The sequence below is a fragment of the Sturnira hondurensis genome, unplaced genomic scaffold (assembly GCF_014824575.4).
Source record: "Sturnira hondurensis isolate 20B ecotype Veracruz unplaced genomic scaffold, ASM1482457v3 Scaffold0018525, whole genome shotgun sequence".
Classification (NCBI taxonomy): domain Eukaryota; kingdom Metazoa; phylum Chordata; class Mammalia; order Chiroptera; family Phyllostomidae; genus Sturnira; species Sturnira hondurensis.
In genome coordinates, this window is record NW_028091156.1 from 14,176,814 (window position 1) to 14,298,709 (window position 121,896).

General features: G+C 51.5%; 1 protein-coding gene across 2 annotated transcripts; it reads left to right on the forward strand.

The window, feature by feature from the left end:
* The first annotated feature begins 47,647 nt into the window (after positions 1–47,647).
* PGBD5 (piggyBac transposable element derived 5) lies at positions 47,648–121,597 on the forward strand. Of its 2 annotated transcripts, XM_037069477.1 has the most exons (8): positions 47,648–47,984; positions 97,143–97,570; positions 101,995–102,129; positions 109,765–109,945; positions 112,743–112,940; positions 118,036–118,141; positions 119,647–119,861; positions 119,959–121,597. In XM_037069477.1, the coding sequence occupies exons 1-7, from the start codon at positions 47,648–47,650 to the stop codon at positions 119,840–119,842; spliced, it is 1,581 nt and encodes a 526-aa protein (XP_036925372.1). In that variant the 3' UTR covers positions 119,843–119,861; positions 119,959–121,597. The 2 variants fall into 2 exon arrangements, with proteins under 2 accessions (XP_036925372.1, XP_036925371.1); XM_037069476.1 differs by having other exon boundaries at positions 119,647–121,597.
* Positions 121,598–121,896: the final 299 nt, after the last annotated feature.

Sequence of the window (121,896 nt, forward strand, 5' to 3'; positions counted from 1 at the left end):
TATTCCATGTGTTTTTTTTAAATCCTCACCTGAAGAAATGTTTATTGATTTTAGAGAGAGAGAGGAAGGGAGAGCGAAAGAGAGAGAAACATCGATGTGAGAACATTGATTGGTTGCCTCCCCTACACTCCCCGACTGGGGATCGAACCCACAGCCTAGGTGTGTGCCCCAGCTGGGAATCAAACCCGCAAATTTTTGGTGCACGGGATGATCCTCCAACCAACGGAGCCATCTGGCCAGGGCTCCGTGTGTTTTTAACATCTCTCCGCATGCATCCCCAAATGGCTATCACATCCACCTCCTGGATTAACACTGTTCCCAACATAGCGGGCAAGCAGCAAACCCATTTTCAAACACCACCTCCTTCAGGCTTTAAGCCTTCTGGGAAGGAGCCCAGACACAATGAATGATTTGCCCAAAGTCTCCCAAATGTGTCAGAATGCCATGAGTCCAAACACATCAGGCAAGTCCCTCCCTCCCGGGGAGGGAGCACAGCCAGCCTGGAGTTCGGTGGTTGTCCTCCGGGCAGTAGAAAGGGCGTGCAGGGCTTCAGAGAGTGTGAGCGCTACAGCTAGGTGCAGCCCTGGGGCGGGCCATCCATGATCTCTCCCCATCTTCCTACCAATTTACATGTGACCTCAGGCATCACGCACATGTTCTGTAAACCCAAGGGTCCTTGTCACACACGCATGGCATTCCTGTGTTATGTGAGACACTCCAAGGCTGCTGCCTGACTTATGGGAAGCACAAATCGCAGTATCACGGGTAATGAGATTGAGGTGTTGAGGGGCTGAGGGGCTTGCCCAAGGTCACACAGCCCTAGGACCAGAAGCAGGGCTCTCAATTCCTAGCCCGGGCTTTAGTTTTTACTACTGATTGATTGATTGACTGGCCACCTGACCTTGGGACTCTGGCGTCTATAGAATCCAGGGCGGCCATGTGGTCAGATGTTCCCTGTAACAAGGCCCGTCTATTTTATCAGACCGTGTAGCATTCTCTGCCACAGGCGGCATGGCCTTGCTCCAGAATCCCAGAGGTCTGCACTGTGATTCTCCCACGGTGGCCACCACATTCCACAAAGCACTATCGCCACCGGAGATAGCTTTCGTATCTGGGCCTCCCCAATTGCACAGCCCGAGAGGCAGAGCGGCGCACATTGCCACCTGCACCAGCTGCTTTAGGCCCCACCCAAGATCTCGCAGCCTTCCACGCTGCCCAGTAGATGGGTCAGAGTGTGGAATCTTCCCAAGTGTGGGACACGTGGCCTCCAGAACCCCAAGAGGCCTTCCCGGCACCCTACTGAGCCCTCCAATGCTAATATTCGCTCATCCGCTTTAGTTAACGTTATGCCATCGATATGCTCCAGTGGACGAAAGTGATATTCGGTGGAATGTCCACACATCGCATGTCTCTTTGGACTGTATTCTGGCAGAGACTCGCAGGTCAGTTAACGTGACCCTGGGGCCAGACCACACGCGTGGGCCGTTGTCTGTTCCGCGTGGGTGTGAACTGTTTCTGATCCTTCTCCCCAGTAAGGCTGACGAGAGCGCACTCAGCGGGGCCATGCCCACACACCACACGCTGGGGGTCGGTCCAGCAAAGGTGCCACCCTGGACACGGCAGTTGCACTTGGGGCTGCCACTTGGTTAGGTTTGTGGCTCTGCAGTATCACTAGCCACAGCCCACCGATGTCCGCAGAGGCCAGACCGGTGGATCACACTGGGCTGTCACAGGGCCATCACTCCCACATTTATCACGTTTTTGAGGTCAGCACTAATCGCTGGAATTCTCCATGGAAGGTGGCTTTGTTTGTCACTTACCATCTTGGCACGGGGGGCAGGAAGTGGTTCTGAGGTTCTTTACTTTTCCTACATCCATACCTGTTACCCTGCAGGTCAGAGGACCAAGCTGAGAGTCCCCCACCCACCAATTACCCATTTAGGAACCAGGGAAGTGACTGTAGGGACCCCAGTATGGTGAGCTAGGGCGCCAGATATCGATGTGGACCCACACCCTGTGTCCAGTGTCCACAAAAGGGCCGAGGATCCCCTTCCTCCTTAACGCGCAGTTACCTGAGTGAATGGCCACATGTCCCACTGAGGGGAAGGCTGGCGTGGTGGCTAATGTGCCTTTGCCATCTTTTTTTCCCGTCACTTTCTCTAGTGGAAAAGTCGCTTAGGCTCTGTTTCTCACTTTCCTCACCTATAAATGGAAGGAATGGAAGTAATAATAGCTCATAGAGATGCACATTTCTCACCCTTTGATGTCTCTGGAGCTGAGATGTGCCTTACAGTTGGTGACATCTCATAAACAAGGCCAGCTAGTGTGACATAGTGGGCGTGACCTGTGCCTGTGCACATTCGGTCACAGCTGCACATCTTCCTCACTTTAATGGGGCTGTGTACATTGTTGGCACTACCGTTAACTGAATTTCGTGGCCGTTTAAAACATCTTCAGAGAGATTACAATTTCTTTTTGTTTTGCATTGAAACCAGAAGTCATCAGGGATGGAGAAAGACCCAGGAAAGAGCAGCGGAGTGGACATTTGATAGTGTACGCAGCGGTTGGTGGTATCAACTTAAGCTGGAAGCATGTTTCTGACGTTCTCTAACCCTGCGAGGCTTCAGCTTCGAAACACCCCAAGGAGGAGGCGTGTGGGTAAAGGGTGGAGATGAAGCAGCCGCCATCCTGGTCCTGTGGCCCGTCGTGTGGTCAGGTGTGGTGAAAGGCCGATGCAGAGGCCCCGCAGATTCCAGCTCTTTCTTGGTTTTCCCAGCTCTGCTCTCATCTCCTTTCCCTGCTCCTGACCTTGCTGACCAACAGCGGCCGTAGTAGACCTACCCAGAATTTAGCGGCAGCCCTGCGGAAGCAGTCACTGTGCTGTGGGGGTAGTTTTCTGCAGACTTCCGAACCAGCTCCCATCTGTGGCCACCCAAAAGCTGTGACTCGTCCCCCTGCACTAGAGTTTCAAGTGCGCAAGGTGGTGCACCTTGGCTGGTTCCAGCTCTGCCCTCTGGCCTCTTCCTCAGCGTCTCCCAGAACCGTGCAAGGCCGTGTTCACACCATGCGGTGGCTCCGCTTTCCTGAGCAAGCCTGACTGGTTCCAGGCATCACCCCAGCTCCGCAGGAGTGTTCACAGTCCCACGTTTTCTTGCAAAGTAACAACCAAGAGCTTTACAGGTCCTAAAAGTAATGCCTGCAAAGTACACTTCGAGACAAAACAGAAAAAGGGATAAAGACGGTATAAACCACTGATAATCTCACTCCTCAAAATAACTTTTTAAACAGATATATTCAGTCTATCCTTCCAGGATTTTCTAGTTTTTAATAGCCATTATAAGGACAATGGCATTTTTTAACACAAATTTTAAATAAGTTCTAATGTTGCTAAAAAATAATAAATGCATATATGTGTGTATACATGTACACATATACACACATTTATATACATGCACAATATGTACTTATGTATTTTTTTCAAACAAAAACTATTATCATTCTATACATAATATTTTGTGGCTGTGGGACTTGTTCCTTATGCCATAGGCAGGGCCTTCCCTGAAGATGACCAGGGGCCCCCGAGATTCCAAATGGGAGATGCCCCAGCCAGGGGCCTCTGTGTCAGGCCCTGCGTGTGGAGGGCACGGGGTGGAGGGCACGGGACCGAGGCCAAGGAGGAAAGGCCTCGGAGGCACTGAGTGCCCTTCCACCTGGGACCACGTTGACCTCAGAGAGTGAGCTCTCTCAGCCCAGCTACCACCTAAGACGGACCCAGCTGCCCAGGGGCCCAGCTGAGGTGAGGCGCGGGCTCCCCACTGGAGTGGCAGAAGCAGGTCGTGGAAGCTGCTACATCACGAGGTCCCAGCTGAGCGCCTGGCTGGGAGCAGGCGTAACCATACCCCTCATCCAAGGGCGAAGCCTGGGGCTGTGAGAAAAGCAGGAGCTGCTTTGGCTTCCATGGTGGGGACCCAGAGCCCTGCTTTCTGCTGAGGCACCACAGCAAGGGGGTCCCCCCAAACAAGGGCCTCTGCATGCTGGGTAGCCAAAAGGGGGGCAACTCCCTATTTTAGGGGCTCAAACCTCTCTCTCTCTCTCTCTCTCTCTCTCTCTCATATATATATATATATATATATATATATATATGAAGAGACTTGTGGGTAGAAGGTAGACTCTGCGTCACTCTTTGCTTGGATGACTGAGGCAACCTCTGCTCTTGGCTGCTTCCGTTCCTGCCGTCTATTTCCTGGCCTGGCGGAGCCCACGGGTGGGGTCGGCGGCTGCCCGTGTCGCAAGCCCTTCAAGCAGCCAGGAGGACCGAAGATGCAACCTGTCAGCCGTCGGCGAGCCAGTTCCCCTCACAGAAACTCAGAGCAGCAGGCACAGATTCCAGGAGCGTGCCCGCCCAGCCTTGGAGGACACGCTCTGCATGTGGATGGCCGGAGGAGGTCACAGCCTCCTGAGCCGTAAGTTAGCCTCCGTGCAGACTTGGATAACGCGCACCGCCTCCGAAGTAGCTTTCTCCGCTTCCTGGGGGTCGAAGCCCCGGGCCACTGAAGATCTGCCTTAGTGTCTACAGCCCTTTGCAGCCTGCGGACTTCTCCCGTCTCATCTCATCCCAGGGAACAACTGGAAAACAGTTGGGCAGCAACGCAAGGCAATGGTAGATTGATTATTCTACTATAAGAGAGAAGTTTTCCAGATGAGCTGGCAAAAAATGAAGAAGAGACAGTCTTTAAATACTAGTTAATTCATAACATGAAGGTGGTTTTTCTCATGTGCACTCTCTCAAATCAATGACCATGTCCTCAAGTAAAGATAGAAAAATAATAAATAAAAAATAAAATAAAGTGCAAAACTGCTACTTTTTTTTAAAAAGTGTTGAAATGAAAAACCACCTCATTTATGGCTTTGTTACAAAGGTCCACTCCGGCTTCCTTTCTTCACTACCCTGTGACCCTGGCAAATTCTGTCCCCAGGACCGTCGCCTCACCACAGTGGACCACGCACAATGTGGGTGCCGTGTCAGAAGATGGAGAGCAGCCCACGAGGAGCGGTAGGACGAGTGGCGAGCAGAGAACCTGTGCCCCGGGGCCAGGTGGGGACGAGGCTCAGGCAGCTGGGACGCCGTCTACAGTGTCCGCTCATTGAAACACAGAACCTTGGGGAACCGCCCCTGGCAGATACACAAGACGAAGCCCGCTTAGCGACAAAGTTGGGTGAGAAAATAAGCCTAGTCCCACTCCGTGTGGATATTTTTAGAGTATTACCTTGTTACTCTGGTTGAAGCCTGTACACAGAGTGACTCCACCATTTGTTCACTCAGTCCTCTCGCTCGGTGAACACAGCGTCATGCTCAGGGTACACGGCGAGTGCCTCCCCGCCGCCCAAGGTCACAGTGACCCCTGAGAGGGTAGAGCGAGCCTCCTGGGTGCTGAAAGGGTTGGCCCACCAGGACAGAGGCCATGGGGAGGGGTCCGGGCTGCAGCCATTTCCTGGGGACCCATCGCCTTTTCTTCCCAGAACTGCTCCACGTTCAGTTTTGGGAAAGAGTTTGAGTTTTGGCTTCTTTTAGTGGGCAATCCATTACATGTCATGTCCATTCCACAGGAAGGTGGGCATTTATATTTGCTCTGTCCATACCGCGGGGCATGTCTATTTCCTCTGCTCCTGTGGCCACACAGGACCCGGGGTGCAGAGAGGGATTGAGCCCAGGCTGAAGGAGAGGGTAAAAATTCTCATTTCCCCAGGGAGAAGGGGACTTTACGAGGCTGATTTCCTGCACCACGCGCAGCAGCAGGCAGCACTGTGGGGAGGGAGGGAACGCAGCCGGCAGGGCTGGGTGAGTCTGCTCCCCCTCCCGCCTTCCCCACCAGCCAAAGGAGAGCAGCTGAGCCTTGGAAAGTAGCAACGCCCTAAATAGAGATGGAATTTCACACATATGCTCTGCAGACTTTCAAAAGAAGAAACAATAAACTGCTTGTGATAACAAGTAGCCTCCTTCATATTATTTTTCAACGCCTGCTGGATTTAACTCCTGGTGCTTCTGGGCTGCTGAAGCGAAGGCATGAGCAGTCATGGGACGTTAATGCCTTAAGAGGCTATTGACCGCTCTTGGCAGGAAAGCTGGGGACGAGACTCTCTGCTCACGTGGAGGCCTCTAGCAATTCGTGGTCCAAGTTAAATGTAGACCATCATATTGGTGGTACCAGGCCAGGCTGCCACAGCACAGCGCCACGGGCTGGGGCCCTTAAACAAGAGAATTTTATTGTCTCACGATTCTGGAGGCCAGAAGTCCGAGATCAACGGGCTGGTTCCTTCGGAGGCCTTTGTCCTTGTTGTGCCGCTGGCCATTTCTTCCTGTGTCTTTACGTGGCTGTCCCTTTGCGTGTGTCTGTGTCCTGATCTTGTAAAGAGCATGTTGGATTAAAGCCCACCCTAACGACCCCATTTTAACTTAGTCACCTCTTTACACGCCTTATCCCCTGAAACAGTCACATTCTGAAGTACGGGGAGGGGGTGGGGGTTAGGACGTCAACGAATGTATTTTGGGGGGATTCACACAATTTAGGGCATTCCAACCATACACATGCAGGCCTACTCCAGTTCCGCTCATGTTTCCGCAATGCTCTTTGGTATTCTTTTTTCAACGGCAAGAGCTTCCAATTTATCCTTCACAATTTAGCTGCATTTCTTCTAATTTTTAAACATTTGTTTATAGATTTTAGAGAGAGAGAGGAAGGGAGAGAAAAAGAGCCATCAGTGCGAAAGAGAAACGTCAGTTGGTTGCTTCCCACGACCTAGTATGTGCTCTGCTTGGGAGTCGAACCCCCAGCCTTTTGGTGGATGGAACGATGCTCCAAATACTGACCCACACCGGCCAGGGCCAGCTGCATTTTTTAAATCGAAGGTATGTACCATAATGTACTCTTGGGCTTTTGGATTGGTTCCAATTTCTCAAATATAAATACAAAGTTTGTATTTCCTCAAACATAAGTATAAGACTTGTTTTTGTGTCTGACTAGCTGAACTGGAGCAGTGTGATGGGGACCGGCCACTCCCACACCCTCTGGTGGCTGACAATCCTCGGGATGCCACGCACCCAGTGGTCTGCACTGCAGTTCGCCCCCTGACATCTGCTCTCTCTGTCTGATCAGACCTAGACCTCAGGGTCTGCTCCCAGGGGCCTCTCAGAGTCCTGCCTCCGACAGCTGGGACCAGCCACGGAAGCATATGAAGAGCTTTCGTGACAAAGGGGTGCAGAGGGGTACAGAAACGCACTCTCCATCCCCCGGGGCAGGCGAACTGCCCGGGGTCACCGGGACCCTGCCCTGCCCTGACTGTTCATGGGAGGGCTGAGCAGCAGGTGCCATGCCCAGGAGAAGTGTTCGAAACCGCCTGGGAAAATACCTTTTCTTTTATTGTGTAGGTGCCACAAGAAATGCATGTTAACAACGCAGCACATTTTACCACTTAATTTGAACACTATATGTCATCAGTTTGCACCATGCTATCAGGCCCAGGATTCTTAAACGTCATTCTGGCTGACTTTCTCCGAGTCAGGAACCACAGAAAGTTGTCCCGGCATGTCTCCTGCCTGAGGTAGCGCTGCTCGTGAGTGCTTACCGTCCACACCACTGACGTGGCCAGTACAGAGATGGTAAGGGTCCTCGTATATTAGCCAGATCTTCCTATAGCAGCTTTGAGCGGGGGTCAAGCACTCTGACTTGTATGGCTTTTCACTCCCCTCTCTCTCCACAAGTCCAACTACCCTCGCACCCCACTGTTAGCGTCTTCTTTAGAAAGGAGCTAGACTCATGCGTGCAGGGTGATGCTGTGAAGTTCTCCCTCCTCTGGCAGCCGTCCTCCCAACCACTCTACTCCGCCTTTCCTGCCTTGAGGCTTGTGCAGCCCAGCCTCTTCCTGCTCTCCTGGGTGTCCAGATGCAAAGGCTGGCGACCCAGTGCAGGACCTAGGCTCTCCCAGCCATGCTGAAAAGCGGGGAAGCGTTTTTATCCCCGGACTCAGGGCTTCCCTCGCTTCGCCAGCCACTTCTGCTCCCACAGGATGACGCAGTGGAGCATCTTTTTTGGCACAGTCCCAACACAGTCACCGTAATTCCTCCAGCGCCCAGTATGGATCAGCATAGCTTGATTAAACATGTCCATTGAAAGTAAAAGCCTCATTCTTATCCGGGGCCGTAAGCCCATTTCTTATGGTTAACTGCGTGCCTTATTATTTTATTTGATTTATTCCTCTGCCCGGTTCCCATCACAAGATCTCCTTTCCACGTAATTTAGCACCCCAACTAAATGTGCCTGTCTCATCAGAGGTACACAGACTCGAAGAGCGGCAAGTCTGGAGGGTCCCCCAACCATACTCTTTCCTTCCCGGACATTCTGACCCTGGGAAAAGAACACAGAACACAAATGAACACATAAAGCCTTGTTTTCTATGTGGGCCTTGAGAGAAAAATGTCCTAAATGTATCAAACTCAAGTTGAATGTTCAATTCCACTCCAGGCTCAGGCCTCTTCCAGGGACCTTCGAGGACACACTCAAGGCAATGTTGGGACAATCTTCCCCCAGAGTGAGGGTGACAGTGATGGCGAGAGTGGTGTTGAGGGGGACGGTGATGGTGATGACGATCCTTGTATTCTAGTCTGATGCATACTGTTGAAATCATCTCTACAAGGTGACAAATGACATGTGTCCTCTTGGTCGGGGTACAGTGCTCTTTCTACCTTCCCCTGGATGCTGAGTGGTCTTGAACTTCTTTGGGAAACCGCTTTGACCTGGTCACTCTCCTGGGTGACCTTCTCCACCTAATTCCAGATTTCACAGTTTTCCATATAAAAACACAGCTCACGAAAAATGTCACTTCCGTGCTGCTCCCCCGTTAGTCGCTAGAGCAGTGACTCAAAATTACGGGTTGGTGGGCACAGAGTGCTGTCTCCAATTAAACGTGAAGCCCTGACCCCCTCCTTCCTGCTGGAAGGTTCTGATTCTCTTCCTCTGGGTGCATCTCTCTTCCCTCCAATCTAAAAATGATGTCCGTGGGGGCACCGTTGCAGGGATGACCTCCAGGTGTGCTGGCTGCACTTGGGAGGGCTCTGCAGGGGGTGAGGGGGCCTGGTGCACATTTGGGACTGGCCTGTCTTTGCTCTTGCCCCTGCCCTCTCTGAGACACATTGGGGAAAATGTACGGGAAATCAACGTTCACAAAGCTTAGCTCTTCCGATGCAGATGTTGAGATGCGCACCAAAAGCCAACATTCTCCGGGAAGGCGGGGGCACAGCCTGAACCTCTTTCTCCCCACAACTCAGTGCTGCACAGATCTAGGTAAACCGGGTGCCTCTTCTCCATGTCGTTTAGCTGTGGCAAATTGACTTGGTGTGGCCTGGGGACAGAGTAGCAAACTGGGTGACTGGAAAGGAGCTGGGGTAGCAAATGGGTTTCATTAAAAAATGCCCAGCTTATCATTCCGGCAGTAGGACTTGTGAATGTTGCAAAATGAGTTGACTTGGGATCAGTGCAAGACAGATTCATACTCACTGACCTGCATTTAAAATACATCATGAGTGGGAGGGCAGGTTGGAGTGGCAGAGGGCAGCCTGCAGCCCCTGCCCCATGCCGAGGTGACAGTCCCTCCTGGCAGTGGCCAAGGCCCTGCTGATAAATACACACTGTTGGAGACCTTATTTCCTCACACAGTTTTTTTGCTATCCCGCCAACATCGAAGTGCACGCGTTGAGTCCTCTCACAGGTGTGGGTTTCATCCATCACCTGTGATGTGGCAGGAAAAATGGTGAGGCTCGCTGTTCTGGAGAATTTCCGAAGGCTCCCTCTGGCCTGCAGTGGGGGAGGGGCTCGGAGCTGTGTCTCCATAGCTCTTTATAAAGGATTTAGGCGGATGGTCCCTGCTACTAAATGGCGAGGGGCACTGGTGGAGATTCGGGGGGCGCCGGGGCCCCAAAGCTACCCTGGCTGCTCCCCTAACTGAAGGCCTCTAAAGCCAGAGGGCGCTGTGAATTGTCTGCCCTCTGACACAAGGGGACTGTAAGTGTACTCTGCCCAAGAAACCACACTAAGCCGAGGGGGCGCGGGATTTTGCACAAGAGAAACTTGACCCTGATAAAGTGGCACAAATCCTACATTCCCATCCGATTATCCTCTGCCCACAACCTCTCCACCCCATGCCCTGGCACCTCCGGTGGCTACCCGTCTATCCACCTCTTCCAACACCTGCCTGCCGTCCTGAACAGGCCTCCTGGCCTGGCCTCTGTCACATAACCAGCAGGAGACCCCCATTAGTGACCCAGCGTTGGCCAGCGTTGTTGTCGCTATGGTAACAGTCACCCATGAACACATTAAGTGAAAAACAGCCACATCTTAGCAAGGGATTAGCATTTTGAGTAACACCCTTTTTGAGGACAGAACTAGGGATGTTCCTCACATCCTGTCTTGTTCACAGCATTTGTGAATAGTCAGTCCCAGGTTCTAAGAAAACACCAGCTGCAGGAGGCTTGCAAAAAGTTACGTGGCTCTGCACCTTCCACCGGCTTTGATCTGTCATTCAGACCCAGACGTTCCTGCTAATTTCCTGGGCACGGCACAAGGCTAAGGCTGCCGAGCCTTCGTAATTTCTGACAGTGAGGCACGGGGAGAAGAGCCAAGGACGGGGGTGACCCACGCTGCAGAAGTACGGACAGTGGGAAGGGTAAAGGCGGAAGAAAGGTGAGAATGGGGAAAGCACTCTCTCTGGGAACTGGACATGGGACCCGTTCCCACGCCATGTTCTTGGTTTACCGATTTGTAGATCTGGGTTCCAAACATTCGGGTAAAGTGACCGGTGAGTCAGCCTTCATCAAGCCCGGAAAGGCGAACTGTGCCTTACTGGTTCTGGAACCCCACAGTGGCGCCCAGTATAGGGGGGGCGGCTCAGCCAAAGCATCACATTTAGGTTTGCTCTCTGAGGCTCAGCATAGCCCTTAGCCTGACATGCCAGTGCTGGTTTACGAAGTTTTCTAGTTTTCCCTAAGGCTTTTAAAATTAGGAACCCATATGTAGCCGCTAAGAACACAATTTCCCTAGCAACCAGAGAATGGCTATTTCCTCTGGCTGGGGAGGCTAAAAATGGCACTGCATGTGCTACTGTAACCAACTAGAACTTTTCAAAACATTTTTATTTATTTATCTTTAGAAGAGAAGGGAAGGAGAGAAGGAGAGAAATATCAATGTATGGTTGCTTCTGGTGCATCCCCTGCTGGGAACTGGCCTGCAACCCAGGCATGTGCCCTGACGGGGAATCAAACCATGATTCTTTGGTTCGCAGGCCTGTGCTCAATCCACTGAGCTACACCAGCCAGGGCTCCAACTAGAACTTTTAAGTTGTCTTCTGTAATATCTGCCTGGTTATTGCAGACGCCTAACTTCCTAGAGATAACCTTTTTTTAGGATATTTATTTGTTTTTAGAGAAAGGGGAAGGGAGGGAGGAAGAGAGGGAGAGAAACATCAATGTGTGGCTGCCTCCGGCTGCCTCTTGCGTGCCTCTACTGGGGACCTGGTCTGCAACCCAAGCAGGTGCCCCGACTGGGAATCAAACCAGCAACCCTTTGCTTCGTAGGCTGACGCTCAATCCACTGAGCCATACCAGCCAGGGCTAGAGGTAAGTTTTCTAAGGCACAAATGTAATTTGCTTTCATAGAATCACTCAGACCTCCCCTTTGACTACACAGGGAAATTCATAGCCAGCTTGGTCCTTATGAGCCCAGGCAGGATTCCCTTCCTACCCTCTTCCTGCGCAATACCGATGTTCCAGACATAGGCAATTACCCAAGATTCTCTGACCAAACCATGTGCCTGCCTGCCTTTCCCTCTCTCTCCTTCCCTTTCTTCCTTTTCATATAATTAACATACAACATAATAAAAAGATCTTAAGCAATTGGTTTAATTAGTTTTGACAATTGTATATGCAGGGCAAAATACAGAACATTTTCCTCCCTCTAGAAATTTCTCTCATGCACCTTTGCAATCAATCTACCATCCCTCAGCCCATTTCCTGCCCCCTATTGATTACTTTGATCTGTTCTGGAACTTCATAAATGGAATCATCGACCATCTCCATGCATTTCATTGTGTGAATATGTCACAAGTTTTAAATCTATTTTTCTGTTGATAGACATTGGCACTGCTTTCGGTTTGAGTTATCACGAATAAGGTTCTTAAATGTGTCTGTGTGAGTCTTTTTGTGAACAACTGTTTTTTATTCCTCTTGGGCGAATACCTAAGACTAGAAGTGCTTGGTCACGGGGCAGCCGTATGTCTGACTTGACTAGAAACTGTCAGACAGTTTTCCAAACTGGGGCGTAGCTTTTCGACTCGACCGTCATCATGTTTGAGAGCTCCGCATCCTCACGAGCATTTGGTATTGTCAGTGTTTTGTTTCTCTCTTACTTTACTATTCTAGTGGGTGTATAATAGTAGCTCATCATGGTTTTAATTTGCATGTCTCTGACAACTAATAATATGAGCATATTTTCATGTACTTAACGGTCATGGGCATATCATCCTTTATGAAGTGCCTGTCCGTTTGTGCCTATTTAAACATTGGGTTGTTGTCCTGGCCGGTGTGGCTCAGTTGGTTGGAGCATCGTCCTGTAAACTGAAAGGTCATGGATTCGAGTCCCAGTGAGGTTGCAGGTTCGGTCCCAGGTAGGCACATACACAAAAGACAGCCCATCGATTGTTCTCTCTCTCACATGGACGCTTCTCTTCCTCTCTCTCATTGACATTTCTCCTCCCCTCACTGAGCGTGACCTCGAGTGAAGATTAAAATGTGGGGTTATTTATCTTTTTATTAAGTAATTTATTAATAACACATTCTGAATACAACGACTTTATCAGATGCATGTTCTTCAAATAGTTTTTTCCTACCTGTGGTTTGTCTGTTCACTTTCTTCTTTTTAATTGTCATGAAGTCCAATTTATCAGTACTTTTTTCTTTTATGGTTAGTCTTTTTGTGTCTTGTCTTGAAAAATCTATACCTTACTGAGGGTTGAAAAGAATTTCTCTTATATTTTATGCTAGAAGATTTCTGATTCTGTTCTTTTATGTTGACTTTTGATTCATCTCAAATTATTTTTTATGTACAGAGCTGAGGTATTTTCAGCACTATTTGCTAAAAAGATTTTCCTTTCGCCAGCGAGTTATTTTGGGGCCCTTGCCGAAAGCATGCTGGCTGGGGGAGTGTGGGAGTGTGGGTGCACTTCTTCCTCTGTTCCATCGGCCTCCGCGTCTACCCTCACGCAACACGGCCTCACTGTGTTCATTACTGCGCTTTTTCAACGTAGTTTTGGCACTTCGAAGTCCTCTGAATTTCTATACGAACTTTAGATTAGCTTTTCTCTTTCTTTCCAAAAATCCCGCTGGAATTTCGGTTGGCATTTTATTGGAACGAGAGCTTAATTTAGAGCAAATGGACATCTTCACCTATTGAGCCTTCTGATCCATGAATATGGTTTATCTCTCTACTTATTTGTGTCTTCTTTAATTCCTCTCAATAATGCTTATGGTTTTCGGGTAAAAAGCTTGCACACCTTAGCCCTGGCTGGTGTAGCTCAGTGGATTGAGCACGGGCCTGTGAAGCAAAGGGTCGCCGGTTCCATTCCCAGTCAGGGCACATGCCTGGGTTGCAGGCCAGGTCCCCTGTAGGGGACACATGAGAGGCAACCACACATTGATGTTTCTTTCCCACTCTTTCTCCTTCCCTTCCCCCCTCTCTAAAATAAATAAATAAATAAATAAATATTTTTTAAAACCTTGCATGTCTTTAATTAGATTTACTCCTAAATATTTGATTTAAAAATGCTGTTATAAAGAGTACCGTTTTATTTTTTTAGTAGGAGAAAGTTATTTCTTACCTCACCTGTGTACTTTCGCATGTACAGTTCCTGACGCAGGGAATGCCTTTCTCAACCCATTGAGCTACACCAGCCCGGGTCAGGGAATGCCTTTTCCTGGCCTGCCTGCCTGCTGCCTCTCCATCCAAGTACCACCGTCTGCAGGAAACTCCTCTCTGTTTGTCTAGCCCGAGTGAGTTATCTCATCTCCGTATTGCAATGAAGGTGTGCTTGTGTCCGTGTCAATTCAAAGATCCTGCCTGTTGTAGACCACTCTGCCTGGTTTTAGAAATTGTATCTGTACCCCTTGTGGCTAAGGGCGAGGGATGACCTTTGGAATGTGAGCTGCAGGAGACAAAGCTTGTCTCTGGTAGCAAATGCTGCCTCAGTTTCCTCTCTCTGCCCTCAAAGCTTGGTTGGAAGTCAATGATGGGTAAGACCCCTCACAGGGGGGGACAACCTAAGCCAGACTCGATCACTTGGGAGGCCTTCATGGAAGGACTCGGGGGGCTGCAACAAAGAGCAATGGACTCTTGCCCCCGGGCTTTGACAAAGCCCGAGTCCCCAAGTTCTCTGGGAGAAGTGCTTCCTGGCTCTAATCCCCTTAAGCCTGAATACCTGATGGGGAGGGGTGCAGCTCCTTGCCTTGCTAGAGCGTGTCCTGGGGAAAAAATCTGGCCTCACAAAGACTTCCTGATAAACCTGTGAAATCTGCTCTGCTAAGAGTGTTTTCATTCATATGATAAAGGTCCGAGAGGAAATTAATATGTCTCCCAAAGTTTCTGCAACTCTCTTCCTGACAGACACTGACTCAGACTCTGAAGCCCTCAGATATCTTTGAAATGTTATCTACTGTTTGATCCTTGCCACCTGTATTCCTGAGTATTATAACCCAATAAAAGGCCCTAGAAGAGAGGGCTCGAGGCCTTGTTTCTCCTCGGAGAAACTGGCCGCTGCTGGCCTTTGTCTCCCCTGAGAAACTGGCCACAGCCCACTCCTCCTTCTCAAGCAGATCACATCATGTCTCCGCCATATTCACTCTCCGTCTGTGGCACCTCGGGGAATTCATGAGAGAAGTCGCCCCCACACCTGCCATATGTAACTACTTGTTTATTGTCTGTCTCTTAACTAGACCTTGAATTCTTTGAGGGCAGTGTCTATATCTTAAATTTCTGTTCACAATAACTCTTAAATGCAAGGGTCAGTATGTAAATCTACAAGCCAAACAGGGACATCTCGGAGTCATAAGGAATCTCAGACACCACCTCGTCCAATTCTCTGCATGAAACTCCACTGTATGGTTGCATGTCCAGAAGGCTATAGACATGTTTTGTCTATGGCTTGTCTGCTGTTGCTTGTGTCCTTCAGCCCTGAATGGGACGAAGAGGCTTCCCCTGGACTCGAGAAACCTTCTGCCTTCCCTACTCGAGTTGTAAGAACTAGACTCAGATCTACTTGGCTGATATTTCCCTCTTTTGTTCTTCAGTTTTAGGCACATGTCCAACTGGTACCATCTCAGGTTTTAGAATATTTTATCTTTACATGTTCCTAATTCACAGGTAAGATTTACGTGATTTTTCATATTCATACAAGCTCTAGGCAATGTGTCATGCAGCTACAATTTATCAACACATTGATAAATGCGGGTCTGCATTCTGCACACCCTTTCAAACATCCACATAGCCGTGATTCTACAGATAATTACCTAGCGACGATCCCAGTGAGCATTGTGGACAGCCTCTATTTTCACATGGGTTCATTCTTAGGAAACCACGTGATGCAGCTGTCAGTATGCCCGTTGCGTAGATGTGCAAACCGAACCAACAAGAACAATTGAATGATTTGTCCGAGGTGTCACAGCTGGTAAGTGAAACCAAAATGTAAACCACCAGGCCATGGGAGGTCCCAGGGTAAAGTGGTGTCCATCGTGGGCTTCTCAAGATATTTCTAACAGTTGCTGTTTTTTTATTTGTGGCTTTTTTTGGTGGGGCTTTCTTTTTTAGTGAGTTTGCAAGGCTGAGAAATGATCTCGAACGAGTGTGCAATGAAAGATGCAGTCTGTGTGTGGATGTGACTCTCTGGAGGGTGGGATGGGATGCAATCACATCTTTGGTAACTCATTTAAATAGATCATGTGCTTGCCCTGACTGGTGTGGCTCTGTCGGTTGGGTTTTGTCCCACAAAGCAAAGGGTTGTTGGTTCGATTCCTAGTCAGGACACATGACTGGGTTTCAGGGGTTTGGTCTCTGGTTGGGGCACATACAGGAGGCAACCAATTGATGTTTCTCTCTCACATTAATGTTTCTCTCCCTCCTCCCTTTCTCTCTCCTTTCCCCCTCTCAAAACCAGAAATAAATAAAATCTTTAAAATAAATAAAGAAATTGTGTTCTTTGTAAAGCATATGGTTGTTCAACCACTATGCTATACACCTGAAACTAATCCAAAACAATGTTGAATGTCAAGTGAAACGGAAAAGTAAAATCTAATAAATAATAAATAAATAGATCATGTTCCCCTAAAGAGCTGAGGCACAGTCACGAGAGCAGATGCCATTCTCCACACACGGAAGCTAGTTTGGGGCCCCTGGGAATCCCTCAGAACTAGGCACCAGCTTTCTCTGTCTCTTGAATGAGACTCTGTCTACAGGACAGTGAACACCTGTGGTGGTGTTCCGGTCTCCACCTGTGGTCGTGAGAAACTGCAGCCTCCCGGTGTCTGACACAGGCTGTTTATCTAAGGGGAGAAAACACTCCACGTCAGCCAAGTTTGTTCCTGGCACGGTTTCCCCTTTTTTTGTGTGTGTATTAAATACTCTTTGGCCAAAACATTTTATGGCTATCTTAGCCCGGATCTTTCTAATCTCCATCTGATGGCTTGTGCTTCATAGAAAAAAAAAATCACAGGCAATGGTAATGAGAGTGCAGCTTCATCTGCATTGCAGATGAGCCCCATCCATTTGGGTTCTCATACTATTGGGTGATGGATAAATCAGGCTCCCCAAGTTGTGCATGGCTCTGATGCTGAGTCCCGGGAGAGAGGGTGACTATGGGACGCCAGTGCCCTGAGCTATTCTTGGGGGGCTGAGGTGTGGCTTTATGGGCTCATTATACACCTGGCATTGTCCTCTGTGGAAAATTCCCAAATGGTTCCCAAAGGTTCACCGCCAGGCTGAAGGAGCTGCGTCTCACCCCTCACCCAAGAGCAGCCCTCCTTTTCCTTAGGAAAAGCTCTTAGAAAAACATATCCTGCACTTGCGACAGGCAACACACCAAAAACGCCACTGCTTCTAATTTATTACTAATTGGTAATGATTGCTTTGGTTGTCACCTCAAAGACCTGTTGGGGAGGAGAGGTGGGACACGAGCGTTTTCCTCTGAGTCACCGCAGGGTTTCTGTCAAAACCTAAGCCAAACTCCTGCATCTGGCAGGCAGGCAGTGTGGGCGCCCGGCCCAACCCTTCTGAGACACACGTGACTTCATCACTGAATGACTGTTTCCTTTGAAATGCCTTCTTGGATGGCATGGAAGTAAGAACCCCCCAGAGTCACAAAACAAAGCAAAATCTTGGACCTCAGTAGTTAAGCAAGTGCAAAGCTAGCTTTCCTTTTGAGGGTTCCTGCTGAAACTGGAACACTTGGGCTTCTGAGGTGATGAGGACTTAGTTGGGTGTGAGAGGCCGAGTTAAAATCCCAGGGGCCACCGCTAGTTGAGGAATCTGACGCAAACTACCTGCGTGAGACGGGGACTGCAATAGATGTGAGAGTGAACTTGAAATGAACCCTAAACCTGTCTAGGCTTGGTGCTGGGGAAGAGAAACAACATCTCCTTGAGAATGCTTAATGGTGTGGTCACGGGTCGGCAGTAGCTTCGAGGTACTGAGAAAAAAGCACACATAAACCCTCTCCGAATGAACTCAACATTAGCCCAGGACTCAGAGAATTTCTAGACCGAACGGTCCGAGGAAATAAGCTCTTCGTAGCAAAAGTCACGAAACCCACAGGGAAGCAGGTACCATGTGTGAGAACCAGCAGAATCAACAGAAGAAACAAATCCTCAAAAACACCTGAAAAGATGAGCAAAGAGCAATAGATCACATTCAATGACTGTGAAGATATTTTCTAAAGAACAATTAAAATTAAACAGCAATAAATAAAATGAAAACTCAGTGGATGGATGAGCCAGCAGACAAGATATGGCTAAAAATAAATTTAGCACACCTGGAGACAGGTCAGAAATACTTTCCAGAACGCAGCTTGGAGAGACAAAGAAAAACAATGTGAAAGAGGAGAGAGGGAGCAGGCAAGCTCCAATGACAGAGGACCATGTGTCTTCACAAAGTATCACCATGACACACAGAGAAGGAGCCATGTTTTAAAAGAGGATGGATGAAAAATTTTCCACAATTGTGGAAGGACACCAATTTCAGATCCAAGGAACCTGGTGAATTCCACAATGATAGCAGATGGAAGACCTGTTAAAAAAGAAAAAATTAGTAAACAAATGAATGAATACATAGGTAAACCTAACACACATTTGCAAGATTGTACAAATAGTATTTGATTTATAGCTCAAAACAGTGCAATGCTAAAATTCTGGACAATGTAAAGTGTAAATTGGAAGGATATTGGTCAACACTAAAGTTTTTGAAAGTCTTTGTACTGTGCAACAGGTTAAAGACACTGTTTAATTTTAATCTTTATAAGCTTCTTACATGTATTGGAAGACCTAGGACAGCTGTCATAAGACCAGAAACCACTCTAAAAAGCAGGAAGGGTAAATGGCTATTTATTGCAGTACTATGTATAACAGCAAAAGACTAAAAACAACCGTATGCTAATCAGCAAGGGACAGGTTGAATAAGCAATGATACATCTTTGCAGTGAAGTTCTGTAAAAAAGAAAGAAGATATAATTCTGGAAACCAAGTGGCCAGAAAAAAATGAAATGAGGGGGTAGGAAACCATTCATCAGTCCAAACCAGGACAAAAAAAGGAGGAGGAAAGTGTAAGCATACTATAAAATTATAGTGATGAATCCAAATCCATCAGAGCAGTAACTATAATAAATGCGAGTGACAACCCTACAGGTAGGAGGAGAGAGTATGAGACTGAGCTAATAGAATCTGTGTATGTGCTGATTACAAGAGGTACACCTAAAACATGATTCTTAAGTGGCTGAAAATTAATGAATGGAAAATATGTGCCAGGTGAATATCAACCCCCAAAAGTTGATAAATAAGCTCTAAAGAAAATAAATTTTGCTATGGATTTGCTAGAGATAAAGATAATGATTAAAGTCCTTTCTACATTTTTTGGTTTAGATTTTATTTATTTATTTTTAGAGAGGGGGAGGGAGGGAGAAAGAGAGGGAGAGAAACATCAGTGTGTGGTTGCCTCTCAACTGACACCTACTGGCGACCTGGTGCACAGCTCAGGCATGTGGCCTGACAGAGAATCGAACTGTTGACCCTTTGGTTTGCAGGCTGGCACTCAATCCACTGAACCACACCAGCCGGAAAAAATGATAGAAGTCTTAATGGGTAAGAATGAACTTGTAAGAAATTATTGTACCTTTTAACTTCATAGTACCTAAATCAAAAATTGACTTATCTGAAAGAAGAAATACAAACATTCATCTTATGGTGGGAGATTTCAATGCTCTCTTTGTAGGTAACTGCAGTGGACAAAATGGAATTGGCAAATCAAGCAACTCAAATATTCATAAGTACATAGATGATGTCTATAGCATTGCAGATTAAAATGAGAGAGAATGCATCCTTTTTTAGCATGTGATGAAATCTGTCCATCTTCTGGGGCGTAAAAGCCACCTGCGTCCAGCTCGCCCAGTTGCCATTATATTGGAAATGACCACGATGCAGTTATGCTAGAGAACATTCAAAACAGCAACAACAAAAATATGGAGAAAATGACACATTTCAACATTAAAAACAAACTTTGAAACTGCTCATCGGTCCCAGAAGAATTAGAATGAGGATGGGAAAATAGTTAGATTTCAAAGGAATAGCAGTATTGTGTATCAAATGTGAGGCAGCCATAACCACAGTCTACTAGCTTAGGTATTAGCCTTGGAAAAAATGAACGTCTGTGAAAGAAGTAGGTAAGCATCCAATTCAACTTGAAGAACTCAGTGGAATTAATCCAGAGACAGTCGACAGAATGACAGTTGACAGGATGACAAAGCAGGTGGTTGGAGTAAGGTTACTCACTTGCCCGGTGCTCACCGCCTGCTGTTTGGCCCAGTTCCCAACAGGCCCTGGGACCACTACCAGGCTGTGGCCCCAGGGGTTCGGGCCCTTTGTGCTAGAATGAGCAGTAGGTGAGAAAAAGAAAACATATAAATACATGAAAGGAGAAGTAAAACTGTCCTTATTTGCTGATGGCGTGATTGTATAAGCAGAAAATTTCAAAGAAGCCACCGATAAGTTATTTTAATTAGTAGGAGAATTTAACAAGAGTGCTGTACGAAAATCAATACACAAAATTCCTCAGTGGAGAAGGATTTTACAAAACATAACAAAAGCGTGCACTCACCCTTTGATAATGCAATCCTGTTTCTATGGATATACCTCAAAGATAACATCATGAAAAGAAGTATGGGCAAGCGTGTTCACTGAGGCTGTCTTTGTAGTAGCAAAAGGGTGGAAATAGTTCAATCACCCATGAGCAAGAAGCTCGTGGGGGGTTGAATGAATTGGCTGTGTATGATATTGTGCACCCTTGACTATCCTGCAGTTAAAATAAAAATGGGGGTTGCCTCTGTATCCTGCTGTGGAATATGTCTCCATACTCTGCTGAAAGCAAGATGGAGTAAAGTGTGTATATTATGTTAACACTGAGTATATATGAATATGTGGATTCATCAGTTTGTATAAAAAATAGAACAAGAAAGGGTAACTTAAAATAATAAAGTAGAATGGTTATCTCTAAGGGGAAGAAAGGGAAAGGATAAAAAAGGGGAAAGATAAAAACTCAACCTCTCAGCCCTGGCTGGTGTAGCTCAGTGGATTGAGCACGGGCCTGTGAAGCAAAGGGTCGCTGGTTCGATTCCCAGTCAGGGCACATGCCTGGGTTGCAGGCCAGGTCCCCTGTAGGGGACACATGAGAGGCAACTGCACACTGATGTTTCTCTCCCACTCTTTCTCCTTTCCTTCCCCTCTCTCTAAAAATAAATAAATAAATAAATAAATAAAATATTTTAAAAAACCTCAACCTCTTGGAATACAAGGGGATTTGTAGAGTTAAATTGAAAAATATGAAGATGTTTTTACATAGTTATGAAGCAAAATTACATATTAGTCCCTAAACATTGAAAGCAAAATAAGACCAACTGACTGTATATTGAGTTGCTGGCATCACCCCATAGAGAAAATTATTCTCATTAACTTTAAAACATAGTAATTTGATGATGCATTTCTAGGGAAATACATTCTAAGACCTGTAAAATATGCAGTCACGTTGTTAGTAATAATATTTCTACTGGTACCCTGGAACTAATATAGATAGGAGGGGGTGTGGAGAAGAAGTAAATAAGTATGTCATTGTAGTGGAGAACTGAGATGTCAGTGCCAAGTACAAAATCAAAGCAGTTTATACACTCATAATGTACTTACTAGTTCATATTTTTAAAATGCATGTTTCTTAGCTCTGTCTCCTGAAGGGCCTCGAACCAATGACAAAGCCACTAGTACCAGATTAAGGGCCTTCAATGCCATTTCCCACTACCAGGAACCAGGGCTTCTTGGGGAAATGACTGAATCCAGGACGTATACAAGATGCGACCACACCAGACGGCAAGGAAGCCGCCAGACGGCTGGGTTGTGTAAAGTGGACTCAGAAGCCTGTCGATGAGACACCCAGGGGCCAAAGGAGGGGCAGATGGAGCATTACTAAAAATAGTGACCGCTATGGATTTGTATACATCACATATCTGTAAGTCCAGGAGTGACCGATGATAAAAACAAACAAACATTAAAAAAATCTCTTCATTGGTCACTTGTCAGGGAACTAGGAAACTAACCCAATATTTTGAAAAATGACTAAATAAAAAGAATCAAGAGTTTATATTATTTTTTGTATGAACTGTTCCTCAATGCAAACAAATGATGAGAAAAAAATTTCTCTTTATTATTGCTTTAAAATAAAGGTATAATAAAATTAGAATATCACATATTTTGGGCCCCTAGCCATCATCAGTGGTTGCTAACCTCACATAAAGACAGATGACTAGATGTTATGTGTCTCACGACAGAAGTGGTAAACTGCTCCTGTGTCGTTATTCCTCCCTCCCTCTCCAAGAACCAAACTGGAGTCAGAGCAGACCTAAGAGCTCTCAGTTCAGAGCTTACACGGGGAGAGAAGCATACCGATATCACAGATGCAATTAGCAAAATCCAAACTGCGATCAATCACGAAGGGCAAATGACCTAGTTTCTTCAACAGATAAAACTGCAGCAGAAAGAGAGGCGGGGAAAAGAGAGGGTGGGGGAGCAGCAGCTCCATGTCATCGACGTTGTAGATTCCGCCGATCTCTCTAGTCCGTTCTCAGTGTGAGGCTGATGCAGTGATGGACAAACGATGGGGGCTGCGGCTCCAGATTCTGACTGTGTCCACATCCGGGAAGGAAGAGGGGGAAAGAGCCAAAGCCTCAAGAGTGCTTCTTTGATTTAGGAAGGGCAGCCCCTTTAACTGGGCACATTGTTTCCAACAAACGTGGGGTTAGAAGAGGGGCGTGGACATTAAGGGACGGGCAGCCACTGATCTCTGGCACAGACGGATGTCTAATGTCCTAGAGACACCACTCCAGCTGATGGGACAGAGAGGGCTGGGGCCCAGATCACAGCTCCCAGCTTGGAACAGTGGGTTATTTATGACTTGTCAGGAAATCTGTGGCCGTGTTCTCCTTAGTACAGTATCCAGCCAAGGTAGCTAACCAGCTGGTTTACCACGTGACAATGGACGCAGTCACAAACTGGGTTCCTCTTTTTCGTATCCCAACTTCTTTGCCCTAATGCCATTAACCTCAAGGAATTGTCTTAAAAACTCCACAAATTCAGTTTGCTGCTTTCTAGACATTGACATCTATATATAAAGGCCTTTTCATTTTTTACAGATGTCATATAAGAGAAATATGAGATCCCTTTTCTTATGACTTATTTTCTTTCTACTTTAATAGAAGACTTAGAATCTATAGCCATGACTAGTCAAATATCCATGTCGGAAAATTGAACCAAAGTCAAGAAAGTTATTTCTTCATGTTTCTCCTTATCTTCCTTCTATCCATAAAAGGAAAGAGAATTTAAAAAAATGAACACATTTTGGGGAGCATATTATGATTCGAATTGTGTCCCTGAAAAAGACATGTGGACGTCCCTGGTACCTGTGCGACTGTATTTGGATAAGGTGATTCTCTCTGTGGATAATCAAGTTACGAAGAAAGCATTAGGGTGGACGCTAACCCTATATGACTAGCGCTCTCATAAAAAAGGGAAATTTGGACCTAAACCCCAATATGCACAGGAGGAAGATAATGGGAAAATGGTCACATGGTCATGGAGGCAGAGACTGGACCGATACAGCTGTACACCAAGAACACCATGGGCCGCCAGTCACCCTCAGAAACTGAGAAGAAGAAGCAAGGAAGGACTCCAGTAGGAGTCCTCCAGTCTCAGAGGTCCTCCAGTCTCAGAGGCTGGGTGGCCCTGCCGACACCTGCCTTTCAAACTTCTCGCCTTAGGAACCATGAGACAATATAATTTTGTTGTTTTAAGCCACCTCATCTGTGGGACTTGGTGACAAACTAAGCCCTAGAAAATAATACAGAGCAATTTTAGGCTTATAGAAAGATTGACCAGAAAGTAGAGGGTTCCCTTATATTATCTCACATATGGCGCCCCCCAACAATTTCCCATATTATTAACATCTTGCGTTGGTGTGGTATGTTTGTACAACCGATGAGCTAATGTTAACATGTTATTAACTAAAGTCCACGAATTATACATTAGGGTACACTCCTTGTGTAGTGCATGCTATAGTTTTTGTGTGGGCATAAGTTTCCAAATGATTGGGTAAATCCCAAGGAGGCAATTGCTGGATCACATGGTAAGCGTGTGTAGTTGTGTAAGAAACTGCCAAACTGTCTTCCCACCAGCAACGAATGAGAGACTATGATTGGTCCACAGTGTTGACAGCGCTTGGTGATGGAGGCCTGGAGTCTCACTGTTGTTTTGATTTGCATTTTCCTAGTGACATATAACATTGAGCATCATTTCATAAGCTTATTCGCCATCAGTTTATCTTCTTTGATGAAATGTCTGTTCAGATCATTTGCTTATTTTTAGGTTTTGTTGTTTGCTTTCTTATGTCCTAGTTTGTATGTTTTGGATGCCGTTCCTCGTCGGATACATTTTGTACATATTTCTCCCCACTCTGTAGCTTGTCTTCCATTTGCTTAACTGTCTTTCACAGAGCAGGAGGTTTTAATTTTAATAAAGTACAATTTACTAATTGTACTTTACCAATTTACCAAGAAAAAATTCACCAATTTTTTTCTTTCACTGGGCTTTTGATCTAAAACGCTACTGCCAAGCCTGAGGTCCACTAGATTTTACCCTGTTACCTTCTGTGAGTTCTATCATTTTGTGCCTATGCTGAGTTAATTTTGTGAGAGGTGTAAGATCTGTGTCTAAATTCATTCATTTGCACATGCATGTTCAGTGGCACCAGCACTGTTAGTTAAAAAGATTATGCTTTCTCCATGGAATTGTCTATGTTCTCTTGTCAAAGATCAGTTGGCTATCATCGTATAGGTCTATTTCTGTACCCTTTATTCTGTTCCATTGATCTCCTTGTGTATTCTTTTTCCAGTAGCACCCCATCTTGATTAGTGTAGCTAATAGTAAGTCTTGAAGTCAAATAGCATCGGTCTTCCAACGTTGCTCAAATTGTGTTGGCTATTCTAGGTCTCTGCTTTTTTTTTATAAATGTTACACTTTAAAATCAGTTTGTTGATATCCCCAGAATAACTTATTGGAATTTTGATTGAGATTGCATTGAACCTACAGGATTTTTTCAATTTGGAAAAACAAACAAACCTAGACATCTTGACATTTGAGACTTCCTGTCCACATTCATGGACTCTCTCTTCATTTATTTAGTTATTTAATTTCTTTCATCAGAACTCTGTAGTTTTCCTCTTATATATCATGTACACATTTTGTTAGAGTTATGCCTAGGTAGAGTTTTTTTTGGTGCTAAGGAAAGAGGATTTTGTAAAGTATTTTAAGAAATAAAATTAGAAAGCTTGGCAATGACAGAGAAGTAAAAGAGAAATGCTCCAGCTGCAATTCAAGGCACAGATCCAAATGCAAAACACTGAAAGAACAGAACGTACTTCGCTAAGGACATAAAGAAAACCCCAAAGTCTTCCTTAGTGAGTCAAACAGGGGGAAACAAGCTGAGATTCATAAGGAGAGCCCAAAACACAGTTCAAGGTGGAGCTGGCTTCCTGTAAAGCTGAGTGCACCTGGCCAGCAGGCCTTCCTCTTTCCACGCTCCACCCTCGCCCCACCTCACCCCCTGCCCAAGCCAGGCAAGGAGAAGAGGGAGGCAGAGAAAGGAATCAGCAGGGCCCCCCAAACCCCAAATCTCTCTGATTGGAAAAGCCACGTAGAGGACCTGAAACCTCGCCTCTTCCGAGAAAGTGCAGGCTCTCAGACGGACGCTGAGGAAATGTAGAACCCTCCAAAGTCAGACATCTCACCTCACACACGAGGACGACTAGGACAAGACCTATTGTTTGCCAAATGCCCTTTATCAAGTCCTAGTGCTGTGACACCTCCCTGGAGGAGGAAAGAGTCTTTGTGGGTGAGAACTGCTCATAGAGATCAGATCCTGAGATCAAGAGCTTAAAGAAAACAAGAGAGCAAATAAGACAAGCTGCTTGGGGGAGAAATAAACAGGAATCTGGGGGTGAGAAGAATGAATGCTGAGAGCAGGTTGAGGAGGGAGGGAGGGAGGGAGGGTGGGAGGGAGGGAGAGAGAGAGAGAGAAGCCAGAGGATGACCGAGCAGTACGGCGTGGTCAGAAGGACGTTTCTGATGCGGAGTGTCCGATTTCATGGTGTNGCCACGTAGAGGACCTGAAACCTCGCCTCTTCCGAGAAAGTGCAGGCTCTCAGACGGACGCTGAGGAAATGTAGAACCCTCCAAAGTCAGACATCTCACCTCACACACGAGGACGACTAGGACAAGACCTATTGTTTGCCAAATGCCCTTTATCAAGTCCTAGTGCTGTGACACCTCCCTGAAGGAGGAAAGAGTCTTTGTGGGTGAGAACTGCTCATAGAGATCAGATCCTGAGATCAAGAGCTTAAAGAAAACAAGGGAGCAAATAAGACAAGCTGCTTGGAGGAGAAATAAACAGGAATCTGGGGGTGAGAAGAATGAATGCTGAGAGCAGGTTGAGGAGGGAGGGAGGGAGGGAGGGAGGGAGGGAGGGAGAGAGAGAGAAGCCAGAGGATGACCAAGCAGTACGGCGTGGTCAGAAGGACTAGTTTCTGATGCGGAGTGTCCGATTTCATGGTGTTTGGGGGCCATGGCGTGGAAATCAAAGTAAGGGGCTGAATTCCATGCTGGGGTCAGCACAGATGAGACAGGAAAGATCCAACCAGGGACCTCAAACGGGTCCTGAGGAAGCAGCCAGCCACCGGCTGACGGGACCAGGGATCACAGGGACTGTGCAGATGTTGTGAAGAAAATGTAGGCTGTGGAGATCAAATGCTGAATTAGGTCACATAAGAAACTAAAAGAGTCTCCTTTTAGAAAAGGAGCATTATCTCCTTTGACCCTATAATTCTACAAGGTTAGGACTCGTACCATTATCTTCACTTGCAGATAGGAAAATTACGACCCAGAGCAGGTTAGAACCTGCCCAGGGGCACTCAGTGAGCCAGGCTCTGAGGCCAGACTGCCTGGCTCCTGAGCCCAAAGCTCCCCACAATGGTTTTCAGCCCCCTTTTCTTTCCATCCACTGGCGAGAATGACTCACAGCTAACCAAGAGATCTTATGAGTCCCTGCAACTCTTTTCGTTGAAATCACCAAACCATCTCCCCTTTGAAAATCCAATGAGCTGACTTCTGGGTCTCAAAAGAAGCAAAAACCAGTGTCTTAAAACACACACACACACACACACACACCCAATAGCTAATGTTAACCGTGCACAAGCCAAATGTTTGATCTCCTCTCCCTGGAACTTCCCTTTCCTCCCCAGTACTTATCCCCATGTGACAGTTCACATGTAACTTGTTTATTTGTCTGTTGCATTGTCATCCACAGCAGAGGTTCCTGGTCCACGTTATTTACTGCTCTCTCTCCGTGACTCAGAACAGGATCCGGAAAATGATGGTGCAGACAACTGTTCGTGGAATGAGCCTTGATATTAACTGAGAGCACAACAATTTGGAGACATGTTGGTAGTTCTTTGCAAAGTGAAACAGGCATTGACTCTATGAGCCGGCAGTTCGAGTTCTAGGGATTTACCTAAAAGAAGTGAACACCTATGTCCAAAAATAAATAAGTCCTGTACAAGAGTGTTTATAACAACCTTACTCCTAATAGCCCCAAACTGGAAACAACCCAAATGTCCATCAACAGGGACGTGGATGAATAAATTGTGGTATGTCCCTTAAGTGGAATAGTGCTCAGCCGTGAAAAGGAACAAAGTACAGCTGATCCCAAAAGCAGGATACACAAATCTAAAAAACTTCTGTGTGTGACAGAAGCCAGACACAAAAAGAAAGGTAACAGAATGTGTGGATTCATTTTACATGACTTTGCAGAATAGGCAAAGTGATTCTACGTTGACAGAACAGGGCAGTGCTTACCCAGGGTACACTGGCCTTGGCTGATGGTAAGTGGATGGAGCGGGGGCTTCCTTGGGCTTTGGAAGTGTGCTGTCTGTGTGGTTTTGGGTGGCGGTCACAGAACTGTAGAACCAGTGCCAAAACTCATCAAGCGCATCACTTAAAATGTACATCTCGTGGCATATAGGTTATACCTCAATTTTTAAAATATTGTTTTTTTAAATATTAGCTAAAAAGATCCTGGAGAATTGTTTTTTTCTTGTTGGAAGCAGTGGTATCTAGTGAGACAGAATGCCATTTACCAGCTGGGAGGCCCCAGGTGCTGGGAGGAATGCTTGCCTGATAGAATTTTTGTCAGGATTTAGTAAGAATATAATATGCTCAGCAACTTAGTATCTGGCACAAAAATAGTGTTTCAGAAAATGCCAATTGTCTGCATTGCTATTGAAAATAAAAGATAATTCTCTGTCCTGACCACATTTATCTAGTTCATTCAAGGTTTGGGCTATCCCTCCTGCCCACTGGCATTTTTCTGAGCACACTTCTGTTCTTCAGAAATTGAAAAACTCAGTCCATAAGACCACAAGTGCTTTTGACCTTGACACCAAGCAAAACTGGGTCAAACTGAATCAGTTTAGATAATGGCAAGGTTTAAGGTCACTTCTGAAGTCTGTTCCCTAAACTTCAAAGGTGTCTTTTTTGTTTTTTAAAGAGTGAACGAGCCCTGGCTGATATAGCTCAGTGGATTGAGCTCGAGCCTGTGAATCAAAGGATCACAGTTCGATTCCCAGTCAGGGCACATGCCTGGGTTGCAGGTCAATTCCCAGCAGGGGACGCACCAGAGGCAACCACACATTGATATTCCTCTCCCTCTCTTCTTCCCTTACCCTCTAAAGATAAATTTTAAAAAAAGGAGTGAATGATAGAACTGTTCACTGACAAAAGCCTTTAGTAGCTGTCACTGTGATTCTCTAAGTAAATGCCTACTGAGGGTTGTGAATCTGGTTGGTGCCATCATTCAGCACCATAGAAAATGTGGGCGATCGTTGGTTAATTTGCACTATTGACATAGCACAATGACATAGCTCTGAAGTTGGAGCTGAGTTTGCTCCAGAGACTGATTCTGTGGGATCGTAAATCTTTGACGGGGCTCCTTTAACCCATTTCTCTGAAGTCAGGCTGTGAGAACCAGCCCTTCCCTCCTGCGGGAACCGCAAAGAGGGTGCAGAGCCCTAAAAGTCTGTGGGTGGCAGGCACAGGTCTGCCAGCAGTGGGGGTACCAGTGTCAATTCCAAATCTCTTCACCCAGCCTGGCCAGAGGCATCCTAATCACTTAGCTTCGGAAGGCACAGGGTGACAGACAAATATAGCTCTACCCTCATAGATTCTGACCATTTATCTCTGCAAAGTCCCTGCTCACCTCCCTGAGGCTGGCTGTGCCCCCGAGACAGCTCAGTGTCTCCTCTACTTTGGGTGACCAGGCTGGGAGCAGACTGTGTGCTTCTAGAAACAAGGAGAAATAGCTAACAGTAAACGTCACCTCCACTCTCGTTTTGATGGCTGGCATCCCGCAGGCCCAGGGAACTTGGCGGGCCGCATCCCCAAGGTCTGCTGTACCTTTAGGTCTGCCCTGTGGCCTGGCATGGTGGGATCTCATTGGAATTAAAGAACAGCAGTGTGGGACCCTGCTTGGTCTCCATCCCATCAGTGTTACATTGGGGATTTTAAGTTTCCTCTTCTGTGTAACGGTGGTGATAACACCGACCGAACAGGGCTGTCCTGGGGTCTGAACGAAGGAACGCATCTAGTTCCCGGCACACGGCCTTCAGAGTAAGTCCTCAGTAAATGGTGACTGTTGTTGTGAGCCACTATATTTCTAACAGCCTCACACAACCGAACTCTCTCGTACTGAGGGTCCCAGCTGGCACTTTGTCCAGGCTTCTCTATGTTGTTGGGTGTCTCAGTCACATTGGTCCCCCCGGGCGTTGTGCCCAGGTTCTTCTGCACCCACCACATCGGAGAATCTCACCTCCTCTCAGGTCTCATCTCCCTTCGGAAGAGATGGATGAAGGGGCACGGATAAGATAGGATGTTTAGAGAATTCCTCTGAGATCCTGAAAAGGCCCGCTCCTGTGACTCAGTTATGGGAACTTACAGGCTAACATTAGTGAAATCGCTGGATGTCATCTGGCAAAAATGTTCCAAGGCAGTCCATGCAAGGTGTTTCATGTTTTCCACTTTTGCAGATGGGTTTATTATTCCTTACGCAGGACAAAAGCCACAGAACGATGACCTCTTATTGCCAGAAGGGGCCATGGAGATTGTCTGGTCTCCGGTGCCCACACCGAGGTCCAAGGAAGACATGCAAGCGGAGGCTGGGACCCTCTGAAACGGTGCCTGATCATTTATGTGTGTGCATGTTTTGGGAGAGAGGTGCACCGCTGTCATAGACATGGTGTCCCAACCCCCTGATTTTACACCCGTATAGGCTAAGGCCTAAAGACAACTATGGCTTTTCCAAATTAGTGTGAACCTGGTCCTGTCTAATGGATACTGTTGAAAGCAGTGGGGGGACAGCTGCTTTGTTGTGTCCTTGTCCCTGCTCATCCCCTCTTTCAGGCAGGCCTCTCAGAATCCAGGGGGCTGGCCAAGAATTTCCACAGCCTGCCTTCCACGCACACATTATGCTCCACTTTGGAGCTAAGGTTGCCAGACTTACAAACAACAACAGCCACAAACAGATGAGAAAACCTGCAGTAGAAACAACAGGTAATTCTTCAGTGCATAAATATGTCCTGTACCTGCAATCTACATTTCACCGGGCAATTCTCTATGGAGATAACAAAGCCAGGAGGCCATGGCCTTGGCCTGTAGAACATTTAAGGAATGTTCTTGTGTGATTGCTAACTAAGAATAGAGCCTTCTGGGAATGGAGATCGGGGCCTCCAACTTGGCCTACGGGTCACGGGGAGCCCAAGAGAAGCACCCAAATCCATGCCCCAAGGGTTGAATAGTAATTTTCTACTTTATGGGGGTCCAGGAAAACCTCTCTAATCTGAGGAAAACTGAAACTAGGGCTCAGAATACAGCTGCCTCTGGCCCCAGAGGCAGTAAGCAGTGCAGTGAGGGCTCCCCTGTCCTGTGAAGGTCACAGTATCTAAGCAGTGGTCACCTAGGACACAAGGCAGCTCTGGGCCCCCGTGACACCTCGCAAGGAGTTGGAAGTGACTCTTCCAAGTAAACATCTGGAAGTACTGAACTATTTGTTTCTCAATAATTACCAAAATAAAGTCAATCTCTATAGATTTTGCAAATTCAATTAGTATTGAATATAAAATGATAGAGGATGAAAAACTTATAAATAATTAGAAGCTCAAGGTCACAAGACCAGAAAATAATGTCTCTCAACACCTTGCTTTCATGTGACATTGCCACCCTGATTTCATTGCATCTTTGTGCCAATATCTTGTTTTCTGCAGAAATCATTGCTAGATTTGACTACCTTTCTTGTGACATGTTAGCTCTTAAGTCTTTAAAAATAAGTAATGAAACCATGAAAGCAAGATGGTGAGTGTAATTATTTTATAGCCTGGTAACCTTGACTTTCTAATTATTGTATATTCAATAACTATTCAATTGTCCTGATAGCTCATGATGGGAATCATGTGGCTGCTGGCCTCTTGGTCTGTTTTTAACATTTATTTTTTAGAGAGGGGAAGGGAGGGAGCGAGGTAGAGAAACAACAATGTATGGTTGCCTCTCACGCGCCCCCCACTGGGGATAAGGTCTGCAACCCAGGCATTCATCCCTGACTGGGAATCGAACTGGCAACCCTTTGCTTTGCAGGCTGGCACTCAATCCGCTGTGCCACACCAGCCAGGGCGGTCTCCTACTCTCTTAAGTGGGGTTTGAGGAAGAAACGGTAGACTGTGTCTATGTAGATGTCCTATTCTGATGCTTATGTTGTGCTAGTGTGGGGGATCTTCTTGTTTGTAAGAAATATATACTGAAGTAATTCAGGAGTGATGATCATCCAGGTTATGAGTGACCCTCAAAGGGTTTAGGAAAAAATTTCCTCATTAGCTGAGCTTTTGACTGTTTCCAAATAAAAATTAATGTTGAACAGAAGGAATGTAGATCACAGAGTACGTTTTAATGATCTTTCTTTAATCTACTGTGTTTTCTATACATGTTTGAGACAGAGTTGTATTCCCAGCTTGTTATTTTTTTACTACATTCAATCTTTGTGTTTTGTAATATTTTAAGTTAGAATTTGTAAAATTTTAATATAATAGTGCCAACACAATTTCCATATCATTAATTAGTGGACCATTTTGTAGTAATTTCTAACTCAGTGTTATGTAATACTTTGTGTCTCTTTAACAATAAATTAATATTATGTATTACAATGATTTGTGTTACAACGAAAGCACTTATAGACTTAAATTGGAAATTCAAAATACCATTGTTTTTAGCAAACAAATCTGAGAAGATAGAAGCAACAAATCAGCTTCAAAAGACATGAGAGAGAGACATTAGTGGGTTGCCTCTACTATGCACACTGGCTGGGGAACCAGGCCCGAAACCCAGGGCCTGACTTGGAATTGAACCGGTGACCATTTCCTTTAGTGGGACCACGCCCAACCAGCCGAGCTACATTGGTCAGGGCTCAATGGTGTACCACTTTAATTTTACGGCGCAGTCAGTACATGAGTCAGAAAAGCAGCTCTTTATCTACGTGCAGTTTATTTTAGAAATTGGGCAAAATAGTCTTTATCCAATGCGTTTTTATTCCCTGATCAATGTAGAACAACGCACAGACATTTCCCACTTAACACGAGGTGATCCACTCTTGAATCTCAGATGTTCGGAATGACAGAGTAGTCTTTTCCCTATTATTTTCAGTGGGAAAATTATTATACATTGTATGTCAACAGAAAATCCCTAACCAACTTACTGAGACCTTACAAGAGAGTGAAAAGCCTATGTGTAAGTAACAACCTCACAAAGGGATAGAAAATGCTGAAAAAGTGGCTTCCTGATCACCCAGCAATTAATATGCTGTTAGGCAACACTTATTCTGCATTCTACAACACGTAGGGTTTTAATGCTGCATTTACAATATAACACAGCAAATAACACAGCAATAAATGGATCTACTGGAGAAAATGCAGACAGACGTTTTCAATAAATTAAGGCAATTTTCTGCAATTATACTCTTTGAAAGAGGTAGACACGTGGAGCTGACTAAACTTGAAAATCGGCTGCTGTAGACGCTTCTGGCTCCTGATAAATCTTCAGAGGAGGTGGGAGAAACCCCCGGATGGAGGGGCTGCCAAGGGGAGCTCTGCTTATGCTCTTGGTGTTTACATGTATCGTTCCCTTTGTAGGAGGCTATGGGACTGTTTTTAAGCAAGGCTTTCTGCCCTGGCCATGTGGTTGAGTTGGTTGGAGCATTGTCCCCGCACACCAAAAGTTGCTGGTTCGATCCCCTGTCAGGGCTCATACCTAGGTTGTAGACTTGATCCCTGGTCCCCTAATTGGGGTGTATTCAACCAGCCAGGGTTTCTCTCTCACATTAATATTTCTCCTTCCCTAAAATCAATAAACATATCCTTGGGTCAGAATTTTTTTAAAAAAAGTATAACTTTCTATGCTGTGGTCTCAGATTAAGAACAGGACAGTGCCACTTCTGTAATTTTAAGCAAAGGGTGTGATCTGATGTTCTCCCATCTTCACCATAGTCTTGCTCCAGTGCCGTGGTCCACAATCCCACCACAGGGGCTTTCAGGGGCTCCCCGGCACTTGGTTCCTTGTCTCTTCCAAGCCAACTGCCTCTGTGAGAGTCACCACTGGGCCTGCAGAGCCTTGAAACCAGCTCCGCATTGCAGGGTTAATTTAACGTCTTCCACAACCACATGCTGGTTGTAAGAAAACTCTTTGTTGTGCCTTGTCAATGACAGCGAAGGCTCCATTGCAGCCTGGATTGGGTTTGGAAGCGGTTTCCCTGTGAACCCTGGTGAAGTCTTTGTATTGGGAAATACGTATATTCTAGAAATGTTGGGCCCTATCACACAACCAATACATAGGGTGTGATAGGGATTGATGCCACTGAGAGAGGCATATTATTTTCATGCTTTAGAAAATCATTTTAACATGCCCTGGCCGAGCAGCTTAGTTGGTTGGAGCGTGGTCCTGCACATCAAAAGTTTGTGAGTTCAATCTCCAGTGTACAGGCGGCAACTGATAGAAGTCTCTCTCTCTCTCTCTCTCTGCCTCTGCATTCCTCTCTCTCTAAAATCAATAAACATAGCCTCGGGTGAGAATTAAAAATAAGGAAGAAAATTGTTATAGCATACTGATTTCAATAAAAGACATTTTATGCCAACTACCTAACATTGTCATAACAAGCAACAACTTGTCCATCCTTGGAGTCAACAAATTAACAATAATACATATATGTTTCTAGTTTTGAAAACCATACAGAAGGCTGTAATGTTAAGGCCCACCCGTTTGCTGGCCGTGGGGATGTGCGGCCTGGACCTGGCGGTGGGTAGTCAGATTCGCTCCTCAGCGCACCCGCCCGCCGTCAGGAGAGTCTCGCACGTGAGATGCAACAGGATGGCAGGAGGGTGACTTGGGAGCCCCCTTCCCTGCCTTTGTGAGGTGCCCAGACATCTACCCTGCCTACGTCATCGACTCATTGCCAGGCTTACCGCAGAGTGGGGGCGTTTTCCCTTCCTCTCCGCGGGAGAGTGGGAGCGCAGCTGCCCACACGTCCGGTTGCTGGCCCACGCCCGCGCGTTCCGGGTGTTGCGCAAGGCTCTCCTCTCCACCGGGAGCTGCTGGGTCAAGTTCTCAACCTCGGCCAGCTTTGGGTCTGGACATCTGTTTGTTTTCCTCTCTACCCGAAACCCTCTGTGTGACCAACAGCTGTCTAAAATGCATCTGTTCTCCTGAACTCATCTTCCTCCCGAGGAAGGCGAGTCACGTGGTTTTCCCTAAGGGCCGGTTGATCCGCTTTGTTTTGTTAACCTGGAAGGAGCCTGCAAACATCTTCTTTGATGTTTTGGAGCTCTAATGGCTCTGAGTATTTTGTGAGGTCATTGATTGAAGTGAAATCTGATTTTGAAGTCCGGGGCTGGCGAGTCTGAGCCGAGAGGTCTGGGCGGAGAGGTCTAGCCGGGACCTGCGGCTTCAGGCCCCCACGGTGACTGCACCGGGTCGCAGACCAGGAACTGACCGGCTCTGTCTTCTCAAACCGCTGGTGTTTTCCTCCAAGAACGGTCTCCATTTTCCCACATTGCAAATTAACCCGGGGAGTTAGTGGTTAGAAATCAGAGTGCCTTACTTCTCTTTTCAAAGACAACATTAGAGGTTTTATTTCTATTTGATGTTCATGTCATCTTTTTAAATGTTTTTTTGGCTGTCATTCAGAGTGAACCTAATACTGTTTTATTTTGCCGTCAATAATGAGCACCATGTTTGGGGGCTCAAACTTCCAGGAAAAAAACCCCTTTCTTTTGTTTTAATTTTTTTAATTCAATATTTGATTTATTTATATTTAGATACTTGTGTTTTGTGTTATGAAGAACATTTAGCATTTATTTTTGAACATATTGTGGTACAACAAATTTTTTGTAACAAATAATTACGAAATAGGAGAACAGATACCAGGTATTTCAGGTACTACCCATGTATATATAATGTGCATCCTTATTTGTCCCTCAGAAATTTGGGCCAAAACCGTGTGCATTATACATGGCAGAATAAGGTGATTTCGTACAGGGTACAAATCTGTATTTATAAATGAATATGCATGCATAAATCAACATGCTCACATGGTGATATGTTCTCAACACTGTTTTTCCTTTGGACAGAGAGATACAAGGGACCCGTGTTTGGAGGTCACTCTTCAAAGGGCCCAGCGATTTCCCCAGGTCCCACTTCCCTCTGTCCATTCCGTGAGCCTCAGACCCCTTTTACGCCACATCTGCTCCCTGAAATGCGCCCTACACAGTGGATCCCTGACCCATCCCTGACCCAGGCCATTGCTGCGGGCTGTGCTGAGGTTGCCTTAGGGGAAAAGGGGAGCTACCATGCCCAGCTTTGCAAACACAGGCTCTGGAATCAAAGTGGGCGTAGACACCAGCTGGCCCCTGAGTAGCAATGAGGCCTTGGGAGAGTTGTGTGACTTCATAGCAAGACTTAGTGGATGTCTGTAATATGGGGATAAAACATAATGTGACCCTCAGTGGGCTGTAGTGGGGATCATGAGATAATGAGGCTCAGGTGCTCAGCAGTACCTGGCACACAGTAGGTCCTCTATAAATAAAGGTGTTCTGTGGATATTATAGTATTATTACTCATAAAAGCAAAATCCATAACTTGAGATGACTTTAAAGCCAAGTCTCTCTGCCTGGATATCCAGGATTAGCCTGTTTAAGGATGAAATCTGCTTTACGATGGAGAATGATTCAGTCAGCTGCCAGTGGGTTTCTTTCGAATCCTTTCTGACCTTTTTAGGACCCTTCCTGGAGGAAAGTTCTCAAGTAAGACACAGTAGAGAAATGCTTCTTTCCAAACGATGCGGGGGAATGGTTAATTGTGCCAATAAATAGTGCCTTGGACATAGAAAGTACTCAGTGAAACTTGCTGCAGACTGTATCCTCCCAAATTTTTATGCTGAAACCTAGTGCCCGAGTGACAGTATGAGGCTGTAGAGCCTTTGGAAGGTGATTAGATCTCTAGGGCAGAGCCTTCACGAATGGGATTAGTGCCCTTATAAAAGATCCCCAGAGGACTCCTTCATCCCTTCAGCCACGTAAGGATGAAGATGGCCAGGTGTGAACCAGGAAGCAGGCTGACAAACAGACATGGTATCTCCCAGGACCCTGATCTTGGATTTCTCAGCTTCCAGAACTGTGGGAAATAGATGCTTGCTGTTTACGCCATACACAGTCTATGGTATTTCTGACACAGCAGCCTGAGCTGACTATGACAAAGCTTGTCTGTCATATCTAAAAAAACCCACAAATAGTAATAATAATTAAAAAGGCACATTGGGCCCCATGACATGTAATTAACATCATCTCTCCTTGATGAAGAGCTTCATTAGGTTTGAACAACTGAGTAGAGCTGATTAAAAACAAACACCAGCAAGATGTCTAAATGTTCAATTCCTGTTCCTCTTAATTTTTTTCTAGAACAAAAGAACAGCCCTAGGCAGGTTTCTGAGTGGCCAAATCCTAAGTTAGGAAGCCTTGGGGTTTGTTTTGACGGTGGTGTGTGGAATCGTGTACAAGCTCTGCTTATTCCTTCCAAAGGACGTTTCACTGTCAGGCTGCAAACGCCTCAGTCCATCAACTAAGGTGCACAAAAGTGCGATTTGAGTAATTTGACTTTTGTTAAACCTGCCAACATTTGTTTCAAAGTTAATTTTGCCTATTGTTATGGGCTCAGTTGTATACCCCCAAGACCCAAATGTTGAAGTCCTGCCCCACAGTGATTGAGAACGTGACTGTGTTTGGAGATTTGGCCTGTAAAGAGATAAAGTAACAAGGAGTCTTCATTGTGGCCCTAATGCCATATAACTGGTGTCTTTATAAGAAAAGGAGATTAGGACACAGACAACATAGGCTGAAGGACATCCACGGGCACACACAGGGAGAACACGCCATCTGTGAGCTAAGGAGAGAGGCCTCCGTAGGAACCACCCCTGCTGACACCTTGACCTTGGACTCAGGCTCCAGACTGTGAGAAATGAATGTCTGCCGCCTCAGCCAGCAGTCTGTGCCCTCTGTTATGCACCCCAGCAGACATGTACGCCTACATTTCAGAAACAGTCTCTTTCAACTGGAGGGTCTTCCCCTTACGTAAAGTTTTGTTTCAGTTTGGGGGGCTTCTGTGATGCTACTGTGTCAAGGCAGAAGGTTCATGACATTTGACCCCAGGACACTGCACAGTTGTTCCCAGGGCCGGCAACACAATTTGCAGGGTCAGTGCAAAACGAAAATGCAGGGCCCTTTGTTTAAAAAGCATGGAAAAAGCATTGTTAAAGGTCCTAAACTAGAAAGCTCATTCCTTTCTCCCAGGTCTCTCCTATGACTTGTTGTGGGTTGTGTTTTTTATTTGCTGTTTAATGTCATTCTGTGTGAAAAAAAATTTAAGTTTAAGTATTAGCATGAATTTTACTATTCATGTTCATGTTGTGCAATGCTGGTTTAAAGTAACCTGTATGTAGACCTACCAAAGTCAGACAGAAGTTTATATGTCACCGCCGGTACCTGTGTATGTATTTTGTTCTCACCAGAACAGCCGCCACCCTGTGCCGAAGTAGCTCGACTGTTTTTGTTCTACTCTTTGATACCTACATATTCTACCAACCCTCTCACGTGCGTCTTACTGATCAACCAGGACTAACTCGAAGCGTTGCCCCCCTCTTTCCATCTCCTTCTACATCACTGTTTTCAGTGTGAGTGGTTGGCTAACTCAGGGAGGTGGCACGAGTTGTTCACAAAAGACCATTGTCTTCTCTTTGTGTTCAAGGCATGTTCTGGTTTGCAGGGAAAACAAGCTCTCGTGCACTTCGTCACGGATGTGAAACGCTTCCCTTGAGTCTTGCTGAATCCCACATGCTGTGCTCACCAGGCAGAGTGAACGCTGGGTAACAATAGGAGACCAGGAGTGGTGCCCGTGCCCATGGGACTGTCCCCTCTGCTCAGGCGCGCGCTCCACTGTCCCATCCACTTCCCTCACAAAACAGAAGTTCAAAAATAAAATTGCTCCAGACTTCCAGACAATGACAGCAGAGCATTACATTTAGCAATGGGACCTCCTGAGGGTGGGGCCTTCTGGGGGTGGGGCCTTCTGGGGTGAGACCCCTGAGCACCTGCAAGGGTTGCCATCTTGAAGCCCACGTTGCCTGTCCCTCCATTCCCTCTCCCCAAGGAACTGCATGCTTTGGGGACTAGAGTCAGAACCAAAGGAATACGTCCAATTGCTTTAGAGCAGGGGTGGGATGGTGTTGCTTCCATATTGATTGTTTCTTCTCCTTTTTTTCCAACCCCTTTGTAATCCCAGGCTTTCCCTTATAATTCAGCACACAGCTGGCCTTTTCAGTGGGTTGGACGGCTTGGGGAGTCTCAGGAAAAACTCACCGCTCAGGAGGTGGGTGCTGCATCTCAAGATAAAAACAAATCTGTATCAACTGTATTTACATGTTATATTTACATCTATCCATTCATTTCTATATTTACCTGTAGGAATAAAATATAAGTCTTATTTGAAATATGATTTGCATGCAAGAGGTTTTGCATGACAACAATTAAACATTCCCTTAATTAACACTCTCAACATTCACACCTTTCAGATGTTACAAATGAGGACCAATGACACCCCATTACTTACCTAAGGTCGTAAACCCAGTATGTGACCCCTTGCCTGAGGCTAGCAGCCCAAATGGGGGGTGGGCTGAGTCTCTGTGGCCAGGGAGACAAAACCAGAAGTTGAAAGAATGAGAAATCTGGACTCGTCTGTCAAACAAAGGGCTCTAGAGAGTCCTGTGGCTCAAAGGAGGAGACAGCCAGTTGGACGTGGCTGGGCAAGGTTCTGGGAGCAGCAGTCTCCAGGCTGTGGAGGGGTCGGCACTCCCGGGAAGTCCTCAGTCTACTGCGGGCACTGGCTTCTCCTTTCTACCAGTGTGTCGGCTCCCTGCCACCGACACCTTCCTGCCCACTGGTCACTCCTCCTCTTATAATGACGTTCTCAGGCAAGGGCCTGATAAATTACATTCAAACTGCAGAATTACAGCAAATGGGGTAACGTGCAGACCCATCCCGGGAGCTTCTGATTATTATGAGGGGCCGAGTAATCTTTCGAGAACCTACAGCGTGATCGTAAGGGTAACATAGGGCTGATGGTCATTATTGGTCCGGAAATATTTTGGGGAGTCCCTCTTAGCATGCCCTCTTCATTCTTCCTTGTCTCCAAGTGAATGCTCTTTGGGTTTTCGGAAAGAAACACAGATGACATAGTAGACTGCATGCAACCCCAGCGGCTTACGCCTCTGCAGTTCACGACACTGATGGTCTGAAGGATGGACACTTGGCTGCGCAGGGGAAAGAGCTTAAGGAAAACAGATGAGGTGGTGCTTCCACCCTGGCAATGCAGCATTCCTGCCGGCGATTACCCCTCGACACAGCCACTGCGGTTTAGGCATTGCTGATTGTCCCTCACTGGGAGTGGCATGGGGAGCTGGTGACAGTCAGAAAACTACAGGTGGCTGCCATTAAGAGTTCAGCCGGGGGCAAGACTGCCTGGGTTCCAATTCTACGCATCCGTTTTATCACCCACATAATGAGGATAATGGGAATACTGACCTCACGGTGTTTGCTGTGGGGAGCCAATTACTTTCTCCAGGTAGACCATTTAGCACAGTTCCTGGAATAGAGAAGGCATCCATAAAAGGTGATTACCATTTTTATTGACCTTCATGTTTTAGCCTTCTGCAAAGAACCAAATGGTATCTCTGAAAAACATCAACTACTGGATTGTGATAGGGAAGCAATATCGGCGCTGACCTAGTTAGAATAAAGTGAAAAATCCTTTTTGTTTCAGCCTTGTGGAAATGTTTCAAACCTGTTAGCTCTTCTGCTTTCAAAATTAGGAGAAAAATGTCAGAGGCCAGCGTTTTGCTGCTTGAGTGGCTTGTTGTAATGAGGCCATTATCAATCCCAACATTAGTGCTTATTAAAAATACTGCTAATGACGACAGAGGGGTGGTTGGGAGTCACGGTAAATTTGATGAGAGTCCCAATAAGAGTGTTCCCTTTCGTGATTCTCCCCTCTTTCTCCCTCACTGAGAGTGCAGGTTACACTCCACTCAGGTGACTGTTCAGATGTGCTACCTGGGTCATGGTCACTGTAAGAAACCTGAGGGACAGATGTGGCTTGTACAGTGAATCTACAACAACCTTGATTCGGTTCAATAATCTAGATAGAATGTGACCCAGGGACTCGAATTTATACTTTAAGTTATGTCAGAGCCAGCTGCAGGTTTGTAGGCTTAGGGACGCTGAAAAAATTCTCTTCTCTAGCAGGGACCCTCTCTCCCTGTTTCTTCGAATACCTGAGTTTCTACCACTGAGCAATTCATTATTTTGTGTTAAATGCCAACCGCTGCCATGCCCTGCCATTCCTCCCTTAAAGGAGGATGAACATCAGGGATGACCTTCACGCTGGATCCCTTCCTTTCATTGGAGAACCAGGGGGTTGGGGGTTGGGGGTGCTGAGGGGGCAGGGAAAGGACATAGGACGGATGTACACAGTCGTGGGATGGGCTTGGAATCATCCTTGACCCCATAAACAATCCCATTTTCTTAGAAAGTTGAAAAGCTAAGTTCCAATATGTCTTTTTTCCCCTTCATTCTAGATGTACCAAAATGTTCACTTTTTGAAAAAAATTGATTTCAAACCCTGGGAATAATACTAATACTAATACTAATACTAATACTAATACTAATGCAATACTAATCAGAGTTGTTTGTGCTGTTTTGCAGGATTCTAGTTGTGCCAATTTTGGGGGGGGAGATACTAACTATCTAAACTACTCAGGAGAGAAAACATTTCCAGGATAAGAAGCCATTTCCCTACCCGCTCATACTGCCTCTTAATCCTTTCCCAGATTCTCGTCCGCGTCCTTAGCTGGTGTCGAATCCTGGTCCTTCACTCTGATCTCTCTCCTCTCCCTTCACACACACCTGGCAAGATCCAGCTCCGGTAAAATCCATCTCTCCGGACTCTGCATCTGCCCCGGGCAGTGAACGTGGTTGAGGAAAGCGCAGCCCTGCTGGCAGTTTTCACTTTAAGTGCTTGACCGTGAACCCAAATGTTTCTTCAGTTGGCTGAGTCCCTCCCTCCTAGAGAACTGTTTGGACTATTTCACACTTTCTTTCCTCAACCCCCTAAGCCAGGGATCCTGGATTCTGGTCGCACCTCTGAATCACCTGATATCCTTTAAAACACACCCATGTCCAGGCCCTACCCAAAGAGAGTCTGATGTAATTTGAAACAGGGTCTGGAGAGGAGTCTAGTTCTAAAATTCTCTATGTAATGCTGACCTAACAGCCAGGACTGAGAACTGAACTTCAGATGCAGCAGATGTCCTTTCTGGTGACTTCACTGGGAAAGTTGAATGAATGAGGAAAGAAAACCAGGAGTCTCCCACTGAGTCCTGTGAACGGGGCCTCCACCGGCTTCTGAGCGAGAGAGCACCCCTGCACTGGTCCATTGCAGCCCATCACCATTCGAGCAACCGAGGCCCTTGTTTCCGTGATGTTCCCTCTCCCCAGCTTCTCTCCTACATCCTTTCCAATGAATCTTTCTCACAGCCATTCAAATATCTCCTGGTGTTAAGATGTCCCTTGCCCAACCCCCCAACCAGATCAAGCATCTACCTCCCTTTTCTTTCCTCCCTTTGCAACAAAAACCCCTCAAAATTAATCTTTACTCAATACCCGAGGTCCTTCTCCATTCTCTGAAATTCACTCCAGTCAATTTCCCACCCTCGCTGACAACCACAGTGGCTAATGCTCAGCCCTCATCTTGTGGGTCTCATTCGACACAGTTACTGCCTCCTTTAAATACTTCTTTAGCCTCTAAAACTCTGCTTTGTCTCTGTTCTCCAACCTTCTCCGTCTCCTTGGGTGGTTTCTTCCCATTTTCCCTACCTCTAAAGATAAGAGCACACTCCAGGACTGGTCCATCTTTACTCAATCCCCAGATGAGTTCATCCATTGCCTAACCTCTGCCTGCTGAGGAGTCCAATGATCTTAACTCAGTCCAGACCTGGTGCCTGAACTCCAGATTTCTCTATTCGGCTGCCTGCTTTCCAGGCCCACTTAGACGTGTTAAGGTCATGTTCAACACCAAGCATTTGTTCTTCCCCTCTGACCCGCTGCACTTGTAGTAGCCTGAGCAAAAACCTGTGGGGTCATTCTCGACTCCTCTCTCTCTCATGACCCACATTTAATTCTTCAGTAAACTGTATTCTCAATCTGGCTAGTTCTTTTCACCTTCGTCACTACCACGCTGTCTCCCACACCCTCCTCCGTGGCCCGGACCATTGCATTTGTATCCCAACTCATCTTCTGGATTCCGTCTGTGCTCTGCTCCGGTCTATTTTCCACTCAGAAGCTCAACTGACCCACTTAAAGTACAAGTCAGATCTCGTTACTTCTCTGCTCTAAGCCGTCCAGTGGCTCGGCATTTCACTCTGAATAAAAGCCAGTTTTACAAGATTTAACACTCAGCTTTTTCTTGGATTACATCTCTTACCGCTTCACTCAGCTCTCTCAGCCTCGGCAACACCAGCCCCGTGAAGGCCGAGCACAGCCACTCAGGGCGGGCCTGCCTCGGGCCGGTGCACACGTGTCCTGCTCCTGAATGCACTCAGTGTAACCCATCCAGGACCTGCCCAGATGCCTTCCCATCACAGTGGCCTCCCCCACCCCCCACAATCTCTGACCCTCTACTCTTAACCCTTATCAATAACTACACATTACACTTATTTATCTTTTCTCCTCTCTCTACTTGAATGTGAGTGCTACAAAAACAGGATCTTTTTTCCTGGTGTATTCTCATTGCTAAGGAGAGAGCTTGGCACATAATAGGTGCTCAATACCTATTTGTTGAATTAGTGAATACATGAATGAATGAATCAATCAGCCAATGAACAAAAATGTCAAAGCATCTCAAACACAACAAAAGGGATTTTTTTCCCGAGAGTTTCCCACTGCACTGCCCTGTTTCTTCTCTTTCTGCCTCTCTGGGTTGGCTCCTAGACAAATTCATCAGATAAAATCATTTTGAGCAAGGTAGATCCTTAGGCCCCTATGTCAGATATGAGCCCAAATGCCACCCTGTGCCCCGCACATTTGCCTCCCACCTCCTTCCCCACCTGTCGGCCATGATTCAACAGCTGTGACCCCCCATCTCCCCTCCCCTTTTCATTTCCAGGAACGTCTCCTTGGCTCTAGCCCCCCATCTTCTGAGTGATGGAGGCAACGTGGGGAGAATCAGCGGCTGCCTGCCTCTGCCTCCTCCACCCGTAGTGACTCATCAACACGTGGACTTCCCCAGCCTGACCGGGCCCTTGCACTCCGGGGCTGGCCAGGTCTGTCTGTGCCACCGTAGGGTTTTTGTTCCCTGGAGCAGCTTGGCCATTTGCAAAAGCAAAGATTATAAAAGCCTGGACAGGAAGAAATATACCTCATTCTGTTGATTCTAAGATGCTCCTGCCTGCTCTCCATCCCCACATTATACATCTCCGACATCAGGAATTGTCTTACTGTTAGTGCCGAGCTGATGGAAGTCCCCCAAGAGGTTACTATACCCTGGGCCTGTGCCATCGTGGTTACTTTACCATTCCCAGGGCATGCCTGGTTGTCACACCCTTCGGCACTCCAGGCCTAAGGCCTTTGAAGACCATTTGAAGAAGGAAGTAAGCCTAGTCATTGTATAGAAATCTTGGGTAAGGTGAAAATACACAAAACCCACCGGCATCAAGCCATGCAGAATGGAGGGACAGCAACTTGCACGACCTCTGAACACTTTTGTAAAAAATGTGGTCTGACAGAGACCCTGGGTGGCTCAGGAGAACGTATGGTGGGAAAAACCTTAGTGACCAAAACTCTCAGAAAGTACATAAGGTTCCAGCCAGGTGGCTCTGTTGATTGGCGTGCCATCCCAGGCACTGAAAGATGTCCTATTCCATCCCTGGAGGCAACCAATCAATGTTTCTCTCTCACATTGATGTTTCTCTCTCCTTTTCTCCCTCTCTCAAATCAATACACATATCCTCCGGTGAGAATTTTTTTAAAAAGTACATAAGGATAGTGAGATTCTGAGTGTGATGTTTTAGGAACATATTAACCAATTGTTTTCAACTTATATTTTTACTTTTATGTATGCCTTAGAGTAATGCATGATAAGTCTGCCTCAATAATTATCAACTAGCTTTTGTAAGAAATTCAAATTAAAATTATCAGTGAAAAGAAAACATTGTGTCATAAAGTTTAAATAGTAGCATTTTTCTGTCTTAGTGATATACAAAACAATGGTGCATAATAGCATGAGGGGGAGGCCTGGAAAAAATGAACTGTGGTTCTTAGCCTCAGTTACATAAAAGCAGGAACCCCTGGTTCCTAAGGAAAAACCTAAGGAATCTACCATGCTAATGGATTGCTTTTACTACCTGGAGCTCCTTGGGAAGGCTACAAACAAAAATCTCAGTGTTCATCTAAACTTATTCAATCATATTACAAAGTTATTATATTTCTTGGAAGATACTTTCAAATGACTCAAAATTAAAAGATGTCCGTGTAATATTGGTTCTATAATTACCCTCACAGATAATGCTACTGACAAAAGTTAACAATGTAGAGTCACACTGGTAACAAGTAGGAGGTTGCCAGGCAGATGGAAAGTTTTGGGCTTTGTTTTCTCCCTTTTCCCTTTCTCCTTCCACAGTGAGAAGCAGCCACCTGTCTGCTATAATATTTTTGGTTGTAATATTTTTACTTTCCTTGGTTGGAAACACTTGCTTAAACAAAGTAACATGTAAAAGACTTGATTCTAAGCTCCGGTGATCATCTAAGTTTCAGGTGAAATCAAATGAAGTATATCCATTTGCTTTCCCAGTCTGTTTCTCTTGTGACCATACAATCCTCTTCCCAGTGTTGCATGCAGCGTGAGCTACAAAGGGCCCCACATTATACAAATGTTCACTAGGGACAAAGGAAGATTGTGTCTTGCAACTGTTATTGCTCTGGTTTGTGCTTCCTGTGGGTAGCAAAGCAACCCCTTGTTTTAAAACACACACTCGCTTTAGCTACTGACTTTTCAACTGGCTACTTGGAGAAGAGAAGAAGGAATTCTTTCCCCTAGATTCTATCTCTTCTGGATCATTCAGTTATTTTTAGTAGATATAACACAAAACAGTACAAGAGTCTCACATAATTCTTAATTGCAGAATTTGTACTTGAACTATGGAGTCTTATTTTGCTCCTTGCTCCTTGCCTTTAATCTATGCTTTGTGGTTAATCGGAGGACCTCTTTGTACCCTCTTCAAAATCTATGGCTGGTTAGTACTATATATGGTGGAAAGCAGTTTTTTTTATTCGTCTGTGGAATAATTTTTCAAGCGAGTTGAAATGCTTTGCAAACAGTTTCTCATTTATCAGCCAGTACATGTAGTGAGCAATGTTAAGTGAATCGCTTCCTTTTTATATGTTGTCTTTCCGTAATAATCATGTACTCATGCCTGTACCGTGACCCTGGATTGGGGAGGAGGAAACCCAGGGTTTGGGGAGGAGAGGCAGAGAGCGGAAGCTGCCTGCCTGACCATGGAATAGAAATGACTTCCATGGCAGCATGGTCTCGCCACCGTCATCCTCAATGAACACCTAGAAATAGCAACATGCTTTTTCTGTTTTGTGCATTACTTCGGTTAGGACCTGGTAAAATTTATAAGCCCTTCACATCCCTGTGGATTTACTTCAGAGTGAAAGTGACTTTATGGCCCAATTTCACCCATGTGACATATTGCACTCTTTGTGGGAGGGAGAGCATAGCAAGAAGACAAGACAGACTGGTCACACGTACTGCCATCAACAGGATGACCACCACATACTGCTGACCAAGGAACGGGCAGAGGGAACCTTTTGGTTTTGTTGTTTATCAGAGCCCTGGAGCCTGGGCGTTTGTGCTGTATTTTAATAGAGGAATCCGTCAAATATATGAGTGTAGAAAACGTTGAAATAGCGGCGTTAAGAGTAATCTGTGTTTTGTAGGTAATAAATATTTTGAGTTTAAAAGATGTCAAATGTCAAAGACGATGAGGAATGACTGTCTGCCCGACTCCAGATGCTGCCACCCTCAAATTATAGGGGTACTGAAGCGAGACTGAGTTAAGCATCTGGCCCCAGAAATGGACCGGCCAGGCGAGGTCCTCATTAGAGCCCCGTGTTTATAGGAGCACGCTGCGCAGCTGAGACCTCGGGGAGGCGGCCGCAGCAGCCGCGGGGGGTTCCCCGCCCCCCCGCCCGCCTGGAGCATTTCGGCAGCGCCTGGTTCAGAACCACTGGGGAGGACAGCTCCTCCGGTTCCTCCCGGCGCCCGGCGCGCACGGCGGAGGGGACCCTGAGCGCGGAGGGTCAGAGTAGGCCCGCGGGTTCGGGCGGCAGAGAACTCGCTGACCCTCTACACACCCTGCCCTAAGGGGCAGCACCGGGCAGCACCGGGCTTGCAGATGGTGGTCCCAGTGACACGTCCCTGCAGGCCAGGCGACTGGCCAAAGGAGCTACGGCCCTCCCCCTCCTGCCAACACAGCCTCTCGCCCCGCCCCGCCCGGGTGAGGAGGGTGGGGCAACCCGGCGCCGAGCCCGCCCACCCCGCCCGGCTCGGCTCCCCATTGGCCGGAGGGTTGGAGGTGCGAGGGGGCGGGGCTCGCCCCTGGCAACTCGCGCCCGGGAAGGTCGGCGGGCGAGCGCCGGGTGCCGCTGGCAGGGCGTGGAGACGCGGCGGGCGCGGAGGAGACGCAGCGGCAGCACGATCGGCGGCGCCGCGTCCCAGTCGCAAACCCTGCCACCCGCCGCGGCCCGCAGCCGGCGGCGCCCGAGCTCTGAGGGCGCTTCCCCGGGCGCGAGGCCCGAGGCGGCCAAGACGGCGGGCCGGCCGGGCGCGGGGCGGCGGGCGCTGTGCTGCGGGCTGCGCTGGTGGGGGGCCGCGGGCCGCGGCGCGGGCCCGGGGCCCGGCGTGTGCGGCTGGGAGGCGCTGTGGGGGACGGGCGCGCGGGCGGCGGCCGGGGCCATGGCCGAGGGCGGCGGGGGCGCGCGGAGGAGGGCCCCGGCGCTGCTCGAGGCGGCCCGCGCGCGGTACGAGAGCCTGCACATCTCGGACGACGTGTTCGGCGAGTCGGGCCCAGACAGCGGCGGGAACCCCTTCTACAGCACCTCCGCCGCCTCGCGCTCCTCCTCGGCCGCCTCCTCCGACGACGAGCGCGAGCGCCCCGGGCCCCCGCGGGCCCCTGGCGCCCCGCCGCCGCCCTGTGTCCCCGCTGCGCAGGAGCTGGAGGAGGACGAGACAGGCGCGGGCTGGAGCGCCGCGCTGCGGGACCGCCCGCCCCCGCGCTTCGAGGACACCGGCGGTAAGGCTCGGCCGGCGGGGCGGGTGGCGGCCGTTACCCCGGCCGAGGAAGGCGTGACTGCTGGGGCGGGAGAATTCTAGATGCTCCTTGGGCCGCCTTGGTCGAAGGCAGCTGTGCGTTTCAGGAAACAAATGAGGCTGCGGGAACCGGCATTTAAAGTACGAGAATCAATCTGACTGCGTGCGGAGGGTGCGGTGGGGGCTGCGACTTCCTCGTGGGTGGAGGGGATGAGGCAGAGGCCGGAGCCAGCGTTTTGTAATGGCCAGGACGCGTGGGTGGTGAGCTTCCCGCACTTGCTGAGAGTGTCCCCTTGTCCTACAGCAGAGGTGAGTCACACCTGTGGGCCTGAATCTCAGGGGTGAGTGAGTAGAGGTAGGCTTGCCTAGTTGAGGGCATTCTGAGTATCTGACAGGGCTTGGGGTGGGGGCAGCCTTTTTGTAGTGATTGCTCCCGGCAAGGCCTGCCCAGGTGCCAGGGGTGGGGCAGCTAGCTGTTGGGGCGAGGCCCGGCAGCATCTGAAGCAGCATCCACCCATCGGGTCTTCCCCAGGTTTTCGTTTTCTCCAGTTCATCTGAGAAACTTTCGCTGTCCATGCCATTTAGGATCCCTTGCTAAGAGCAGGAGAGAGTGAAAGGACCAGTCTAGCAGCACTGTGTCGGAAGATACTGTCACTGGTGTTCTGCCCACCACCTTGACCACAGATTGGCACCTGATACCTAGAGAAGGTCGCAGGGGTGCTGGCAGATGGGTGACTTCTTGAGGGTCTTTTTACTGCCTGCTTTTTCAAGAGTCGAGCTTTTAAATATCACTACTTACCCAGCGGAGGCTCAGCAGCCTCTGCCTTCTCTGAGACGTGGGGACCAGCCCTTTCCAGCTGGCCTCTGGTGCTCCCTTTCCTAGCTCTGTGACCTGCTGTGGCAGGCCCTGACTCTGCACACCATTGTCATGGGTGGAAGTGTGTGCAGCCCGTGTTGTTGAGGGCCAGGGAGTGGCCACCGGAGCATGATGAGGCTGACCATGATGTGGCTCTTCTGCGGCTCTCCCTGACCATTGTTCCATCAGACGGGAATCCAGCACACAGGAGGCAGGCCCAAGGGACTCTTCGCTGGTTCTGGACTTGGACGTGGGCATGAGGCTGCAGCCCACTGGCAGGCCAGTTGGGTTGGCTGGAACTCTCTCAGCAGGGAGCGGTCTGTAAACCTCGGGCAGGCAGGCTGCAGTGTGGATGTGCTAAGCTGCATCTGAGCTTATAAAATCCATTTTAGCTAGGCAGTGCTTGAGGGTAGCTAAATTTAAAAGCACGTTGTCATTTGAGCTTTAGCTGAGTTTTGGAATTTTTGAAGTCAAATCACTCTGCGAACTGCTTTTACACCCCCTGCCTTCCTTATAATGTCATTAGGTCTCCCAGTCCTGGACAGCTGTTTTCCATATTGGCTCTTTAAAAATTGTATCTACTCAGAACCCTGGTCTGGCAGACTCGATGCTAAGAGTGACTGTGATCCAGCTTTTGATCTTGGGACACTTGAGGTGTCCACCTGGGAGAGAATGCAGCAAGGCTCCCTGTGTCTCTGGGGGAGATAGTGGAACTGTGTCAGGTTAAGCCCAGTTAGGAAGGAGATTGATGAGCACGCTGGTGGGAGAGGATGAACACACTGGAATACATTTAAGCAATATTGTATTTCTTAGTAACCTATAAATGGGAGAAATTCTGCAGTGGAGCAATTTCATCCAGCCGCTGGAGCACTTAAATGGTCACAAAGAGCAGTATTGGGTGTCATTTGGCATTAGGTTCAAATTCTGTTTGCTTCAGGTGTCCACAGAATCCACGCCTGAACCTGAGAATCCCAGTCAGGCACTTTAACTGAAGACATTAGTGGTTATCTGATGGTAGTTATACCCAATTTTGTTTTCCCGTTGTATGTGGGAGCTTACTTTCAAAATCCAGCTCTAATGAAGACTTTCTTTTCCTCCATGTACTAACATCCTTGTCCGTAAGGAAAACTTGGGGTGGAGGTGGAAGGGTGAGGTTGATGGCTTATTAGGCATGAATTCAGATGCTCTGAAACAATGCAGTATGATTTATGGGGGCTGAAAATAGCTACAGAAATATGTGGCTGCTCAGAGAGAATCCTGGTGCCTAGTGGTGTGGAGAGAGATGGATGTTTTTATTAAGAGGCTGTGAGCTGCTCTCTGGCTGCTCTGAGAGCAAAGAGGTTCAGCCTGTTAGGTTCATCAAAGGACAGTGTCCAAGACGCTCTGAAAGAGTCTGTGCCCCCTTTCACGGAAGACGGCCTGGCTGTCTCTTCCATCTTTGTCCCCCAGCTTATTAACAACACCTCCCTGGACTGGTAGAGTGGGGTGGGGAGCAAGAAGAGGGTGGCATTTTGATCTGTAATCAACCTTCCTAATAGAAAATTTGTAATGGAAATTGATGTTGCTGATAGAATTAGATGAGGAAAGCAAAGGGTTCTGGTCTATGGACCAGGCTTCCTGCCTGCCTTCTGTTGTACATACATGTGCACACACATGTGTCACCATGTCTTATGTGTAACTGCATTGTGTGCGTTGGTTTGGGCTGAGTAGGGTTTCTTCTTTAGAAAGAGGTTGTAAGTGCTGTTTGGCAGCTCTCTGATGACCTAGAACCCCTTTTAGAGAATCCCTGGGCGTGAGGAGGGTGTAGCACTGGGTAACCATTGTGCCTTTGATCTGTGTTCAGAAAGGGGTGGGGGACATTTGGTGCCCAGCTGAGAGGAGGAGGGGAAGGAAGAGGTAAGCATCTCTGTGGTTAAGGTGGAGGCTCCTAACTGCTCTCCAGGTCGCTCCAGCCTTCAAAGACTGTTCTTTTTGTTTGTTTGTTTGTTTTTCAATGTACTGAGCTTCCTGTATCTGGCTCTCCAGAGTGCAGCCAACAATTACGGGTGGAGGGGGTCCTTTCCCTCACCCTTCTCTCTCCTTCCCCAGGTTCTGCCTCTGCCTTGTGGTGCGGGTCCCGAGGGATGATTTAAATACAAAGACTGTGCCTGCAGGGCTGGCTGACAGGCTTTTAACCCTATATAGATGGAGGGTCAGCCTGGGAGCTGAAGCTGCTTAATGGGAGCTTGGGGCCTGACCCTCTTCCCACCAGACTTTGCAGCGAATCCCCTAAAGTAACCCCTGCAAGCTGTACGCCTCTCTGCGCACTCTGCAAATAACCAAGACAGTGTGCAAGCACATTCTTTGAAAACTGCATGAGATTCAGGCCTGGCTGCTTTTTGGGCTCCTGCCCTTTTGGTTTCTTTATTCTGGCAGTCTTGTGATTTGTTCTCTCTGAGGAGGCAGAGGAACAGGCAGACTCACAGATGCTCCAGGCTGCGGTCTGTTCTGCATTGCCGGTGCTCTGCCGCGCTGGCTGGGATCTGAGCTGCCCGCTCTTTCTATTACAGGTTCGACTTCACAGGGGTTTCATTCCCTGTGCTCCCCGTTCAGCATCCCTCTGTAATCATTCAGTGACGGGGTATGACCTTGAGAAGCTGAAGAGGAAGACATGGCTTTGAAAATTAACACCGCTAAATGTTTTATCTTTAGAGTTCTTGTTGGTTCATTTGGTTTAAAGTCTTTTTGACTAGCAAGCAAGAAGAGAAAAGTCTTTCTCTTAAAACGAGAATTCGCCGAGACCCTCTACTGTCCTGGGATTCCTGAGCAGATTTTTGGACCCCCCCCACCCCCATCTGGGGTGTGAGGCGTATCCTGCCTTAGCTCTGTGGCTCCAGGAGCTTGGATCTTGAATCTTGGTCGCTGCGAGGTGAATCTCACGCGGTGCTCCACGGTAATCAAGCACATGCCAAGCCGCAGAAACCAAAGGGGGCTTCCTGGGGGAGACATTTGCTCTTTTCCGGGAGTCTGCTCAGGCGCGAGGGGAAACCAGAGCTCCCAGTAAAGATGAAGACCCCAGTTCGCGTCAGGACCATGCTTTCCCAGCCCTCCGAGATGGGGAAGTCGTCTCCCTCTACGGAGAATGGCAGATGGGTCTTTTCAGGCGGGGTCTGGGGCCGATGAGATGAGGGGGGTAATGGTTACCCTCCAACTAGTCAGGCTGGATTATTCGGGAAAGGTGGCCTCCCACCCTTTTATAACGCCTAGAACTTTTCACTCAAAAACATTTATTTTTCCACTCAAAAGTATCTATCTTCGTATTTCTACATGGACTTTCTTTTAGCCTTTTAGGGGGTGATGTCTAGTTCTGTGAGGTCTGACCACGTGTGGGTTTGCGTAACATGCCCCACCAACAGAATGTGAAACAGTAGACAGAATTTGGTCCAGCTGCTCACTGGATCCCTGCTACCCCTAGCCAAGCCGCTGGGATGGGGGGCTGGCGTTTTTTTGCCGGGGCTGGACTTTGAATACACTGGTGTTCTGGGGGTTGTGCGAGGTCTCCTACTCAGCGTTGAAGTCTAAAACTCACCTTATTGTATACATTTTATCTTATTAACAAGTAATATGTGTTCATTGTACAAAACACAAAAAATAAAAGGATAAGAATTTCCATGATCTCCTGTTACCCGGAGGCGATCACAGTTAACAGAGTCCATCCTTTGTGTAGCTGAAATTACGCATTGGTGGATGGCCTGCTTTTCAATTCTAATTAATAAATTGTAAACATTTTCCACTTAAATTTTAACATGTCATTTCAATGAATCTGTAATACTGTACAGCTCCCTTCTGGTGGACATGGAATTTATAGCCTCACCCCATTTATTTACATATATATTTATTTGTTTATATTTATTTTGCTACGGCGAATGTTCTTGAAGCTTAAGTTTATGTGCCCATCCTTAATATAGTCCTTAGCATACAATGATCAAAACAGAACTGAATTAAGAATTTTGCACATTTTAAGGTTGTTGATATGAGCTGTGAAGTAGCCTTCCAGAAATGCACCTACCGGAAGTGCACCTACGCGCACACCTGCTAGCTGCGTGCCAGGAGGGACCCTTAGAAAATCCTGCTTGTGAGACAGCAAACCAGACGCAGGCTTCCTGCTGGTAGGGTGGCTCTGAGAGGGGCACCTTTGCGTATTGCATATTGCAGTGTGACACACTGGCCATGCCTGTGTCTCAGTGCATGGCACATGGCATGTGGCACCATCCAGGTCCAGATCAAGGACATGCCCAGTGCCCCGAAGATCCCTACCAAGCCCTTCCCGGTGACTGCCTCCCGCCTCCAGGGGAACTGCCATCTGGATTGCTGTGACCTGGTCCTTTTGTGCACTGTTGCATCTGCACGATTCATTCACATTATTGCATGTAGCAGTCTTTATTTTTATTTTTAATCCTCACCCAAGGACATGTTTGCTGATTTACAGAGAGAGGAAGAGGGGCAGAGAAAGAGACAAAGGTCATTGTGAGAGAGAAACATCAATTGGTTGCCTCTTGCATGTGCCCCGACTGGGGACCAAACCCACTTCTTAGGTATGTGCCTTGACTGGGAATTGAACCCACAACCGTTTGGTGTCCAGAATGCTGCTCCAACCAACTGAGCCACCTGGCCAGGGCTATTTTCCTAATGCTGTGCAAATACTCCATTATCCTATCACTGGACGTTTGGATTGTTTCCAGATGGGGGCTGTTATAAATAAAGCTACTACACACATTCTTGCGTGTTTCTGGTGGACACACACATACATGCCTGAGATATGATTGCCGTGTCATAATGCATGTTCCAGCCTGGGCACTTTTACACACTGGGTAAGCCTTTGCGGCGGCCCGTCTTGCACATTGCAGTGTGTTGTGTTGCACTCCTGGCCTCTGCCCACAGAATGCCCGGAGCACACCCTCTTCTGGCTGTGGCAGTCACACCCTGCTCCAGGCCCTGCTCCTCCCCATGTAGAAACCCGTCAGCAATGTGGGATGTGCCTGGTACCGTCAGCAAGCACGTGGAACCCTGCTGGGATAAAATGATGAGTAAGACACGTCCCCTGGGGTCCAGACCGAGAGACAAAGTGACCGGAAAGAGATAAGGCTGCCTGGTGAACTCTGTGATCTCAGGAAGTGTGGATTTAGATGGGCTTCCGGAGGGGTGTCCCCAACCCAGTCACGCTGGGGAGGAGCCTCTGGCAGAGGTGGCTCCTAAACTGCATGTGAAGGACAAATAAGAACTGGATGAAGAGGAAGGAAAGGGGCACCTCAAACCAGGGAGCAACCTGGGCAAAGGCCGGAACAGGGGGGGGCGGTAAGGTTTGCCACCTTGGCCCGTGGGTAGCCCCTCTCGCCCCTACACTGAGCGTCCTTATCTGAGGCCTTCTTAATGCAGATGTCTTGCAGTTTGACATTTGGCATTGTCACCATTGCAAGTAACTGCAACTGGGATGGGAACTCCAAGTTCAGGTGTGGAATTAACCTAGCAGATGCTCGAGCCCCAGGGGAGGGGAGTTTGGCAGGTTTGGTGAGAAGTAAGTGCTTTCGGAGGGTGGAACCCAGGGAGAAGCTCTGGGGTCTTTCCTTTCCGGAGGGAAGAGGGGGAGTGACAACCAAAGGTGATGTGTCGAGCCTTTATTGGCCAAAGGAAGCGCAGTACAGCCTGGGGGAGGCTGTCGTGCCCAGAGAGTAATAGAATACCGAAAATGTGAAGGGGGCCTCTGCCTGGACTGGCATGCAAATACAAACAGCCTCTTCCCCCTTGCTTGTAAATTCCAGAGAAAATTGTTACAGGAGCGGGCGTATTTGGCCACATTTAGATGTGTGTTTAATAAATCGCTTTATTAGCAAGTCGAAACCACGGATCCTTCCACATTCCGTAATGTGCCCACTGCTGCCCACTTGAACACGCTGGCCTTGCTGTGTGGCTGGCTATCGGAACCTCTGTGCACTCGGGTTTCTGGCCTCCAGGCTTGTCGCTCCTCCCACCCCCGCCCCACTCCACCTCTCTAACCATTTGCTGTGGAAGAGCATTTTTTTTACCAAAAAAAAGCTCATCCACCGATTTCTCTTCTCAAAACCTTTCCATGGTTCCCAATTCAAGCCAAAGGGAATTCCAGAGTCCTTTTCCAGGCCTCCAAGGCCCACAGGTCACCCCAGCCTTCCTCTCCAGTGTCACCTCTGGTCACCTGTGCTACTGTCAACACTCTTTTAGCCACGTGATTGATCTCAGAGCCTTTGCGCCTGGTCAGCCCTCACCTGGAATGTTCCCGATACTTGAATGGGTGCCCTTGCTCTTTGGTCTGGTCTGAGTTCAGATGTCACTGTCTCCAAGAGTCTAAAATCATCAACCTCCCTCTGGTTCCTTTTTTGCAAGTGTGTACGCTAACTCATTTCTCAGGTGGGCTGAGACCTTGGGCATCTTAGTCAAGGTTAGAACATGGCGAGTCCTCAAGCTTTGTTGAAGGAGTGAACGAGCAGAACCACAGGCAGACGCAGGAGTAGACGTCAGGGATGGGGTTTGGCAGCACCGAAGAGACGTTTGCAAGGAGCTGAGCGTTTCTAACCCCCAGAATAATGGGAGAGTGGGTGCTGTGTCTCATGAGGGAGGGAATTCCTCACCAGGAAGGCACTGGGCACTTCCGGGGTGTGTTTCACGGGGACTCGTGTCCTGGGTGGAAGACTGGGTTTGTTGGCCTCTGGGGAACCCTCCAGCCCTTGGTCTTCTGCAGCCTGCCTGCTTGCTAATAGCTAGAGACCCCAAGACAGGGCTCTGTTAGGAATTTGCAGGGGAGCCAGCTCCTTGTACCCTTTATTTAACAATAAATACACACACACACACACATATATCACATACTATGTGTCAGATACTTTTCTAAGAACTTTCTAACCTGCACAATCCTCATAACAATCTTATTAGGTAAGTACTATTATTACCCATATTATAAAATTTTTTATCCTTACCCAAGGACATTTTGTCATTGCTTTTGGGGGAAGGGAGGGAGGGAGAGACAGACATCGATGTGAGAGAGAAACACCGATTGGTTTCCTTCTCATAGGTGCCCCAACCAGGGTATGCACCCCGACTGGGGATCAAACCCACAGCCTGGGTATATGCCCCAACCAGGTATTGAATGATGCTCCAACCAGCTGAGCCACACCGGCCAGGGCTATTGTCCCCATTTTTACCATGAGGAAACAGAGTCATCCAGCCAGGGTTGAAGTGACATGGAATAGATTGGTCCCTTGATCAGGGCACAAGGAAGCATCCATCATACTTACAGCGTGAGTGTGGGACCTGGTTTATTCTGGTTAGATCACCTAATTAATAACGAGTCTCATGCCAGGGGCTCCACTGTCGTTCTCCAAGTCCATTCACCTGCTGCCTGTCACCACAGTGATGGCTGCACGACCTTTCCAGGCCCCCTTGCAGGAGATGGAGCCGCTGCCTGGGTTCTGGGCAGTCAACAGTGAACAGAAGTGTGGAGCCCTCTCTGCCCCAGGCCTGGCCCTGGGGCAGGCGGCTCTGAGCCACAGGTGGAGGCGTTAGGGCCACCAGGTGAAAAAACCTTGTGCCCGAATCACTGTCAGGAGCAAGGCCACTTATGAGTCAGGCAGGAGGGAGGATGTCAGGGCTGCCCACAGAGTCCCTACTGGCCACGGCCCTGAAGAAAAAGGGAGGCGAGGTGGGTGGGGCAGCAAACTTGAATCACTGAGCCGTTTGCTGACTCACTGGGCGAGGATTTGCCAGGGGAAGTGACGGAAAAGAGAACCTAGAGAATAGGAGTGAATAATTTGTCCCCCTAACTTGAGAAGTGAGATAGTGCAGGTGAGCCGTGGGCACCGGATGCCAGTTTAATTGCTCGGAGATGTCTGAAGCTGTAGGTGTTCAAAGGGGAGGCAGTCAGTTTGTGGCTGGGAATTGGGCAGGCTCAGCTTCCTGCTGGCCAGGAGCCGGTGGCTCGTGGTGCTGTCACCTGTGTGGTGAGCATCTTCCCTCCTGCGCTGTGAGACTCAGGGAAGATGTGTGGGGAAGCACTGTGCCAGTGCCACATCACGGGGACCTGCAGTCTGTTCCTTTAAATGGCCTTTTTCCTGTGTTGCTAAAGTGGCCGTGAAGCATTTTGTGCTATTTAGAAAGTTTTTAAACTTTTTAGCAACAAGGAGCCCTGGAGAGGAGAATAAGGGATATGTATAAACCGATGGAAACCAGGTAGCTCTCTCTGAATCCGTGGTGGGAGGTCCCCAAATACCCCTTAGTCTCCCCCACCTTCCCCTGCTACTTTCAGTTCTTGAGGCACCCCATATACCTGCCACACTCCTGTCTGTCAGGGGCCTTCAGCTGGGACCCAGGTCAGAGGGGACAGAGACCCAGGGGCAGGTGACAGACCTCAGTGGGAATCCATCACTACCCTCGCCTGGGTTTGGTGCCACCCTCTCTCAGAAGGTGACAAGGAAACCCGTGGTTGAGTGCAGTTCTGATATTCCAAAAAGCTTCCTAGGCGGAAGCAAATAAAAATGGAATTAGTGTAGAAGGAGCCAAACTTTCTCAAATTTAGCAAATGGACTTACGAAGAGAATGTATGGGATCAGGGTAAAGCATGATTTTCTCAGAAACCGTCAACAGGTTGCTCTTTGGGAGCCTGTTAGGGAGCGTCTTGCTGTTTGAGTGCCTTCTGCATTCGGGGACAGTGGAGAGTCAGCCACACCCTCAGTGAGTTTTCCTGGGAGCCTGGAGCGTGGCCCCCGGGGGCTGTGCTCGGGATGGGCCTGTGGACAGCTCCGCTGGAGAGCTGGCCTGCCCCAGTGCCCTAAGTCCTGTTTCCTCGCAGGAGTACAACTCACATCTCCACACGTAGAGCACAGTGCCCCGCCCTCACACTGGGAAAGCCAGCCACGGCTGTGCAGTGAAAGACAAAAGGAGTCCTGTTTTCCTGGTCATTTTATTGACAGGCATTAATATCACACGTGGTTTTTAACTACACTCCTTGTTTTACCGTTTTCTTGTCAGAGTGCCCCTCCCCTCTGTCTTTGCCCCCGGCCTCTGTCCCTATAATCCACACTGACAACGTGGCGTTCGTACACAAACACACACACACACACGTATGGGGGTTCGGTCCTTGTGTAACAAATGAGGGCTTGCTTATGAGCCTTTCTATCATGCTCCTTTCATTCACTCATCCTTCGTGAAGAACATCCTTCTATTCCTATCTCACTTCATCTTTTTAAGGAAGGGATGCTGAGCTTTCATCAAATGCTTCTACTTGTATCAAGATGCTTTCATGGCGATGGCCTTCTAGTTTTTTTTCACAAGGTAAATTGCATTGGTTTCCTGGTATTGTACTCCCCTTACCCTCCTGGAGTGAGTCCAGGCTGGTCTCCGTGTGCATCTGTGGTCCACAGCTGACTCCGCTGTTTGCAAACATCGTGCAGACTTTCTGTAACTGAGCCGTCGTACCTTGGATTGGTCAGTAGTCTCCCCCCTCATCTTATCTCTCATGTTTGGTATGAAAATTATGCTCAGTTTCCTAAAATGAATCAGCTTATTATTTCTAAATCACCTTTACCATTGAACAGTAGGATTACGGGTTACATACCTACCACTCAGCTCCGAATTTGGGTGGTCGTGGTACTTTTTCTGCGTGTTCCGTTTCTTGGCTCATTTGGATGATTTCAGTTTCCTAGGAAGTCATCTCACTCTTCAAGGGTTTCAAATTTGTTACCAGAAAATTCCAACCAGGGTTTAAGAACGATTCTTTTATTGACTTTTATATCTCTGCTTTCAATCCTAGTCTTTTGTCTTCATTCTCTCTCCCTTATCCTCCTTTCCCCACCCCCCACCTTCTCTCTCTCTTATCCTTAACTGGGATGTGAAGTGTTGTTCTATTTTATTAGTTTCTTTTGATTTATTGGGCTGTCTTTTTGATGAATACAACATTTCTGTTTGTTTAGAAAAAATCTTTAATAGTGAAGGCATTTGACAGTAAAGTCTCCTCAGAGTGTACCTTTCAGCACATTACACATTTTGGTATGAAATGTTCTCTTTTCCATTGCTTTCAAGATTTCCTTCAATTCCCTTTTTGGTTTCTTCTTTGATCTAAGCACGTATCTTCATTTCTAATTGGTGAAGATGTTTCGCTTACCTGACTATTTCATTCTAATTTTATGGATTGTAATCAAAGAACTATCTTTGAAATCTTTAATTTGAAAGGTTTGTAAGGATTTCCATTGTTGCCAAATACGGAATTAATTTTTATAAGTGTGGCATAGGTGGGTGTAAAAAAAAGATGTATGCTTTATATTTGGAAGAGGTGAGGATGTCCGTCTTCTGTCTTCCCTGTCTTTATTTTTTTCTTCTCTCCCTAGTACGCATTCACATTCGAAGAGCTAAACTTTCACAATATTCTTGCATTTTTAAGAATGCTTGTCTGCCATATTGTTGGGTGCGCACATACTTATTATGCCTTTTATATCCCCCCCTAGACGGCGCCTGCAGTACTGTCCCTTTTCATCTTGCCTACAACCTTTAACCTTAAACTCAGCTTGTCTTCTACTTATTCCGTCTTTTCTGCTTTCTCTTTTGCATCTGCCTGGCATCAGCTTGCCTGGTGCATTATTTTAAACCCCTATTTGTCATTTTAAGTATGTTTCTCAAACAGCACATCCATATTTTTTAACATACCTCAATAGGCATTTTAATTTAGTGGGAGAAATCAATATGTATGCATTTCAAGGAACGACAGACAGGCATGGTTTTATTCCTTCCTCCTTATTTTCTTTGGATTTTTGACTTTCTCTTTTCTCCATTTTGATGTTTTGATCCGGTTGTCCGTTCTTTTTCTGCTTGGTAGCTATGGAAGTTCTTTCCATTTTAGGGGAAACAGCTTTGTTTAGACGTGATTCACATGCCATCCAGTCCTCCCATTTCGTGTGTACAGTTTGGTGGCTTTCGGTACATTTACAGTTCATGCAGTCGTCTGCAAAATCAACTGTAGAAGTTTCATCACCCCGAAAAGAAACCTCTAGCCATCGCCCCCCGCCCTGGGCAATCGCTGGTCTAATTTCTACCTCTTTTGATTTGCCTATTCTAAGAACTTCGTATAAATGACAGCATGTAATATGTGGTCTTTGGTGACTGGCTTCTTTCAGTTAGCATAGTTTTTTAAGGTTCATCCATGTGGTTGTGTGTGTTGAAATTTCCTCCCTTTTTAAGGTTGAATAATAGTCTGCTAAGTTTATACACCGCTTTTTTTGCTTATGTCCAGAAGTGGGTAACCTTGGTGGCCTCTCCTTCATCTCTGTTCTCTCATCTTGGGATGTAGCCTTCAAGTCTGGCACCTTGTCCTTCGCGTTTCCCACCTCTTCCTGCTCTGCTCTCTGCTTCCTCGTTTCTTGGGCTTGACCTTCTGTGTCAGTGGTTCAAGAACCACATGGCACCTCTTCACCTTCTCTTTGAGGGGCTATGTAGTTGGGAAATCACGTGTTTAGGTACAAGGAGTCTTTTTTCTTTTTCCCTGTGTATGTTACAACTGAATCTCTTTGAATGCTATTATTAATTTTATTTAAAATTCAAGTGGTATCTGTATTTTCCGGTGGCTCTGTCTTTCAGGGTGTGTGTTCTGTTTCTTCTGACCCATCTGTGCTGTGAGACCCTTGAAGGGGGTTAGTTTGCTTTGCAGGCTCCTGGAGCCCGGGCCCAGTGGCGTCCCCCAGGGGCTGGCTGGCCTGTGTGGGGGGAAAAGGGAGCCCTCTTCGTGTCCACAGCTGACACCGGGGCATCCCAGGCTCAGGGGCGGTTTCTCTATCTCCAGAGCCCGGGAGACTAGTCAGTGCTCACAGGCCAGCGCTGGGGATACTCCCACGTCATCTAGAGTCTTCAGGCCTCCTGGTCCTGGGCTGCTGGGCCAATCCCTCCAGCTTCAGGCGGAAAAGCCCGTGGTCTCTGCCACAACCCACAGTGTGTACCCCCAACCACCACCGGGGGTTCTTTGTGCGGGAGAGGCAGAGTGGGGACAGAAATTCGGGGGAGGACAGTATTGGGGTCACCCCATCTTCTTTCAAAGAGAAATGTGAAAGACTTTATCGCAGGAAAAAGAATGAAGACTTAGCAGGCAGCACTTTACTAAGAATATTTTATGTCACACACAGATAATATTGTCACCCCCATCATACAGACTTGGGGAGGTGAAGTGATCTGGCCAATCAGAAGTCGCGGTGGCATCCGAGGGGGCCAGCTGTCCCCCTGGTGCGCCTTCTCAGTTCCTGAGAGCAGAGGCCGGAGTCGTGCCTGGCGTGCAGAGTGAGCAGTGGGGTGTCAGCTGATCTTGCCCTGCGTCCTTGCAGTCCCAAAGCTGTGGGTGCTTCAGGGAAAATGTGGAGGGGTGGCTTGCTCTCCCCATGGGACTGACGGTCAGAGAGAGCATCCTCAAACGCCCTAACGAAGCCTTACGCTAGTAATTGCTTGGATGAAGGCAGGAAGCCAGGAAGGGCAGACATCTCTCTGAAGAACCTGCATCTGGAAAACCAGGTTCAGTGACCGTATGAACAGTCGCTCGAAGCTGCCATGGGTGGGGAGTTACACGCTCTCCGCTAGGCTCAATGTACCTAATTGGGCCATGCCGGTATTAAAATGCTGCTACTGCTATCATAAGAGGCTTTTTGTTTTGGTCTTTCAGGATAGCTTAAAATTGTTTTGACGTATTTCCTCTCTTTCTACCTGGAGCTTTAAAGGCCAGATCCTCAGAGCCAGGAGGTGGCCACGATTTCCAGGTCTTGGCTCCACAGGGTCTCATGATGCCAGCCCGTGCGTCAGCCTGTTAGGCACTGGGTCCAAGGGGGTCTGGGCAGTGTCGGATACAATGTTGGGTCGCGTGTGAGAGTGTAAAGAACCTGGACTTTCGAGCCCAACTTCCTGAGTTGGCTTTGAGACCAGCTGCATCCTCGAATTCGCAGGCCTCCCAGCCTCTGCAGTTCACTCGGCAAAGAAGCGTACCTGCGCCTCAGTTTTCTAATCTGTATGTGACTTACTGGATGCCTCACAGCTTCGATGGGAGGGGTCACACACGTGTAAAGAATCCGTAATGTCTGACCCTTAGCAAACCCGCTGTAAAGGCCAGAGCCTTTTCCTCCTCTCTGCCTGCCCCCTGACTCTTCCTGCACCTCCCCTAAGGGTACAGAGGGGAGATGCTGGGCCACACGATGGTTTGTACAGGGCTTGTCAGTGAGCGAGTGCCCCTGGCTCATCACTGCCTTTGGGCTGATGACTCCTGAATGCACATGGATGTCGGTGTGGTTTGGAATCAATTCGCGTGGAATCCATTGCTCATGAGTCTGGTTGTGAGAATAAGCTAGTAATGTTTGGTACAGTCATTTCTATTTTCCAGGAAAGACTAGAAAAATCTGAGAATTCCAAGGGTTTGGCTGCCCCCACCCCTCACCAACTGCCACTGCCAGCAAGGGCTCCAACGGCAGGGTCCTGCGGCCCTCCAGTGCCAGGCAGTTTGGGAGCCCTTGGTGCCTCGCTCCAGCCCCTGTTCATCACGTTTATGTCTAGCTTGCCCCTCCCTTTTCGTTTGGGGTTGGTCAGTGTCAGCGCCATTTGCTGCCTGGGCATCCCCAGGCCTGTGGGGTGGGTGGGTGGGATGGTGAAGCCTTGCACGCAGGACCAGGGCACAGAGGAGCCCACCCACAGGGAAGAGGTCAAATGCCACTGACTAGAGGGCAAGAGATGTGGCCAGAGGCCTGAGGCCTTCAGTTTGGGAGGCACCAGGCGGCGGCAGCCCTAGGTTAGGAGGTGAGGCAGTGGGCAACCTGATTACTTTCTAACCCCAATGTGTTTTCAGTGTTGCTTTAATGCTCTGGAAGTCGGAGGGGAGTGACAATGTCATACAGTTTTTTTCCTTCCGGGTCTGGCTGCCGCGTCCACCTACATACAGCAGAACACCTGCTGCTGGAGCCGAGGGCTCATTGGTCGTGACCCCTGGGGAGCCCCCAGCCTGACTGGGCAGGGACTGCAGCGAGCACCTCAGCCCCTGTCTGCCCTTTGAACTCAGCACGTGACTAGGGTTTCTCTCTAGGCTTTTGCTAAGTGCTTCTCAGTGAGCTTTCCTGCCCACCTTTCTCTGTTGCCCCAAGCAACGGGCAGTTGGTCCTAAGTTCCTTCATGTGACAGGTCAGGCGTCCCCTGTGAGAAGAGCCAGGAGCTCTTCCCGAGCAGCCATTGAGCTCTCCGTGCAGGACAGGACTGTTATTCGGGTTCACACACCCACCTGCACTGGTTGTGAGCTGTGCCTATGTCTGGTATGCCTGGTTGGCGCCCAGCATGAACCACATAGACCCGTGCCTGTGTCAGGTGCCCACCCCAGAGGGGAGGACAGACAGACAACAGTTAGAAAGGAAGCATTAAGAAGACACAGTGGGCAGGATTAGGGAGCTTGGGAGTGGTGGGGCAGGGGAAGGAGGGTTGGCTATAGAATTAAATAGGACAGACAAGACTGGTCCCATTGAGAAGAGATCTGAGCCCTGGCTTATGGGAGGGAAGGAGTTGGCCAAGTGGCCATCTGGGAGGCGGATAGCCTTCTGCTCAGGTGGGGAATGGCCAGAGTGGGCCCAGGTGGGAGTGTGCCCAGGGAGCCCGTGCCAGTGAGAGCAATCGATGGGTTGGGGGAAGGAGGTCCGGGGGCAGGCGGATCTTGGAGGGACCTATAGGCTGTCGTAAGGGTGTGGCTCTTACTCTGAGTGCAGTGGGGAGCCCAGGGAGTGTTCTTGGCCAAGAGTAACTGGGGGCCCAGTGTGACTTCTAGAGAGAGGCTCTAGGCGCTGGGTTGTGCACGGGCGGTGGGAGGGCCTGGCCCCTGCCATAACCCAGAAAACGGGGGAGGATGGAGGCCGTGAGGTGTTCAGGTTCCAGGTATGTCTTGAAACTAGCACCAGCCATGTGCCCGATGGCCTGAATGATTCAGCTTGGGCCCCAAGGGTTGCAGGTCCTGAGTAATGATGACAGAAGAAACATGATCCTTTTGCCGAGAGTCTGAGTTGATGTTCAAAGAGACCATCAGCGAGATCTCCCTGACACCCTTCCATCTGTCATCTTACCCTCCGACTTCTGCAGATTACCGTTGATCTCCATCATTGCCAGCAATGGTGGCGGCAGCACTGGGAACAGCTAAATGAGGACCCGGCTCGCAGGCCCGGTGTCTGTTGCCCATTAGGGCTGAGTCCCTAGGCACCAAGGGATGGGCTTTTCCCAATTAAGATGAGCATGCCAGCCTCATTGGTCCAGTGGGAGGGGCTCTGACAGAGGGGCTGGGTGAGGGGTTAGCTCCTCTCCCTGGGGCCCCCAGGCAGGACCTCCTGCTCTCTGAGTAGTTGGATTCCTGAGATGTCAAGTGGGCGTCAGCAAGGCTGGGAGGGCTGTTCTTTCTGAGTATGGTTGTTGGAACATAGGGTGCCAGTTTGGTTGGAATTTCAGATAAATAGTGTTTTAGTGTAAATGTACTCTTAACCTTGCATGGGGCATACATGAAAGAGTGATCTGTCGTTTATCTGAAATTCGGTTGAATGAGGTGGCCTGGGTTTTCATTTGCTGACCCTGGCTACCCTCTCCAGCTGTGTTCTTCCCAATGGACGAGCGGCACCTGGGACTTAGCCTACACCTTGGTAACCTGTCAGGGTTGCCAAGTAACAGGACTGGATTTTGAAAGAGCCATGTAGTTTTGTGGAAAAGGTTTTGCCGAGGTCTTGGGTCATCCTTTTCCCTTCATCAAAGCAGAGAGTCGGGCTGAGCTCTAACCGGCGAAGACTCTGCACCCTGCCCTCCTTCTTCTATTTCTCCTGGGGTGGGGTTTCTCCATGGGACCAATTGCTGGCCAATTGCTGCATTTTAAGTCCTACTGGATAAGGGAGTGCAGGCCCCAAGGGGAGCAGTTGCTAAGGACTGAGGTTCAAGGTCTTGGAAACCCAGGACTGGAGCTGCGGGGTGGAGCCGTGTCAGCGCAGAGGCCTGGGGCTGGGTCTGCCCTCTAAGGCCTTGGGCCTGTCCTGCAGGGAGACCTCTGCTTCTGGTCCCATCCTGAGCATCTACTCTGTTAGATAATCACCTCCCATCTGTTACGGGATGGGTATGTTCCCCGCCAAAGTCGTCTGTTGAAATCTTAGTAACTTTCGATGTGACAGTGTTTGGAGATAAGGTCTTTAAAGAGGTGAGTTAACATGAGGTTATTATGTTGGGTCCTGATCCAACATGACTGGTGTCCTTAGAATAATAGGTCGGGACACAGACAGATACCCAGGGATGGTCTTGTGAAGATGTGGGAAGAAGATGGCTATCCACAAGGCAAAGAAGTGCGGGAGAAACCACCCCTGCTGACACCTTGACCTTGGATGTCCAGCCTCCAGAACGGAGGAGCAGTCCATCCCTGTTGTCAAGTACCCCAGTCTATGTTACCACACATCAGCTCCAGCAGAACAACGGACCATCCTGCCAGAGGACGGCCGAGGAGCAAGCAAGGTGGGGAGGTGGGACTCCGGGCTGAGATGAGGTGGCCCCAGCTGTGTGTACCACTCAGCCCTTTGCCAGCTGGGACTGTGCCATGGCCTGCGGGCATCCCTGGGACCCGATGCGCCATTTCAGGTGTGAAGGTCATCTGTGGGAGGCACAGGACCTTTTCTCTAGTGTGCAGCCCCTGGCTGGGAAGGACTCTTGGACAGTGACCTTTGCTGACCAGCGTTGCCTGGTGCCTGTTCTGGAGACGCTGCCAGCCCTGAGCTGTCACGTGCTCCCAGCGTCAGAGCTGGGTCTTTCCCAGCAGCGTCCAGCTCTGCAGAAGGCAAGTCCCAGAGGAAAATGTCATCCACGTGGAAGCCGTGAGACCATTGATCTTTTTGAGGAGGTCTAACTTCTTTATGAGCATCACGCACCTACAGAAGAATGCACAGTCTTAAGTCACAGCCTGATGGATTTCTGCACAGGTGTGCATGCTCACATTTCCTGGAGGAGGTTTTGAAAACCTGTTGTTCTAGAGCTATTTTTCTGGCAATGACATCTTCGGGAATTTAAAATTATTTTTATATCATTTTTCTTAGCAATGAATTTGATAAATATTCCTAAATCCCTTGTGTGGCTTGGTTTATTTTGCCATTAAAGATTTGTTTTCTTCCTAAAATTGTCGGCTCCAAGCCCTGGCAGAGTAGCTCAGTTAGAGCATCATCCTGATTAGGCCAAGGTTGCGTGGGGCGTTTGAACCCTGGTCAGGGCACATGCAAGAAGCAGCCAGTGAATGTGTGAGTCGGTGGAACAACACATCGATGTGTGTGTGTCTCTCTCTAGCCAAGATTTTTAAAAAATGTCACCTCCAATGTGACCTGGGCCCCAGGGAGATGCCTCCTCTTTTCTGGACTCTAGGCCCAGCCCACAGTGGACTCTGGGATTGGGCCGGAGCCTCTAGGAGCAGAGACGTGTCCTAAAGTGGGAATTTGAAGATGGGTTGATTTGAGGGAGAAAGAGCAAAACTTGGTTGCAGAGGATTGGTTTTGTTATCCTTTGGGACTTCCAGTTATAAAATTTTTACTTTTTCTTTCTAAATGCTATTGGCCATTTTTGCTTTAGATTCCTGGATTGACTCAGAGGGAGCAGCTGGTGATGCCAGCAAAGCCAGGGGGCAGCTCTAAGCGTAGCCGTGCAGCTGGAAGCCTGGGCTTCCTGCCCTCCCGGATTCCTGAGCCTGGGCGACAACAGGGGACTTCATCTGCAGTGGCCAGGCCGAAGGTGCCCTGTGAGCATGCAGGAGTATGTGTGCGTGTGTGAGCACCTGGTGGCCTGTCCCGGAGCACACAGGCCTCTTCCTCTGGGACCACTGAGCCGCCAGGGTGTCTCTCACCCTGTCCCTTGCTGCTGCTGTTGCTGCTGCTGCAGACCCTGGCTAAGCCCTGTGGGATCTGGCGCCTTGTCCCCAGGCCCCCTGTCTGCCTTGCTATGAGGCTCACATAATGGGACAGAAGCTAGAGCCATCAGGCCCTGGGGACACACAGGTCACCTGGACATGTGGACTGTGTGGACCCGGGCGGAGCTAAGGGCCGCAGGGGCCATGGAGCAAAGGTTCAGTGGTAGGCAATCCAGACAATACTCCGCCAAAGGGTGGGTTTCCAAGGAGCTCTGAGGGGAGGGTGGACGCGGATGAAAGAGTGGAGCAGACGCAGAGCTCTGCAAGTGGCCACCAGGGGCTCCGTGCCCTCTGGGCTCCCGTGAGCGACAGAGGAAATGGGGAAGCCCTGGATGCTTTGTAACTGAACTTCGGAGGGGAAAGAACAGCCTGGAATTAAACATTTTGAAGCTTTAACTTAAAACAGGCTCGGACTTCCAGCCAAGGTGGAGGCATAGGTGGAAGTACTGTTTCTGCTCACACAACCAAATTTAAGGACAACAAAGATTGGGAAACAAAGCACAACCAGAACATACAGAAAATTGAACTGTACAGAAGTCTGACAACAAACCCTTCATCCAGACAGGTAAGAGTGGTGGAGTCAGCAGCTGGTGGAGAGGGGTTGCGGCAGGAAGAAGTGGTGTTTGGGGGACCTGGGCACGGGAAGGAAATGAGTAGACCCAACCCAGTGAGGCCCACAAGGTGGCTGGCTGACCATGGACACACATTTGCATGCAGATAAACCAGACAAAAAGGGGCAGTGAGACAGACCGTGCAACCCAGGACCCCAGCAATGGGAAATAAACCCTAAAAGCACCAATTGGAAAAACTTTGGGGGGTAGAGGTGCTGGGAGAGGCTCCCAGCCTCACAGGAGAGTTTGTTGGAGAGAGTTTGTTAGAACGTACACAGGCCCACACACTTGGGAACCAGCACCAGAAGGCCCCAATTTGCTTGTGAGAAGCAGCAAAGGGGACTGAAATCCGAGAGAGAGCGGAACAAGCACCATTGTTCCCTCTCTGACCCCGCCCCCACGTACAGTGTCACAACCCAGCCACTGGGTTGCCCTGCCCTGATAAACACCTAAGGCTCCACCCCTCATGTAACAGGTGCAACCAGACCAAAAAATTATGGTTCAAACAGAACAAATCAAAGCCCCAGAGCCAATACTTTTAAGCAACCAAGAGATGGCCAACCTATCAGATGCACAGTTCAAAATACTGGTGATCAGGATGCTCACAGAACTGGTTGATTTTGGTCACAAATTAGATGAAAAAATGAAGGCTACACTAAGTGAAATGAAGCAAATGCACAGGGAACCAATAGTGATGGAGAGAAAACTAGGACTCAAATCAATGGAGTGGACCAGAAGGAAGAACAAAACAACCAAACAGAAAAGAACAAAGAAACAAGAATTCAAAAAAATGAGGAGAGGCTTAGGAACCTCCAGGACATCTTTAAACGTTCCAACATCTGAATTATAGGGGTACCAGAAGGGGAAGAGGAAGAGCAATAAGTGGAAAAGTTATTTGAACAAATAATAAAGGAGAACTTCCCCAATCTGACAAAAAAAAAAATAGACTTCCAAGAAGTCCAGGAAGCTCATAGAGTCCCAAAGAAGGTGGACCCAAGAAGGAACACACCAAGACACATCATAATTACATTAGCCAAGATTAAAATGAAGGAGAGAACCCTAGAAGCAGCAAGAGATAAGGGGACAGTCACCTTACAAAGGAGTTCCCATCAGACTGTCAGTGGATTTCTCAAAAGAGACCTTATAGGCAAGAAGGGGCTGGAAAGAAGTATTCCAAGTCATGAAAGGTAGGGACCTACAGCCAAGATTGCTCTATCCAGCAAAGCTTTCATTTAGAATAGAAGGGCAGATAAAGTGCTTCCCAGATAAGGTCAAGTTAAAGGAGTTTATCATCATCAAGCCCTTATTATATGAAATGTTAAAGAAACCTATCTAAGAAAAAGAAGATAAAAATATGAACAGTGAAAGGACAACAAACTCACAGTTATTTGAGTTTGTGAGGGTCCCCACAACCACACCTAAAACAAAAGGAAACTAAGCAAACAGATCAGAAGCAGAGCCACAGAAATGGAGATCACATGGAGGGTTAGCAACGGGATTAGGAGGAGGAGAAGGGGGGAGAAGGTAAAGAGAATAAGTAGCATAGATGGTGGGGAGAAAATAGACATGGAGAAGGCAAGAGTAGTGTGGGAAATATAGAAGTTAAATAACTTAACGACACATGGACATGAACTAGAAGGGGGAGTGTGGTGGGGAGGGGGTGTGCAGGGTGGAGGGGAATGAAGGAGGGGGAAATGGGACAACTGTAATGGCATTATCAATAAAATATATTTTAAAAAAACCAAAAACGTGCTCATCCCTGGCTGGTGTGGCTCAGTAGATTGAGTGCCAGCCTGTGGTGAACAGAAAGGCCGCGCACAGATTCGATTCCCCATCAGGGCACGTGCCTGTGCAGCAGGCCAGGTCCCTAGTTGGGGGCGTGCAAGAGGCAACCCATCATGTGTCTCTCACACATCGATGCTTCTCTCCCTCGCTTTCTCCCTCTCTTCCCCTCTCCCTAAAAATACATTTAAAAAATATTTTTTAAAAATACAAAATAAATAAAATGGGCTCAGATGTAGCTGCCCTCAAAACCCTCTGCCTTCTCTGCTGGCTCTGGGCTTCCACCTGGTGGTGCAGACTCCAAAGTCACCCCAGCCAGAGGGCCCCGCCCAGGTGACGGCAGGCCACAGGCACCCTGAAACCCGGAGAGCTTCCACAGGGGACTGGTTTCCCAGTGACACCTGGCCCTGCCACATCTGTCCCCGTGTATGGAACGAGCACCAGGAGGCGCTGTGGCCAGTGGGAGTGGGTGCCCAAGACCAAGTCCAAGGTTCATCTCTCCTTTCTGTTGAGACTCCTTCCGTCTTGCTGTAGTCAGCAGGTGCCACAGCTGTGGGCTTCTCAGGAGGCCTTCAGCCCTGTGACAGGAGGTCCTTGTAGGACCATAAGCAGCCAGAGCGACTACCTTCTGTCCGCTCAAGCCTTCACATTCAAGGGCGCGTGAGGGAAGGCAGGACACAGATGCAGAGACCGTGTCTGATGCTGATGTGATGTGATGTGGCCCCTCTTGTGCTGAAGCCATCTGTCGGCTGTCCCCACCTAGAGGACCCACACGGAGGGGAGCACACCCGATTTGGGTACAGCCAGGGGAAGGGGGGCTTTTAGTTGTGTGCGGGCTGGGAATGGATCTTCAGCACTCACTGTATTAGAGGTGGGGGGATCCAGCTCCTTGTACAGACGAGGGAGGGGAGGCTCGGGGGTTAAGCTTCCGGAGCAGAGCTGGGACTGAGTCTGCAGCTCATGCAGGGCCAGCGTGTGGGTGTGCCCACACTGCCCAGAGGCCACCTAGGCTAGCAGGAAGGGGGGTCCTATTGCTTACTCCGGGGTCTCCCAAGTGTCAGCTTGCAAAGCACCACTGGTCCACAGTGACGTCACTGTTGGCCCACAGTGAAAAGAGGAAAACCAAGGACCCCGGGATGGCAGCCTCATAAAGCTAAATGTGTCTTTTACTGAGATCCTGTCCGCTTGACTTCTTTTTATGTTAAAATGACTAAAATCAGGGCTGAAGGATTTTTGTGGGGCACGGGTATGGCAAAATAAACTTTGGAACCCTATAGTTCCTGTTTCTTCTGAAAATTGTTGTTTATGTTCCCTGGCCAGGTGGCTTAGCTGGTTGGAGCATGGTCCTACACACCAAAGGTTGTGGGTTCGATCCCCCATCACGGTGCATACCTAGGTTTCAGGTTCGATCCCCAGTTGGAGTACACACGGGAGGCAATGGATCAATGTTTCTCTCTCTCTAAAAAACTAATGAACATGTCCTTGGGTGAGAATTTTATAAACACTATTATTGGTGTATGAAATTGAAAAGCCTGTGAACATGGACACCTTTTGCGACCCCCTTCCTTCTGCCAATCAAGAAGGTTCTCACTGGGCCCAGACTCTGGAAGGTGCTTACCCACTAGCCAGCTGCTGCTGGCCTAACCCCTCCTGGTCCCGATTTGGCCATACTGCAGCCTGGGGAGGGCTGGCTGTTCCTCTGGGACCAGCGCTGTGGAAGCTCAGTCACACACTTTGAAAAAATTCAAAGGAACGAAAATTTTCATCTGGGTTTGAGATCTTGCTAGCAAAGTGTCACAGTCCCGGGAAGCATCCATCCGGCCTTTTCCTGTAAAGTTCGTTTCATCTTCTGCTCCTTTTTAACCACACCATTAAACGAGCAGAGGCCCAGCAGGACGCCTGTGTCTGGCCGCCTGTGTCCCCCTCCTCTGGGGCTGGCGAGGCCTCCCTGAGCAAGGAAGAAAGGCGTGTGGCTTACAGCTTTGTTTCTGTCTCACGGTATAAGGGAGATGTGTTTGGGGCCTCCAAATAATTACTAGGCCCATGTTATTCACTGACTATTAGACATGGTGAGGACGAGGTTTATTTCTGTTGGAAATAGCACTAATCTTCACTTCACTACGAATACTGCAGGAGCGGTGTTTTACGGGTGACAAATGGCGCTCTTTGTCCCCACTGCTTCAGTTCGGAGCTGAGCGCTGCCCTTGTACAAGGAGCAAAAGCACGCTCAGCCTGGCCGGCTCCGCACTGACAGGGGGGTCAGGGGCCTGAAGTTCCCTTTGTGTCGTGGCGTGTTACACTGTCACTGATAACAGTGTCCCACATGAGCTGCAGTCAGTAGTGTGCCCCTTTGTGCGATGTGTGCACTCTCTGTCTGTGAAACCTCTGTCACGTCCCCCCGGCGAAGGAGAGAGCAGACATTTTTCTCTAGGGGAGAAGATGAGGGGGCGAAATTGGAGAATTGCTAAACTACAGTTCCATGAGCAGTTTCAAAATCCTCTGTAAGTGTTTTGATAACTGAATTAGAGAGTGAGTCAGGACCCTGCCTGGGACCCCCGCTTGGAGCTGTCGCGACTAGCCCTGTGTGCTGTGTGCCACCCAGAGGTCTGCTGTCAGCAACTGTGACAGGCGGGCCGCCCTGCCCCACCCACACACACACAGACAAGCTCTGTCCCTGGCTTTCCTGGTGGCTGAGACCGATCAGTGTGACACGGAGGTGGGGAAGTTGGCACGACCCGCTAACACTACCCTGCTAGCAGCCCGGGAGCCTCAGTGACGTCGAGCAGGGGCAGCTGGGCTCCCGGGGTGCGCAGGTAGGGGCGACTGGAGTTTGAAACCGCTTCCCCACTCGGACTGAGACCCCCGGCCTTGCACTTGCTTTGCCCTTGCCATTGCCGAAACCTGCCAGAGACAGGCAGGGACACACCTTGTGAAATGAACGTGGGTCAGTCGGTTTGCTGCAGTGCACTCGCACCAGAGGGGCTGGGCCAAGCTCGGTGCAGGGGCTGGGCCTGTGCCGGCAGGTTCTGAAGCGAGTTTGAGGAGGCAGGTGGAGGCCAGCCCAGGACTGGGGCACGTCNCCCGGGGTGCGCAGGTAGGGGCGACTGGAGTTTGAAACCGCTTCCCCACTCGGACTGAGACCCCCGGCCTTGCACTTGCTTTGCCCTTGCCATTGCCGAAACCTGCCAGAGACAGGCAGGGACACACCTTGTGAAATGAACGTGGGTCAGTCGGTTTGCTGCAGTGCACTCGCACCAGAGGGGCTGGGCCTGTGCCGGCAGGTTCTGAAGCGAGTTTGAGGAGGCAGGCGGAGGCCGGCCCAGGACTGGGGCACCTCCAGGTAGCAGAGCTTCTCAGTCATTTTTGCCTAGAAGGTGGAGGAGGGTGGGCGTGGCGCTGGATCGGCTGCCTAAGGCCCCGGTGGCCGCTTGTGGTGGAGGGAGTGAGGAATGTTTGGTTATTCTTGTCCCTGTGCGTCCCACCATGTCGGGGAGCGGCCCTGTCTGAAGGCCCTTACAGTTGGGTTTGTGTTCAGTTGGGAGTGTCCCAGCCTGCGTTAACTGCTACCTGCGGGGGAGGGGGGGGGCTCGCTTTCTCACCTTCCCACCTCCTCTGGACCTGTTTCCCTCATTATAAAATTATGGGGGTGATGCCATCCCTGGCCAGGTAGCTCAATTGGTTAGAGTGTCCTTCCAATACACCAAAGGTTGTGGGTTTGATCCCTGGTCAGGGCACACACAAGAATCAACCAATGAATGTATAAACAAGTGAGACAACAAATCGATCAGCCTGTCTCTGTCTCTCTCCACGGCCCCCTCTTTAGAATCAATAAATCCGTAAAAAGGGAGTGGTGCCTTCTCGGCCCTGGGCTCGCACCGTCTAGGGGAGGATGCCCACCTGGAGGGCCAGGCCCACTCGGCCTCAGCTCCCTGCAGCTGCAGCCCAGGCCTGGGCCCATGTCCCCCAGCCTCCCCAGGGTGGTGGAGCGCGGGCGGGTGGAGGAGAGGGCCAGGCCCAGCAAGGGCGAAGCCGCCTCATGCCTGCCTTTTCCAGTCTCTGGCCCCGGAGCCCTGTTTTTCCTACTTGGTGACCTGACTCAACCAAAGCTCGGGGTGGGGACAGCTCCTCTTTGCTTTTCACTTGTGGGGCGATGGCAGTCACCATGAGAGGTGACATAGGCAGCCCAAGTATTGTGTTTAAATGAGAGTCCGTGGTTTGGGGTGTTGTAAATGACTTCGATTGTCAAGGGCCTTTTCTTGACTGCGTGTCAGATTCCTGAAGCACCAGTGGAGGGGTCTGGTGACCAGTGGGGACATAGTTGTACATGATTTCATTCTGCCTGTGGGGTGGCCTTCTCCCATTTCATAGCTCTCCCAGGACCATGTGGCACCCCTGGCAAAGCCCCTGCAAATTGCCCCACCTCAAGTTGGGTTACTGGAAGTCAGTCAACTCAGTTCCCAGACCTGAGTCCCTCCTCTTCTGAATAAAATTGGGAAAATATTTGGTCAACCTGTCATCATTTTTAGGCTTCTCAGTAGAAGCAATTTATGGGGAAGAAGACCTCTGCTTCCTACCTGCTCCTGAACCCGCAGCCTGGCAACTCCAAGGGCCCAGGCCCCGACCTAGGTCCCCCCCTAGGGTGTCCCTGGGGAGCAGAGCTGGGCCCGGAGGGTTCCTCCCAGTTCAGGTGGGGACTCTTTACATGTTTGTGTGTTCAGAGCGGCGGATGGGTCCGGGGAACAGGAGCAGTGTGAGAGAGAGGCACTCACGTGCTTCTTGACAATAGGAGAGAGTGCCTAGTAAACTGATGGTCAAGTCCACCGGCCATTCCGCTTCCAGCCTGGGGAGAAGCCCAGTGATACTGTGGTGGGCGGCACAGACAGGGTTGTGTTGGGGCCCAGGCCGCACACCGCCCAGCCTCTTACAGACATTTCTCCTCCTCCTCCTCTCTCCGTGATTGGAGAGCCATGCCGGGGACGGCCAGGCGGAGCGCCGGCTTCTGTGGTCCAGGCACATGGGTCTCAGGGAGTTGGTTCCTTCACTCCCTGCCTCGAGGTGACAGGGTGACCAGCTGTCCGGGTGTTCACGAGACTGAGGGGTTTCTGGGGACCCAGGACTTTCAGTGGTAGTACTAGGAACACCCTGGGCAAGCTGCTGCACCTGGTCACCCAAGGGTGCGAGGGGATGAGTCTGTGAGGAAAGCAGGTGCAAGGCGTTCTGTTTTCATCACCAAAAAGTGCTGGCCCTCTGCTTAGAGTGGAGGTGGTTGGGGGCTGTCTGGCCAATGGCTCTGTGCCACCTCTCTGTCTCTCGAGAGCCTCGCTGCCTGGGTGTGACAGTAACACAGAGACAGCCCTGGCACCAGCGGGTCTCTGGAGCCCGAGCTCTGTGGGGTTTCAGAGCCTCACTGCCCAGAGCTTGGCAGATGCGCAGCCCCGGCTGTCAGCTGGCTTCCCAGACCACACGTGTTCCAGTGGGAGCATACTGTGTCCTGTGCCCGTGGGCAGAAGGCTGCGTGGCTGCCAGGGTGGGCGGCAGTGGAGCGGAGCCCAGGGATGCGGGAAGCCAAGGCGAAGAGGGCAGATGAGGCTCAGTCCCCTGTGATATCACGGAGAACTTGGCCAGCGGCAGCATTACCGTCTATTCCAAGTGAGGATACCTTCATGACCCGTCAAGCAGTTGGAAAGCTTCTCGGCTTGCAGCCGGTTTGCTTTAGGGGCAGGGAAATTCCTGATTTCTTTGGGGAAAGCTTTTGGGGAAGAGTGTAGGGGAGTGGAAATGACAACTGAAGAAGTACTGGAGCCTGTATTTCAACTGCTTATATTCATGTTAAGGTTATTACTGAATAAGCATCATGTTAATAAAAGCAGGAAACCAAAGTAGTAGAGAGATGGAGTCTCTGCAGATATTTTTAATGTTTGACCTTGGATAGTTTGGCGAAGTGCGTGTTTCACAAAGGGGAGGGGTGGGAGAGGGAGAGGGCTTCAAGGGGTGTGCATTTTGCAAACTTGGTCAGGTGGATATGGCGCAGTGCACTGAGACCATGTGCGAGGACTCTGGGGGAAGACAGACCCAGGTTCAAATCCCGCCTCTGGCCCATAGGACGGGGTCCTTGGGCCAAGTCTAAACCCTCCTCGTGGTGCTTCCCATCTGCCGCACGCCCACCATGTGCTGGGCGCTCTGCTAGAAAATTGCCATCTGTGTCCTCAATTCAGCTTCCTGAGTCTGGGAGGTAGTTTTATTTTCCCCCTTTTACAAGTACAGACTTGGAAACTGGGTAGAAGTTACCCATCCGGGTCGCACGGATGGCGAGGGCAGAGCGAGCCTCACAGGGCTGCTGGACTCTCGCTTTGTGCCAGGCTGCCTCTACACCTCATTTGCTCATCTGTAAAGTGGGCATTCTTCCGTGCTTCTAGGATGTTGTGTTTTCTAGTCCTTGACACAATTCCTGTGCCCAGAGGGACTTGGCTAATTTTTAGTCCCCTCTCTCTCCCTTCCCCCTTAAGTGCTTCCCCATTACTCTAATGGCTGCTTCCAGAAATACCGGCCTTGACCAGAGCCCAGGACTTGCTCAATGTCCTGGGTATTTGCTCTCCCCTGAGCTGCAATGAGGACTCTGGTTAAAGGACCATCTTGGTAAATATGTTTCTTAATCACTCAGCTCAGTGTTGCTCTTTGCAGAGATGACAGTTAAAATCACTGTGTTTTATTTTGCCTGTCAGCCTAGCGTTCCGAATGGAAGAGGCTTTCTTTCTTGCCCTTTTCCTTGCAATCTCTGTCTCCTGCACACGGCACTTGGGTCTGGGGTGTAGGTTCCCCCTTCGCTCACTCTGCCCTCTTGGTTGCTGAATCACAGTGACTTCTGGCCGTGTAGCCTTGACTTGGAATTGAGAGACAGATGCTGGGTAATTACAAGGTTTCCTTCCTACAGCAGGGGATTGGCAAGTAATTGCCTTGTTTTTTAGGGGAGCACTTCAGCAGTATGTTAAAGACCTAGACCTACAGCTTTTATGTGCCAGGAGATATGAAATGAATCTTAAAATGCCGCCCTTGCTGCTGCAGAAGGGGTATCAGGGAAGGCAGCGGGGCTGATGCTGCATTGATGAGACGGCAAATTGAGAAGGCCCAGAGTGACTGTCCAGGCGTCTTGTGGGCACCGTGTGTCGTGGGTGTGCCCGTCACAGCCGGTTTCTGCCTCCACTCACTTTAAAGTGGGAGGGGATGACCTTATCCATTGTGGGGAGAAAGCACAGATCCGCAGAGAGAAAAATATGCAGAATTGCCACCACTCTGAGCGCTTTGCTGAGGATCTTTCCAGATACCTGGATGTACGTGTATCTGTGCGTGTGTGTTAATTGAAAGATGACCATATGCTGTTTTTTGTAGCCTGACTTCTCCCCAGTCCCACATCACACAGTAATGCGACTATACACGCGTGTCCTCACCACTCACAGCGTGGTCCCCGGACCAGCTCAGCTGCAGCAGCAGCACCCCAGAGCTTGTTGGAAATGCAGATTCCCAGGCCCAGGGCTCGGCATTTTCACAAGGGTCTCAGTGATTTTTTTTTTTGCGTACTTGAGCGTCGAAGGAATACTGAACTATCTCATTTTAAATGGCTGCCTAACATTCCATTTCAGAAACCCGTTATAGATAGCCCGCCTCTTCCTACCTGACTTGGTAGGTTTTATACAAATTTTCGCTTTTGTCATCAGCCTGTGATGAGCATCCTTATACAAAACGTCCTTGTCTCCCTGTCTGTCTGTCTGTCTGTCTGTCTATCTGGGGCCTGTGAGTGGAAGGGTGCCCCCCAGAGACCGTTGATGACAGTCACCCGATTTCACTCCTGTCCAAAATACGCTCCCGTGGCCCCTGCTCGTTCTGTTCCTTTTCAGAATTTGATGGTTTGATAAAAACAATGGCACCTCCTCCTTAGCGGTTCATCCGATCATGTGGTTAAACTGACCTCGTTTCCGGGGGGCCTTGGGTTTGATTGTGTCGGTGTTTCCTCTTTGGTGGCTGTCATTGTCCTCCCGATTTGGTGAGAACTCCTTATACGTGTAGGCATTATGTCTTCGAAGTGGATCGCAAATACAGTTCGTGGTGTTTTGTCCCAGCATTGGTTTCCGTTCCAATGGCAGAAGGGGTTGGGGGACAGGACGTCTAAATCGGGAGACTGTGTTCAGCGTAACCACAGAACCTTTCCTCGTTAAACCGACAGAAACGTCATTGCTGGTGAAGGAAATCCACGGTTCTGCATGCACAATGAACCCTAAGGCAGGATGGTCTGTCCCTGCTCCCCCAGGGGCCCAGCGGAACCTCAGCGAACTTTGGAAAGAAGCGTTTCCCCTATTTTTTTGATGCTGGAATTTTTAGAACTTGGAATTGGATGAACATGTAATTTTTTAACTAAACATATAGCACTAACTAGCAGACAGGGAGTCATATCTCTGTGCGTATAGAGTGTCATTGATACACAAATTTAAAATTTCTAAATGGAAAGCAGATAGAGACATGGACTAAAAAAATGCATTTTAAAGGTTTTCATGTTTCGAATGACCTTACTTGTAACCTCATTTCCAGGATTCGTTATATCTGAGCCAACAATGAATTAGCCCTACTCGAAGCCCTGTTCTCTCTTGACCCTGATTCAGTGGCTTATTACGGAGCCAGAGTGGTTTAGATTCAGAATTAGAATCGAGGACACAGCAGGCAGCATGCAGGATGGCCCCAGATGGCCTGTGGACTCGGGGGAAGAACCTCTTGCTTCCCTGCACCTCAGGAGACGTGACCGCGCCACTGGGTGCACACCTGGCCGCCGACAGCCAGGCCAGGTGCTCAGATGGACCCCGGTCAGGTGGCTGAAGCAGGGGCTGGTGGGAGGAAGAGGCTCACCTTCTTCTTGGCAGGAGAGGAGCCAGTGTCTGTTCAGGGGCACTTACAGGCTGTGAGGGAAATGTGCTTCCAGGGCCTTCTTGAGCAACCAGAGGGTAATTCTGCCCCGAAACATGCGGGACGGCCACTGAGCATTACCCTGTGACAGCTGAGGGCTCGCCAGGAAGAGATGGGCAGGACTGATGCTGACGCTGTCAAAGTCAGTAACAGTAGCCGTGGTGAAAAGCTAAATTCCGCATGAGAAAAATACAGAGAAAGATAGCTTTTTAAATGAAGATGATGACAGTAGGAAAAGTCTCGGGGGAAAGGTCTCAGCTGAGCTAGATTTGCAAGCTCTGTAGGCCAGGAGAAGGGCAAGGCCTGGACTTGGAGGGAACGTGGGTGGTGGAGGAGAGGCAGGAAATGAGGTGCGCTGGGGGGCAGGGGTGGATTCAGGACTCTGGGGAGTGAGGGGCTCTGGGAAGCGCTGGGCTTGGAGAGCGGCTGAGATTTGGATCAGCGAAGGAGGGCCCCCTGCTCGCACAGCCGGGATTCACCAGGTTAGCAGTCAGGATGCCCCAGCGCAGAGGGAAGCCTGCATGAGGCTCTGACACCCTCTGCTCAGTGCTTTACGGCAGGCTCCGTCCCGGCCAGCGGGCAGTGTGCTTGGGCAGGGCTGGGCCAGCTCCGACAGCCAGGGGCCTGGACTCTGATCCGGATGCGGGTACACGGCCTGTCCATTGTGGCTGGGGGCCAGCGCCTGTGTCCCAAAAAGATGCTGTGGCTGTGCGCCCAAGAAGTACCGCTCACTGCAGTGGCCGTCCGGGAAGGTGGCCATGCCCTCACCAGCACCAGGAGAACAGCAGGGCTAGGGTCGCTGCAGGATTCAGGGCAGCATGCCCATTCTGGGGGGCTCCCAGAGGGGCAGCCGGGGGCATCTACCTGAGGTCCTGGTGTGCTGTGAGCACTGAGCAGCAGGATGGTGCTGTGGCTGACCGTGGTCACAGCCTGATGGGGTTGGGGGCAGGTTGAGAAAGGACACACTCTGGGCTTGGGGACAGAAAGCTGGAATTCATTTAGCCCCGTGCAGGCGGGGGTGGTCCTGGGGCTCTCTCTGACTTTCCCCACTTCCTGCCTGGGTTGCTTTGACACAGCTCTCCCTCCGGTGCTCCTGCCTTTGTTCTACTGGAGCTCTCGCTTCCTCTTACCAGCTGACCCTTCTGCACAACAGAGGTCGTGCCCCGGGATCTCGGATGTGGATGTGGGTGCTGAGTGACCTTTCTTACAGAATTGTCCTGAGCAGCCCTACAGCCCTCCCCACGCCTGGCGTGGAGGGCACACCACCTCCCCTTTCTCCTTTCTGCTGGTGTGTGGATTCTGGGCAGCAGGGGTGAGAGGCTCTCACATATGCTGCCTTGGAGGGGAGAGGGAGGAGGGGGAGCCAGGTGAATTTCTGCAAAGAGGGTGGGTGATGTGTGTCCTCCATGAATAGCCAGCCTTCGAGGGGGGCTCCCGGACGGGCACTGTGGGATACCGGCCTGTCCCCAGTGCACCCAGCTCTTAGGGACCCTGAGGTCCCAGCACAGGGAGGCAGAGCTCCTGGCCTCTGCCACTGTCGCCAATTTGGCATCTGAATTTGAAACTGGCAGCAGGTTTAATTTCTCTCTGTAATTAAGTAAAGGAAAATGGCATGAAAGTACTGCTTGTCTCTCCCACATGGCGTGTTCCCACTTGGGCTTTGTTTTCCACCATGATTACAAGGGAGGGCCGTTTGGGCTAATGAACCTGGGGAGACATGCACACCGCCTGTCTGGGGCTGGCTTCCTGTGGGCCCCAGGACCCGCGCTCCCCGAGCAGCACTAGCTGGGCTCTGGGCTGCAGCATAAACGGTACGCACCCTTGCCCTGCGGGACCATCCAGTCCACACAGCAGATGAACACGAAATCAGTAATTACAATCAAATGTAATGGGTAGTAATTAAGAACTGAGGTGTGCAAGCCAGACTTCCAGGGTTCAAGTCCAACCACTTGGGCAAGTCCCTGGATCTCTCGCTTCCGCTGGGGACAAAAGTAAGATCTTACAGGGTGGGGTGAAGGTCAGATGAGCCTTGAGAGTGCCTGGCACCATTTAGGACACTCTGTGCAACTGCCTTTTTATCACAAGAGGAGGAAGGGGATCGTAGAGGGCGGAGGAGCTGGGCTGCGGTGCTGAGTGGCTGACTGGGCTGAGCGTTGAAGGAGGAGGAGTGTGGGGAGGCTGGGAGATAAGCTGCGTGGGAACCAGGAGGCCTGAAATCTGCATGTGGAACGTGAGCAGTTAGAGCGGTGAGCCCCGGGGACAATAGGCTCATAAAGCAAACATGGGAGGCACGGCTTGACAGCTGGCAGAACAGCCCCTCAGAGCCTTCTAGATGAAGGCTTTGACCTCTGTGCCCTAGGCAGTGTGGCACCAGGGGCCTCTGAGCTGGGGTGTGGCATTGTGGGGCTTGTGTCTTTAAACATTAACACTGGTCATGGTGAAGGTAGAGGTGGGAGACTGGTTAACAGGCTGTGAACCTGGGCCTGTGGTGCCTGTCAGGCAGGGCAGATGGGACTTGGAGGAAGCTGTTCAGGATGTCTGCTGAAAGGCCCGCCGACAGATCAGATGCGGAGGCTGGGGTCGAAAGGAGGGCTCCAGGGTGTGCTTCGAGGGACCTAGTGAACTAGGTGCCATTCACTAACAGGGAGACCAGGGAGGGGCACTGGTTGAGTAGCCCCCGCCCTGGAGGCGGATGTGAGCTGGGGTAGGAGTCAGAAGTCACGGAGGCGAGCCCCAGCTGGCGGTGAGGTGCCCTGTGAGTGCCCTTGGGGCCCCACTGGCCCTTGGGAGACTTCACATCCGGTGCACCTGTCACCGAGGAACCCCGGACAACGGCTCTCTCTCGGTGGATTCTCGTCAGTGTGTGGACGAAATCGGCACTGTTCTCAGGGTTACTGGGAAGACGGAAGGAGCGAGGGTCTCTGAGTGGGCTCCTCCTTTCCCATGGGCATCACGGTCTTTGCTCAGCTCTGGGGACATGTTGGCCACACCGAGATCTGATGGGCCACAGAGGAAGCCTCCACACTTGGGGTCTGCAAGGTCTGTGCAGAGGAGACAGGGAGTGGGTGGGTGTTCCAAATGGAGGTTAAGGGAGATGAAGCCCCTTCACACGGAGAACCACACACCCCAGGAGGGACCCCAGCTCCCCTACCTCCAGGCCGCCCCCAAATGCCATTGCTTCCCAACTCGGGCACAGCCGGGGGCACGTGAGTGAGCATGTATGAACCAGCCACGAGGCACTGGGGATGTTTTGACTGTAGAAAGAAAGGGATGGCAGGGAATACCACAGTGATGGGGTGACCATGGTTTATCTCCTCAGCGTCAGCTTGACAGCAAATCTTGGTAATGAAAGATCCACCTGATGGCCCTGTTACCGTAACCCCTGCAAAGGAGCTGACGTGACTCCTTACAGCTGTGTTAGGTCCTGTCTCTACAGAGAAGCCTCACACACCGCTTCCTACCTGGTGGTTTGAAATTTGTAACCAGGTTTGATTTCGTAACCAGAAATCGAGGTGTGTGAGCATGTCCCCCGAATCACTGCGGTCGCTCTTCACTTCAAAACTGAAAGTGTGTTTGCTGTTTGTCTGCAAACCTGTGATGTGTTCTCTTGCCGAGTATCCTCTGCTGCCTGAACCTGGACTTGAGAAGAGGAGCCAGAAAGTGATCTCATCGAGGGGTCCACATTTTTATCGTTAGTCTATACATGCGTCTTCGCTCCTCTGCAGGTGCCGAGTCAGGACATCCTGATTTGGCCTCACTGGTCTTCAGGAAAGATCCTTAAGTCTCTTTACCATGCCAGTGTCAAGAGGCACACACCCAGTGGCAGCCCTGCACATGCACTGGGAACGCTAGATGGCGCTATTTTTAAGTTCGGTGTGTGCCAGACACTGCGCTGTGCCGTCTGCGCAGAATTTCATGTTCTTCTCACGACTGCTCCTTGAGGTCGGCACGCTCCTCATCCGACTTTACAGATGGGGGTGCGAGGCTTCGAGGGGGTTCTGTGTCTCGCCCACCAGCTGTTTGCCAGGTCATGCCTGTGAGACGAGGCACCTGTGCTCTCCTCTACTGTGGCCCCCTTGGAGGCTGTGCGGCTGCGTGGGCCTTTCCCACTTGCATCTGGGGGTGGCGGCATCACCCCATAGTTTCTCCTTACCCTGTGCCCGGCACCCCCGGTGCCAGTTTTTCTCATGGGTTGCCATTTCTTCTCTGTGTCGTCGCTGCACCTCGGTCGGTCACTACCCGCCTGTGGCTCTGCACGCCCAGTGGCACTGGGCACCTGAATCAGGCCCGAGTCATCTGCAGGACACTTGTTCCTCTGCTGCTCAGAGGAATCACTGTTCCCCATCTCAAGGCGTTTGCTTTAAGAGGACCAAAACTCAGCACCTTCCCCTGAGCGTGTAGGGTCTCAGCCCCGTGGGTCCTTCTGGGGAAGCAGAGGCAGCCGCTGCCCCTGGCTCTGCAGGACTGACCTCACAGCAGAGGCAGGGCAGCTCTCCGCCTCACTGCTCACGCGAGTTCCCCCCAGGACCAGCGCTCTTCCTCCAGGAGCCAGGACCCCCTCGTGGGCTGGTTGTAACGTGGCTGCTGTTTACTGAGCGCTTGGTCTGTGCCAGGCATCTGTGAGTGCCTGTGAGTGGGAGAGGTTGTCCCCTCCTCCCAGAGCAGGAGCCGCAAACCCAGGGTCTGCGTCTTGGCTGTGGACAGCAACTGTGTTTTCTAAAGGGCCAGAAGGAGCCGTGGATGGTCTGCAGTATGGCCACTCATCCATGGTAGAGCCGGACTGGAGCCCGTCCTCTCCACCTGCCGTGTCCTCCTCTCTGCTCTGCCCCCCGGGTCTGAGCACCCACCTCCGGTGCCCACCAGGCCAGTGGGTGGAGTACCAGGTCCTGGCCCTGCAGTGTGGGTTTAAAGTGACCCTGGGGTTTGAATGAGCATTCCGAGCCAGGGTGACACGGCCAGACTATTAAATGATGAAAGTGACTGACCACCCCAGGAACATCTCTGCAGAGGGCAAAGGCGAGCCAGGGCGGCAGCAGGGACCAGTTTGCCTGCTTGCAAACAGGGCTGCAGGTTAGTGTGGTCTCTATTTCTGGTGGTCGTCCCGGACCTCACCGGGTGCGGCTCCTGGAGCAGGCGTCTAGCAGGTGAGGAAGGCCGAGTCTGGACTGGCTGCAGGCATGGTGGGTGGCAGGGAGCGCCTCCAGGGCGGGCAGGCAGGCCGTCTCTTCTTCGTGCAGTGCACTCACAGATTCCCACAGCGCCTGCTCTCCGAAGTGTGCCTTCCAAGCTGCGCCCACAGAGAAGGGAAGGGGTCTGTGCATTCCAGCTTGGAAGTCGTGGCGCTGTGCCCACACTCTGCTTTCTGTTGGTTCTGCGTCCAACAAAGAGGCCCTGGGTCCACAATGAGAATGATGCACCAGCAACCACAGTGGGACTGACCCTCGGTTCCTGAGTGCATCCTGATAGGTCCCGGCTCCCATAACCCTCCCAGTGGCTCCGAGGGGCAGGGAGCCCCAGGCGCACAGAGGAAGGCTGTGGCCCAGGGTCACAGAGCGAGCAAGGGGCAGATTCCCACCCAGGCCGATGGTGCCAGCATCAGCTTCTCACGCACTACTTTTGTAGGAGGCTTTTTTTTTTTTAATCTCATGCAGAAATGCCCACAACAGCTCCTGGGAGAGGGAAGAGAGAAGCTCCTTGCTGCCTGCCCACGTCCTTCTGACTGTTTTGCTATTTCATTCTTAGGTTCTTCCATGTATTAAAAAAGGCAGAGAGGAAAAAGAGAGAGGCCAGCACTGATGAGCTGCCTTTGAAAACTAGGTCTGGCCTGCCGTCCATTTTTCTTATATCTCAGGGGTTGGGAGGGTGGACAGTTAATTTCCTGGGTGTGTCAGGGTATCCAGTGTGGAAATTTCAAACCGCCAACGTGATTCTGAGTTAAGCTGATGAGAAGGGGGAGCCCCCTGCATCCCTGCCCTTTAGCTGCCCCTCCCTGCCTCATTCCAGCACTCCCCCAACCCCCGTCGGGCTCACGCTTGCATCTTGGCAGCATCTGCTCTGGGCTGCTCTTCCTTCCCCAGGAATATTTATAACCCATGGAAAGTACAAACAAGTATTTGATTACCATATTAACATTTATGGGCTTCTTTTATTTTTCTCCAGTCTCCTTAAAAATTCATCCCCTGAGGTCTGGGCTGGTCTCAGGCTCCTAAGTTTGGGTCTTCAGGCTTATCCGTCCTCACTCCTCCTTAGAAACTTAGATCAGGGGAGGGGCAAGTCCCAGAGAAGACAGCAAGGCTTGAAGCCTTTGGAAATCTCCCCAGACGACTGCCCCTCAGCCCTGGGGGGGCAGCAGGCTCCAGGAGGAGGGCCTGGGACACAAGCACACTCCTGTCCTGCGTTCCCCTCGTGGGCTCCGTGGCCTCCAGTTTAAAGAAGTGGGTGCCTGTGGCAGATTGGCCACGATACACAGAACTCCAGGGCTAGAAAGGACTCTCCACTCCTCAGTCCCTAACCCTGCTCTGTGTTTTTCAAATGGAAGCAGCGCTTGACCTTGAAGGTTAGAAGAACCTCAGGACCTCAAGTTCACTGTTCTTTGAAATACCGTTTGCTGTCCTTTTCCCGTTTCTAAGGCCTGTATGTTGAATTGTGTCCCTTATTTCCAGACATCACATTCAGAAAAGCATAAAGAAAATGGAGGAAAGCACTTTACCATCCTCCCGCTTAAAGACGATCCTGGCCAAACCTTTGCCTTCTGTCCGAATCTTCAGTCACTTTGAGTTCACGGGCACACTTGGAAAATTTTAAGTTTGGACCATACTATTCCTACTGCTTTTGTAATCTTTGAAGATGTTCTCATGACAATTTTCTTATACTCTGAAATATTCCCCCAGAACCTTCCTTTTTCATGAATGGGGAAATTCTGTACCATGGATGTTCCCTGCTTGGGGGCATTTAGTTTATGTGCACTGTTTTTCTGTTACCAAACACACGCATCTCTGAGTATTTCCTTAGAATAACTTCAGAGCTCACAAATACCTCGAGGACGTACTTACTGATTTTAGAGAGAGAGAAAGGGAGTGGAAGAGAGAGAGCGACATCAGTCAGTTGCCTCCTGCGTGTTCCGAGACCAGGGATCAAACCTGCAACCTGGGTACGTGCCTGGCTGGGAACTAAACCTGCAGCCTTTTGCTGAACGGATGGTGCTCCAACCAGCCGAGCCACCTGGCCAGGGCATACAAACACTCTGTTAGAATGCATTGCTTGGGGAGAAATGGTATCTTCCTGTTTTGCCCTTCCCCACCAGGCACGGCGAATACCTGGCGCCTTGCACCCTGGCCACCTTCGCTCACAGCAAGCCCTTCTCCTGGCCTCAGGACTTCAGATTTCTCCTCCACCTGGGTACTGACAGCTACCACCTGTTAGAATTGACACAAGAGCCCAAACCTACTGGCCATTTGGGGATCAGGGATTGGCACCCACTCTGAAGTGGTGTTCTGGGTCCTATTTTATTCATTCTCGGAAAAGTGAGTGTGTCCTGTATGGGGTGGAGTTGGTTTTGGAAACCCCCTGAGTGATGTTTCTGTAGGCATCTGAGCGAGACCAAAGTCTACAAAGCTCAGCCTCGCTCACTGTCATCCTCCACGCCCAGCAGCCCCTCTGTGCCCACTCTGCTACTAGAGTGATTTTAGGAAGTCGAAGCCTTGGGTGTTCACTGAAGCCGTTGTTAAAGTGAACCAGGCCCCCCCAGGGAGGGGGCCTGCTGCAGGCAGCAGCTCCTGGTACTTCCATTCTCCGTCAAGATCCCGCCTGTGCTGCGGAGTTTGGCTAATGGGTGGCAGGTGGACCACAGAGAAAGGCCGGGCTGGCAGGAGGACCAAAGCCACCTGCTCCAGGGCCCCGAAACAGCCTTGCCCGGCCCAGTGACAGACCACAGAGCTCTGGAAGGGACTCATGCATCATGTCAGGTGACCGACTTTCCTCCAGCAAAGGAGTCCCCTGGCTACGATTGCCACGAGTGGCGAGTAACTCCGTCTCCACCACCATTTAGCCAACAGAGGTCGCTGTAGAGGATGTCTCTTCCAAAAAAGATGTGAAATACTTGGGGTCTGTGTGGGAGCAGAGCAGCCTTTCCTTCTGCATCCAGAAGGGAGGGTTTTGGTCCAAGAGGTGGGCTCTGTGTTCTTAGCATCGTGGGGGGCGCTCTCCAGGAGCAAGCCCCTTGCCCCTTAGGAGAGTGCTGGCGGGACCACGGCGGAGAAGGTGTTTGCGTTTGTCCCCTGTGGTTTATATAAAGCGCCTGTGTCTCCTATGGCTTCCACCTTTGATTACTCACTCCAGGCATTTGGCCTTCACCCGTGAAGATAAAGAGTGGCCGTGTATGGGCTTTGCAATCGACCTTTCTGCCACGGGGTCACCTGTAATGGGGAGGGACTCTAGAAAAAGCCAGTAGCTGTGGAAGTACTGTCTAAATGTGGTCACAGTGCAAACTAGCCTAGGTGATTTGGTTTGTCAGAAGGTGAGCACCGGGCTGCCGAACCCCCTGTTTTTTCTATCACAAACCCCGTCAGCCTGCTCTTTCCTGGCCTTACAGCGTCAGCGATGCAGCTCTCAGGGCGCTGCCTACCTGACCCACTTGCTGTCACTTACTCTGTGGTGAGACATGTGGTTAGGCAGGTCTGCCTCATGGTGGGAGGAGCCATTCACTCGTACTCCCCTTCCCACTCAGCCTTAGCATCCCCAGGGCTCAGGTAGGCCCTGCCACGGGCAGCCTGCTTCCCTCATTGGTCACGGCACGCAGGAAGGAGGCAGCCTGGGTTCACGAGCAGGCGCTGACCTCGAATGGTTGGTCCTAGCTCTGTGTCCGTTTCCTCGTGTGCTGAGCTTTCCTTAGAAATGAGGTGTCAACGTGTGTAAACTCCAGTGCAGCTCCAGGCACGTCAGCTCTAGATTAAGGTTAGTGTCCCCTCCTTTCGCTGGACACCTCGCAGAATCACAGAAGGGACAGCCTAACTTTTGTCCAACTTGAGCAGACTCATTGGGCACTAAACAACTCACTCTGGGTTTCTCCTCAGCTCTTTGAAGCTGTGGCCGGGGTCTAGGTGGTGGTCGCCTTCATGTCTCCTGTCAGTCGAGAGCAGGTGTCACGTAAACACCCCTGATGAGTCAGAGCCCAGGTCCCTGCTGGCTGTCCCCACTGCCAGAAGCCAGCTCCTGGGATGGACTCAGCAGCTTGCCTGCACCTCCTGCCCTGGGCTGGCCCCCTCCAAGGTTGTCTCATCCTGTGGGTGCATGTGTTTTTATGAGACACCCATGCTGCGGCTGCAAAATGTGTCAGACTTAGCCAAAAATAGCCCTGACACGAGATGGGCCATCAGAATGGCCTTTGCGTCACCACGAACTGCCTGTGAGGAGCATGCAGACCAAAGTCAGAGCTGGCGCTGTGACAGGCAGCCGGAAGTCCCGGTGATCGGTGGGTTAGACCGCTGAAACCCAGCTCCCTTTTGAAGGGAGCAGGTCCTGACTGGGACAGGCCCTGTGAGTGCCCAACCCCAAACTCAGAACGGGCAGGAGGTCCTGAGGACACCCTGGGACAGGCGCCTGCTCTGTGTAAAGTAAATGCAATGAGCCCCCGCATTGTGGGGTGCCCCTTTCAGCTAACACTCGGACCCTGCGCACGGTGGGGCAGCCAGGGGAGGCACCCGTGAGTGGGGCCTCCTGGCCCTCTCTGGCCCGTTTCCACAGAGGCCGCCATCAGCATGGACCACGTGTGTTGGGGCTGTGAGGTCGTCTTACCGGCAGCAGTTGAACTGGGAGAATCTTCCAGGAAAATGTGCCACAGTGTGGTGGCGAGGGGCCTGGACCCCAACTGGGCCACTGGGGGTGCATTCTGGTTCCACCCTTACTAGTTGTGTGACGTCAGGCAAGTCCCATAACCCCCCCCTGCGACTCAGTTTCCTCATTGGCTCAGTGAGGAAAACAACAGAACAGATCTCCCAGCATTGTTATCAAACAAGTGGATCAGGTTGTCATTTGTAAAGCAGACAGCACATGCCTACATGTAAAAACAGAAGTGCTGTCTACATGCATGTGAACAAAATAAACATGCTTTGTTTATATTTACTGATAGACAAAATATTCCCCGTGGCAACACCTTGTGCAGGTGGACTCCGGCCGTGCAACCCTGAGAAAGGAAAGTGACCAGGAAGAGGCAGGCAGTGGGAGGCTGGAGGCTGGAGTCCCCCCAGCTCACCAGCTGCGGTGTGGACCTTCCCTGGTACTTGATTCCTCTTTGGAAAAAGGGGCCGATGCTGCCGTTTGTCCTGGAGGCCACAGGGGGGCAGTGGGACATGGGTCAACCACTCTGCCCACAGTGCCCTAAGTGCAGGGGCAAACAGGGCTCTTGCCACCAGTGCGACTCGGTGGGCCCCCCTTGTGCGCCTCTGCAGGTCCGTCCCCACCAGGCCCACTGCTTCCGCAGAGGCCCCTGTTTGATGTCTTCTTGCCTTTCATTTTCAGACGAGGGAGCTGCCTGTTTATTTTGCTGCAGGCAAGTGGGGGCCCAGGTGCTTTTTCCTGTCTTCCCGTCGTGCTGGCCTCTGATTCTAGACCCCAGCTCCCCTGTCTTCTCTTCCTTCCTCTCCGGCCTGCCCTCTCCCGACAGTGTATGGGTGCTGGGTACATGGGCGACAAACAGGGAGGCATTGGTCTCCAGGAATTAGCACCTCCAGCCCGCCTTTGGTTTTCCTGAACTGGGTGTGTTGAGATGGGACTGAGTGCCACCTGTCTGTCCGAGGGCTGCCATTGGCGTCCCAAGGGGAGATGAGGGGGGACAAGGACCCCACCAGCCCCTCCCTTCAGTGTTCTCTCCACTCCCTCCGACGCAGCAATGCTGTCCTGCACACGGCTCCCAGTTCCCAGCACACAGACACCCAGAGCAAACTCAAAGGGCCTGGTGGCAGAAGGGGAGGAGCGTGCATGGAGGGTCACAGGCCTGGGCTGTGTGCTGTGTCACTTCAGCAGGTGACTGGCAGGCCCGCCAAAGGATGTGGTGAATGTCACTAGGGATTCTAAACCAGGCGAGCCTGTGTGTCTTGGGGTGGTGGGGGGTCTGCCGAAGACAGTCAGCTGGGGAGGGCCCCCACCGTGTTCTAACAGGTCCTTCTAGGGAGGAAGTCAGGCACCATGAACCCCTCCTTGCCCCCTGAGCACACACATGGACAAGACAGAGCCACCACCATGCTGGGACTGCAGGGCGAGCCGAGGAGGATTTCACGGTTGCCTTTGATGTCATATTCATCACGGGCCTGATGGGATCATATCAACACGAACCCCTGGTCCGACTGCAGATGCTGCTGCTGCTTCTCGGGCAAGGCCGCCACCTGGGTGGGGCTCAGAACTGCCCTGGTGCTGTCTGCCACCTGGGCTCCTGTTACGGTGTGACCTTTACCTTCTCTCCAGGCTGGAAGGAGCCAGACCTTTTCCCTTTGGGGCTTTACGTGGCCCTCTGGCTTCTCTGTAGGCTCTTGTTCTCTCAGGCCTGTGGCCAAGGCCCTCCAGAGGTCAGCAGGGGCCCTGTGTCACTGGCTTTTGTTTGCATGCTTCTCTGGGCTCCAGTGTTGCTTGCGAGCTAAGACAGGATTGCAAAGATGGCACCGTTCCCAGGCCCACCCAGTCTGTGTGTCCACAGCTAGGCGTTTAATCTGGTCTGTGGGAATGCACAGAGAGCTACGTCCAGGGTCTCAAGGAGTGGGAGGCCTGGGCCGAGTGGGTCCCACTGAGCCTCGCTGCACACACGGGCACCATGTGGTCCTGCCTGGGCCCCGGGCCCCCAGAGGGGCCCGGGGTCCAGGCCCAGTCTGGCCTGTCTGACCTGTCCTCCCCCTTTTCCTCTGTCTCGCCATTTTCTTTGGAGCACCTCAGGGCTTTAGACCTTCTCACTCCCTCATTCATTCATTCATTCTTTCTAATCACTCACTCACTCACTCTTCTCTCATTCATTCATTCATTCACTCAACAACTCCTGTTGACTCTGTTCTAGGCAGTGAAGGTGTAACAAGGAGCAAAAGAGACAAAGTCCCGGCCCCCAGGGACCTACTTCACCCTCTGGTAACCTCTCAGGGAATCCCCAGAAACGGCACAGTGCCCACTGACTCCCTCTGAAATTCCCCAAGACTGCCTGGGTGCCCCTCGGTAGCTGGAAGCCTGGACCCTGCTCCCCTGGGCCCTACTGTCCTCACTAGCTCTCCCAGCAAGGTCTTTCACCTCAGAACACATTTCTTTCTAAGTATTTAGTGAAGATGAAAACAACTCTCAAGCCCATATATGTTTAAATAGTTAGCTTACAGCGTTTTCCCTGTCTCCCCAAAGCCTTCTCTCCTCCCTCCAATGCCTTCCCCTCCGCCTCCCACTGCCCTTTGGGCCAGAACTCCATCACAGGAGGGTCAGAAGCAGCTGTGGAGCAGAGAGTCCTGGCCATCTGGGGAGTCTCGGTGCCCAGGTGTGGGTGCAGCCTGGCCAAGGGCAGACACTGTCCAGCTTCATGCACCAGCTCTGTGACCTTGGGCTCGTTCTCCTTGAGCCTGCGCTTCCATGGCTATGAAGTGAGCATCCAGGTCCCTCTTCCGCTAGCCATGGTGAGAATGAAGTCTAGCCACGTAAATGCTGGCCATGGTGAGAATGAAGTCTAGCCACGTAAATGCTGGCCATGGTGAGAATGAAGTCTAGCCACGTAAATGCTCACGGTCACGCTTGATGTGAAGAAGACCCTCCACTGGGCTCATCAGTTTTCTGTTCTGGCAAGTGCATCCTTGGAACATGCTTCTGGAAGCCTAGGGTGATTGCACACCACTCTCATTGCTCAAACTGCCCACAGGCAGCCCCCTTTCTCTGTTGGCTTTCTTGGAGGAAGCACTGGGGTGTCCTGGGGAACTCGCCAGGGCTGGCAGCAAGTTGGGGACATCCGAAGGAGCTAGAGGTTGGTCTGGGAAGGAGCCGGGGGAAGAACCAGCATCCCAGGAAGTTGGGCATGGACCTGATGTGATGGGGGAAGGACTCCAGGGATGTGTTTGGAGCGGTGACCGGCGGGCAGGAAAAAGCGGTGACAGATTGTGGAGAAAATCAGCAAATTTCCCTGGGTGGCCAGAACACCCTGGTCCCTGTGCCTGAAGGGGGCCTTCTGAGGTGGGCGGGCCCTGAACAGCAGCCCAGGGCTCCTTGCCGCTCTCCCCTCCCCCATTGTGTCCCACCGAAGTGGGGAAACACGTCTGCTGTCCTTCCTCTACCCACATGGTGACTTTAAAAACACAGCTTCATGGGAAAAATAGGCACAATGTCAAAATGAAACATGAACTGCGGTCTCGAGGGCTGCTGTTTTGTTAACAGCCATCTGGTACGTCAGCTCCAGGGAGAGGGACGGAGCCTGGGAGGAGGGGTTCACGGACATGGTAGTGCGTGTGATTAGGTCCTTATTGGGCATCCACCCGAGCACAGGCACTGGGCATCGGCCCACATGGTCCTCACACCAACTCTGTGAATTTCATACTACTGTCTCCACTTGACCAACTCAGAGACTGCTGCCCACAGGGTGCTGTAGACTGAACGTTTTTATCCCCCCACCCCAGGGTCATATGCTGAAACCTAAGTCCCAGAGGAGAAGCTAGCAGGTGGGGCCTTTGGGAGGCTCAGGTCAGGAGGGTGGAGCCCTCGATTTGGGATTTGTGTCTTATTAAGAAGTCCCCAGAGATCACCCATTACTCCTGCAATGTGGGAACACAGTGAGAAGATGGCCATCTGTGAATGAGGAAGCAGCCCTCGCCACCCCCAAATCTGCCCAAACCTTCATCTGGGAACCCTGGGCCCCAGTGCTGTGAGAAATAAATGTCTGCTGGTGCCTGTGGTGTTTGTTCTGTTGGAGCAGGTCGCCCGGGCCCAGTAAGATAGAGAGTGTTAGTCACTTGCTCCAGGTCACCGCTGCGTGACTCATGGAGCCAGAACCTGTCCGGGTCCTCAGCTCGGCTGGGCAGCAACTATTTTCAGCATCATAATCTGAGGTTCTGAGTTTTATATAATTATTTACATTCCTCAGCATACTTACATCATTGTCTAATTGCTGCCTTAGTCTTGGAAGGGAGAGGAGGCAAGTTACCAGTGAAAAGCAGGCCCAGAAAAAACGGCAGCTTTGCAGAGGTTCATTTACATAATGAAAGGACCAGGGACTGGACCAGCTCTCGCCCACCCCAACCCCAGCTGCAGGAACCATTGTGTCCTGCCCCGCCCCGTGTTTGCTGGGGAAAGGTTCCAAGACCGCTAGTGGACGCCCGAGACCACGGGTGGTGCTGCGCCCTGGGTGTGCTGCTGTTTTCCTACTCTTGACGGCTTCTCTTGGGTACGTCCGCACTCCCAGCGTCGCTGGTCTTACACTTTGGGGCCGCTGCAGAGTAAGGTTACGGTGAAGTGAACACAAGCACAGCCATACCCCGTACCCCACAGAGAGGGCTACTGAGTGACTGACACATGGACAGCGTCTGCATCGTAGACACCATGGACGAAGGGGTGGCTCACATCCCGGGTGGACAGACCAGGGCGGTGGGCCACTTCCCCACGCTCCTCTGAGCAGCGCACAATGTGAGACTCATAAATTGTTTATCTGTGGAATTTTCCCTGTAATATTTCAGACCGCAGGAAGTGAAGCTGCATAAGGGGAGGAACTGTGGCTGTGACTCCACCCTTGTCCTCAGCAGACAGCCCTCTCCTTCTGTTTCGGCTCCGCGCACAGGAAGAATGAACCCTGCAGTTTAGGTGGGGGGTGTCTCAGTGGATGAGGCTGGGCCGAGGTGGAGGGGGCTAGTGTTTCTAAAGGTGACTGCCTTGAAAAGGTGTGGCATGCCAGGCTTGTGTGCCTGTCACCCCTTCATGTGTACCAGCTCTTTGTCACATGACATCTAGTGGTGGTGACAGATTTCATGTCCGTATCAGCCAACAAATCACTCTGTGGTCCGTGTTTCCTATGAACAACATCAACTCGGGTGCCTGATCCAAAGTTATGCCATGGCCAACTTCTTCGCCAACGACCATGTCACATCAGCTTGAGGAAGACCACACACATGCCCACGTGTGCACACATGTGCACACGCGCCCAGAGTTTACTGTGACGCATTCCTAAGAAGCAAGCCCTGCAGCTGCTGCATAATGCAGCGGACACCATGCTTGGGGCCCCCTGGCTGGGTTTCTGCATGTTTCCTAAGTGCTCTGGAGAACGGCCGTGTTGGACGGTGCCATTTAGAGCAGCAGTCCCCAGCCGTTTTGGCACCAGCGATCGGTTTTGCGGAAGACAGTTTGCCCACGGGGTGGACAGGAGGCAGAACTCAGGCAGTAATGCCAGCGAAGCCCGCTCCTCGCCTCCTGCTGTGCGGCCCGGTTCCTAGCAGACCTTGGACTTGTGCGGAGTGCGGACCCCAGTCCCCACTGGTCTGTAGTCCCCAGGACCCCAGCTTCAGAGGACAAACCCTGGTCTGTGTTCGTTCCCTGACGGAAGACCTTGGTGCTGCTCCCAGCTGCCCAGTGGGATGGGAGGAGTTGTCCCCGCTGACCACACGGATGAGGGGCTGGGCCCGAGGGGTGTCGGGAGCACAACCAGGACTGGCCTGCGGCTCCTGGACCAGCTGCAGATGGACTCCGTTGTGACCAGCCGCTTAGCAGGAGGGGAGAGGTTAAACGAGGGCAAAGCCTTCGGGGCTCTTTTGTGGCCGAGGGGCTGAATTCTACAACTGAGGCCGGGACCCCAGGTCTTCGTCACACAGACATGCTTGTTCTGCAGACTGGCCCCTGGAAGGAGGAAGAAAAGAATTCGGGAGAAATTATTAGTTTAGTGGAAGGCACAGACTGGCAGCAGCTGACGCAGAGAATAGTGGTTCAGCCATTTTCCTTATCACCCTTTTGTGGAACATAATCTCTGATGCCTCAAATGAGAGGAATATGTTTGTGGCGATTCAGGACTTTCCTGTTACATATTTATACCTATTTGATTTAGCCTGAAGATGAAGTATTTCCTAATTTTAAGCCTTTAATTCAAAATATTAAGTGGCCCAAAACTGCTGTCACAAAACTGCTGGTGATTTGGACCCAAAAATGTCAGTGTCAGCTCAAAATGCCATTTTCATTCCAAAATGAGTGTCTCCATCTCTAGCAGGTGCACTTTGGGAAGCACACAAAGCCACCCTGTTCTTCCCAAGAAGGGTGGCGGTCGGGGTCCACGCTACATCGGGGAGTCCCCCTGCCTCCGGGCCTGTGGTGGTGGAGTGGGTGGGGTGGAAGGGGCAGCTGTCTCTCCCGCAGGGCCTGACACCCGAGTGGGCCGCAGGACAGGCCGTCTCCAGTGTGCCGCCACCTGTGCGCGAGGTCCTGCGAGGCTCCCCCCCTCGGTGCGGGCCCTTCCTTCCGCGGGGTAGGAGAGGACAGCGTGGCTCCTACGCGTGCTCCTCTCCAGCGCCTGTGGAGAGGCTGCACAGCCTGCCCAGGGTCACACAGCCAGCGGCTTATTGACAGTGGGGAGCAGAAGCATGGGACCATGAGAAAGGGCCCAGCGGCATTCCAAGGTGGTTGCCGCCAGTTCAGAAAGGGAAGGATGGAGGAAACTGGACAGAAGATCCGGACCTGGCTCCCCCAAGCCTGGGCCTGGTGCTCTGGGATGCGTCCTCCCCCACAGCCCACCCATTCTTCAAGTGGTCCGAATGCACAGGCAGTTCCCACCCCAGCACTCAGCACACCCACCCTGCTTGGCTGTGCAGACACCCTTCCCTCGTAGCTCCTCCCCCTTCTAAACAGGACTTCTGCTTTTCTGGTTACTGCTGGGAAGGGTGTCAGTTTCCTAGCCTGGGGCAGGGTGTCTTTGGAGAGATCTGAGCACCATCCAACCACTGTCCACACTGCCCTGGGCCTGAGGGAGTGGGTGGTGCCTTCCTCCCCTCTGTGCCCCGCCCTGTCCTATGGTTGATGCTTGCAAATCAAAACCGAACAGATCATGGGGAGCCAGGTACTTCCCTCTTTCTTCCTTAAGTGGTTGGACAGGCCAGAGTTTGATGGAGGAATTCGTTTTGAAACGGCCTGGGAGGCAAAATTACTTTGAAGATAAGTTTTAGAAGAGAACATTTTATGCTGCTCACTCAGCACAATGTAGCAATTAAAATGCTGGTTTTCCTCCTGTTAGAGAGCTATCCCTGAATAATTTATGACTTCGCCCACCTGAGGCTGCGGGGCTTTGCTGACATGAAATGACTTTCGTGAGGGGTGGGCGTGGAGCTTCAGACTTTCGTTGCTCGCTCACGGGGCCCCCTCTCCCTGATCTCGCTGTCCTGCCAGCCGGGGCCTCCGCCTCCGAGGCCAGTTGGTGCCTGGTGCCATGCCAAACAATGACCGATGGAAGTGGGCACGATGGTGACTTCTCTCTCTGGGCCTCAGTTTCTTGTTCTGTAAAATGGAGGCAGTCGGAGCATTCTGACACCCACAGCCCAGCTGCCTGTGGGCTTCTGTAACATCTTAGGAAAAGTTCCCAGGTTCCAGGTACCTGCCTGGGGCCAGCACTCTGCTGGCTGCTGCACCCGTGCATCCCGCATTCATTCTGCCCCACACGCAGCCTCGCGAAACAGGCAGTACAGGGCCGGTTTTAGTGGAGACGGGAAGAACTTTGTCTGAAACTGCAGTTAGCCAGGAGCAAATGGAGGGTTTCCACTCCCCAAATCTGTTTCTGAACTTAAAACTTGGTGTCTTGTGTGCTTTGTCAGTCTTTTCAATTTTTTAAAAATGTTCAATCGCAGTGGACATTCAGTGTTGTATTGGTGTCAGGTGTACGGCATAGTGGTCAGACATATATATACCTACAGAGCCACCTGGGAAGGCCAGTCCCCACCTGGCACTGCACATAGTTATTACAGTGTTATTGACCTTCCCTGTGCTGGGCTTCGCCTCCTGGCTGTCAGTCTTCTTTTCATGGCGGGAAGCTGGATTTTCCGAGGCGCCTCCGTCAGTAGCAGAGGGAGGCCGTGGGAAGTTCTGAAGAACGTGCCCAGCTTTTCGCAGTAGAAGCCAGGCTTGTCTCCCACAGGCCTCTGCACGCTGCGGAAAAGCTGTAGCTCTTAAGGCTATATGTATGGCCCTGGCCAGGTAGTTCAGTTGGTCGGAGCGTCGTCCCAATTCACCAAGGTTTCGGGTTTAATTCCCAGTCAGGGCACGTACAAGAATCAACAAATGAATGCATGAGCGAGTGGAACAACGAGCAATGATTGTCCCTCTTTCTCTCTCCCTCCCTCTCTCCAAAACTCATTTTATAGAAAGAACTACACATACGAGTATAAATACATATACACACAAATGGCATTCACGTGTGTGTCTCCATGTTTATATCTGTGTGTGTTTCTAGGACGGCCCCTGCATTTGTTAAAAATTGTGAGGTTTTTACTGCATTGCTGTAGTTGTCTGAACAAGTCCCTTCGGGTCTCTTCGCCGACAGATTCAAAGTTACCATGTGCAGAATGCCTGATAAAGGCCTCGATCTCACTTGGATGGGATTTTTCGGGCCCCAAGTGGTGGAAGGATTCTTATTTACAGAGCTCCTCCACTCACAAGAAAACAAATGCAGAGGCCAGGGCCAGGCTCCTGTGTTAAGAATTCCATAGGCGTTGTGTCTCCAACAGCCCCTCTCTCCCACTATACACTGTCCCTTACTCTTAGGGTCACCGTTTCTGAATTGGCCAGATCTGTGAGAGACGTGTGTGTGCAGGATGAAGAGGGGCCCAGATGGTGTTTGGGGACCCAGGGGACTGGGAACCTGGGGAGCAGGGGAGCTTCAGGGTGGCGTGTGTGAGCCCCCCGCCTCACCAAGGGTGTCAGGAATGGCGGCCTGTGGGCAGAGATGCAGTAACGGGAGCATGTCCCCATCCTGGGTGGAGTGTGGCATCGTAGCCATAAGCACTTGGCCTGTCTTTGTTTTAGGCCCCACCCGAAAGATGCCCCCCAGCGCCAGCGCCATGGACTTCTTCCAGCTCTTTGTCCCCGACAACGTCCTCAAGAACATGGTGGTGCAGACGAACATGTACGCCAAGAAGTTCCAGGAGCGCTTCGGCAGCGACGGCGCCTGGGCGGAGGTGACGCTGGCGGAGATGAAGGCGTTCCTGGGCTACGTGATCTCCACCAGCGTCTCCCACTGTGAGTCCGTCCTCAGCATCTGGAGCGGCGGCTTCTACAGCAACAGGAGCCTCGCGCTGGTCATGAGCCAGGCCCGCTTCGAGAAGATCCTCAAGTACTTCCACGTGGTGGCCTTCCGCTCCAGCCAGACCACACACGGCCTCTACAAGGTCCAGCCCTTCCTCGACTCCCTGCAGAGCGGCTTTGACTCGGCCTTCAGGCCTTCCCAAACCCAGGTGAGGAGGGCACCGGGAGAGGTCCCCTCCAGCATCCTCGGCCTGGCCCCGTGGCAGCGGAAGTCAGGAAGCAGGAGTCACCTTGGGCATCCTCCCCTTCCTGCCTCAACTCTGAGGTCATTTTAAGGTTATCCCTGCTATTCTCGCATCCCACCGACCCCTGTAACTCAAGGGAAATTGTACAGTAACATCTCCAGAGCACAGACAAGTCCAAATTCAGTGTTTGCTCCGAGGTGCCCTTTCCCCCCCTTATTCTCCCCATCCTTCCTCTCCTTTAATGATGCTTTCATTCCAAGTTACGTTTGCCCAAGGTAACGTGAGTTTTCTTGTCCTGTTCTCCGAGTCTGCTCGTCCTGAGGGGGTGGGAGGGGAAGGAGGCCTTCTGGGTGGCGAAGGGCAGGAGCCTGGGATTGCAGCCGCTCTCGGCAGCCAGGAGTTGCTGCGCTGGGCTCCCTCTGGCCCACGCGGCAGGCGTGTGAGCCCAGGGAGGAGGTCTGGGGAGCCCCGTGCCTAACCGTTGTGGCCCCAACACCTCCCTGCTTCTCTACCTGGTTCTACAAGTCCCTGTGTGGTCTCTGCTGAGTCTCTGTGACACTGACCTGTGACACGCATTTGGCTGCGGTGACAGTTTCAGAATTTTCCTCCTTGTTGCTCTGTGTGTCTACGGCACTGAGGAGGTGGCTCGTTTCTGCAGGTTCCGCAGTGGCCTGTGTGGCCCCATTTCCCTTTGACCTGTTCTGCGTGGAGACAAAAACTTCAGTTTTATTTTTGCGTTCAACGACCCATCAGTCTACCTTCTCTTCCTGTGCTTATTCTTTAAGGGCCTTCTCAACCTCAAATTCTCTTTGGTTTTCTCTCTGAGCTCCTTTCTCCAATTCCGTACCTCTCCCATAGGTGAAAACCACAGGGGTTTGGTGGGGAAGACCCGCCCAGTCCAGGTTTTCGGGAGCCTTGAATGGTTCCTGCGTGTCCCTTGCCATTCTGTGAACAGCTCGGCTCACAGTCCTTCCCAGGTGTTTGTGATGCTCCGACTCCTGGGAAGCTCCCCTCCTCCCTGCCTGGGCAGATGTGTCCGGTCTCAGCCAGTGTAAGGTCCATTCCCACATTCCTGGTTTCCTAGCCCCTGGCCCCACTCCCTTCATTTATAGACAAAGGTCATTTTGTCTTGTCTCCCAATTGTGTCACTTACTGCCCCACCTGGCAGCAGGGGTTTGGGGGTCACAAGCCCACCCTTGTAACAGCCCTGCAGGGCCCAGTGCAGATGGGCCCGTTATTGTTTCCCAGAGTATTTGGTTGATTGGACATGAACCAAACCAGAAACCTGTTGGTGGAGGAAGGGAAACACCAGTATTCTGGCCACGTTTAGGGTCGGACACCAGTGGGCTCCTCGGAGAGCTGCCAGAGAAGGCTGTGGGCTCGCAGTGCCCCCGCGTCTCTGAGAATCAAATGACTGGCCATTTGGGTGACCGATGCTTTGGGGCCTGGAGACGCGGTGGCTCGGCTCTGAGGCAAGGGAGGTCTCGCCCCTTCGGATTCAAGTTCGCTGTGCCTGCTGTGTGCCGGCTGCCTGTGGTCTGTGACATGGGAGACCTAAATCCCTGGCCACTGCCCCCCCTGTGTGTCCCCAGCACTCTGGGGGAGCTCTCAGGGACCCAAAGTGCCCACTAGGAAAGTCTGAGAGTTTGGGACTCACCCCAGCCCAGCTGGACTCACCCCCCCACCAACTCCTCCTGTTGGCTGCTTGTCAGGTGGAATTTCCTCTTCTTCCTTCCTCCACTGGGTCAGCAGACGTGTCTGCAGGGCTTTTCCCTTCGGCCTCCGGTGCCTTGGTGCCTGCATTTACTCTCCTCCAAGACAGGGAGGAGAGGTCCTCTTCTGATCCTGGAGAAGCTGGGCGCCCCAAAGCTTTCCAGGCTTCCCAGCTGTGCCCCTGCTGGGCTCTTCAATTCAAGGAGAGGGGAATCCAGGAGTAAGTTTGGTTGCAGGTTGCCGCCTGCTGCCCGCAGCCTCGGGGCTCCCTGGCAGGGCCATCCTGCCTTGGGTGAGGTCCTCTGGTTCACCTGCCCTCCATCCCTCATCAGCTGGGGGGTGGCCTTGCTCTGCATCCTTTCCCAGACACTCACGTCACCACGGGCACACGGCACACTCGCCTCGCAGACTCCACGCACCCTCTGCCCTGTAACCCTTGGGGCCTTTGGACCTGGCAAACGTGACCCTGTGGGATGAGTCACAACTTTTACAGAGTCTCCAGAAATTAACAGCTCCCAGAGTCTAATGGTAACCCAACAGTGTGTGTGCACATGCCTGTGCACCTGCGTGTGCATGGCTATGCATGTGCACTTACGCATGCAGAATGAGGAGACACCAAATCTTCTCAAAATTGGGGACAGATTAATTAGAATATCTGCAGGAGGGATTACACAGGCATATGAAGGGGTGCTTTGTCTCTCCCCTACTCGACCCGCTGCCACACCCCAAAGTGAGCTTGTCCGACACAGAGGTACTCCGGAAACACAGCTGCTGATGGACCTGCTGACTGTCTGCGGCCTGACGGTGGTGGAGGAGGAGGTTCCCTGGCAGAGTTTGGGGGCTGCGGCGGGCACGCTGCTCTGGGCTGCATTTAGTAATGGCCTGTTCAGAATTCACTTACTGCTGATGGAAAAGAGGGAGGCTGCGGCGGGGCCCAGAAACCCTCGCTGGCCCTTCTGCGCTGGCGAGCATGTGATTTGCAACTGATTACACACTAAGTGCAGGTGGAGTGGGCCTTCTGCGGGTGGGAGAGGGCGGCAAAGCGTGTCTCCGCATCTCTCCTTCCCTCCGTTCCGCTTCCCCACCCAGTCGGGTGCTCAACTGTTTTGCTACAGTGGTTCCCAATGGGGCCTCCATGGTTCATGAGCCACGCAGAGCTGGTGAGTTCAGGACACAGGCAGGAGGGCCCCGGGGGCACCTCACAGGCCTGCCCCCACAACAGGGAGACTGGCCAGGCTTGTTCCCCGTGCCGGCAACAGAAAAGCCGAGGGGACCAGTGTACACAACCCAGACCGAACGCTACAGCCGTCATGGTTTTATTAATGGACTCCGGGTAGCTTTAATGAACGAATGGAAGGGTGTGGTGAGTATTACCCCCATTCTGCTTTCGGCCCAGCGAGTTCTGACGCCGCCTGGGAGCTGTTTGCAAAGGCGGCCACGTGGGCCCTGCCCACATTTACTGAATCAGACTCGGCATTTTAGTATGTTCCCTGGTGACCAGTGTGTTCGTTCTGAAGCTCTTAAGGTCCTGGTGGAGACCAGGGGCTGGAACACTCTTTCTGTCATGGCCAGGTGGTAGAATTTTTGACTTTGTGAGCTATCAGGCCGCCGTTTCAACTTGTCAGGTCTGCCATTGTAGCCCAAAAGCAGCCATCGACAGGGCAGAAGTGAATGAGCGTGGCAGTTCCAATAAAACTGTGTGTACACTAGGCAGAGAGGGCCAGGCCTCATCTGGCCCCGATCCAGAGCCTTGGAGAGTTCTTGGAATCCTGTGATTTCCTACACTCTTCATTTCAGTGAACTACATACATACACACCAATTCATAATTAAGCTTGAAGTAGGATCGGGGGCTGGGAGGCAGTGGAGCAGGGTCCTAAACTTTACCCAAAAGTGTCCCCAAAAAGTTTACCTTGAAGAGACAAAACTCTGGCCACCCCTCGGAGCCTATTTTTCAAATGCTATTTCTTTTTACTTCATTGTCTTGTCACTGAAAATGTCTTCTAACTATGTTATCAAGAAGCTAAATTATAAAAGTGATTTTTAAAATGGCCTTGGGATCCCATGTTGAAAGAACATGGCGCCCTGGGGCAGAGCCCAAGGCCGGGTCCTGGTGGCGAGGGAGCTGGGCGATTTCAGGATCCGGGAAAAGCAGGTGGTAGGCCAGCGTGAGAGCCGTCTGGAATCTCGAATACCTAAACAAATAGTATGTGGGGGTTGGTTTGTTTGTTTCTTACAGGGCAGAAGTCAGAACAACAGGTTTAAGTTAAATGCAAGTAAATTTTGCCTTTGTAACATTTGAAGCTGTTGTCCGGGAGTGGAAAGGTCTTTTGTGAGAAGTGGGTGCCTGCCACCAGGCATGACCGGAGAGAGGTCGGGGCCTGGTGATCCTTCTATCAAGTGACAGACAGTTTTCCATTTACCGAACACCTGTCATACATCAGGGCCTGCGCTAAGTGCTTGGCATCCAGTTTTTTACTTATGCCTCCCCAGAACTCGGGTGTAGATGTTGGTGTTACTCTGCTGTAGAGGAGGAGAGTCAGGATCAGAGAGGTAGAGTGACTCAGCCGAGGTCACACAGTTGGTCAAAGGTGAGACAAGGCTTGAGCCCACATCTGATGACCCCCTGAGCTCACACGGCTTTCTGTGAGAACCTCTGCCTCCACTCTCCCGGCAGGTGCTACACGAACCCCTGATTGATGAAGACCCTGTGTTCATTGCCACGTGCACGGAGCGGGAACTTCGAAAGAGGAAAAAGCGGAAATTCAGCCTGTGGGTCCGGCAGTGCTCTTCCACTGGCTTCATCATCCAGGTGAGCCCGGGGCCGGGCCTCGGGGCCAGGGAGAGTCAGGGGCCTTGGCCCATCAGGTGACTGATGAACTCACCAGCCCTTTCATTGTATGTCACCCGGATGTTCCAGCTGAGGCTGGGGCTTGGCCGCTCCCCCCAACCCTGGGGCCCTGGGGTAGCCGGCACTGCCCCTGCATGTTCTTCCTACCAGCCCAGCCCCATATTTAAATAGCCGCAGTGACCACTGATCAAGACTCCCGCCCTTAGGGGGTCAGCCCTCTTCACCACAACAATGGGGCAGAACAGGTGACTGCCATCTCTCCTGAGAGCGCACTTGTGGTGGGTCCAGAAGGCCCCAGCCTGCTAGGCCCCAGTCCTTCTCTCCAGTGCTGAGGATACCCTCCGAACAAGCCAGCCCCAGCTCCAGCCCAAGGGTGGAAGCAGCCCCATCAGGAGTGTGGCCCTCCCAGCCCTGCTCTGGTCCCTCCCAGTGGATACAGGTGTGCGTTTTCTGAGAGGTGGCCGGGCTCTGTGTCAGCAATGGTGTTAGGGTCTGAGCTGCCAGGAGTAGCCGGGGTGTAGGGCTGGAACGAGAAGGTGGGGGGTGGTGACAACCGGAGGTGGCAAGGCGTGACGGCTCCTGGCCTGGGCTGGCTTCTCCTGTCCTGCCGCCTAGCACCTGTCCCATCAGTCACAGCTGAGCCTGCCTCGGTGCCCTTGCCTGGCTGCAGCCCCAGGCCCAGGGCACGGGGGTTTGTTTGGCTGGGCCACAGGACCTAGATATGTGGTCAGCCACTGGGTTGGCTGTTTCTGTGGAGGTGTTGTTTCAGGTGAGATGTACATGTAAATCAGAGGACTTAGAGTGCAGCAGAGGCCCTCCAGATTGGGTGGGCCTCATCCAATCAGATGAAGCCTCAGCAGAAGACTGGGGTCCCGAGGAAGAGGGCCTTCTGCCGGCAGGCGGCCTTTGGGTTTGAACTGTAACTCTCCCCTGGGCCCCCAGCCTGCTGGCCCGCCCTGCAGGTTTCGGATTTACCAGCCTCCTTACTTAATCATGTGAGTTATTCCGTAAAACAAATGTCTCACAACAGACAGAAAGGTCGGTCAGTCGGTCTCAATACACCTCCATCCCATTGATTCTACCGCAGAAGCATTTCCTGGCGCCCACCCGGCCTGCGTGGCCTGGCTGCTTCTCAGGCGCACTGCCCGTGCTCGCCCCGGATTCTGAGCTAGTGGGTGGGATGGCGGTGTCTTCAGCTTCGCCTTTCCAGAGCCCAGAGGGCTTTCTGGGATTTTTTGCAGGGCTGGGTGGGGTGGGGGGTCCTTTTTTCTTTTTAGTAATTGAAGTCCAAGACAGGTTCCTGTTACTGAGGAATTTACAAAACAGATGGGAGGGTAAGAACTCTGCAAACAAATCTCTAAGCACAGGTTGTTTTTCATCACACTGTCATGGACTTAGCATTGTCCTTGGCCTTGAAGACCCAGAGGTAAACGGGGCCCTCGCTGCCTGGCCGGTAGGAGCGGTGGAGGGGTTGAACGTACTCACTCATGGTGTGGCGAGCGCGGGACCAGAGCGTCGTGGGCTGAAGGGGGGCACCTGTGGGTTGAGGAAAGCCCCCCAGGGTGCACAGGACAGGACATGGGATGTGCCAGGGAAGGGGGTGACCTGTGACTGCAGGGGTTGGAAGGACAGGAGGGCAGCCAGCGCCACTCACCGCAGGCCAGACACGGGCACATCCACTGAGCACCACGCAGCCTTGGAGGAGCGTCTTGCTGTCCTTCCTTTGCACATGGGCAGACGGGAGCCCCCCGAGTTTCCATCATTTACCCCAAATCTCAAGGCTGACAGGCAGTCCAGCAGAAATTGGAGCCAAAGGGCTGCTGGCTCCCCAGTCTGCCAGCCCAGCCTCCCGGGGCCCCTCCGTGTGGGAGGAAGACACACAGCCACCAGCTCAGGAGCGGGCACATTGGAGCACATGGTCTTATTTTGAGTGTGTACGTCCACGTGGAAAGTATTCTGTGAGCCACCTCTGAGGGGCCGCTTCCAGAGAAGTGGGCGGCCCATGGGGTATTTCTGTCTGCACTGGAAGTCATCAGGGCTGATGGAGGCGCCTCTTCCCTCCGACGGGCCCACACCTGGGCGTGCACATCAGCCATCTCATAGGGGATCTTCAGGCTCCGACTCCGGGTTTTGGTAGCAGCGGAGTCACAGGCTGGGGATCACTTACAAAGTGAGGCTCTGACACCCCCGAGATGTTCTTGCTTCTTGGGCACGAACGTATTGTGCTGCCTGAGACTGCAGCTGGTGCCTTCTTTTCTTGGTGTACCCACCGCCATTTCCAGGTCAGATGCGTATGGTACACTGGAGACTTTCTCTTCTATGTCACAGGCCTGCCAGGGACTGTCCCCACCCCCAGCACACCCTCTGGCCCTGTTTGCAGAGGGTGTCTGAGGAGAGCTAGGCAGGGTCCCCGCCTGTCCCCTCCCCTGCAGCCTCCCTTGGTCGCTGAGGAGGAGGGAAAGGAGAGGCTCACACAGGAGACGGAACTTGCGGTCCGCAGGGGAAGCCGTGTGGTTGACAGGAGGGAGCTCCTTTGTCTGAGGTGCTGAGGCTGCACTTCTTGGAGGCCCTGTGGCCTCTCTGTGGGGTCGAAAGGAGACCGTCGTCTGGAGGGACCGCTGTTCTGTCTGTTCAAAGTGTCAAAGAGACTGAGGATCCAGTGGGAGCAAATCGGCCACTGTTCAGTTCACATATTGATGCCTGGTTACTCCATGAAGCCCTGAGAGTCTTTGGGTGTAAAGAAAAGGGTCTGTTAATTTAAATGACAGTGACGAAACACACAAGCAGCAAAGGCAGGTTCCTCCTGCTTGAATGTGCTGGATGGGGCTGTCTGCTTCCAGGGTTCCCAGCGGGGGAGGGACCCTGGCAGGCAGGAGCCCTGAGAAGGCAGGGGCAAGAGAGTAGATGCCAGCGAGCGCCCCGTGGGGGAGCCGTAAGGGGCATGGGGATGCTCCGCTGAAGATAGACAGGGCCGAGAGGGCTGAGTGACTGCCGTGTGGAGCAGGGCAGAGCCATGCTACATGGCCACCGTCATTCCTTGCTCAGTGAGGCAACATACCTGGAGGGGGTTGGGCTTCAGTGGCCAGGATTCAAATGGGAACTTCCAAATGCTCTTACCCCTGGGCTCACCCTCGGTGTGTCCAACAGCACCCAGGTGGACGTCTTCGAGGGCCACTCTGAACGAGGTCCCGCCCCGTGTTGCTGGACCAGCTGGTCTGGAAGCTCCTCCCCTCCCTTGATTCTCCATGAATCAAGGAGAATCTATGACTTTCTGATAGCTTCTGGGCTTCAGGAAAGGGTAATTTACAGTGATGGGGTGCCTGCCTCCCTCCGTGCATTATTCTCTTTCACAAAGCCATTATGAGCGAGCTGTGTTCTGCTTCTATTTCATAGAAGGAAACTGAGGCACAGAGAGACCAGCTACTTCGCCCAAAGTCTCAGCCATAAAGCGACAGATGATTTGACCCAGGCCTTCTGAGCCCAGAGCCTTAACCAATAGGCTGTGTTCTCTCCCGGGGAGAGAATTTTTCTCACTTTAGACGAGACCCAGGGTCTGGTCCTCCTCCAAGGTGGCCGTTGTTGGCTGGTGTTCTTGCATCAGCTGTCACCGATCCCCCTCATTACTGTGAGGCGTACTTTTCCTGTGGAAGGAACCCAAGGAATGTGCACTGAAGTTTTGTTTTCATTTGACTTGGAACCTTTTCTTATACACTCTGTGAAAGAAATCTTTTGCTCCTGGTCTGTAACTAACTGGATGAGCTTGACAAATAAGGCTCGGAGTGGAATCCGTGAACTAGAGTGAATTCCGCTTGTGGAGTTGACGTGGGCAGGGCCCATGTTCGTCCATCTGCTCGTTCTTGCGGTGGCCAGAGTGCCAGCTCTGATTTTGCCCTGGTTGGACATGGTTATGTCACAGGAGGGAATCGGCTGGGGTATAGGACATCTGTCACGTCTTCCCCGAGTGTCTTTGAGGAGGGGGCTGAGGACCCATCTCTTCCTCGGTCATTTGAATAGGGTGATTTGCCCATAATTTGCCACATGGGAATTCAGAGACAACAATCAAGTATNTGATTTGACCCAGGCCTTCTGAGCCCAGAGCCTTAACCAATAGGCTGTGTTCTCTCCCGGGGAGAGAATTTTTCTCACTTTAGACGAGACCCAGGGTCTGGTCCTCCTCCAAGGTGGCTGTTGTTGGCTGGTGTTCTTGCATCAGCTGTCACCGATCCCCCTCATTACCGTGAGGCGTACTTTTCCTGTGGAAGGAACCCAAGGAATGTGCACTGAAGTTTTGTTTTTATTTGACTTGGAACCTTTTCTTATACACTCTGTGAAAGAAATCTTTTGCTCCTGGTCTGTAGCTAACTGGATGAGCTTGACAAGTAAGGCTTGGAGTGGAATCCGTGAACTAGAGTGAATTCCACTTGTGGAGTTGACGTAGGCAGGGCCCATGTTCGTCCATCTGCTCGTTCGTGCGGTGGCCAGGGTGCCAGCTCTGATTTTGCCCTGGTTGGACATGGTTATGTCACAGGAGGGAATCGGCTGGGGTACAGGACATCTGTCACGGCTTCCCCGAGTGTCTTTGAGGAGGGGGCTGAGGACCCATCTCTTCCTCGGTCATTTGAATGGGGTGATTTGCCCATAATTTGCCACATGGGGATTCAGAGACAACAATCAAGTATTATTAAGCGCCTGTAGAAGTGAGCCAGGCAGTGACTGGCTCAGATTAAACCCTGGCCCTCGCCCCAAGGACCTAGAACCCATGATCTCCTTGACGTGGGTGGGCGCGTGGAGCTCACAGCAAGGTAGCCCCCTCACCCCCACCAGCCTGTCATTTTGAAAGACGGCCTCACTGGGACTTGAGCTGGGATGGAACAAAAGCAAAGTTCTTGCACGGTCTTTCGTGCCAAAGGAGCAGCTGGAGAAGGGAGGGCAGAGAGCAGTCCCCGCGCACTGGCCCTGCCTGGTCCTGGTTGTGGTAAAGAGGCAATGGGAGAGGAACCAGCTGTGAGAGTCGTTGTGCAGTGGCGGCTTGGGGACTGGGCTGGAAAGCCGGGCTCATGGGCCTGGCAAGGCGCATGGCCACGCTGCCCCACAGAGCTGAAGGGGACACACGCCCTGTATCTGGGTGCTGCAGGTGGTGGCCACTGGCCAAGGCGACTGTTAAGCACTTGGAATGTGACGAGTGTGACTATGGAACTGGAGTTTTCAGTGTACTCACTGTTAGTTAATCCACACTAAACTGGCCACGTGTCTTGTCCAGTCTAGAGCTTCGCCATTAACAAGCCATTTCTCTGTATACAACTTCCCCTTAAAGTCAGTGGCCTTGCCAGGTGCGTAGTGTTATTATCCTTGCAAGTCAGAAAATTATCGCTCAGAGCCATTGAGTGACTTGTCCCAAACCACTCAGGCCGGTGGATGTAGTGCCATGCCCACTGGCTCCAGTGGTCACCCCACCCCCCCACCCGCTGTCTCCTTGTAGGGGACTCAGTTGCTCTCATGGTAAGTGAGCATCATTTAAATTTTGCAGTTCTTACAAGTGGCCCCCAAATGTCCCAGGCCACAGCCTTGCACACGTCCCTGAGCTTGTTCTACATCATTTCAGTGAGACTGTCACTCTTGCGCTGTCCCTCGTGGCTACACCGTGCCCCCCTGTCTCTGGCGAGCACCACCAAAGGCCCAGTGACAGCTTAGTGGAAGTGTCAGCTGCTACAACTTAAGGACCTCTGAGCCCATCAGTGTTGCAGCTGTTGCCAGTGTTTTTTGACAGACTGGGGTGGGGTGAGGGAGACGGAGCCAGGCCCCCCCCTCGAGGTCTTGGGACACTTGAGAAGTAAGGCTGACATAGCAGTTGTGTGTGACCTGTGTCCCCTAGGCATTGCTACGGTAGTCCACGCTTCCTAAGATTCTGTCTGTCAGGATGTCACTGTAAAATACACCCCACTAGTGATCTCACCTGGCACGAAGTGTAGTCTCATACTGGTAACTTCCTCCCCTTACCGTCTGTGTCTAGGCATCTGAAAGTTAATAACTCGTATCCCGTGAAACTGGTTTTAGGAAAAGTGACAAGTTTGGCAACTGAACGACATAATTTTCTGCCCTAAAGACACTGGTCGAACCAGCTCGTGGCTCAGGTGGTAAGAGCATCTACGGCAAATTCCACGTACCCAGGGATGGACGGTGTTTAGCGCCATGCTGCTCTCTCTAGTTGTGTGTGTGTGTGTGGGGGGGGGAGGACTTTCTGCAACGCAGCAACCACGCAGTTAAGTGAAGGGCGTCTCCTTCAGCAGTGCTCCCGGGAGCTGTGATAGAACTCGCACCCCGAGTGTGTCTGAGTGTGTGTGCGTGCACAGGGATGCGGCCTCGCCCAGATCCACTCTGCACGCAGCTGTTCGTGCATCCGCAGCAGCTGTGGCCGTTGGGATGAGATTCCGTTGGGAGTCCTGATCTTTCTTGTGGAGTTACAGGTGTGCTCATCCACTCGACAGCCTGGACCAGCTGAAGTCGGTCAGAGTGGAGGCAGAGCAGTGGGATGCTCTATTCAAGTTTGCACAACCCTTGAACACTTCCTTCTCAGTGTGCCCCTGGCTGGGACTTTTGAGGGTGCTAGGTTTTTATGTTACCTGTGCAATGTAGGTCTTATTTTATATTCACTTTAAAAAGAAACTCCCTAATGGAGAGCTCTGAGTGCCGCTAGTTGGGAACCCTCTCAGGACTCTCATGGCTGGCGCTGTTGACCTCAGCCTTCCTCCAGATTTCCCAGTAGGGACAAGAGAGCTCTGAGTCCCTCCAGCCCTTGTTTGTGACGGGAGGGGACCGGCTGGAACCTGGGGAAGTGCCAGTGCTCAGATGCGCTTGTGTGGACAAACTAAGATGGCCCTGCAACAGGACTACATGCCATTGGGGGAAGCGTGCTCTTCCCAGGAGAGTGAGAGGCTGGCCGTGCCTCTGAGAGGCGCTGTTCCTTCCAGGTGGGCACTTAACACAGTTTGAAATGACAGTGCCTTACCTAGACCGGAACCGTCTCAGGTGCCACAAGTCCCAGACACACCTGCTCAGAGTTGCAACTAATAAGCAGGTGTCGTTTCAGCCTCTAAGTGTGTGGCAATTTCTTATGCAGCAAAAACCAACATGTGCCCAGTGTTTCTAACTGTGAGTGGGGATTTCTGTGCAGAAACAGTGAACATGAGCAGGGGTCACCAGGCATGGGAGGAAAGGACAGGCATGTGTGTTAACGTAGAAATTATTGATTACACTGCATTTTACATAGTATTGCCATCAGGAACAGGGCTTGTCTTTCCATTCTGCTTTGGTCACGTGCCCTTGACTAAATCACCAGATCCAGTCGCTGTTTATCTGCCAGGTTGTTGGACCTTCTTGACGGTTTCCTCCTTTTTGACAGTTTTACCCCATTCCCTTCTCTCTTCGGCTTCTCCTGCCTCCCTGTCATTTCTCTGTGAGCCCCGCCTCTGGGCCCACACCCCTCAAGGCTAGGGACCCTGGGAATCCGGCTCAGATTGGGACGTGATACAGACAAGTGCAGAGGAAGAAAGGGAGCCACGCTGGGGACTCGCTGACTGCTGTATGTTTCCATTAAAGATTTACGTCCACCTGAAGGAAGGCGGGGGCCCCGATGGGCTGGACGCGCTGAAGAACAAGCCCCAGCTCCACGGTGTGGTGGCCCGGAGCCTGTGCCGGAATGCCGCCGGCAAGAACTACATCATCTTCACGGGGCCCAGCATCACCAGCCTGACCCTGTTTGAAGAGTTTGAAAAGCAAGGTTGGTCGGGGGCGAGCCGCTGTGGTCCCTGGGGCGCAGGATGTCAGTGCCCCCTGCCCGGGAAGGTGGCGGTCAGGGTTGGGGGTGCCGGAGGAGGGTGGAGCTCGGACCACAGTGAGGAGGCCTTTCCCAAGGGAACAGGTCACCCCAGCCCGCAGTGGGCACTGACACCCTGTGCCCCAGGGACCCAGCCGCCGGCTCTCCATCTGGGGGGCTCTCTGTCTGGGGGACGTGTCAGCACAGAGCTCTGCCCAGGCTTCAGGGCACGTTTCTTCGTGTCCTTGTTGTAAGGTGGTAGAAGGACTTGTGTCCGTGTCTGGCTGGGCTTGAGCTGCTGGAATGGACTAGCACAGAGCAGGAGGCTTAGAACCAACAGGCATTTGTTTCACACCGTTCTGGAGGCTGGAAGTCCAGGACTGGGGTGCCAGTGCGGTCCGCTGAGGGTCCTCTTCCTGGCCGTAGAGGGTGCAGTCTCTGTCCTCACGGGGTAGAAGAACAGGGGAGGTCTAGGTGGCACCAGTCCCGTCCTGCAGGGTGGCACACTCGTGACCGAAGCTCCTCCCAAATGCCTCACTTCCTGATGTCCTTACACCACGTTGGGCGTTGGGTTTTCAGCGCAGGAATTTGGGGGTGGGGGGGCACAGACACTCACCTGTAGCACGGGCACCGCTCCTCCCAGGGTACTAGGGAGTCTGAACTCAGCCCCATCTGTAGCAGGGCGCTTGCAGTCGGCAGAGGGGTAGATGCCGCAGAGAATCGTGTGGATCGACGCAGGTGCGGGACAGAGGGCCTCGGCAGGGTCTCCCCTGCGTGCTGAGATGCCCCATGCGTTTGTGGCAGAGGTGGGCCAGCCTCCTCTGCGGGTCTGGCAGGAACAGGAGCTGGAGTGGCAGGTCTGGGCCAAGCCAGGAAGCCTGGCCGTGGCGTCTGCCTTTGCCTTGTCCTGCACGCGGTGGGCGGGGGGAGGGGGGTGTCTGGGCAGCTCAGGAGAAACACGGAAAGCCCCCACTCTGCTGGAGGAGCCACCCAACTGCAGACCTGATGCTTAGCCACAGATCAGACATCTGGCCTTAAAACGAAATAGTGACGGGGAGCTGACGGCTCTGGGACGGAGCAGCCACAGTGAGCAGCGTCCCAGGATGGTGCGCTCCTGCCGGCGGGGGCACGTGTGCCGGGGCGGGGCCGGTGTGGTGCGACTGAGGATGCCACAGACTGCCACGGGCCATCTGTGGTTCTGGGGGGAGGGGTCGCCTGTGGGCTCAGGAGACTGGGGGAGGTTGGAGGAGAGAGAGTCTTCTAGTGAGAAAACAGTTAGACATGGAAGTTGAGGTTTTCTACCAATGGGCAAAGATTTCATTGCTTGGTCTTTAAAAGCACCTAGAGCTGCGGGCCCTTCCCATGGGCCTCATGGGCCTCACCTGCGATGTGAGCACCTAGGGTGGTGGTCCTCCGTCAGCAGTGGCCACACTGACGGCCGCCCGCACCCCGGATGCTGGCCTCCTTGGTCTGCGGTTTCCCCAGGAGATTCCCCCTTAGGCCCACATCGTTTACAGCCAGTGAAAATGTTCGTAAAGTAATTGCTGTTCCCACAAAAGGGACAGATTCAGGACGGCTTGGCTACCACTCGGGCTTTCTGCCTCCCCCCGTGGGAAAAGGCAGCTCATTCCCCCAGTCTGGACAGGCCGGGCAGAACGTCCTTGGCCTGCTGCCCTAGTCTTCCTCCCTGTTTGGAAAGCATGTTCTTCTTCTTGCAGATTTGGGTAGTTCTGTCTGTGGAGGAGCAAGCGGCAGGGCGCCCTCTCCCTTTGGGACCCCAACCACCCGGGGTCTTCTCCCCCCCACTGCTGCTGCTCAAGGAGGAAAGGAACCCCCAAGTCTGCTGGCCTGGGGTGGGGGTCAGTGATGGGCGCTGATGGGAATGGCACTGTGTTCGCCTCCAGTGAGCGAAACTGTCCCCAAGTCAGAGTGTCACCTCCAGGCACCCAGATTGAGGACACAGGCTTAGGGGAGGGGGGACTTCCCCAGGGCCATTTGTGGCTGCCTGCCCACCGGGCCCCTGAGCAGGGGGACCCAGAAGGGCCTAGAGCCCAGGGCGGAACTCAGGGGTCTCCTGTTCCTACTGGTCCCCACTCACAGTCCCGCCCCCATGGAAACTTCTGGGGCTTAGGGGCCACGCTCAGGCCCTTCTCCCTCAGGAAGCTGCCACTCACTCTGCACTTTCGGCTCAAAGGTGGGCACCGACTTAGTGAGTGCGGTTTGGTGACTCTTTCCGCTGCTGGGTTTAACTTCTCTCCAAGGGGGTGGGGCCCCTGGCTGCTGTGCTGACAGGGCAGGGTGGGCCCTTGGCCGGTCAAGCCTTGGTGACAGTGTTAGGGTGACTTAACTGTGGCTGGGTTCGGAGCTCAGCGTTGCCCTCCAGCCATGGGGCTGCAGTTCCTCTTCTGTGGTGCGGAGTGACAAGGGGAGTCCAGAAGTTTCTAGAAGCAGAAGGGATGGCAGGTGCCCCTGTTTAGTCAGCGCTCCGGCAGTGAGAGCTCCTGTGCTGCTCTGGCTTCCCTGCGTACGTCACAGTCCCGCACGTAACCTCACGCAGACTGTGGACGTTCTGGAGAGACACCGTGTCTGGGAGAAGAGCCCCAGACGTCAGCAGTCTCTCCTGGAGGAACTTCTACAGGCACGCCTCCCAAGCGCTGGTCTCAGGCAGTCCCTCCTGTCCCCGAGCATTCCCAGGGCTTGGAGGGGGGGTTCCGGGGCCTCTGATGACATCCGTGTGAGTTTGCGTCCCTGTCCCCACCAGGCATTTACTGCTGTGGCCTGCTCAGCTCCAGGAAGAGCGATTGCACGGGCCTGCCGGCGTCCATGCTGACCAACCCGGCCACGCCCCCCGCCCGGGGCCAGCACCGCATCAAGACCAAGGGCAACATGTCTCTGATCTGCTGGTACAACAAGGGGCACTTCCGCTTCCTCACCAACGCCTACTCGCCGGTGCAGCAAGGTGGGGGCTCTGCTGTGTGTGCGCGGGGGTTGGGTGAGCTTGAGTGAGATGCCTGCAGGGTGAGTCTGAGGGCCCATCCGCCTGCAGCACCGGGGTCCCGCCCACCTGGTCCCTCGCGGTGGCCAGGCCGAAGGCTGCAGCTTGCACCCCACACCAGCCAACTAGAGAAGCATCGACGCCCCCGCTGCAGGGGCCTGAGGCAGCCAGGTCTCTTGGGGGACGTGGGGTCCCGCGCCTGGCGTGTTTAGATGGACCTTACGTCATCACTGTCATCCGATGTTCTGTCAAAATCTATTCTGGTGGGGAGGGAAAGTCAGCTGCTCTTGTCTTTTCATTTCCGCCTTAGAAATGACTGCTTGCTCTGGAATTTTTGGGTTTTCAGTTGACCTTGTCATGATTTTCCTTGCAATTTAAAGTCCATCGCTAATGGGATTTATTTAACAAGGAGTCTCCATTTAAAGTTACCATGGCTAAGACGTTACTAAACTGCTGAAAAGGTGATTGAAATGACGTGAGGGCATTTCACAAAAATATTTACAGCCGTGTAGTGTATTTGAAAAGTCCCCAAGCTCCTTTATGTCAGGGCACCTTTCTCGTCACTTCTGAGGGGGCCCTGCCAAGGAGCTCGGTTGTGTGTGCGTGCACATATGTGGTATGCATGGTGTGGATTTGTGCATGCATGCAGGATGTGTGTGTGGCACATGTGGTACATGTGTGGCATGTGCACTGTGTCGTGTGTGCACGTGGGACGTGTGGTGTATGTGCTGTGTGTATATAGGGAATGTGTTTGATGTCTGTTGTCATTTTTTTCCCATCCCTCACCCCCCCACACACACAGAAGTGATCACATGATTAAGGGACCGAGCACGTGGGTGTCTTTGTCCCCTGCAGGGTTAGGGGGTGTGGGACTCACACTCGTGAGCTCTGTCAAGGGCACTTAGAGGGAGTGTTTGGAAGTGACCTTGCAAGCTGAAGGCGAGCATTTGAATTAGGCTCTTATTCCAGGGGCTGGGGCATGGAGGATTTTAGGGACACATTTGGGAGTATGGTGCAGGGGCTACTTCCCACCAAATCACTGTTGAGTGCTAGTCTCAGAAAATATGGCCCAAAGCAGAACATTGCACTTCCCCGAGCTGGGTGCCCCGGGGTAACAGAGAGGAGATTGCCTCTGGGGAGGCTGGAAAGCAGCGAGCAGTAGGACTTCAGAGGACAAATCTTAAAGCTGCAATGTCGGGGTTGGGCCCCTTAAATCAAGGGAATGAGTAAGGAGGATATTGATGGGGAAGAAGAGCTGATTTTTAAATATGCTGCAACTTTGAGTTTGTGTGGAGTTCAGCCCGAGTTTCCCTTCCTAAAGGACTTGTGAATCCAAACGTCCTGAAACCCACAGTGTGCCCACAGCATCACCCGCGCCTCCGGGGCCCTGGACGTGGTACCCTGGGGAGGGTGGGCACCTGGGCTGGGGGGCAAGGAGGAAGGGGCTGGAGGCCCACTGCTCCTTCCCCTGGAAATCCCTGCCCCGCCCCGAAGCTCAGAGGCTTTTAGTTAAATGAAGGGAGCGTTTTCCTTTCTGTGTACAACAAAACCACAGTGTTTTAAAGGCAACTAGTATTTCATTGTATTTGTCATAATTTTTCTCACCCCTGACAGTGATTCATTTTTTACAGCATGAATAGTGGTGGGGTGAACATCTTCGTACCTGAACCTTTGGGTGGGTCTTCGATCACTTCCTCAAGACGAGTCTGTGGGTGGGGCGTCTGGGCCGAGGGGCCCGAGCATGTTGACGGCTTTGGTGAGGGGACAAAAGGTTGTGTGTGCCGCTGGGACAGGCCACGGGGGCCCAACCTTCCATTCTTCGTGTTCTTTGGATTTTTTCTTGTGAGGTCTTTGTCTTATTGACTTGGAAGCAAATTTTAGGCCCATAGCAAATGTCTTCCTGTATTTGTTTTCCTTGTTTTTTTATGGTTAGTATTTCTAACATAAATTTTTTTTTCATTTTTGAGTAAGCAAGTCTGTTCATCTTGTTCTTTACTCTCAAACATTAGGCATCTCTGCTCAGTCCCAAGGTGGGTGTGAGTGTATGTACGTGTGGTGTGTGTGTGGACAGGCAGGTGTGAGTGCATGTGCATGGTGTGTGCGTGTGGACAGGCAGCTGTGAGGTCACCTGCTCGTTTTATATGGTGCTTTGCGATCTGCAGAATGATCCACTTTAAATTCACCTGGGTGCTTGGCATCCGTGGGAACTTCTATACATCTTTAATTAAGTACGAGGGTTGGTTGACCAGGCAGCTGCACCTCTGGGCCCAAACCATTCACTGAATGGATTTCCTTTCTCTGCTACTTTAAATGCCATCCAGCTGGTAGGGGCTCATGAATTCTAAAGACTGGTTTTCAGATTTATTCTGTGGCCACGTACAACCCAAACTGAACAGAATTTCCAGTTTTAGAAAATGTTTAGGAATGTTGTTGGACTGTTTATTGTTCTTTAGAGTCTAAGGAAACAGGAGGCGTCTTTCAGAGAGCGTCAGCAGGTGTGCGTTGCACTTTTTAAGACTCACACATTGTCCCATGTCTAGGGACATCCCCATCAAGAACTAAGTCCTCTTGCTTTTCTCCTAAAACCCACTCCGATTTCCCCAGCACAGTCCCCGCCCACTTCAGGTTCAGATGCCAGGAGAGAGAGGCACCCCCAGAACACCTGCCCGGGACCCGGTGTCGGCTTGTGACTCCTTCAGACCTAGGGAAGGGCGGCGGGGGTGCTGGCCAAGCCACAGAAAGCCCGTGGGGGTGGTAGACAGAGCTGCTGGGATGTTGAAGTCACGGGGTTGGGTAATCCACACGGTGGCTTAGAGGTGGTCACGTGGGGTGCAGCTGTGACCCAGGGTCACGCAGAGCTGTGGAGGCACAGGGTCCGCCCAGGGGCCTGTGGGACCTGTGCCTGTCACTCCCGGGTGTGACGCCAGCAAAGACAGGTAACACCAGGTAACCGCTTGTCAGCATGTGCACTGTCCAAGGATCTTTGGGCCTCAGAAAAAGTAATTATAGGACAGTAACCTGACCCTTTTCAGATGGAGCAGTATCTCAAAATGCCAAGTGTCACCATGGAGGACGGTGACCTGGGTTATAAACTGGGGCAGTGCTTGGGGAGACAGAGCACACCGGGGGTTAAAGCCACTCTCCTGAGATTCCAAGCTGAACTCTTTGGTGTTGAGTTAAAAGGAACGAGAGTGATGGGAAGGCGGTCTCCGTGGCTGGGCGTGTGGTACGGTGGCCACCCAGAGCTGTCGCCCTGGCCATGTTGAGGCCAGGAGGCCGAAGCTGCAGTTTGGGGGATCCCTAGGGACTCGGCCCCTCTGGGGTCCATTCTGGGAGAGGAAGCCTGACCCCTGGGAACTGCGGGGACTCAGCAAACAGAGGGTTTGTTTGTTTACAGGGGTGGTCTGACCTGCTCACACCCATGTGAACTTGGGGTTTCTGAAATGGCCTCGGTAGCCCCAGAAGATGCTAGAATTGAATGTCAGACAAGCTAAAATGGAGCTGGGATGGGGAACCTGCCAGGCCTGGGCCTCGAGGATGAGGCTGGGATGTTTCCCCCCAGGTCTGGGCGGGAGGTGGGGCAGGGGGGCTGAGACAAGAGATGGGGAGCAGGTGTCCTCAGGGGGAGTGTTAGAGGGAGACAGCCCACCTTGGGGGCTGCGGGACGCCCCAGGCAGCTGCGGAGCTCGGCCTCAGAGAACGCCCCGGAGGCCGGATCACCGACCACAGAGCCGCTTTGGGCAGAGAGGAGCCCGGAGCCCCCTGGCCAGGTGGAGGCCTCGGTTCCGGGCACGGCTGACCCTCGGCTGTAGGAACGCACCCTGGCCCTGCCCCAGGCCTTTGAGGCCAGGCTGCCAGCGGTGGGGCCCGGGCTACTCTATCCCTGACCAGCTCTCTGGGGGTTTCTTTNCCACCTTGGGGGCTGCGGGACGCCCCAGGCAGCTGCGGAGCTCGGCCTCAGAGAACACCCCGGAGGCCGGATCACCGACCACAGAGCCGCTTTGGGCAGAGAGGAGCCCGGAGCCCCCTGGCCAGGTGGAGGCCTCGGTTCCGGGCACGGCTGACCCTCGGCTGTAGGAACGCACCCTGGCCCTGCCCCAGGCCTTTGAGGCCAGGCTGCCAGCGGCGGGGCCCGGGCTGCTCTATCCCTGACCAGCTCTCTGGGGGTTTCTTTAGTGTGAAAAACCAGTGTGTATTTGTGGGCAGGGGGCAGAAAAGAAAAGAAAAGAAAAGAAAGCTCCCCTCCCAGGACTCGGCCTGTGCAGAGAGCTCTCTTCCACCCTCTCAGTGAGGGTGGGGAGGGGGCGCCCCGATAAAGCCCCTTGTGCTGCGTGGAACGTGCCTTGTTTCCTTCAGCGGAGTCCGTTTCAGTGGGGCTAAAGTTTCACAGCCCTTTGAACTAATCCCTTAAGAGAACAACACCCGCACTGCCTTCAGGAGCACACCACGCCCGGGAGGCTGGCACACCACGCCGGGGAGGCTGCGTGGAGCGGCTGCCCGGGAGTCCCGGCCACGGCCACGGCCACGTGTGGGCACTGGGGTTGGAGGACAGTGCCCTGCAGCGGGTGCCCTGGGCCCCCCACCCCTGGCAACAGGATTTAGGACTCGCTAGGAGCTGGGCTTGGCAGTGCCCCTAGCATCCTGTCCCCTTTCTATGTGGTGGTGGAACAGGCGTGGATGTGGACGGCTTGTGTGTAGGCCGAGTTTCAGGAGCTGCAGAGGGTACTTTCCATCCCTGAGGCCACAGGGGCCCCAGAAGTCCCAGGAGGCATGACGGGGCTGATCCTGGGGGCGAGGTACCTCATTGTTCTTTGGAGCCTCGAATTTCACCTTCTTTGGCAGAGGAAGGTGGAGCAGGCAGATGGGACCTCCTGTGCACCCTGACCTCAGCCTCCAGCGCCTCCTCCCCCGCTCTCCTCCACTCCTCTGCCCCCCTCCTCCGTTCTCTGCTTCACATCTGGGCACCCACGCAGGGTGGACACAGGCACACCTGTAAGTCACATGTCAGGCACTCTTGGAGGAGGCAGGCAGAGGGGGACTGACCCTCCCTCCCCCACAGGGGCGATCATCAAGAGGAAGAGGGGGGAGGTCCCCTGCCCCCTGGCCGTGGAGGCGTTTGCCGCTCACCTCAGCTACATCTGCAAGTATGACGACAAGTACAGCAGGTAGGTGGCTCCCAGGACCCCCCACCCCCACCCCGGGGCGGGGGCTGGGGGGTGGTCTTGCAGCGGCACTGTCTCGGAATGTGGAAGTTAGTGGGTGGTCCATAGTTGCCCCAATTTCAGAATTTAAAAAGTGAAGACCCAGTGAGATAAATCCCGAGCCCGTATCCTGGCCTCCTGGGCTCCGCCCAGGCAGCCCTGCCCCTCTGGGCACCCACCCCTTCTCCATGCCCTCCCCACCCCCTTCCCCATCTGGTGGTGCCTCTACTTCCACATCCTCAGATCCTGCCGTCCCTCAGCGGTTGGCCCAGACCCTATACCCTCTGTGTCCCACTGCCCCAGACTCCCCTTCTGCTGGTCCACGCCCTTGGCATTGCCACACTGAGCTGCATGTCTGCAAGCACGGGTGATTCAGTCCACTCTCAGTGCCTGCACTAGGCACTGACCCGTCTGAAGCATCCACACAGTACAGGCGGCGTGTGGGTGTTCGTCTCGTACATATCCCTACATATCTCGTACATATCCCGTGCTGTCTCCTGGCCAGGCGTCAGTCTGTCTGTAACAGGAACTCAGAAGTGGTTGCTTTTGGACCTTGGCATGCCACTGAGTCTCTGTTACTGGCCTTATACCCAGAACAGGGTTAGACCCACCCAAAAGGCAAGCAGGCATTTACTCAGCCCTCTTAGAGGGCCGGTGGCATCTTCTGGGCTTTCTTGCTGTGGGGAGGCAATGCCAAGGACCCCGTTCCCCCTGGAAACTCGCAGAGGTGTGGGAGGGAGCCCACTCCTCAGGGAGGCACTGAGCTACCATCTACTGTGCCCTTCCCCGCCCTTAGCCCCTCTTGGAGTTCCATGTGGTTAATGCGGAGAAATGGAGAGCAATCCTGTGCCGAAGGCCTGCTCGGTGCGGGTGGTCGGTAGTATGGAGGATCCAACACTCAGACGCCACACAGTCAGGAAGCAGAGACAGACGGGTACATGGAGGACCCCACCCAGGGAGGAGTCCTCAGTTGGGTTGGCCCAGGAGGGATGCACCGTCCTCCCCCTCAGGACCAGAGAAGGCCCCCTGAGGTGACTTCTGCCCTCCATCTGCAGGGAAGAGGGCGTGCTGAGGAGGCATGCCCTTGGAGAGAAGAAAGTGCTTTGCACAGGCCTTCAGGGATGGGCGAACTTGACCTTTGGGAAGTGGTTGAGTGTGCACAGACACAACCTTTGAGGAGAAGGCCCAGAGCAGGCCGAGAGTTCCCTGGGGCCTTGTTCTCGGAGCCCCCGAAGGCCTGGCTCCCAGTTTCCTCCCTGCCCTCCTTGTAATGGGAGCTGTTCTCATTTTCTTTGTCTTAAGGAAAGCTCTCTGTGACAGCCTCGGCCATGCTGACTGACATGCCCCAGCCTGGCTCTTCCCCACAGCTCCCCTGCTGGCTGGGAGGAGGCCTTCGGGGACCCTCACTCCTGACTTGGGTCCCCCGCGGCTGCTGGGGTCAGCCTTTCTGACTCCCGGTGTTCCTGCAGGTATTTCATTTCTCACAAACCGAACAAGACCTGGCAGCAGGTGTTCTGGTTTGCGGTCAGCATCGCTGTCAACAATGCCTACATCCTATACAAGATGTCGGATGCCTACCACGTGAAGAGGTACAGCCGGGCGCAGTTTGGCGAGAGACTTGTGAGGGAGCTGCTGGGCCTGGAGGACGCCTCTCCGACCCACTGATGCTGGGGCCCGGGCCCAGGTAAGGGCCAGGCGGAGGAGGGGTGAGAAGGGAGAGGGCCTGCCACTCCGACCCACCTGCCCACAGCCCCGGAGACAGGTTGCTGTGACCTCTGCAGGGACCCGACGGACCTGGCCAAGGGACGGTGGCTGTCCCAGTTTCCGTCCCAGGAAGAGCATGGCCTCCCCCTGGGGAGTACCTGCCTCGCGGGGATGCTGTGTAAGAACTGGGTGCCACACCCGACTCCACCTGCCAGGTGCCCCCAGGGCCGCTGCCAGCCCTGTTCTGCCCAGCGGGGAGTTCCATCTGCACCGCGTCTGCAGGAGAGCTCAGCTCTGAGCACCCAGGACCTGGCTAGGCCTTGCCACCAAAGGCGCCAGGGACAGGAAGAGCCACAGCATGTCCTGCTAGAAACACCGCTTTGTAAAGATGTCAAGACATTTGTGGTGTGGTTCACTTGTATGCTGCGCCTGCAGGTGACCGGAAGCAGGCAGAGGCCGGCTCTTTGCTGCTAGGACTGTCCAGGTGCACAGGGGAGTGGAGGGCTCCCCCAACTTGGCCTCTGTGGGCAGTTTAGAATGGGTCTCATAGAAGAAACAGTGGGGCACCATGAAAACGCGATGACGGATGGGGGAGGGGACCTAGTGCTGGTGAGTGAAGGAGGCCTCCCTGGTCGTTGTCGCCTGTTCCACGGGTGGATGGGGAGAAGGGAAAACGCCAACAATCGCAGTGAAGTGTGATGCTATTTTTTATTTTTAAATATATCTTCAGGTTATTTTCTTACTCTTGCTTAAGATCTTCTGTAAAAGGAAAATGTCTCCCTCCTTTTCTGCCCCCCTTCCCCCCGCCCCCCCCGCCCCTCCCTGTCACCGCTCCTTGCTCAGTCTCAGTTCTGTGGTCTGAGCCAAGTGCCCATGCCGGAGCCAGAAGGGGCGGCTTGCCACCAGGGCAGATGTGTTGCACCCACCAAGGACCCAGGGGGCCTGTGGGCCTTCAGCTTTGTCACCGACCTTGTCCTGGGCCCAATTACTTGTTTAGGAAAATATGTAGCATTGCCAAGACGAATGGCAAGATGTGTCCAGGGATGACCACTCTTCCCAGAATGTGCAGCGAGTAACCTGGCCCTGTTTGCCAGTCTCAGGTGGCACCCTGGGGGTGGTGCCACTGACACCGAAGACCCCACGGGGCACAGGCTGCTGGCTCAGGGGTGGGACTTTCCCGAGGCCGGCTCACTGCAGGACGGGAAGGGTTACCAGACAGCAGCTGGCAGCCAGGCCCCACTTACTCCCCGGGACATCCGGGGCTCTTTCTGAATCCGGGCTCCAGGTCTTCCAGGAGGAGGCCTCAGCCAGAGTGGCCGGCTGTCTGGCTGTCCCCGCAGACAACAAACAAGTCATTCCTGGAGTCGCCTGGTCCCCCGGCAGCCACTTCACGCCGCCCCCTCACTTGTACAAGTGTGGCGTCTACTCTACTCAGGCTTGGGGACTTCCTCCCGTGGTCACTCACACGCAGTGCGTGAGCCGTGTTGCCGGCAGCATGCCCCCAGCTCCATGTCACCCGTGTCCTCGGTGCGTGACGGCCACCCTCGTCCTTGGTGTTCATTCAGTGCCACGGATTGCAGGCCAAATTTTAAATTGCATTTCGAAACACGTTGCCATGTCCTTTACTTGGATTGAAAGCACTTTTACCACGTGGAGAAATATATTTTTAATTTGTGATGCTTTTCTACGAGGTCCACTATTTCTGAGTTTAATGTGTTTCCAACACTTTAGGAAGACTAATGGAAGCTGATGAGTTTTCTTTTCTGTCCAAATAAGTAAAAGAAACAATAAAAGTCTATTTAGATGTTGATTCTTTGTTAATATATGTGACCTGGCCACTGAGTGCGACCCCGTCCCCACCCTCCTCAGCACCCCCCCCCAGCGACGTTGGGTGCCGTCCTCCACGTGGCTCCCCGCACTGCCCTCAAGCCACGGTTTGGGAGGCGTGGCTGCAAAGGCCCACCTCCTCCGAGTGTCGCCCATGCACCAGCTCCTCTTACAGGGACCCTGGGAGG

Coding starts and splice junctions, on each gene's coding strand:
- PGBD5 (XM_037069476.1), top strand. CDS start 47,648: ATGGCCGAGGGCGGCGGGGGCGCGCGGAGGAGGGCCCCGGCGCTGCTC. Junction 97,571..101,994: donor TCAGGCCTTCCCAAACCCAG/GTGAGGAGGGCA, acceptor CTCTCCCGGCAG/GTGCTACACGAACCCCTGAT. Junction 112,941..118,035: donor CTACTCGCCGGTGCAGCAAG/GTGGGGGCTCTG, acceptor CCTCCCCCACAG/GGGCGATCATCAAGAGGAAG.